This window comes from Plectropomus leopardus, chromosome 9, assembly GCF_008729295.1.
Source record: "Plectropomus leopardus isolate mb chromosome 9, YSFRI_Pleo_2.0, whole genome shotgun sequence".
Classification (NCBI taxonomy): domain Eukaryota; kingdom Metazoa; phylum Chordata; class Actinopteri; order Perciformes; family Serranidae; genus Plectropomus; species Plectropomus leopardus.
This window is the reverse complement of record NC_056471.1, coordinates 12299803-12441521: the sequence shown is the minus strand read 5'-3', so window position 1 is coordinate 12441521 and position 141719 is coordinate 12299803. Positions and strand designations below refer to the sequence as shown.

At 40.4% G+C, this 141719-nt stretch overlaps 9 protein-coding genes across 16 annotated transcripts; 4 read left to right on the top strand and 5 right to left on the bottom strand.

The window, feature by feature from the left end:
* Window positions 1-1757: 1757 nt before the first annotated feature.
* On the bottom strand, window positions 1758-11352 carry si:ch73-43g23.1 (mucin-5AC). The gene is made up of 2 exons (XM_042493851.1): window positions 10988-11352; window positions 1758-10415 (listed from the first exon to the last, which is right to left on the bottom strand). The coding sequence occupies exon 2, from the start codon at window positions 10334-10336 to the stop codon at window positions 2309-2311; it is 8028 nt and encodes a 2675-aa protein (XP_042349785.1). The 5' UTR covers window positions 10337-10415; window positions 10988-11352; the 3' UTR covers window positions 1758-2308.
* A 5417-nt stretch (window positions 11353-16769) lies between these two features.
* Window positions 16770-23248, top strand: rmnd5b (required for meiotic nuclear division 5 homolog B). The gene is made up of 10 exons (XM_042493790.1): window positions 16770-16850; window positions 18820-18996; window positions 19206-19348; window positions 19427-19564; window positions 19770-19870; window positions 20278-20444; window positions 20722-20887; window positions 21068-21170; window positions 21255-21409; window positions 22316-23248. Exons 2-10 carry the CDS (start codon window positions 18858-18860, stop codon window positions 22377-22379), a joined length of 1176 nt encoding a protein of 391 aa, XP_042349724.1. The 5' UTR covers window positions 16770-16850; window positions 18820-18857; the 3' UTR covers window positions 22380-23248.
* A 3216-nt stretch (window positions 23249-26464) lies between these two features.
* n4bp3 (NEDD4 binding protein 3) lies at window positions 26465-57514 on the bottom strand. 2 transcript variants are annotated; one of them, XM_042493981.1, is made up of 10 exons: window positions 57315-57514; window positions 33173-33444; window positions 32865-33036; window positions 31451-31660; window positions 31038-31159; window positions 30686-30881; window positions 30201-30293; window positions 29859-30110; window positions 29417-29675; window positions 26465-28926 (listed from the first exon to the last, which is right to left on the bottom strand). In XM_042493981.1, exons 2-10 carry the CDS (start codon window positions 33409-33411, stop codon window positions 28532-28534), a joined length of 1938 nt encoding a protein of 645 aa, XP_042349915.1. In that variant the 5' UTR covers window positions 33412-33444; window positions 57315-57514; the 3' UTR covers window positions 26465-28531. The 2 variants fall into 2 exon arrangements, with proteins under 2 accessions (XP_042349915.1, XP_042349916.1); XM_042493982.1 differs by lacking the exon at window positions 57315-57514 and adding an exon at window positions 48466-48550.
* Window positions 57515-59183: 1669 nt separating this feature from the next.
* On the bottom strand, window positions 59184-63313 carry LOC121948517 (platelet-derived growth factor receptor-like protein). Its single transcript, XM_042493933.1, has 7 exons — window positions 63164-63313; window positions 61739-61905; window positions 61507-61649; window positions 61237-61388; window positions 60813-61106; window positions 59860-59999; window positions 59184-59508 (listed from the first exon to the last, which is right to left on the bottom strand). Exons 1-7 carry the CDS (start codon window positions 63243-63245, stop codon window positions 59302-59304), a joined length of 1185 nt encoding a protein of 394 aa, XP_042349867.1. The 5' UTR covers window positions 63246-63313; the 3' UTR covers window positions 59184-59301.
* Window positions 63314-65625: 2312 nt separating this feature from the next.
* Window positions 65626-73665, bottom strand: LOC121947753 (cationic amino acid transporter 2-like). The gene is made up of 12 exons (XM_042492862.1): window positions 73596-73665; window positions 71329-71702; window positions 70609-70764; window positions 70359-70524; window positions 70096-70232; window positions 69062-69284; window positions 67387-67523; window positions 67189-67291; window positions 66346-66479; window positions 66035-66201; window positions 65848-65956; window positions 65626-65759 (listed from the first exon to the last, which is right to left on the bottom strand). Exons 2-12 carry the CDS (start codon window positions 71696-71698, stop codon window positions 65626-65628), a joined length of 1836 nt encoding a protein of 611 aa, XP_042348796.1. The 5' UTR covers window positions 71699-71702; window positions 73596-73665.
* Window positions 73666-75054: 1389 nt separating this feature from the next.
* anxa6 (annexin A6) lies at window positions 75055-89189 on the top strand. Of its 2 annotated transcripts, none has more exons than XM_042492860.1 (25): window positions 75055-75370; window positions 76378-76433; window positions 78418-78502; window positions 78666-78760; window positions 78882-78995; window positions 79088-79178; window positions 79275-79354; window positions 79445-79501; window positions 80258-80351; window positions 81136-81231; window positions 81331-81389; window positions 81559-81681; window positions 81771-81829; window positions 82111-82189; window positions 82780-82861; window positions 82952-83046; window positions 83186-83299; window positions 84289-84379; window positions 84471-84550; window positions 84770-84823; window positions 84916-85009; window positions 85097-85192; window positions 85308-85366; window positions 86477-86614; window positions 88732-89189. In XM_042492860.1, exons 2-25 carry the CDS (start codon window positions 76431-76433, stop codon window positions 88789-88791), a joined length of 1998 nt encoding a protein of 665 aa, XP_042348794.1. In that variant the 5' UTR covers window positions 75055-75370; window positions 76378-76430; the 3' UTR covers window positions 88792-89189. The 2 variants fall into 2 exon arrangements, with proteins under 2 accessions (XP_042348794.1, XP_042348795.1); XM_042492861.1 differs by having other exon boundaries at window positions 75056-75370; window positions 86477-86599.
* Window positions 89190-90815: 1626 nt separating this feature from the next.
* tnip1 (TNFAIP3 interacting protein 1) lies at window positions 90816-109676 on the top strand. 5 transcript variants are annotated; one of them, XM_042493857.1, is made up of 18 exons: window positions 90816-90855; window positions 96473-96655; window positions 97254-97397; window positions 97556-97641; window positions 97800-97859; window positions 98571-98780; window positions 99893-99987; window positions 101319-101481; window positions 101687-101779; window positions 101891-101956; window positions 103759-103890; window positions 104011-104139; window positions 104225-104359; window positions 104857-104982; window positions 105095-105178; window positions 105651-105866; window positions 106136-106220; window positions 108001-109676. In XM_042493857.1, the coding sequence occupies exons 2-18, from the start codon at window positions 96508-96510 to the stop codon at window positions 108093-108095; spliced, it is 2067 nt and encodes a 688-aa protein (XP_042349791.1). In that variant the 5' UTR covers window positions 90816-90855; window positions 96473-96507; the 3' UTR covers window positions 108096-109676. The 5 variants fall into 5 exon arrangements, with proteins under 5 accessions (XP_042349791.1, XP_042349790.1, XP_042349793.1 ...); XM_042493856.1 differs by lacking the exon at window positions 90816-90855 and adding an exon at window positions 95306-95369; XM_042493858.1 differs by lacking the exon at window positions 90816-90855 and adding an exon at window positions 95498-95598 and having other exon boundaries at window positions 105741-105866.
* Window positions 109677-109808: 132 nt separating this feature from the next.
* gpx3 (glutathione peroxidase 3) lies at window positions 109809-114371 on the bottom strand. The gene is made up of 5 exons (XM_042493860.1): window positions 114244-114371; window positions 112208-112355; window positions 112011-112128; window positions 110648-110747; window positions 109809-110355 (listed from the first exon to the last, which is right to left on the bottom strand). Exons 1-5 carry the CDS (start codon window positions 114316-114318, stop codon window positions 110137-110139), a joined length of 660 nt encoding a protein of 219 aa, XP_042349794.1. The 5' UTR covers window positions 114319-114371; the 3' UTR covers window positions 109809-110136.
* A 3237-nt stretch (window positions 114372-117608) lies between these two features.
* On the top strand, window positions 117609-131097 carry dctn4 (dynactin 4). 2 transcript variants are annotated; one of them, XM_042493425.1, is made up of 14 exons: window positions 117609-117792; window positions 118808-118878; window positions 119005-119183; window positions 119406-119449; window positions 120129-120236; window positions 121576-121596; window positions 122146-122219; window positions 123770-123882; window positions 123964-124073; window positions 124158-124231; window positions 124642-124696; window positions 125964-126071; window positions 128960-129057; window positions 129177-131097. In XM_042493425.1, the coding sequence occupies exons 1-14, from the start codon at window positions 117658-117660 to the stop codon at window positions 129394-129396; spliced, it is 1410 nt and encodes a 469-aa protein (XP_042349359.1). In that variant the 5' UTR covers window positions 117609-117657; the 3' UTR covers window positions 129397-131097. The 2 variants fall into 2 exon arrangements, with proteins under 2 accessions (XP_042349359.1, XP_042349360.1); XM_042493426.1 differs by lacking the exon at window positions 121576-121596.
* The last annotated feature ends 10622 nt before the right edge of the window (window positions 131098-141719 follow it).

Here is a 141719-nt window from a genome sequence, read left to right as displayed (position 1 = left end):
TTATTTAAAAAAAAAAAAAAAAAACATTGCAAAATTAGTCTTTTTATGTCAGATTTGAGCAGGTTCTGAGGTTCATTTTTTTAAAAAGTAGGATAACACTGTAAAGCTGCTTCTTGGAACAGGTCCAGTGTGTGCGGAAGTGTGTGTATTTGTCTGGAAGTGATTTTGTATTAGGTGTGTCAGTGGGTTTATACAGATTAGTGTGTGTTCCCAAGGTGTGTCTCTAATCGTTATCCAGGTTGTGACAATGCAGGATGAAGGCAATAAACTTGACAAAACATTGCATTCCATTGACCAGGATGAAGTTGTAAAGAGATGGATTGAGTCCAAGTTTATTTTCTGTGAACTATTATTCAACATAAAGTCATTTTAAATTTGATTTTAATTTTTGAACCTGTGTGCTATCACTAGTGTTTTGTTGTTACATGCTGTTGCTGTGCAGTGATTACTTTTTAACTGATAAACTTGGCGGCCACATCTCTTCTCACTTATATGACATGCCATATCTACGTAGGTTTAGTGTCCTCCTTAGCAACAAAGTGGCTGTTGTGGGGATTATTTAGTAGGACATGGCAGTATCTGTCCTCTGATTCAGTTAGCATTCCTCATGATAAGGAGTTGTGGATTCCTCACGTTTTGCCAGGTGCTGTCTGGCAAAACCGCACCTTAAGGGCTTTTCCTCTTTCATATGAAACAATGTTTTGTTCATTCGGGCCACATGCGCAGCCACAACCAACACACACATTGAAGCCCCCTCAGCTACTGGTCAGACCTAGTGTTAATCTTACTACCATCCATATCAAAGAAAGGGGAGACCATTTCTGTCCCTCTGAACAAACAAATTGGGCTCTGGTTCTAGTTATGGTGTCAGGTTTTGATTAGGAAATCATTAAAGTGTGTTTTACAGTGACTGGGTCTTCTCAGGAGAGGTTAGACATAACTTCAGGTTGGACTTCCTGTGCTCCTCTGGTGGTCTGTGGCACCCTCCAGTGGTCACAGTAGTATAATGTATTATGCATATTGGGGACACCTCTTTATACTGAATATTATTGCTTTGTATGTCTTACAGAAGTCAAGGGATGTTTTTTTCAATTACACTTATGTTATGTGATATAGTTTCTCCAAATCAAAACCACTGGTTGATAAGTCAGTATTATAAATAAAGTTTTTTGTTTTGTTTTTCTGTTGCACCCTGTTAATAGTGACAGTGCCCTCCAAAAGCAAAGACAGAAATAACTGAAGGTGCAATGCTGGTTTCAAAGCAGAAGCTGGCCAAAATGATTGATGCATTTGTAGTGAAATATCTTGCAATAACTTCCTCTTATACACTTTATCTTTTTTTAGTCAGAATACTCTCTTTGGGTCAGAATCTTTTATGGATCTCTAAAACTAATATATGGTTTCATATATACGAGATTGTAGAGTTCTTTATATTGTAAATGAGTAAATTTGGTACACTTATGTGGTAATAAGATGAGGAGCAGGGACAATGTCTGTGCACATGCCCCCTGAGAAACTCCCTAATTGTATTGTTTTTTTACCCACACCTCTCACTGCAAACCATGAAAACAAATGCAATTTCTAAAGGCATTACAAAGTGAAATAACATTTCATAGAAAGACTTTGCAAGACTGCATTATTTCGTAAAGCTACATGACTATAGTTTTTGTATATAACACCATGCTTACATGATTTTTCTAATAAATAGATGTAGAGATGGAGAACTCTAAACAAAAACAGATATGAGTACAGAGCAATTTATATATGACATATTTTATTGGCATTGCTGTTGCAGACATCATGTGCACAAACTCACTCATCCAATATAAGAGAAACAAAATAATATAAATATGAGGTTCTTTTAAAACAGTATTTTCAAGTTTTTTGGGAATATCGGTTGTCAAAGTACACACATCTCTAAATCAGTAAACCTATTGATTTGTACTGCCTGTGCATAACTGGTGAACGTACAGTATGATGTTTGTGTCCTGTATCAAAAGTGACAAAAATTGTAATAAATCATTTTAGATTTATGTTATAATTTTAAGAACACCTCATAAAAAAGGCTTACTCTCTATCATGTTTTAGAAAGTATTAACTCAAGAATATATCTTGGGCTATAAAGGCAATGTAGCACAGAACAAGCAGCAGCAGCAGCAGCGGCAAATGAACAACAACCAAAGAATTGCTGTCTTCAGTTGCAATGTGAAAACTCAAGTAACATTACAGGCTAACATTAGACACCTCCTTTATACACGGTGTATTTAAAACCCAACAGGCTCCAGGAAGGCGGCCTCTGTCCTCTATTTCAGGACCTTTTCCCCCCTGTTGGGGGAAGGTTGGGGGGATGTTTGTGGTAATAGTCTGGTGGGGTGGGATTGGGGCTTGCGTTCATCCCTGTAGGGACATAATACATACTCTCCAGGTAGCTCTGGTCCAGTGGTGGATGGTTGGGGGTCTCTGGCTTGGACCCCTGACCCGAGGGATTTCTGTAGCTGACCCCAGGCCCACCTGGGTGCATTGTTGCTGTAGCAGAAGCCTCGGGATATCGGGGTGGCTGAGGCTGAGCCTGGGGGTGGGCTTGGGGAGGGGGAGCTGCATATGGCATGTACTGCGGAGCAGGAGCGTACATGTTGGGGTTGTGGAGAGATGGGTAGGGGGCTGCTGAGGGAGGATACAGGCCTGAATGTGACATTGCTTGCTGCGGGATGAGCACTTCCACATATTGGCCAGTCTCTGGGTCAAACAACATTTTTCTCAGTGGCTGTACAGGCACCTCAATGTAAAAATACTTCCCAGTCTCAGGATCCAGGAGCACTCTGCGAGGTGGCTGTGCATAGCTGCTCTCTGAGTACAAACTGGAGCTGTCTCCCCCATATTCAGAGCCATAGGATGGCCCCAGGCTTTGAGGGCCACATAGGTACTGGGGATCCATAGGAGGAAGGCCAGGAGAGTGGTTGTGACCATGATCGCTGTAAGGAGCCCCAGCCATGCTTGGAGGCTGTTGTTGGGGGGATCTGTGGACAGGAGGTCGTCGAGAATCGATATGCTGGGGTGGCTGTACCTGGCGGTCAGCAGGGCAAGCCTGTATGAGTGAGGGGTGGGGAGGGCAAGGAGGAGGCTGGTGGAGAGGCTGGTACATGCCTGGTGGCTGGCTTGGACCAAGAGGACTTGATTTGGGAGAGCCAGGCTGGTAGCTCATCGGCTGAGGGTCAGGTCTGCACTGATGGGGGCGGAGAGGGGGCTGAGCCACTGGGTAAGGTAGTGTCTGGCCTGGAGAGTGTGAAGGGGCAGGAGGGGTGAGGTTATGGGGGCTGCGGTGATGGTGAGGAGGGGTGAGACCAGGGTGGGAAGGGCAGCCAGCTGTGCAGGAGCAGGGAGGAGGGCGGGAGGAGGGCTGATAGCGATTTGACCTCCTGGGAGTCAGATCTGGGAGCATGAGTGGACTGAAGCTCTCCCTTTCATCGTAGCTTGGAGGGTCATCTGAGGCGTAAAAACGCATGTCATCTGTTCGTTGGGAGCGCTCGCTGGAGAGCGATCTGCGGTATTGCTGGTGTGTGTATCCTGGCGCCTGTGTTGTGGAAACAGGTGCGGGTTGTTTTGTATTGTTTGAAGCTACCGGCATAGCTTGTTCTTGAGGGTATGCCAACCTGGGATTCTGTGATTGGTTGTCTGTATCCATAACAGCTGGCTGGTGTGGCTGGTTGGTTCCAGCTGAGTCAGGTCCAGGTACAAGGTTTGCTTTCAGGTCAGACACTTGACCTGGGGCTGAGGTCAATCCCGGCCCAGTGGCTGATACTGGAGCTGCAGCCAAAGTTGTGGGTCTTTGTGTATATCTAGAGCTCTGAGGTAAGGCCACTGGCTTTTGTTGCTGACCTCTGTCATTAGATGCCTCTGTCTCTGATGGTGTTGTTGACTGGTATGAGAGATTGGAGCTGGTGGTTGCTGCTGCTTTGCAAGGAGGAGGTTTGAGGCTGGATACCGCAGACACAGCTAGTTTTCTTGTATAGTTTGATGTTGATGTGGACTCACTGGAGATCTTTCTATAGATTGTTGGCGAGGACACTACAATAGTTTGAGGCCTCTCTTCACCTTGTGGTTTTACAGTCGATATTGTTGCCGATGGTTTCTGTGCATCATTTGGAGTTGCTCCTAAATCCGCAGGTTTAAATTTGCAGCTTGGCTTTGGAGGCACCACCGGCTTTTGAGAATTTTTAGCTATAGATTTTACTTCAATGGTTTGAGGCCCGCTGCTTCCTGTAAGGTTTGTGGGTACCTCTTGTTTCTGTGTTTCTTTAGAGAGTGACTTAACCTCAATTGGCTGTGGTTTGAATCTCCGTATTGCAGGTGACCTTGGGGGGAAAGTCGGATCTAGTCTTTTAACGGCTTCAAAATCTCCAAGTTCCTTCGCTTTGGCAGGAAGTGGTGTTTGATCCTGGGAATTCCTCAGCAGAGAAGCACTTTTTTGCTTTGCTGTGTCTTTTAGTGTAGGCTTACTGCCCTCGTCTTCTCTCGTCTTTGTTAGTGTGTCTGTATTATCAGGTGCTGCTGAAGGGCCAGATGTGGTGGATGAGGAGGAAAATGTCCTCTCTCTGTGAGACTCACTGCGCCCTCCATCTGCAGGAAATGTGGTCTGAAGGGGGATCTCTAGGCAGTTCACATGCTTATGTGGAGCCCCTTTACCTCCATTTTGGCTGTCACCCACTACTGCTCCAATGTCAGCTTGGTAGCCTTTTTCCTTTAATAACATGGAAACTGAGTGGCCACTGCTAGCAGGTGTAGTAGGTCCAGGTGAACGTGAAGCAGCTGTGGTTTGGATTGGAATCTCTTCCTGGGCTGGCGATGCAGATGTCTTGGTCCTGTTGGATGCATCCCTGATTAACACTACAGCAGTGGACACCTCTCTTTCCTTACTGGGCTGTTTGGGGAGGCTGCCGAGCATGGGGGGTTTTCTAACCACCAATGGTTTGTCCTCGTTGTCTGGCACTCTATGCATTTCTGTCTCTGATGTTTCTGCTGCCATGTTTAGATCACGTTGACAAGGCTTTGCAATTGCTGTGTCTCCAGTTGTGTAATTAATTGTATTTGCATTTGAGGGCGATTCTCTGCTTACCTCTGTGACAAGCTTTGGAGAAGAATGGGGTTCTTCACCTGGGTACTCAGAATCTTTCTTGCTGCATGGCGTTTTATTTTTGTCTTCTTTCCAGCAAACAGCCTTGTACTCAATTTGCATTGGCTGTGGTCGAGGACTTCCTTTGCTCTGATGAGGTGGAGATAAGGTTAGCAGCTTTACCTCTTCATTCTGTCCCTCTTCCCTCTCCATCCTGAACTCATCTTCCCTCTCCACCCTCCTTATCTCTTGGCTTACCTCCCTCTCCTCTTCTGCTATGACCTCTTCCCTCCTTTCCTCATTAAAAGTTTCCAACCTTTCTTCATTCACATTTGTTGGCATTACAGCACTTGTCGCCTTGAAGGACAGATTATATGTATTTTTCACAAGCCGCCTCACATCTCTGACTTTGTGAATGGGGACCTTTACTTTATTATTTCCTTCTTCCTCCTCTGTTTTGTCATCCACACTGCTCTTTAGCCTTTCCTCCTTTAGATCTGGTGAAGAAGCTTCAGATTTGTTTTCTGCCTCAGGTGTGAGACGGACATTTAGGGAGGCCTTCTTTTTCTCCACTGCTTTGAGCGTGATATCCTGTGTTTGTGACATGTGGGTGTCCTTGGCACCCTGTTGCAGTTGTTTATGGTCCTCTGTGTTTTCAAATTCCTGGTCTCTGTTTGTCACTCTGGCCTGTTTGCTGCCGGCTCCAGTGGCAGAAGGAGCGTCCATATTCCTGGCAATGGCATTTGCTGAGTCACCACTCTCTCTTCCGTCCCATGTTTTACTGTCATCTGCTCTTTGTACTCCACTTCTTGACTGTTTACTATCAAATGGTGCTTTAAATTCAGAACTGTCAGACCTTAAAGATGTGGCACTCCTGCTTTGAGAATCAGTCTCTTCGCTCTCAGTCTGTGAAAAGCTAACACTTCTGCTGCTGCTGGATGAACCTGGCCTATTACTGGATCTCCCTCCAAAGCTTCTTGGTGGTTTGGCTCCATCCTTTGTGCTTGTTTCTCCTCTCCCAGGGACACCCTCAGATGAGACACTATAATCTGACTGAAGGCTGGAACTTAAATTATGTGCATCAGGTTTTGGGGACTCTTTGAGTGGTGCAGCTGCACTTTCTGTTGGTGGGCTGTTTTTCTCAAAAGCAGGGCTCCCTTCTTCTTCTGCCTGGTCATCAGGCTGTTTATCAACACTCTGCATCTTCTTAGACAACACACTCTTGATAAGACAAGTGGCCATCTTGGTTTTGGTGCAGGTTTCATCCAGAGAAGCAGATTTCTGGAGTTTTGATTTTCTTTCATTTTGTTGATTGGGCTCAGGACTGCACTCAGAAGGGTAGCATTCCTGCATTGCTGCTGGTGTGCTGTGTTGTCTAATAAATGTCTCTCTGGAGTGACCCTCTAGAGAGGGGCTTTCCAACATCCCTGGTAACCCTGGACTACTATTTTCACTGCTCTCATCCTGCTTCCCTTCAGCATTACTCTTCCTCTTCAGCTGGATTTGTCTCTTTGGCACTCCTCTTCTAACCCTCCTGGAGTCCTCTCTTTCCACAGCCACATCTACACACTCAAAGCTGCCCATCTCATAACGCCTTGCTGGATCGAGGCCATCTGAGTAGTATGAAGATGGTTGCTGGAAGGAAAGTTCATCATTGTCCAGCTTTTGAGCAGAACCCCTGAAGTCAGCATAGGCCGGCCAGGAGGCACTGACCCCAGCTGGGCTGTCCTGGGTAGATGGTTGAGAAATGTTGGTAGATGAACGGTGGCTGGAGTTGTACATGTCAAGGTAATCTACTTCAGGGCTTGACAGGCTGCGGAAAGCCAAGTCTGTGAACCACTTCACCTCATCATCTGCGTCATCAAGCTCACTCCCCATGCTGGAGCTGGAACTCTGGCAGGGCCTGTTTGCAGCCACGCGTCCAGGAGCACTGCTCTTGTTGTGGGGTGCAGGAGGTTGAAGGCGTCTGCTAGGAACACCACCCCTGGGGTCTTGTTGGGAAGCAAGTCTAAGCTGTTGTTGCTGTAGCTGTCTGGTGGCAAGCAAGCCCTCTGAATAGGAATGCACTGTTGGCAATCCCTGACGGGTCTCTCTGCTTGTGGGAGCTGCACCGCGACTCACAGGCCCTTTTCTATTCCTGGCATTGAATGACAGCTCAACCTGTTCCCCTCTGTAACTGGCGTCCCCCTGCCAACCCTTCCCCTTTTCAGGAACCGGCTCCTCCCTCTTTCTCTCCTTCTCCATCTCCCTTTCCCTTCGATGCTCCCTACCTACTTTTCTATTCTCTTCCAGATGCATTTCCCTCTCCATCTCCAATTGCCTTCCCTGCCTGACCCAGTGGGCCTGGCTATTATTATCAACATAAGCAACATTGGGGATTTCCCTATTTGTCACCACTTCCTTAAAATTTCCACTCAGTGAGGATGCTACAACCTGAGAGGGGCTGCGGCTTCTGTTCTGCCACTGTCTGTATGGTTTCTCAGGGGCTATGATGTGGACAGGTGTAAACCTGGTGAGTGGCGGAGAAGGAGTGCGCCTTCTGTTTACATGGTGGGCCATGTCCTCTGTTATCCGTTCTCTGTTTTCACGTCTAACTTTGGTTGACAGCTGTCTTCTCGCAGGCTCAGGTGTCCAAGATGATTTTAATGAGCTGCTACTTTCAGAAGTTAGGGAATAAGTGTTGAATTGCTGCAGTGGGTTTTCCAGTCTCTGCACAGGTGAGGTGTGGACAAGTGAAATATTTGGACTCTTGTCCTTAGAGACTTTAAGATTAGGAGAGGGAGACTTGTTTGCAAATGATGGATTATTGTAAGTGTCCTCTTTGTGCACAAAGATAGGGCTAATTGTTTGTTTTTCCTCGGGGAAGGAAGCTACACTTGCTTCTGTCTCTGTGCTTTGTTGTTTTAGTGAACTCTCTACCTTGTTCTCAGCTAAGAGAGGTAAATGTGATGCAGGTGACTGATCTGGCACCAATGGTGAACTGCTTTTAATGTCAACTATACCTGGTTTGTCTCCTCTGTCTAATTCAAATAAGGGTGACGCACTCTCTTTTGTTTCTGTATTATCAACAGAGTAGGAATCCGTCTCAACCTCAGTTGTGTTTCTTAGAGGAGGAATAGGCTGTGTATTCTGAGGGTTATACTCTCTCACTGTGGACTGGATTGCCAATGGACACTGTTGATAACAATTCTCAGGAGATGGGGCAACAGGTGATGGATCTCTACTTCTGTGCTGAGGTGAGGGACTTAGATACTTTTCTGATGAAGGGGTTTGATATCTTGGCTCAGGTGAAGGAGTGTGATTCTTCTGCTGAGGTGAAGGTGTTTGGTACCTGGGCTGTGGCGACAGAGGGATTTCAGGCTGCAGGGCAGAGCTTGCAAAGTCCGATATATGAGGTGAGCCTCTTGGTGTGCCAGTGGACTCTGCTATACTGCTCTGTATACTGTCTCTGCTTGGTGTAGGGCTCCTTGCTTCAGGGGACGCAAGTGTCCTATGAAGCTCTGGGGTAGAGAGACGAGAGAGCTCAGGAAATGGGGGAGTTTCCCTGTCCTCTGGCTGAACAACAGAGTAAGAAATCCCTGTAATATGAGGGGACGCAGTGAGGCTTCTTGATGAAGCAAAGTGAGGCTCTAGGAGTGTAGACGCTGATGTTGTCTCCGCTTCAGAAGACCACTCTCTCCTACCGACCTTGGGTGATGAAGCTGTAATCCTGATTTCAGGTGAGGGAGCTGTATGTCTGTGCTCTATGGGAGAGCAGTTCCTTGGTGATGGTGATAAGTTATGACTTACAGCAGGTGAAGACACCTGGGTTCTGCTTTCAGAAGGTGTTGAAATATGTCTGGGAGAGGGAGTTCTTGCCCCGGTTGTAACTGGAGAAGCAGCAGTGAGCAGGCCAGGTGAGGAAGCTGTGTGTCTTAATTCAGGTAAGACACCACTCTCAACAAGCTCAGGAGATGTTGCTATTGAAATGACAGGTGAGGGAGGTGTGTATCGAGGGGCAGGTGTAGACACAGCACTGACAGGTTCAGATGATAACCTTGTGTCTTTAAACTCAGGAGTAGTCGTGGTGTCCCTTTCTGCACTGGAGGGATCAGAGATCAGCTCAGGGGTGGGGGTATGATCTTCAATATCAGGTGTGGAGCCTCTGCTGAGGAGATCAGGGAGTGAGATCCTCCCTCGTAGTTCAGAAAAAGGAGATGATGCTTGAGTATCAGGGGAGTAGGGTCTATTATTCAACTCAGGAGAAGCCAGTGTTTCTTTCAACTGGGGTGATAGCTCTGTGTCAATGAATGAAGGTAAAGGAGATGAAAGGATGGCTCTGGTTTCAAACGCTGATTTTGTACAATCTAGAGAACAATCTCTGGATGTGGGTTCAGGTGAGGAATTGCTGTGCTGAGGGACGTAGAGGCTCCTTAGCTCAGGTAACGATTGAGTGTTCACAGATTCAGAGGAGGATGAGCTGACACAGTTCCGAGGCTCAGGGGAGGGACTTGGAGATAAAGACTGATGCGAGAGGCTATTATGTCTATCTTTGAAAGAGGGAGTGGTTCTCCTTGTTTCAGTGTCTGGCTCAACCTCTCTAGGGCTAGGGGATGATGGTGAGCATCGTTTTTCAGCTGAGGAAGAAGACAAGGATGTTGTTCTACTCTCTGTGCTGAGGGTACAGGGGCGGTTATGACCAGTGTTGAGGATGTCAGATGATGGGCTAGCTGTACTAAGCTGAGGTGCTGGTGATTTGCTTTTTGGATCTAAATTTGGGCTATTGTCCTCAGAGACTTCAGGATGCCCAGAGCTCAGTTCCTCCCCCTCTGACTGCCTCCTCACTGCAGACTCTCTCTGAAACAGGGGGCTGTAAAGTCTTTCTCTTGAATCCTCAAAGCCCTCCTCTCCTTCACTGGAACCCGGCGCTGTGTGATAAGAACCCGAGGAGTCGTTCTGATCATCCACCAGAGGTGATGCAGCAGCTATCCCGTCCACCTCCCTCTGGGAAGGGACAACAGCCCCTACAGCGGGGCTGCTTGAGAGGGACGGTGACTCACAGTCGTCTCCAAAAATGTCACAAAGGCAGGTGGTCTCTGAAATGGCACTGCGCTGACTAGGGACGTTGATGATGTCAAAGATTTCAATGTGGTTGGGGGTGCCGTCACGATGGCAAAGGGAAAAGTTGCGGTGGGGTGCACTACGCAGGAAGGAGTAGCTGTCCCCCTGGAGAGTCCAGCTGTCCATCGCTCGTCCACAAGCTCCAAATTCTCACTGTGGCCTGTCCAGTCTGCTCCCCTCGTCTGCTCTGGGCTCTGCTCCTGGACTGGAAATAAGATATGGTCACCTGGAAAGTGTGTAGCTCATTCATTTATATCACCAGTAACACTAATGAATATCACAGAGAGACAAAGAAAATATTAATATAAAGGCTAAATCGTGCAATGTTTCTATTTTGTTTTCCTTGTCAACTGAAAATGTAGCTTCAAAACTCAAATTTTCTGAGAATACGTGCAGTACACAGATATATTTTAAACCCCAAAGAAGGGTCCAGAACAAAAATATAATGGTCACTCTGCCTTCAAGAGCAGTAGCAAGAAATTTCAAATTTACACAAAAGAATACACAAGATTCACTTTACACCGACTAAAAATACTCCTGCTTAAATGCTCATAAGATTTAATCTAGACATTATATATTACTTGCGACTTGTTTGAATACACAAAACCTGAGAATTAATCAATTTACATGAACATGGAAAGTGACAATGGTCAGATTAGCTTTTCTAAAAACACACCCTATCTCTAAACCATCCACATCGCCTTCTGTGGGACTGATTAAAGAAAGAGAGCCTGCTCATCATGCTACTAGGAAAAGACAGAATGATTGGTACTGTACCTTTGGCCAATGATGAGGCTTTCCCAAGGGCATGGAGTTCCTCTGTGTTGCAATATTTCCCCCTCATCCACCGAACTGTCTCTCGAAATTCACAGCACACTCCACGTTTACAAGCCCTCTTTGCTGAATTGAGGAGTGAGCAGCTCCGTACGGCCCAGTCTGGCAGAGCCACACTGTCTAGACAACTTCAGAATGTAAAAGGCACTGTATCAGACTTGAATAGAAAAAGCACAGAGGGACATCTCGCTCGGGCCCATTACATCCTCTAATGCTTCCATCTCCATTTCTGCCCCTCCCCTCTGAGCTGGCCTCGGGGAAATTGCTTACAGAGTCTAACCTGAATCTTTTTTCTTCTCCTGGCTAGGATTTGGTTGGACATTGGTTTTCCTGTGTGAGCTGGGCTAAAGGGGGGGCGGCACCAGGGGTGGGTAGGTTTATAGTTAGCAGCAGGTGCTGATCCGGCCAGGACAAGTGAGTGCGCCTGGAATCTGACACTTGGAGCCAAATCAGTCACAGGGCTCCTCTATATATAGACCCATACTATCAGGGCCAGATAGCCATAGCTTTAGCTGTTTCCCTGGGAATGCTGGAAGGGGGAAGAAAGGGAAAATACAGAGATCGAAGTACAGCCCACACATTGTCCATTTGACCTCTACACATGATGTTATACTTAACATTAAGGGTGTGGTTAATGTATGCTTGTATGTGTGTGTTTGTGAGTGTGTGCCGGTGTGTGCCGGTGTGAATGATACTGTAAGGTGTAGCTCGGGTACAACAGGTCAAAGGTTAACTGTCAACTTTGACAGGTCACATGCAGAACTCTTGTGCACTGCATGGTTATGAACACTCGGTAAGGTGCTCACACATGTTTTAAAGTCATGCTTTTTTCTTTTCATGTCTGGATATTTCACATTTGAGGATCAAATGTTTTTGTCTCTAATTCACATTTAAGCTTTCCTGTCATAAACACATGCCAAATGTTTGATCAAAGGGGGTTATGTTTTTTTACTGTGCTTATTATTATTGGTACAATAGCAGTACCCTCCAGACCATATTGTGGTTGTCTGGGCATGTTTGATGGTAGGGAGTTTGCATAAGCCCCCTGTCCCTAACGTAATACCTTATGAGATTACCAGCCATTCTCAGTCATTAAGTCACTCAGGGCAAGCCAATGGAAAATCTTCGATTGCAGCCTGACTGAATGTTGCAAAAGGCAGTGACTGAGGGTATATTATATGTGCTGGCACCACACTGAAAAGTCAACCATCTAGTAAATGTTATTTGGCTCTCTTATCTGTCTGAGGTGTCATACATTGCCGCAAGTGCACACATTATTGGTGTGACTGTGGCGTAGTCTGTGACCTTGGCGGATTTGGTTCTAACAAAAGAGTTATATATCATGTTATTACATCATTAACCCTTTGACACCTGGATCTAGATTATTTTTCTTGTGCTGTGTTCAGACTCATTTCACAAACATTTAAACCTCTGAAACATGGGAAAATTTGTTTGAATTCTTTTGAAAACATGGGTGAAAATCGTAACTTGGCAAGAAATGTCCCGCAAAATGCTAAAAATTAGTAATAGGTGACCAAAAGAAATAGTTAGCTAGATTTTAGCAAAAAACAAAAAATCACCAGAAAATAACATCATAGTTTTACTTATATATTAGATTTTTTTTTAGCATTCCCTTAAGGTTAATGTCTTGTTTGTTTATTACTTTTTTTTTTTAAACTTTCCAGTAAAATTCATATAACTTTTTAGTAATGGCTTTTTGTTTTCTGCTTATTTTTAGGTAATTTACTTATAACTTTTTACAAATTTCTTGCTAATGTATGGGCCATTTCTTGTTAAGTTGCATGTCACCTTCTTCCCATGTTATTTAAAGATATCAAGCCAATTTGCTGTGGTTTTAAATGGTTAATTGTGTATAACTGAATTACTGTTAGTAAAGCCCAAAGACTCCTTTTCAAGGATATCCTGTAAATAATTTCATATTTCACTGGAGGCTCTAATGGCATGACAAACATGAATCATCACCTTGCTGAACTCTAAACAGGCACTATAAGCTGAAGATGGCTATGATTATAGCTCATAAATGGGCCTGCACAATCTTTTATGTGTTATAAATAAAAACAGATGTTACATCAAAAACAAAGTGAAAGTGTAAAACATGATTGTTCATAACTAAACAGTTTTAATAGGTTGGAAAGGTCAACATGCATGCATGTGTGAAAGCATTTGTGTGTACTGAGTGTGAGATTGTGTGAATTGAAGTGCACAGAAGCGCTGATATATTTTAACCTCTGCGGTTATGGCAGCACAGTAGACTGGAGGAGGACTCAGAGGGAAAGAATGATGAGCACCTTAGCAATGGGGAGCTTTAGTCTACATCACTGGTAGATTAGTCACACCAGCCTGCTCGAGTCCAACGACCTCACCCAGCCTCAGCAATGCAACACACCATTAAGTCATGCATAAACAATGTGCTGCGTGGACATCCATAAGCAGACAAATGTATATTACTCTTCTAAATCAACGGGCTTGGTAGAGAGACTGATGTGCAGCGTCCACATGTTGAGCAAATGTCAAATGTGGTCTGGCACTGCACTTCCTTATGTGTGAAGATAAATAAACATGACTTACTTTCTAAAATTCATCACAGCTTGTGTTCTCTCTGTGGGATTAGATGCTAAACAAGGGTCCAGTCTCATGATGAGTTATTTAAGTGCCAGTATTTATGACAAACAGTAAGATCATATCAAACGTAAGATCACATTTCCAATCTATCTTTTTTGGACTGACCTAGTTACTCTTCTAGGCCGAGCTCAACACAAGCCACGTTTCTACTACTCAGTGGGGGAATGTATCTAAGTACATTTAGTCAAGCACTGTACTCAAGTACAATTTTGAGCTATCTGTACTTTACTTGAATATTTTAAGTTCATGACACAATTATCAAATTCTTCTCAAATGTCAATATTTGCTGTTTTTACTTGCTTTTAATAATAGCACAAAGCATAATTTTGAGAATTTGACACAACATATTCACTAATTGTGAATGGCATTACTGACCATTTACCTAATTTTACCAAAAAAAGTGACATATGACTTAATCAAGAACATAACAAGCAGATTAATCCTGAATGAAAAGTTGCAGCCCTATTTAAATAAAAAAAAACCCTACAATTTAAGCAATAACATGCTGCGTAAACATTAATGCATGAATAATAATTATAATGTAATGCTATAATATACACCATTTTGCACACACACACACACACACACACACACACACTATGTATATGTATGTGTAAATATATATATATTTATATATAATTAAACAGTATATACACTCACAGTTTATACATTTACTTTTGATAGTGGCGTACATTCTGCTGAAAGCTCGTAAGTAGCATTTTCAATGCAAGCCTTTTACTTACATTGAAATATTGTTACAATTTGATATTAGTACTTTTACTCAAATGAGCTAAATACTTCCTCCATCAATGCTAACAGACTGATGCAGGGCTGACATTTTTCCATTGGGATACTCAGAAGTTGGCATTGCCCTGGTTCCCTTGTGAAAAAGCCTGTGGGATTTTCCATTGGCTTTTGGATCATTGCAGAAAATTAGTTTTGTGGCAAACAAACATTTATGACACTTACATGTTTTATTCATCAAGATAATCTTCACAAATAAACACCACTTTTTTGATTATTTAAGCGTAAATGCAATTGCCAGAAGTAAAGAGCTCACATTAGGCTATAAACAAATTATTCTACAGTTGCGCGACTTCATTTTCGCCACTCTAACGAGGCTGTAAAGCTGTGTTTGTAGTGATTATATTCGGTAGTCCCATTAAGTCACTTGTTAGCAACTGCCTTTTTAAAGACACGTAAAAGCTGTAAATTTCATGAGTGGTGTATTTACAGACGCATTTTATGTCGTAGATCAAAACGTGAAAGTTTCTTTAGCTTGCATTAACCATAGACCCTATTTCGGGCATCTAACCCAAAACCAGTTTAAAAGATTCAGTGACTTTGAGACAAGGGAAACAGGAGTGTTAAAATGCTAACTCATTTCCGCATTTTAGGACTCATTCCTGCAGCACTCTATTGGCAGTAATGTTATATATCATAAATATGTTTTCTTTAGTTTACAGTCACCTGAAAATGAGAATTTCCGTGTTACCTTAGGACAGTGTTCCCTGAACCACTTCTTGAGCAGCACTAGACCTGCATGTGTTAGATCTCCAACACAGCTGATTCAGATGAGCAGCTCGTTATGAACTCTTGCAACTGTCAAGCTGAGGGCCTTTGAAATTGTTTTGAGGGCCACAATTGACCTATCGATAACCCCCGCCCCCTTAGCTCACTCTGACAAACAATTGGTTTGCTGCCTAAACTACAAATGACAGCTGTCAGTGTCACAAACAAAGATGCTATACAGAACTTTAGGGGACAGAAGTCCCTTATTAAACCCAGAAGCCATCAAAAGGGACTTTGCAATGCTGTGGTGTTAGTGTTAGCCAGCCTTTGCTTTCTTTGTAATGTTACAGCTAAGTTAACATTGATAGTTTTCAGTTGGGTGGGCTTTAACTACAACCTTTTGCCACAGTTAACACTGATGTCCAATTGTCAAAGAACAAAAATACTAAGACTAAGTTGAATAGACAACATAATGAGCTACCAGCACGAAGCTGAAGTTGGCCATAACATTAACTTAGCTAACTTAGCTAACTTAAGATAACGCTACCTAGCAAGTTTATGAGGTAGTGTATGAGGTTATGCTTGTCACTTTGCAGCAGATTTTGCTAACACTAAGTTGTCTTACCTTAGAACAAACATAGACATCCTTGTTTATCTTCTTCACGTTGAGCTGACTGTGTGGTCTGCCACACAAACCTAATCCAAAGGAGACACTTTGCGTTGTTTATGTGAAGTTTAGGGAAGGGGATAAAAAACACTCCATAGCCTCTCAGGATACGTCGTATCAGTGTTACATTTACCCCATGCACATCATTTGACCATTTTTAAAAAGTTTTAACTGGATACATTTAAATGAAACCACAGGAAAATCAAAGCTTCTAATGCTTTTCTGTGGAGGTGTACCAGCAGGATGTCCGCGCGCATTGTATGGATGCACGAAATGTGATTGGCTCGTGGCGTATGAGGGCGGGGTTTAGCGAAAGGTCAAGACCCTGGGCCAGACTTTGGATATGTCTGTCCTACAGGTTTGGTACAAGGGAGGCCTTATAATACATCCATGAGGGAGGCGCTTCAGTTCTGTAATCTTACCACTAGATGCTAGTTTATCCTACACACTAGGCCTTTCAATTTCTGGTTATCAGTGAAGGACAATTTTGAGTTACTTGTACTGTACCTGAATATTCAGCCTTTATTTCATGCCCATTTATATTTTTTACTACACTACATATTGCTATACGTACTGGTTATGTTGCAGATTAAGACTTTACATTCATATCATATGACTGACTTAAAAATATGATGCAGATGAAACTACCCAATAATGGTTTTTAAAATGATCTCAAACATTTAATTGAACAGCTATAACATTTAAATGTTGTTTACATGGTGATGCATTAGTATCCTTACTGTGCCGACTTTTTCAGGGTAAATTGTGAAGGCTTCAAAACGCCCTTGCAAAAGAGATAAATCTGATTGAATCATATTGTGTGCGCTAAGCTGTTTGATGTCGCAGAGAAAGTGACTTTTATTGTGAAATGTCCCGTTGAGGCAGAATGCGACACAGGAAGATCCGCATTACGACTGCTGGTCAAGTGTTGCCATAACAGGCAAGTGGCTAACGCTAATGTCTGCTAACTAATTAGCAGGATAGGTGAGTGGCGTTTATTTAAACATATTTTATAATTTAGTCAAAAGGCGATAGATGCTGTACGCGTCGGGGCAGCGCTAAATAATGAAGACGAGCCGGTTGTCATTCTCTCCTGATATTATTTGGGCCTTGTCAGTCAGCAGCTGGCTAACACCAACTAGCTAAGTATCTGCTAGCAATGGCGAGCTTTTGTAGATAGCCAGCCACAGTGATACCGTTTGTTTATGTTAGCTGTGCGGCAGCTTAATTTCTTAAACTACCGCATCGAAACAAAATACACGACTAGTGGTTGGTGGTACTTCGCATTTTTCATCGGTAGTGAGTAACTGAAATACGCAACGCGGCGTTTTAGTGTTTAAATAGAAATATAGCTTACGTTATGATGGTTAGCTGTATTACGGTAACTGCTAGGTGGACATTTTCTGTATTCAGCTTATAAGCGGTGAGTTACAGCAAAGCCAAACAAATCAGTAATTAGATGTTTTTCTAATAAAAACGTAATACTATCTGCGTGCAGACCAGCTGGTTGGACAAAGTCACTGATCAGCATTTGCTTTGGTAACCTGATGATGAGATTATATGTTATATGTATGGTTTAGACGCTAGTGTTGACTAGCGTTAGTAAACACCAGGCCGCAGAGTACACACTGTGCCTGCGTTTAACATTGTTGAGGCCCTGCTAGTAGTTAGCAAACTTTTTATTAGAGCAGTACTGGTTCGGTTTACCCTTTTCTTCTCTTTATGAAAAATGAGAGTCTACTAGATGTCTTTTTTAAACTGTGTAACTTGGGCTGTCTTGGGATTGCCAGTATGATACCAAATATGCCAAATATAGCCAGCAACTGGTTTGTGACATTGAAATAATGTAATGGCCTTATACACTGTTCAAAATAACCACAATCCATACTTACTGGATTTCTTTTGTGTTTAACCCACTGCAACAAACTACAGAGAGCTGTAAACTACAGAAAAAACCAAAGCTTTAATCATCTGGGCATGCACAATTCATCAGCTGGGCCAATAATTTATTATTGGCATGTCTTTTTTGCAAATATATGTTTTAGGTAGTTTTGAAACAGCTTCACCCTTAGACTACACTGACACATATATTTTCCAACATTTAACTGTGATGCCTAATACAAGTTTTTAAAGACAAATTTTAAGCCATTGAAATAATTTATTATGCTTTTGTTATCAGGTTAAAAAATCAGCTGAAAAGATTAGTTGATTGCATGGCCATTGATCTCCTGCTGTTTAAAAAATAGATTTTTTGGTCATTTTTCAAGCCAAATAACCTCATACAACCTTGTTCTATCTGCTCAGATGTGATGTTTTGCTGATTTTTGGTGCCAAGCGTAAACTGAATATCTTTTTGGGTTTTTAGCTGCTCACCAAACAAGAGAAGAGATTTGATAGCCATCACCTTGAGCTTTAGGGAATTCATCATTTTTCACTGTTTTCTGACCTTTTTTTCATTTTCTAACCTTTTGATGAAACAATTTATTGAAAAAGAATTTGCATGTTAATCTTGATAAGAAAAACTAGCGTGAGCACATCTGGTAAAAAAAAAAAAAAAACTCACAAGGGCAGGACAAAAAAATTTACTAATGTGGATAAAATTAGTAAAAGATCCCCACACTGTTAAGTTCCCAGTGGGCAAATTTTATAGTTATCACAAGGCAACTTTTTGATCTACAAGATCTTTGCCTTCTGGAAAAAATAAAAAATGCCCATCAGGAGCTTAACAGTGTGTGGACCTTTTTCTATTTTGATGCATGGTAATCTTGATGAAAAAAATCATAATTGCAGCCCAAACCATTCATAATAATACTGTTACATTGTTATCATATTCTCTAACAACTGTATGGGTACTGGCCAAAAATAAATCCACTATTAATGGGGCTATATTACGTGTTCCCTTTCTTTGACCTGTATTTTTTTTCCTATCCTTTTTTCTCTCTCTTAAATGTAGGTGTTGTTGTTGTGTGTGTGAGTGTTCCAGCCTAAATCATGGAACAGTGTGCGTGTGTTGAGCGGGAGCTGGAGAAAGTGCTTCATCGCTTTGTAATGTATGGCCACCAGTCTGAGGAGAGGCTAGACGAGCTCCTGCGCAGTGTCTGCGAAATCCGAGGACAGCTGGTTGCTTTTGGTAAGAAGAACTGGTGCATACAAGATGACTGAACACTAAAGATATATTTTTGTAAGAAAGAAAGAAAAATCTTATTTTCTGAGCAGTTGTAATGTCTTTGTCCCATCAGAAATTAAAATGGTGCTTTGTTGTGTGCTGTATCCCAATTAATCAGGCACATATTATTGTAGACACTCACATTGAAGCCTTTTGCGTTTTCTCTTTTGCAGGAGTACAAGATGCAGACTTATCAGTCCTATCTCAGACTATGGCGCAGTGTTGTAAGAATATCAAAGAAACGGTGCAGATGCTAGCCTCCCGACATAAGGACATCCATGGCAGTGTGTCAAAAGTGGGCAAAGCAATTGACAGGGTAAGAGGAGGCAGCAACTGTCTTTAACATTCAACATTTAGCATACATATAATTAACCTCTGTTATCCTATTCTACAGAATTTTGATGCAGAGATCAGCGCTGTGGTGGCAGAGACAGTGTGGGACACCCCAGAGAGACAGAAATACCTGAGTGAGACGATTGTGGAGCACTTGTACAGACAAGGGATGCTCAGTGTAGCAGAGGATCTTTGTCAGGTAAGTAACTGAAGCCTTAAAACTAACGTTTGCGGTCTAAATGTATCTCGATTGGCTTTAAGATGATTCTTTTCTAAAATGTGTAAATGTAAATTAAGTCAATCAATATTGTGAGGCTTCAAATGTAGTGTAATCTTTGTTTTTTTGTCAGGATAATTAATGCAAGAATTCTTTATAATTCAAAATAAGCTTGTCTGTTTTCCAGGAGTCTGGTGTAGTTATAGATATGAGTATGAAGCAGCCTTTCCTGGAGCTGAACAGAATCCTTGAAGCTCTGAGGATGCAGGACCTCAGGCCGGCACTAGAGTATGTTTTCTTTTTCTTTTTTCTGCTATTTGTGTCTAGACTGCCATCAGCTCTGTAAGGAGCACAAAATGACCTGCACTATTTTTTCTCACAGGACATTTTAGCTGCTTTATGTCAAAATGAACTACAAGACATAAACCTTCATTCATTCAGTGTAGCACGAGGGATTACATAGAAAAGTTGTTAGAAATTTGCAAAAATACTTAAAACCTCAAGCTTTGGTAAACTCTCAGGCCATTTAGTAGATGTTTAGTAGTTTCTATTTAGATAAGGGTTACTTTGGTAATGCCAAAGATATCTCTTTTGAACACATAATGATAATTAGAAAAATCACTCTTGGGTGTTGCTTGCTATATTATAAGTGTCAACATAGTTAACTGTCCTTATTCATGTCTGTGCCTTATTAGGTGGGCTGTGACGAATCGGCAGCGCCTTTTGGACCTGAACAGCAGTTTAGAGTTCAAGTTGCACCGCTTGTACTTCATCAGTCTGCTTAGTGGGGGAATTGGCAACCAAATGGAGGCCCTGCAGTATGCCAGACACTTCCAGCCCTTCGCCTCTCAGCACCAGAGAGGTATACAGTATACAGTGGCATCATTGTGACATTGCTGACATGAACGCGCAAAGACAGTTAATCTTTGTTGTGTTTCACCATTTTCTCTAAATTTGGAAAAAAAAGTGTAGGGTCTTAGTCTTTTAAGAAAAATTCCCCACAATTTGGGAATTGTATAACAGCAGCCAGGAAGAAATGAAAGTTTTCTTAATGTAAATTCATCATTATTCTGAGGTCTTCCTCACAACACTCATGTTTGTTAGTGTTTTCCAATTCTTTATTTTTTTTGTCCCTGCAGATATTCAGATCCTGATGGGCAGTCTGGTGTACCTGCGTCATGGCATCGAGAACTCTCCGTACCGCAGTCTGCTGGAGACAAATCAATGGGCTGAGATCTGTAACATCTTCACCAGGGATGCCTGCGCTTTACTCGGCCTCTCTGTAGAGTCTCCACTCAGTGTTAGGTCAGGCAAACACACTAGATCTCTCCTCTGTTTTGTTTTTAAAATTGTTACATTGATACTGAAGTTAAGACTTCAGTTGAAACAGTTAATTAGTAGATTTTTCTTTTCTTTTCAATCACCATGTTGTCTGAATGTCTGCACATGTAATGGGTCAATGGTGTGATGTCTGTTTCTCTGCAGTTTTGCATCAGGCTGTATGGCCTTGCCAGTACTGATGAACATCAAGCAGGTGATAGAGCAGAGACAGTGCAGCGGTGTCTGGACACACAAAGATGAGCTTCCTGTAAGTCCCTTTAAATTTCCAAATGGCATCTGATAATGCTCTTTGTCATCATTCCGGTAATTCCCATCATGTCTGTTCCTGTAGATTGAAATCGACCTTGGGAAGAAATGCTGGTACCACTCTGTGTTTGCCTGCCCGATCCTCAGGCAGCAAACATCAGAGAGCAATCCTCCCATGAAGCTCATCTGCGGCCACGTCATCTCCAGAGACGCCCTCAACAAACTGACTAATGCTGGGAAGTAAGTCGGATATACAGCCCAGTTTATTTATATGTGCATGATGGGATAAGGTTGTGTGAGTAGCAATGGTTAAAAAAGTTCTGTTGTATAATCTTGGATCACATTTTCCCTTGCTTCCCTTATGATGTGTGTTACAAAAGTTTTGCTGCAGTGGATACGGTGAAAATGGCAGCAGTCAATAGCAAACATTACAGTTAAGATTGAAAAATAACAAAATATTGGTCTATAAACATGGACTCCTCTCGGCTCTAATCATAGGCCCGAGACTTGTGTTGGCGCTCTGGTGAAAAGTGTTTTTGCAGCACCACTACATTACTGCCAACAGCCAAACCCGATTCCACTGAGATAATTCAGAGTCCGGTAAAGTCTTAACATATTGTGAGGGCGTGCAAAATATTGTGAAGTAACACAAAACTTTCTGTCTTTGGTGGGCTCCTTAACATTCAAATCTTACATACTCATTCCTGGTGAATTATTTCCAGGTGGTTAACCAGAGGAAATTACACAAGCACTGTCTCTGCCAAAATTGCATTCTAATTAAGAGCTATATTCATTAATATGTTTGAAAAACACAACCAGAAGACGAATAGTAAACATGGACTTGAAACCATTAGTGATGATTTCTTTCATGCATTAAAAACTTGTTCAAGCTGCGCAACGTCTCCAAAAAAAAAGAAGCCTTGTTTTAAGCCTGCAGTATTGTGGTGAAACTTACTAAAACCAATGACTTTCTATCAATAAAGAAATCTATTCAAAAACTAATTGCTCATTTTAGAATACGGCTAGCTCTATAATGTGTACAAGATTTATGGTTAATCAGCCGAAACTACCAATAGGATCAGTTAAACAAACAAACCACACACTGTAACATCCTGTTCCTGCTCTCCTCCTCTGTCCTGTCCTCAGGTTGAAATGTCCGTACTGCCCCATGGAGCAGAATCCGTCACATGCCAAGCAGATCTACTTTTGATACCGCACATTTTTCCTCATGAGTAAGGATGAAGTTCCCTGGAGCTCTTTGCATTTCCAGGACCATTTGCTCTGGCCCTTTTTCCTCTGTCCCTGGCCTCTTGGCCTATTATTGTAAGCATTAAGGTTTTATCCCAGTGCTCCTCTGGACAGCCTTGGCCATCCCGTAACCCACCTCGGACCCTCCAACTTTGCGTAGTATACAGAGTCCAGCGGGGATGGTCCGACTACGACCTGTAGTAGAGTGAGGACTCTGTCAGATATGAGAGAATCCTCACGAAGAAGCAAAAAGGTTCATTCATTGAAACTCATTTGCAAATGCCTGCAGTTATAGGCTTATGTTTTTAAAGTATGTAATACTTTATAGTGTTTGTTTTCTCGGCTTTATCAACTGTTTGAGTTGGATGACTGCTTCTTTTTTTTTTTTTTTCCTTTTTTGTGACAGAAGCAGTTGAATGATTATGGATGGGTGAGTGTGGGTAAATGGTATAGATAGGCAGTTTCTGGTTTCAGAATAGTAATAAACTTCTATTATACACGAGAAAACCCACAGAAAAACAAACTGTTGAAGGTTTATTATTTGCTGGTGAAGGGAACTGTGGAGGTCTCGCTCTCAAATTTTGATTGTGACCCATTACTCCTCCATGATGTAATAAAGGCCTCACGTAGCTTGAAAGTCACTGTTGGCTGATGTATCTGTTTGATCAGTAAAACAATTAACTCATCAATGGTGGAACAGCTTTTTTTTGTGACTGACTGCACCAGCAAGATGTTTCCTCATTGTAGAGAAGCCATTTGTCTTGTTCTATGTATGTATTTAACAAACAGTGACAAAAAGGAAACAAAAAATATATACTACTGTGAAATGTGCTTTGTTTCTATTTCTCATTGCAACGACGGCTCATGTAAAATAGTAAATTAAACCGAACAGCGACGTAATCAACTACTGCGTAACTCTCAGAGCTATCAACAGTTCACATCACGATTTTGTCATCGCCTCACTCTGCCCCGCATTGTGTATCCTAAGCTTGCAAGCCATGTGATTTGGAGATGTTAAAGTGGTGTGATGGTAGCCGTATGGTCTGACTTGCAGTGACTGTAGGCTTGTGATTCAGCTTTATTCGTCGTGGGTGGGGAAAGTCCTCTGATCATTGTGGCTGTTGTTTAATATATACTTAGAAAATGCCTCTGCTGCATAGCTTTTATTTCAGGTGGAGTCACAGAAACATTAAAAATCCATACATTTCCTCAGGGCTCATTGTAACACTTCATGCCACACTCTGCAGTTAAAAGTTGTACATTTATATAAGAAGTCTTCAACAAAGATGGACACATATTTCACTGGGTGAGGCTGATAGTTTGGGTGTTATTGGAGTTTGTATATATTATTCAGAGGGTGATGTGTGAGCATACACTGGGGGAAAAGCATTTCATGAGGTCCAAGGCATTTGGGTGTATAATACAAATGATGACCAAAAGTGCAAGTTCCCCGGTGTCCTTTTGAAAATGGTGATGTCACCTCACACTCTCGTGAGGCTAATTTGTTCAGCAAGCACCGCACCAGCATAGCTCACACTGACAATGCAACATCACACTCAATTTTAAGATTTTTACCTTGGTTTCATTTGGAAATGGGTTAAAGCACATGTTTTACGTGGACTTTCACTGAATTTCCTGTGTTTTTTCTTTCTTTGGTTGACAATCATTCATTGCTTCTTTGGGTGTTCCTTCTGATAGACTGCTAAAGCGCTCCGTACTTCTGTCGTATTAATTTTGTTGAATGTTTGCATTTCCTGCTTTTGTGTGTTATGCAACTTTTATTGTAAATATTTATCCTCTAACATGTTTCATATACTTGCATCTGAAAATTAAAATAAAAATTTATACTCCAAGGCAGTTTTTGGAGATGTGCAATGGCATTTGGTGGCAGCCTGCACCTAACAGGTTTATCAGGGTTCTCACACACTCTCATGGGCAAAATTTCAAAACTTTTCCATGACTTTTCAGGAACCCATGATTACATTTTCTTGACCATTTACAACATATTACAAGAACAGACCTGTATAGTATACTGTAAATGTTGATTTTGTTATTATAGGCGGCCTGCAGAGATGGAGCTCCATAGTTCTGTCGGCCCGTTGGTTAATTTGCTTGAAGTTAAAAAAAAACAATGATTTGTACCTTTAAACTACCACGTTCTGCTTTCATACCACTTACACCAAAAAGAAAATACACATTGGTGCTTTGAGTGGCATCTGAATACCTTAGACTTCCTATGTCAATTGTCCATATCAAAAACGTGGTACAATTTTAAAATTAAAAAGTAAGAATAATCAGTTCCATGTACTTAAAGTATTAAAAGTAAAATAACTCAATGTTGAAAAAAAATCTAAAAAAAAATTAAATTATATATACATATATATATATATATAAAGGACACCCAAAAAAAATCAAATTATTAAAAATATCAAAAATACATCAAAAATATATGTCAACCAGTAGTTTCAGATGCACTTGTATCTGAATTTGAATCTGCTGGATAGTTTAATTTATAAAACATATTTATAAACTCATCAAATGATGATTATACAAAAATGTTAACTTGTGAAGTAACTAGTGACTAAAGCTACCAGATAAATACTTAGTTACCCTCCACCACTGGGAATAGGTACTGAAACTGGGATTTTTATTTGCCTCACATGCTTGGCATTATTCAAGACTTCTGGCAGGCTGGTGAACATAAAGGGAGAGACAGAAGGCGGACAGAGGAAATGCACATGATGGTAAACAAAAGGTCACAAGTATTAGAGCTACATTACATCAACAGCTCCAGAGAATAAATTAGCTGTTATGCAACATAATGTGGGAGGCTATCCACTGACAGATTACTGCAACAACTTTATTAAAAGCAATAAAATCCAATGACTTTTCAAAAACTTCAAGAATTTTACTAATTGCATGACTTATCCAGGCATGGAAAACAAAATTGTGGAATACCAGACTTTTCCTGGTTTTCACTGACTGTGGGAGCCCTAATTAACTTCCTGATCATTGTACTGTCATGGTTTTATAGCTGCTCGGCCCTCCTTAGAGCACCACTTGGTGGTGCTGTTGCTGTATTTTGCACACTGACGAAATAGCCTTGAAATGCATGAGATCCCATGCTAGAGGTTTTTATTTGAATGAGTTTCACTACAAGGAACCATTTTTTCGACCTAAATTACGATTTTTTAAATAATCAAGTGAATTTCTCAGATAAAGAAGGGCACTGATGGCATTCAGTGCTGCAACCCTCCCACAGAGTGATAACGTGAGGTAAGAATCCTGTCTCATCCCACTTCAGCAAACCACTCCTGAGCTGTGCAGTTATATTAAGCCCCAGTTTATATAATGTTTTAAATGCCAAGGTAAGGGCCTTGTGAGTCAGCCACAGCTCATAGCTATTCAGATTATGACCCTGTAAAAAAATAAATCTGTTATGGACCTGTATGTGCTACCTCTCACTTTTCACACTATCTCATAGATATGCTCTCCTGCAAAACCATAGACATTGGATTTAAGTGCTAAGTTTTTTATCGATGCCAAGATATGCTTGGCACTTCTTTCAAGTTTGCACATTTGATGGTTTCCATAGAAGTGCTCACTTTCTTATGCAAACAGGGATCCTCCCGTGTTTCCAGCTCAGCTGACCTTCCACCTCCCCGCTGTCTGTGCTGCAGGAGATGGTATGTGAGGACTGGCTGGGGTAGAGCAGGGAGGGCCTTAGGGAGAGGCTGAGATAAGGATTCAAGGCTCAACCTCTAAAAGCCACATTAGTCCCAAAAGCCTCCACCGCTCTGTTGTTCATTCTGTCATAAAGCTCCTGTCCTTGGGTTTTATTGGCAGAGTCTGTGGAGATTTTAAGCCCCTTCTGAGCAGGCCGTCTGAGCCCTCGGGTGAATGCCATTGGTTATGCCGCTAACATTTTGACAAGTGATCTCTGGTGCGTTTAAAACAGACAATGGTTGCCTGAAAAGCCTATTATAAAGCAGTTAGCAGCCTTAATTTACACAAAAAACACCAACTACACTGCTTTTTCACCACTTCATAAATGTTTATTATGAATCCAAACATATTTATACTGTACAGGTTTAATTCCAGTAAATAGACAAGGGTCACAGTATGTTGAAAGGTTGGTTGAGAGCTGGCTTTTGAATGTTCATATATTTATAATAATAAACAATACAAGAGAACAACTTCATCTATGTCATGCATGTTGTAATGTTATTGGCCGGGCATGTGCAACAAATTGCACCATTAAGCAGGGCAGTCGTGTTCATTGAAATCAAAAGATGTGCCCATTTAAGACAACAGTGTGCTTGAAACACAATGACAAAAGGAATATCAAAATTACATTATGTACAAAATATATAGATCTCACCTGACTGGAGCTAGAAACTGAATGAGATAAAGTCCAACTTTTTCTTAAGTATGGTACACAGTTTTCTTGATGGCATAGTATGAGTGCCTTGGCACCAGATCGCTTTAATCCCCGACACTTAACCCAGAGATGCAGCTTCCCTCACAGAACCCAGGTGAACCCTGAATCCACAGAACCCTTTTGGACAGACTGATCAGGTGCTGAGATGTTACTGGGCCACACTAAATCCCTTTGAATCCTTTGGATATTGTCAAGACTATACAGCAGTCCAAACTAGAAAGTAACTGTCTAATGAACACAAAAATAGAAGCAGTCGGGATATGAATTTGCTCATTTACAGGTTTATAAATGGACAGAAGCCTTACGCAGGAAAGTCTAGGTGTTTGGCTGCATTTTTACAGAGTGTGATGTCTTGAGAGGTCAGGAGTTTTCTCCTGGAGTTTTGGGGGTGTGGGTGCAGGAAATGCAAGACTAATGTTGCTTTCCAACTTAAACTCAGTCTTCTTTAAAAGTCAACTTATTGCTTTGAGGCAGGAGTTAAACTAAACAAAACAGGTGTGTGAATCAAAACTCCAGTTCACAATCTTCTGGGTAACATAATTAAAAACTCTGTTACTGACTCCCCCTCCTTTATGCTCTCTCACCAGGACAATCAGCTGATTTGTTTCAGCTGGGTAGCAATCAGTGCCCTGGCTAACTGCCTTCTGGCTCATTGTGGGTCTTGTAGTCTTATAGTGGATGCCATAATAGTTTGTAGTCCTTGCTGCACCCAACAGGAGGGAGTGCATCTCCCCTCAATGACTCTACCTGACAACACAAGAGTTAACACAACTCTTTTGCCAGAGTACAGATGAGGCATAGACAGTGTTTCTGTGCAGCAACCCTCAGTATTAGTGTGTTCTGTAAGAGATTATGGGTCCAGTCTTTGCAGGATCAGGGCATCAAACAATTAACAAGGGTTTATGGGCAGAGAATGGCAAATGGACAGGGAGCTATGGAAGCCCATGAGAAGTCAGGAAATAGAAATTGATTAAAAGTTTTGCATGACAAAAAGTAAAAATACTCATCAAAGTCAAAGTTATAAGTTAATGAAAATTTAAAATGGTACAATCTCAGTTTTGACTTAATGTCTCATAATTCTGACACGAGCTATGCTTGCTGTCGTTTCCGTGGAACAATTCACGCGCAAAAAATGATGTCACGTCTTTTGCGTCCACTTTGAAGGCTCTGAAAGTTGTTGCGGTGCTCAGTCAACACTTAGACTCTTCATTGAGTGACCACAGGGAAAGTCAAATACCCTTAAATAACTGGAAAGGAGTAGCCACTACACTGGGAAAGAACAAGCTTTGTGCTGTAGGGCGTCCAATACCTTGAAACAAACCTTTAGAAAGTCCACATTTTGACTTACTATCTGATCATTTTTACATTTTAGATGAATATTTTTATGATCACATAATTTTGTTTCAGAAATTTGTTAAATGAAGCATTTTGATTAAGTAAATTAAATTATTTATTCATGATTAATAATTTGGTAATAACTCCTCATGTTGACAGGTCAAAACTTGGCTCATAAAATGATGTCTCAGGATTTTTTTTTTTTTTACTTATCCCAGAATTTGGACTTATTTTGTCTATTTTTGTTTTCTATTTTCCTGCCGGCCGTGGGCCTCCATAGAAGCAATACTTCAGGGAGAAAACAGTTTGCATTGCAAATAGCAGTACGTCCATCACATTTAAATTTCAGATGATTCAATCCTCTCTATCCACGGCAAACCAGAGGAAGGTCTCTCCTCTTGTTTTTCAGCCGTTCTCTCACTCCTCAGCTCTGGCACTTCTCTTTCCAATGTCCCATTTCTGCTCCCTCCTCCTCCTCCTCCTCCCCCTCCTTCCCCTCCTCCTCGCTCTCTGCCTAGCCTCAGCTGGTACAGTTCCCTCTCCAGCGCTTCATTGCGGTGGTACATCTCTAAGTAGCTGGCCTGCAGCTCCTTCTGGTAGCGGATGACCTTGTCCTTTTCTGTCTGCCACGTCTGCCTCTCCTCCTCAAAAGCCATGGCCTGGGCCTCGCACTGGCGTCGCTCCAGCAGGAGCTCTGCTCGTAGACGCTCCTCTGTAGGGCCCCCGCACCCTCCTGCAAGCAAAAGGTTCACATGGCTTCAACTACAGTCCAGCAGAGCCGTAGGGGAAATATAATGAAAGACATTGGCTGCTTTTAAATGTGCAGAAAACTTTGCTCTTGACCTGGTTAGTCAAATAACCTGATTTTGGGTCCGGGGATGTAAACATCATCACTCAAAATAACCCAGACAAGCAGACCCAGCTGCATTGATAAGAAAACCCAGTTTGGATGCCTTACTTGCTGTGATATTAAACACACATCTGTGACATATAATTATCTTGCTTTTACTTTTCCCCCAAACTTTCCATGCATGTCAGCTTGGCATGTGCAGGTTTATGGAAAGTCTTTGAGACTTGGTAAAATGTTGTACCAACAAATGAACTTTTATCTGTGCTTGTGGCGCCTCGGCATGAATATATTCCTTTTAACCATCAAAGCAAGGAGTTAAACGATGCCAGTGATGACATGTACACACATGTAACAGAAGTACACATGAAGCTACCTGTTGCCCCAGCTGAAGCACTCTCTTCACCTCCTTTTCCGTCTTCGTTAGCAGTCTGAGAGGGACATCTGCGACGCTGTGTCCCCTGCAGGACGAGCTTCAGTGCGTCTATCTGGCTCTCCCTGTTGCGCAGATCTGTGCGTGTCTCCCTGAGCTGTGTCTTCAGCTGGAAGATCTCACTCAGCTTCTGGGTCACCTCCGCCTGGGAGTCCCTCAGCTGCTGCTTCAACAAGGAGATCTCTCCTGACTTCTGGCAAACCTGAGAGACACAGTAAATGGAAAATTGGGGCAGGAGAGATATGAAGTTTACTGACTCTGCGTACCGCTTTGTGATCATTTTAATAGGACAAACAAGGAAGGAATTCAGTTATCTCTACTGTTCCCTGTAATTACTGCTTTTTAAGTGCTTCTCCGGCCGTCAAGTGTTATTCCAAGGTCATACCTCCCACTGCGTCTCCTCCAGGGTCGGACTAGTCCGCTTTGTCATGACTTCGCCCTCCTGGCTCCTTTCCTTATTCAGGTTATCAAGCTCCTCTTGCAGTTTGTTCTTCTCCTGCTGCACCTTGAACAGCTGCAACTGCAGGCTGCGCTGGGACCGCTGGGCATGCTGGGAAACCTGACGCAGCTTAGTGGCATACAGGCGTTTCAGCTCTTCAACCTCCTTCTCCCACAGACGCTGTTTTCCTTCAAACACCTGCATACAGGAAAGCAGATGGACGTCAAACTTCAAAAGAGAGGCAGACGGATGTATAGATTTATGGGAAGAAAAGACAATGGGATTCACCTGAGCGATGGCGCCCTCGCTTTCATCCAGGTTTCTCTTCATCTGTTTCAGCTCGTGTTCTTTCTCCACCAGACGCTCCTCCAGATCCCGGACCTGGAAAAGAGTCCCAAGGTGTAAAACCAAGTGCTATAAAAACAGTTCAAGCTGACATCACACTGGTGAACAAGCTGCACATGATCATATAGGAACCTGTATTTATGATTTATTTATTGATCGTTTTGAGATTATTATTTCAGGGTTTGGTTTTGTAGTTAAGTGTTTCATTGGTATTTATTACATATTTAACATTTTGATTAGCACTAGGGCACTTTAATTGTTTTAGCTTTTGTCTTATATCTTTTTGTCATGTTTCATCCTGTATGTTGCTGAAAACCAAATCTATCTATGGGTACAAATAAAGTAATCTGAACCTCATCCTGTGTTAGTGAGTCTGTTAATCACTCTGACCCGTTCATCCTCCATCCATATATCTGCACGTTACTCACCACTTCCTCAACAGACAGGGACAGTGTCCATTCATAAGGAGGTGGAGCCTCCCCTCCATATGGAGTCAGACGGCTCAGGGTTGCCATGCTCCGACAAGCCATCTCCCCCATGGCCACGCCCCCTGACCCTATAGCCTTTGGGCTCAGAGGGGTGCGGTCCAGGGAGCCAATGGTGTTGATGTGGCCCATTGATGCACTAAAAGAAAAAAAAAAAAAAGAGAGAGATAAACCCCAAAGGCCATTAAAATCTCTTCCATTATCACCACCCACACAGTCATTAAGTATGAAAAAATCAATTATAGCAACACTTCTTTTGAATATAAAGTAGAGCTAAGACAATAATGCAGCAGACCTGATGTGAGACAGGTGTGGGCGGAACGGAGGCCGGTATGGCGGCAGGCTGCTCATGGAGTTATGGCCCGAGTCTGACAGGTTATCATCCTCCTGGCTCATCCCACGCACCGAGGAAAGCGCCTACACAGTTATAATTATGCAGTTATTCATCAGTGTAACAGTAATAGGCTGAATTTTTTTTAATTTTAATTCCAAATAATGGCTCAATAAAATGACAAATCAAGAGAAGTTGGTAGTTTTGCTTCTGTAATTAAGACCTAATTCACTTGTTCGCTGGCCCAGAGCTCAACTTTCAATTGCACTAAAGTCCATTAAAAAGTTTGAGACAATCAAATAAATGGACTAGAGGCAGTAACTGGACATCGGTTCATGAGACCTGGATCAAGACTTAAAGTTACGATCATGTGTTACCTTGTTTCCACTTGATGTGGGTCTGTCATGACGGGAGGGTGACGAAGATGAGGACGAGGTGGAGACAGCCTTAGGGACATGGGCATAGGCTCTGTGCAGCCCATTGGAAAGGCCGTGGTCCACATCCTCCGATTTGGATGACGGATAGAGGTTTTGCATTGAGCTGAAATTTTTGGGGGTGACAGGCTTAAAGGCAGACCTTAAACGAGCCTGGAGAAAAAGAACAAAGTTCGGGGGCACTTTCAGAGGATGCAACATTTATAGTAGAAACTTTAACTACAGGGGAGAGACAGCAAATGTTTGTTCACAGCAAATATGGCTGTGGCTGTTAAATCAAAGCTGTCCCACCCTCTGTGTTGTTAGAGTTGATCAATTCAAGCAGAAAAAAGGTGAGATTTGATTGCTGCAATAAATTCAGCAGCACAGCAAGTGGCAGATTCTCAATCCATGCTGGCGAACCAGAGGCTGATTTATGCTGGTAACAGGCTATGGGGGTGTTGCACCACGCTACCAGAGATGTATAAATGTGATACTGATCAATTTAGCACAGCCCTAGCAGCCAGTTACTGGCTGTATATCATTTAAAAAAAGAACACAATGGGAAGTCATTCAGCTGCATCTGTGCCTGAATACGTTTAACTTAAAGTTTACTCCTACAGTACTAGAGTTTAAAAATGTAATTCACATGATGCTTCCAAAATTCTGTTTTTTTCAGGGCCTGAATTTCAGTGCAGGATTGAGAGTATTGTGCATAATTTTGTTGACTCTCGCAAATATAGCAATTACAATTCAGGCAATTTCTGCGCACATTTGTAGAGAGGTCAAATAAATTTCAGCTAATGTCATTTGCACTAGTGCAGAATGCGGATGGACTAGACAACACACATGTTGCGCTCTCTCTTCATCTCTCCACAAAGGTGCAAGCCCCCTGTACTGTTTCAGAATATCTAGTGACAGACAGGATTAAATTATCTGAAGTTAAGGGCACGCAAGCATAAAGGTACCTGGCGGAACCCAAAAGGACTAATGCAAATGGCAGTGATGTCAATGTTAACAGCGTTAACACTCAGGTTCCTCAAAAACGTAACGGTCGCATTACTAAGGCGAAGCAGCAGTCCAGGGAGAGGTTTCACGCTAGCAGGCTCGGAATATATCTGTGGCTCTGACTAAAGAACACTGAAATGAGCGGTTACATTTGTGAAATGTATGGTGCCGAGCCTTTTACCTGCCGATTTTACAAAACTTTAAGTCGCCACTAAGATGGCATTTCTCATACAGCAAGGAAAAGAAAAGAGTACAGCATGGATACCAGAGAATACAAAAAAAGACACGGGAAAAAGAAGTAAGTGCAGTTCCAAAAATAAAAAAGGCCTTATAAAATGAAACTTTTTTCGGGGTTTTAAACAATATTTACCTTTTCATACTTGCCCCCACTTGGAAGTGAGTTCTTTGTCAAATCTACTTCGGTGCCGTCTTTATGGTAGACTTTGGCGTATAAGTTGTCCTCCTCACGACCACTGGTAGGGCTGAGGCAAGGGATAACGTCCTTCTTACCGTCACTGCTCGCGCTTGCTTTAGGCTCTTTTCTGTTTGGAGGCACAGTGGGTCAACTAGGATCGAGTCCTGTCAGGTTTAATAGTACCTTGCAAACTACTTTGCCTTCAAATTTGCAGCATGTGAAATGTTTACTGAAAGCATGTGTGTCTTTATGGCTGCACTCACCTGGTTATGTTGAGGTAGTTGAGTAATTCTCTTTGGGTAAAGCCTTTCTTCAGGAGGCCATTGGTCTGTTTGGGTCTCACCTGGGGCACTGCGCGGCTGCCTTTAGTCGGGGACACATCTGGCCTCTCCACCAGACTGCCTACACTTCCCATGCCGCAACGGGCCGAGAGGGGCAACGGGTTACGGAAGTTTTTGTTGGGGCCACGGGTCAGAGGAAGAGTCTGAACTGAGGTTGCCATTGGTTACAGGGCTCTGTGGGGAGGTGAGGTGCTCTGTAAAAAAAGAGAAAAAGGAAGGTGAAGAAGTTAGACCTGTTTATAGTAAATAATGAGCTGACCATGATTGTGATAGCAACAAACCATCACAGGATTTCTGTTCAGATTTTCACTGCATCTTGGTAAGCTGTGTTTTAAGCACATTACCATTTTTAAGGGAAGGTACCTGTTGGTTCTGTGCTTATTAGGGCTGAAACTGATATTTATGGTCATTATCAGTTGTTTTCTCAATTAATTGATTAGTCATTGTCTCTAAAATGTCAGATAAAAAAAATCTCAGCACTTAAGGTGACATCTGCAAATGTTTTGTTTTGTCCGACAAGCAGTTAAAACCCAAAGACCTTCAGTTACTTTCACAGAAGACTACAGAAACTAGAAAATATACACATCAGAGAGGCTGGAACCAGAGACTTTTGGCAGTCTTTCTTTAAAAAATGACTTGAAATGATGAATTATCAAAATCGTAGGTGAGTAAGTTTCAGTGGATCAGCTGATTGACTAATTGCCTATTTGCTGCAGTTCAAAGGCTTTAAACCAAATAAACTACAACAACGACTGAGAGTCAACAGCCGTGACAGTGGCTCTTCAATGGCTTCTCTTTTCAGACCAGGAGGCCACATTCACTTTTTTTTATTAAGTCCATGCATTTAGCAGATATAATGTTTACCATGGCTACAGTGTTGATTTTAGCACACATTTACATGGCAGCATTTGCTAATAGGGACTAAACACAGAATGTAAGCCAAAATCACTCTGGATTCATCATCTGGGCACCATGAATATCTGAACCAATCCATTCAATGGTTGTCAAGATATGTCACCAATAGCATAAAATGTCAAACTCATGGTGGTGCTACATGAAAATTCAGAGGAGGTCTTGTACACTTGTACACAACCTCTGCGGACCATGAATGTGTGCGCAAAATGTCATGGCAGTCCATCCAAAAATTGCTTAGATATCAGTCTGACCAAAGTGGTGGACCGACCAAAATTGGCATCAATAAAGCCGTGCTGCTTAAGTAAAATGAAGTGTGTGTGTCTTTACTCTGTAACTGAAATAAACTCCACCTCCTGCCCCTTTACTACCCTGAGTGGAGGCTCATCTCTGGAGGACGAGCATGAGTTGACAGACGTTTCATCAGCTGTGTTTCTCTGTACAGACAGCTGTCTCAGAGCACAGCTACAACAACGCAGCCTTCCCACACACAAACTGACCTGCACGAAAACCCTATTATAGGAGAACAATGAATGTAAAACTTACAAAGAGGACAAATCCCAAACCAATTTGAAAATGTCTATTTCATAATGTAGCTGTTACAGCATCAGCCCTGCCTCTTAGAAGCTCATGTTATCCTCTCCTCAACAGGCAAGTCAAAAACAACAGTATCACATGAGTGAGGGTTTTGCTATTTTTTATGGTGGCATATGTCACATCACAAACCTGCTACATAACTCTGATCCAACGATGGATCAGATAGAAAATCAGACAGAAATGCTTTGGTAACAATACACATTATGGTCAAATTAATCGAGTGCCAGCTTATTTTGTTTGCAAATTTCTGTCATCAAAAGCATGTGTATCCAAATGCACCAATCACACAGCGAGCCTTCAGAAGTCTGGCATGGCCTGAACACATTTCCCACAGATATGATGGCTGTCTGCATGAGATTAAGTTTCCTGTCAGTCACTGCAGGCAGAAAAGAAACAGCACAATGAAAAACATTTTCTCTTGACTCTGACTAAACTAAACCAGTTGCCAAGTTACCCCAACACCTACCTAAGAGGCACTATTGTTTTGTCGATTTGAGTTTGAGCCTCTTCAGCTCTGCGCAGCAAATCTTCTCTCAATATCGTCTGTCAAATCACCCACATATCCCCTCCCTTCCTTCTTTTCAGACAACCTCATTAAGGCTCACTATTGATTTCACCCTTTTGACCCTCTTTCCCTGTGCATAAACACCTCCCAGTAACCATAAAACATTCTTGAGACCATAAAACACACAAACACGCCGCAGTCTCTCTGGCTATAAACAGGACCAGAGGGAGGCAAAGTCTCCTTTTGTGCTCAGCCACAAGGGTACACAGGTAGAGTTTAAAGGGCCATACCACACATTTTGCTAGTTTTACCCCATAAACATCCAATCTCAATATAACATAACTGCCAACCCTGTTTTAAACCACTCCACAATTTTTAAGATTTATTTCATAACTTGTAGCTCTTGGTTTTGATTATTTTTTATTTTATTAAAATAACCCAGAGAGAGGCTTATAAATTGCTTCAGATTGGTAATCCATCACAAAGAACATGTCCTTGTCAAGGATATGCCACTGCTCTGTGATAAATCGTTTTCCTCTGTTATTTGAGACATGGCTGCCAAAAAGCACTCTAGTGTAAAGGTATGCTGTCACAAGATCCAACCTGGAGGCTCACCATTATAAAATGCTGGGTTTTTCCTTCATTAGAAAAGGTCCTGTTTGACAGCTGACTCTTAGGCCTCAGGTTTAAATGTCCTTAAACGTCCTTAAAGGTGAGCTTCAAGTCTGTTCCTGCTGGCTCCCCCATAATTATAAAGCAAGAGCAAAAAATGGCCACTGGGATAGATTGATTTTCTGAAATTTCTGAAACAAGATTCAGGTTGCTGCAAGTGCCTGGAAGTTAGGAAATCAAGCTTTTAAAACTTGTTTTAAATTAAATGTGTGACATGTACACTACCGTTCAAAAGTTTGGGGTCACTTAGAAATTTCCTTATTTTTGAAAGAAAAGCACTGTTTTTTTCAATGAAGATAACTTTAAGCTAATCAGAAATACACTCTATACATTGCTAATGTGGTAAATGACTATTCTAGCTGCAAATGTCTGGTTTTTGGTGCAATATCTACATGGGTGTATCGAGGCCCATTTCCAGCAACTATCATTCCAGTGTTCTAATGGTACAATGTGTTTGCTCATTGCGTCAGAAGGCTAATGGATGATTAGAAAACCCTTCTGCAATCATCTTAGCACAGCTGGAAACAGTTTAGCTGGTTAGAGAAGCTATAAAACTGACCTTCCTTTGAGCAGGTTGAGTATCTGGAGCATCACATTTGTGGGGTCGATTAAACGCTCAAAATGGCCAGAAAAAGAGAACTTTCATGTGAAACTCGACAGTCTATTCTTGTTCTTAGAAATGAAGGCTATTCCATGCGAGAAATTGCCAAGAAACTGAAGATTTCCTACAACGGTGTGTACTACTCCCTTCAGAGAACATCACAAACAGGCTCTAACCAGAGTAGAAAGAGAAGTGGGAGGCCCCGCTGCACAACTGAGCAAGAAGATAAGTACATTAGAGTCTCTAGTTTGAGAAATAGACGCCTCACAGGTCCTCAACTGGCAGCTTCATTAAATAGTACCCGCAAAACGCCAGTGTCAACATCTACAGTGAAGAGGCGACTCCGGGATGCTGGCCTTCAGGGCAGAATGGCAAAGAAAAAGCCATATCTGAGACTGGCCAATAAAAGAAAAAGATTAATATGGGCAAAAGAACACAGACATTGGACAAAGGAAGATTGGAAAAAAATGTTGTGGACGGACGAATCGAAGTTTGAGGTGTTTGGATCACACAGAAGAACATTTGTGAGACGCAGAACAACTGAAAAGATGCTGGAAGAGTGCCTGCCGCCATCTGTCAAGCATGGTGGGGGTAACGTGATGGTCTGGGGTTACTTTGGTGCTGGTAAGGTGGGAGATTTGTTCAGGGTAAAAGGGATTTTGAATAAGGAAGGCTATCACTCCATTTTGCAACGCCATGCCATACCCTATGGACAGTGCTTGATTGGAGCCAATTTCATCCTACAACAGGACAATGACCCAAAGCACACCTCCAAATTGTGCAAGAACTATTTAGAGAAGAAACAGGCAGCTGCTATTCTATCTGTAATGGAGAGGCCAGCGCAGTCACCTGATCTAAACCCCATTGAGCTGTTGTGGGAGCAGCTTGACTGTATGGTACGCAAGAAGTGCCCATCCAGCCAATCCAACTTGTGGGAGGCGCTTCTAGAAGCGTGGGGTGAAATTTCTCCAGATTACCTCAACAAATTAACAGCTAGAATGCCAAAGGTCTGCAATGCTGTAATTGCTGCAAATGGAGGATTATTTGACGAAAGCAAAGTTTAAAGGAAAAAATTATTATTTCAAATACAAATCATTATTTCTAACCTTGTCAATGTCTTGACTATATTTTCTATTCATTTTACAACTCATGGTGGTAAATAAAAGTGACTTTTCATGGAAAACACAAAATTGTCCGGGTGACCAAAAACTTTTGAATGGTAGTGTACATGATGTACATTGGCAGAAATTCAGTCTCAGAACCCATCAGCTGTTGTCTGACACTAATGTAGTTTGGATTATTTTCTAACTTATCTGCATTCATATGCAGGTATCTGTTTATTTAGATTAGCAAAAATATTGTCTGGGCCGGTATCAAGTTGCAAATTAAACTGTCACCAATGAGCAGCACAAGGAAGCAGAAGTCTTGTCCAGGATATCTGCTGGTTACACCAAATTTCCTGAATTACTGGCCATTACCTCAGAGGCTACATCATCTTCAGACCAATAGCCGAAGGGTTCCAAAATTGCTTCCAGTATGGTAGTTACTCTACAATGTTTTTGCAAGGGCATGGTTGCTTCAGGAATCAAACCTTGGCTCGTCCAAATTAATGACTAGGACATCCTGCCGCCTGACCATCCGTTCTCAGTCAGCACACACTAACGACACACACACACTACCTTAAAGCAATCTCTCTCTCTTGCTGTCACACAGAAATATACCATGCCTGAGCACCGAAACCCGCAGTTACACTCTGGGATCTCCTCTTGCTTCTAATACAATCCACATTTATCAAGTACTTTGCACTGCTGGCCTCGACAGTTATAACAATTATGCAAATGGTTAAAATAGGCAGAGAGAGCTGTGCAACGGCAGCTCCAGCCCACTCCACTCAGGGCTCTCAGCCAGTCCGAGATCAAAGCAGCCAAAGCAGCTCATGTTTATATTCATGAGGTACAATTTCTCTTGATGTAAAACTTTCCACTAAAGCATCCGGCTCCTAATCAGCCAATATAATACCGGCTGAGAAAAGAGACCTGATTATCAATGATGATGGATATAATCAAATACAATGTGACAACCCGGTATTCCTCTGGTGCCGTCAAAGCAGGAAGTCTGTGTCATGGGTCAAAGTGAGACATGATGGATATGAGTCAGTGCCGGTCATGCTGAGTGTGTATGTGCCTGACACCATATGAATTAATCATGAGTGTGCCAAACCTAATGGCCACTGGCCAAGGGCTGACACAGTATTTTTAGGCCTGGTATTTTACTCTGTTTGTGTCTTGTATCTGCCAAAGACATGAGAGGCCAATCGATGCTTGACGGGAAGCAGGGGCTGAGGTGAGGGAAGGCGACCCAATTCCTCTTGGGTAGATTGGAGGCTAAAAATCCTTTTAGGCAGTAACCACAAATCTTGCAGGACTGAGGAAATCTTGCATCCAGTTGTTTTCCATAATTGCCTTGTAGTTTATGGGCCTCGAGTAAACCAGGAGACACAGCAAGATTTACAGCCCAGCCCTGATGAACCATGGGGCCCTGAAATGCAACACACATCCTTAAATCACATACACAAACACACACACACACACACACGGATCAAAGCAGTGCTTTCCACCAGCCTTGAACAGCTACGGTCTAATTGAAAAGTGCTCTGTTCTTGATTTATGCTTCTTTCAAAGCAGTGACAAGCTCTTTCAAAAGCTGCTAACTTTGATCAAAAATGTTGAACATCAGTGTATCAAAGTGCTGCGCAGGTAATTGATGAGCCTTTCCCTGCATCTGCTGCTGTGCATGTTGCTGGTTGCCTCGTTCAAAAAGGTTAATTGCTGCAAACTGAAACTCTAAAGTAAAATTAGTACATGAATGAAACAGATTACTGACTAGATCTGGCTAGCAAACCTTATCAGCCTGCTAAACATAGCTGAGAGTCAGTATAATTACCTTGTGGGAGTGCACAGTGTTCCTGAAACAGTGGAAGCAGGCTTTCTGACACATTAATTTATTTATGGCAGAATGTCACAATCAGAACGTGCAGTGAGTGGAGTGTTGTTGAAATATATATGCAGTTTGGTTATTCATTGCACCACACTCTTGGAGTGCAGAGCGTACTCAGGGCACGGATGGAGTAGCAGAACATCAAGTGCATCTGCTACAACCATTCAATCTGCTGGGTCTAGCAGCTGCTCATCTCATCCATCAATCTGATCTGATCAGCTATCAACGGAACGACGAATCAATTTTCTGCTGAGGAAAAAAAAGAACTCAAGAAGAGCTCTGCCTGTACTGTGTCCACAGACATGCAAAAACCCCTACATTTAGAGAGGGGACACAGAATGATAAAAAAAGGGACACACTATTGCAACACATAGACTCTTTCTGTGGGAAACACTGGGAAGTAAGTAAATACTGCAGTTCTCAAACAGAAAGGACTATAAAATTTAATTAAAATTAAATTAATTTTGTTTTGTCAACACTGTCACTTATAGAGATATAGAGCATTGCACACTAAAGAGGAGATGCGTGAACATGTTCCTGAGAGGGTGTGAGTCTCTAAAGGCTCTCAGTGAGGCTTTACAGTGAAAGGTTTTGGCTCTAGTTTTCTCAGGCTCATATCCTAACTCATCTAGAAAACCATACAACTGCCACCTAACTACAATCACAAAGAAAACAAAACACACAGCCTTCAAGTGGGAGGTTTCAAGGACGCTCTCTCCTCAATTATTGTAATCAGGTGTCCTGCAGGGAAGACAAAGCTTTCAATGAAATGCTTGAGCGTGAAGAGGGGATATTTCAAACCCTCAGAGACACAAAGGTCAGCACTGGGACTGAGACACAGGAGAGAAGGACAGGGAAACCAAATTCCAAAGATGCTTCACAGAACACAAGCTCGGGCTCGTCAGCTTTTGATGCACAAAATGCTCCCTCCCACGGACGCTCACTCACACTTGTGTGCGCGCAGGTCACTCAACACAGCCCCGGAAAAAAAGCACACGCAAGGCTCGCAGCTCCAGATCCTGTGCCCTCTTCCCTCGGCGCTCTCTCTCCCCTGCTCCACGAACAAAGTTTGTTTACGTTTGTGGGGTAACTTTGCAGGTTACATCTAAAACTCCCACACAGCTCACACTGTTACATTATATAAGCTCTATCAATGCTGTGCTCGCTAGTTGCCACAGCTGTTAGTTGTGTAAAACACTATAGAGCGATTACCAAATCAGCCACTGGCCTTATTTAATCTATTCCACAGAGAACTGCTGTGTTATATTTAACTCCTACTCTGCCATTACAGCATGCCGTGGTGGTTTGATGCAGTGTCATAACTTTGACGCATCATGCTAAGAAGGATGTTTACCGGCCAAAACAGGCTAATTATAGACATTATTTCCGGCCAGCTCATTTAAAATTGTATCTGTAGGCTTGACTGGTATTGATTTTGTTTTTACTAGTGGAAATGACATTTCAACATGTCAAAAATGTCACTTTTTGACACAAAAGGAGGCTGAATAGGAAGGAAGGAACCATCCCACATGAGAAGCAAAGTAACGCTCTGCTCTCTGATTGACTATTACATGGTAGCATGTAATGTGTGAGTGTGAGAGTGCCTCTGGCTGTGGGGCACAACAGCAGAAGAGAGCTCGGCAGCAGCCTCTAATTGTTAGCAGGTTATTCATTATGGATGGGAGACAATCAGGCAGACAGACCTTGTTCCTCTCCACAGATCCTGAGGCCTTTCAGGGGAGCCAAGATGCTAAAAAGAGGAGTCGTGAAATGTTCCTTCTGTGCAACTGAGGGCCGTTTGTGTGTCATGCAGTGTCACACGCTTATGAAATATGACAAGCTACACACAGAATCTAGTCAAACGCCTCAAGCTTAACGGCCTTGAGGCAATTCTTGTCTTCTGTTTTCTGAATGAGAGAGCAGACAGAACTTTGCGTATAAAAAGGTCAACTTTCATATTTCATGACACTCAAGATGACGAGCAACCTCTCTGTGAAACACGGGCCATAACTCACTGGCGGTCAGACGTGATGGTGCTAAAGCTGAAGGCCCAGTGTTCAGTCTCACACTGTCTCCATTGATGAGCAACACTTGAGTCTTGATGGAGGTCAACAGGTCATATTTGGTCATGACCGCGGATACAGAGTGCTATTGAGCACACACAGTTAAGAGCAGACGTTTTATTCCTTGAGTACTGACAAGGGAGAGCTGACACATTTTAGGGAACACTGGAGCAGCTTGTATACCAGTGATACTCAACGTACAATACATGGGCCAAATCTGGCCCTCGACAGGGTGTCGGGTGGCCTCCCAACCATTTTCTAATTCATAATAAAAAATAAAGTGAGACTTGCCCCTGACCTTCAGTCATTTTGCAAAAGGCCCTCAAACAAAGCAAGTTGAGTATCCCTGTTATATACCATACTATACCATCGTATAAGCTTAGAACTCATGATTATGAATAAAAGCCCAACTGTTCTGCTATGGAAATGTAGAGCCAGCTCGGTGTTGTAGTCCCGCTGTGCTGCCCACAGCAAAGGAGTGCTCTGCCCGCTGAGCAAGGCTCTGCTGCCCGGAGTTAAATCAGCTACTGACGCCAAAAGAGGCGCTTCTCCTCCTCCTCCTTCTCCTCCAGCAAAATATAAAAATAAAAAATAAAAGCAACAGTTCTGGCTCCATCTTTCTCTCTCTTTCTTTTGTATGTTTTAGTACTTTGTCCCCCTTTCTCTCTGTCTTTCTCTCTGTCTTCCTCTCTGTCTGGCAAGCCTTGACAGCAGAAATCAACTGTGATGTGGGGGTAAGGGCGGGAACTCTGGTGATGCAACCAGGAAATCCTCCGAAGGCTAGACCGTCCCATTTTATAACTGTTGATGCGGCCTCTGGAGGTGCCTCCGAAGGAGTCACCTCCGTAGACCACGTAGGATACGTCCTCCGGAGGATGCAGACCGTGAATTGGGACACACCTTGTGTGTTACACTAATGTGGTTATTTTAAGTACCATTTAACTGATATTCACATGATCTTTTTATTATTGTTTGTTATTTTTTAAGTTCTGTTTGCATTAGCCTCTAGCTTCTTGACCTCTCCTGACACATTTCTTATTTTATTCATTTGAATTTGATGCAGTTTTTAATTGTGTGCAAATAAAGTGGTGAAGTACTGAGTCCTAAAACGCGGAAGTCTGTTAGCCTTTTAGCACTTCTGGTTCCCTCGTCTTATAGTCTATGGGTTTTTTAAATGGGTTTTCGGTAAAATGCCTTAAATAAGGTCTGTGGTTAACACAGGCTAAAGATATAAAGATGTTTTGCTCTGCACCATAAAATACGTCTTCTTAAACCTGATTTTTGAACTTTTAAGGTTTTACTCGTCTTTTACTCTAACAAGTGGCTAAATGGGACTACATTGTTTGTCAGAGACGTTACACATTATCATAATGGGACACAGAAACTCATTAAACCCACTTGTCTGCCTTTACAGCTTTACAGAGTCACACTCAAACTTGTAGATTTATCAGTGTTTGTATTTGTAACGTTTAGGTTGTGCGACCAAAATATAATTTGTTTATAGCCTAACAATAGCTTTTTGCCTCTGGCGATTTCATTTAAGTTTCAAAACACACAAAAGCGGTGTTCATCTGTGAAGATTACCATGCTAAAAAAACCATGTAAGTATCATAAACTCTTGTTCGTCACAGAGTTTATTTTTGGCAATAATCAAAAATCCCATTCAAAAATCCCATAAGATTTTTGACAAGGGAACCATTGTGATGTCATCTTCCTGGTTGGCCTACAAAAATACGTCATACGTTCACCACTCTATAAACTACATATAAATCATATTAGGTCCCCTGGTATACTGGTCCGATACGAACAGAGCTTTAGAAGATTTGCAGTTAAACAATTTTTTCAGCTCTATACTGTAACTCTGCACAGTCCTGATCACGACTGGCGGTATTGACCTGGACTCACTCTGAGTCTGAGACGTAGCAGCTGAGGTGGGTTTCCTTACTTTGCATCTGTTAGTCTATTGATGGCGGCCTGCACAGTGCGCCTCAGTCTTTACTGCCTCTGCTGACATTACAGTATTGTATTTCTGCACAGAACTTGATTTCTGGCTCTGACAACAGTAGCAATGTCGGGGTTATCTCGGGTGACTGGTTGGACTGATGTTTCATGGAACCTTATTGATCTCAATCTGACCGTCGTTACATAAGGCTGCTTCAGTGTGAGAAAACGGCCCCCGAGGGAGTGTGTTCACAGGGCCACCTCTTACCTATAAATGTATTATTAGTGTTATTTAGAGGGGCATTCATTCAACAACAACAACAACAACAACAACAACCATGTTCTGCTTCTCTTCCAGGAGTACAAAAAGTCAGGTTTGTTAGAATATCAGAGTCTTTAATTTGTGCTGTGAAAAAGGACTGATTGCATAATCCCTGGCTTTGTTTAGATGAATGCTTGGGTTGGCCACTTAGCCACTATTTTAGTGCATGTGTATGAATTTGGGTCTCCTGCTGACGCACAAACTGTGAAATAAGATGCCCCAGTCATTCCACTGTGGACTGGCCTGCTCTGTAGTGCTATGTAGTGCTGTGATAAAACAAGCCTTTTAGAAATTGCTGTGATGTGATGTCACAGTTTCCAGAGAGCTATTCCAATGGCAGCCATTTTTTCCCTCGCATCGCAGCTGACTAGGTAGAGGCAATGTCGAAAGTACAAGGTAGGCACGCTAATTGCTCTGTTCTTAACTGTAAAGATGAGCACAAGTCTCTACATGGACTACCAGCTCATGAGGACAAGAGCGGAGTGACTGCATTTTATTTTTGATGGCATTTTTCACCCAACTGTTACACCAACCTGGGACAGTACAACTGGATTTGCTTAGCAGCTGTTTTCGAAAGCTGGATCAACGCCAACTGTCTGAGGAGAGACTGTCGATGTGGGAGCTGTAAGTATATTTTAAAACGTAATTAAGCATGTACTGTGTTTTTCTTTTGGCATTAATTGGCTAATGCTAGCTGCTAATTTGCCAGTAGCTAACATTAACTGCTAATTTACCAGCTAACGCTAGCTGCTAATTTACCAGTAGCTAACACTAGCTGCTAAATCCAACTAAGCTGCACTGTTTAGGCATCTTGTGGGTCTGAGACACTGTGTGGCCAAGCTGGTGTAACATTTGTTTTCAGATAACGCAGGTGCAGCTGTTGGGCACGACAAAACACGAAAGCAGGCAGGGAGAGCTAACGCTATGGCTATGTGTGTGTGATAAAGAGAGATTAGTACTCGAAGCATAAGGACAAGTACTTGACCTCAGTGTTGTTTTAAGTTACATCCACTTGCCCTTCACTCATCCTACACACACACGTTTACCCTGAGCGGTAACACTGATAACAAAATACATCTGACATTGGAGGTAATCTCATAAAGGCAAATATCATTCAAATATTGTGTCATTTTTTCCATCTTTAAAATAGAATTTCTAATATTATATGTATCCAGCATCAACTGCAGGAAACACACTATTCATCTGTTCCACCGTCACAAGTGACTGCATTAGTAATCTGGGGGTTGAACTGGAGAAAACAATATCCAAATGAGTCAAACAATTGCCTGGTTGCTAAACTCTTTCCCCCTTAGTTATTGTCACTGCACCTGTCAACGTTTCTATTCTCGCACAGCAAATAATGTAGTTAATTAACTATTATAGTGTTGGCAGGTTTACTACTCAAAATTCTCGTGTGAAACAAGAGGTTCTTGATGTCAGACAGACAAAAGTGGCATCTCGATTCTAGAAAAATGTCATTTTTTTCTGTTTAAGCCTAACAGAAGTGTGTCTGTGTTCTCTAACTTTTTCCTTTAGGCCCTACGTTCCCTCACATAAGTACCTCTGCCAATAAGGTATTGTTTTGTACCTGTCTGTCTGTTTGTCTGTTTTAGACAAACAGTTACAGATATTAACATTAACAACCCTAACCCATAACCCAGTAACTGAAGGGCGGACTATGATGCTGAGTGAACAAGAGAGCAGTAACATAGGGCAGACGCTGGCCTAACTGTTGCTTGGGGGATCTTATCAGCTCAAACTAACTAAGTAACTGATCTAGTGCTAGCTCCATGACTTGTTTCAAAACAGTGTCTACCTACTTTTCTTATTTTCTTGAATAAAATGTCAATCTTCTCACCTGCCGTCCTACTCTATCATCCTTGCACAGTTCAGTGGATGAGATTGAGGCAAGCATACGCAGATTTTGAGGGAAACCTGTAGCACCTAGAAATGCTTTTTACAACAATACTCGCCAATTGCTACTTGCATTAAATGACAGCTGACTTCCATGTTTTGGTGCTGTTGTTTTTTTCACTCCCGATGCCAACCCATACCCGAGACCACCTTTTCAAATGAGTATATACAAATAAGATGCTGAAAAGCAGTTGCATTCGAAACATAAATAAGTGTACATTAGAGTCATGCAGTGTGCAAGTGATTCATTGTAACCCAGAACATCTTTTACAAACCATGCCTCAGTACGGTAAAACAAAGTGGACTTTAAGGTCAAGTTTATTCTGACCAAATCCTTCACTACATGAGAGTTACAGTATGTCCTTAAGCTCAGAGACAAGCAATATAAAGAGAAATACGAATTAATGTGCTGTGCTTGAGACATGCGGTAAACTTAAGGTGATGGACTACAGAGGCTAAACAGACAATTTCACGTCTCATCAAAATCTGCTGACTTGTGGCTGAACAAGTCGGGATGATGCATCTTTCCACTGCTCGTGTAATGTTGACCAATCTTGGAAGCATGACAAATTCTGACACCATGTTATACATCTCTTATGATTCTGGCTCTGTTTTCAGGTGTTAATAAAGCACAGTGACTGGCATGATGGAAGTGTTATAATTAAAAACAAACACTTCTTTTGAGAATATTACAGTGTTGAGATAATTATCCCTCTAGATCGTTTCCATACCATATATTTGCTCGTTTTCCCGTGATGTCATCAAGGACATCAACAACATAAATAAATATCTCCTCACTTAACTTCATTGGAATTTATGAGAAAGCAAACAACAAAGTGGCATGCAATTTATTTCACCTTATCCTGAATACAGTACAAATTCTGTGTTTGGTTTTTGTTCACCTTGTCAGTGAGCAATTTCTGCACAGTGTTTGCCAAATGCTGCTATCAGCAGAGTGTGCTCACCACAGACCACAAGTTCAGAGTGAAGAATGTAAAGGGAGAGAGCGATGTGAGGAAACAAACTCACATTCCCTACATTTCTCACTAGGTAATTATTAATGTGCCTTCACATAACCCGTACAGCACTGATATGGCTGATGTGGACAGAAGCCTTTTTCTCTTCTACAGGCTCTGAAGTGTTGTGGGTTATTTACAACAAAAAAAACTCAACAACAGTGTCTATTATCAAAGCACCTTAGTTCCCACGAGAGCTTAGTTGGTAATATCAGAAACTTAATGACTGATAATTCTACCTCATAATCAGAGCGCGGGAGCCATACAGTGTTAAATTGAGCTGATAAAGACAAAAGCATGAGAGCTAGCTTCTTATTTAAATCATTAGAGCGAGGACAGAGGGGGGACATGACGTTCTCTTCTCTTTCTGTGGCTCCTTTGTTTTCTAGAGCGGTTCATGTAGGAGTCACCGTTCTGTGATTACAGAGATAGAAATTGAGTGGTTCTCACATCGACCCACACCTGAACCAATTCCACTTAACAGCTGCAGTGAACGTGCTTGTGTGCATCCGTCCACACACCCTCAATGTTAGACCACACACAAACAGGGATGTGTTTAGGCTGCAGCTGAAAATTGATTGGGAATCAGAGGAATACACGGATATGGGTTGAACCACAATATTAGTGCTTTAAATGTTGATGCTGTCCCGCATATATAAAAAGCTTTCCTGATCACGTCCCAGCAAACTTTTTCTTTGATCTCATCTGCACTTTAACAACAGGAGAAGAGCGGAGCAGGCTGTGTGTCAGGTTGTAAACACCGATGCTGACGCACGCTGATGCAGAGTCAGAGGATCAGCACTTTTTCCTCCTGGAGTTTCTCTGTAAATAAAGTGTGTTTGTTGGTGCTTTGGGGCAGCGCAGCAAGAACTACTAAAAATCAGCTTGTTCAGCCGACTCAGGTCACAACTTTACTGTTAATGACAGCAAAGCAACAAGAAACAACATTAACATGAGGAGAATTTCACCTTGTGCCAACCTACAGTTCGTCTTAAGCTATGCAATTTAATAATAACACAACAAGTCAATCCAATAAATTCTTGTTCCACAGCTTTGGTGCAATCGGGAGCCATGAAAAGTCCTCAGGGGGAATTCCAGGGACACAAATAGACCATCAGACAGACAATCATAAACAAGAACGTAACGGAAAGGCTTATTATTGAGGACACACAGCTCAGCGGAGCATCTAATCCTATATATTGTTTTTAAAGCACCATGTGGCTCCATTTTGGGATGTTCAATAATTAACACTTAATTAGCATATTAGCTCTGTAAGTGAATAGGGAGGCTGCTGATCAGCATGACGTCATTCACCCGGGAGGTGGATTTAGTTAAAAAGTTAGCTAATTTCAGCTCCACTGCAAAAAAGCATGCCTTGTAGGATGAGTAATTAACAATCAGGGTGCTTTCCTCTCATCTCTGCAGATTAAGCTTCTCCTCTGACCATGCAGCCTTAAATCACAGAGAAATAGAAACAGAAATAACTCAAACTTTCCAAGCAGCAGGCTCAGGAATGTATAAAATATACACATGCAGGTTAGGCGAGTTCTTGCTTTGATCTGAAGCCCAGTTTCACACACTAGACTGTGGACTTGCGGCACTTTCAGTATCATAAGACTTTTTAAAGCAAATAACACCTAAATAATGGAGATAAAAAATATAGTCACTTATTTACCTGTGATTGTCCACCTGATACTTCACTCCTCTGCCCCTGATCCCATGCTCACTCTATTTCTCTTTCCGTCTCATGCGCGCGCTACTGATTATCACATCACATGACTTCCTGTTTCTCAGTCTGTGATGGCAGTTGGGAGGTGTGGATGGGAGGGAGCAGCCTGGTCCTTACTGCTGACCTGCAGGCCACCACAGGATGACTTTGCACTGAAGACTAAGCTTTTTTTAATCTGTGCGTGAGGATTGTTTCAATACAAACAGCATGCAGTTACCTGGAGATTTACCCTTTTTTATAATATAGGACACTGGGAGAAATCACTGGGTTGACCTCTGGAGCAGCTATAAGTCCATTTTGGTACTTTCCCGCTCACACTACACCTTCTCCTTTCCCTCCTCTTCCCCTTCTCACCTGCTCATCTCTTTGTGCTCTGTGAGCCCTCTCAGGGGCCGCTGTGGTTCAACTTGTTCTCCCAGTTTCAAAAACAAAAGCCCCGCATGTGAACCAGCTTTGAGGCAGTCAATCCAGACCATGCATTGACATATGAGAGCTCCACTGGACAAATACCAACAACATAATGTTTGCTCATGGACAATAAGACAATAATGAGGGCTCAGACTTGGGTTAAAAGATGGACAGCAGGAATACAGAAAAAGAGGGATGAGGGTAGGAAAAAATAAGAGTGCAAATGAGGAAGGAGTGGAAAATGAGAGCATGTGGGGGTTGTCTCAGCGTGGACCGTCTGGACAATAGTCTGAGTGTAAGTCCCCCTTCCTGAGGCTGGGTTACTGGACGGGTTCTGCATCGTATCAAGTTACATAACTCAAACTGGAGACGCTTGCATCGGAGGGGGGAGAAAAGAGAAGACATTGTTCTCCGCTCCTTCACCAGGAGAGAGCCACTCCTTCTTTCTTCTTCTTTACCATGTGAAGCAGGCCATAGAGCTGAGGGGAGTGAAGGAGGTATCTGGACTTCTTAAAGCTGGCACCAATAGGTGGGCACGCAGGAATCCTAGCTAATAAAGCACCTTGCCAACCAGAGATGCACAGTGTAGCGACTGGCAAGCTATTAAAGACATTCCAGTGCAAGAATGTGATGTATGCGGCCCGCCGGGTGCAATTTGAAGAAAATCAGGTGAAAAATGAAAGGAGGGGATAACCCCATCAAAGCTAAGCAGCCCAGTCTAACAGCTGAGCAGGTGCCGTTGTACCCCTGTCATTACCTCTGGGCCCCACAGGCATATCCCGTCTCAGATTCCTCAGATTCTCAGTTCTAAGTCTCTCAGCTGGCCGACAGAGCAGCACCAAGCTCTGGGAACCTGGAGGAGTGGTGAAGGTGGTGCATGTTTGTGTGTGTGTGTGTGTGTGTGTGTGCGCACGTGTGTGTGTGTGAGTGGATGGGAACATGGCGGCAGCAGGAGGAAGGAAAGGGCAAAGAGAGAATGTGGAGATCCACTGATGCAAATGCAAGGAGGAGGCTAGGGATGTCCTGATCCGAAACTTATTTACCTAGAAAATACAGCTACACAATGCACACTCAAGTACTTCCAAGGTATTAAAATCAATCCAGTGTATATGGTTGACAATTTAATATCTCTGCAATGCAATACAAGAAAAAATGTCTGCAGCCAAACAGCTACTTATGGGTTTTTTATTTTATTTTTACCACAAAGTAAACAACCTAAAAATAGGTTAGATGGCTCTTATTATAATTTCACTTACTGCAACATTTGTCGTTGTAAAATAACCAAGTAAAGAAACTAAAATGTCTTCAGAAATAGCTCTCAATGCCACTTAGTGCAGCATTTGTTTTTTCCCAATTCCACTTCAAAGTAGTGTTATAGCAGAACTCAGTCACGAAAAATATAAATCGGTCACAATTCCACTTATTGCAGCATTATAGTAAAACTAGTTGATGGAGAATGGACAACAAAAATTTCAACCAGTCAAAAACAATTAAAAAATGTGTTGATTGGGCCCCGATACCGTTCCTTCAGATCCAATTGGGACATCTCTAGCGGAAACCACAGAGAAGGCCAAGTAGGGGCCTGCGTACAGATACTGTACCTGTCTGATCAGTCAACTATACGAGACAACAACCCAAGCTAGACTCATTTCCTCTGCCTAAGCTCTTCTGGACAATAACATTACAGGAAGCAGCTATGGGAGGCATGGATGTCTGGCTCCTTAGAAATAACATTATCTCGGGTCAGACACCCAACTGAGCTCATCTGTCAGTTATTTTAGAAAAACATGACATGACATTTTCAAATTCTGACAGTAAGGATTTAAAAGAAGCAGCTAGCGGGACTGTCTGGGTTCACAGAGACAGATTTCACATAAGATAAACAAAAATGAACAACTTCAGAGTTGCATTCTTTAACGAATAGTCTGACATTTTCTGAAATTAGCTTTTTCATTGTCTTTCAAAGAGTTAGGCGAGAATATTGATGCCACCCTTGTGCCTGTATGGAAAATCTAAAGCTAGAATAAGCACGTTTTAGTTAAGCTTAACACAAAGACTGGGAAAGACAGGGGGAAACAGTTAAACAACAGTGTGAAGACAGGGGTGGGGGAAAGCTCAGCTCCTTTAGGTAGTCATGTTGCTAAATGCAGAGCGCCAGCAGAGAGTCATGACAGCAGAAAGGAACTTCCAGTGGAGAGTAGCAAAGTAGCAAATGTGTCTCTCTTTAATCTCATATTGCAAATTTTTGCAATGAATACAACAATGCAAGTTTCTGTGTAACGATTTTGATCAGATGACGGATTTTTAAAAAACATGAAAAATATATATTTATATCCTTTATTTAACCAGGTAAAAGACTCATCTCCTCATTTTCCAAGAGTGACCTGGCCAAAATACAGATTTGATTTGCAAAAGCCTTAAGTCTGCAGACAGGCAACCCAGGCATGGCATTATCTAAGCAGGGACGCCATTGAGAAGATACATGCATATATTAAACATCACCATAGTCAATCACAGGCTTTTTTTTCTTTCTGATTTCATGTAAAGGAACAGGATTCGACAGCAAACCAAAATAAGAGAGCGAACAGAGCTGCGGCTGCGTGGTCGACTGCTACTCGCACACGCAGATATAAATAAACAACATTGCCCACTCGCAGAGGAGGGCTTCGACTTGTGGCCTTTTGTTCTGCAACGCTACAACTCTTCAGACTAAATAACAGAGACAAGGGCCAAGTACTCTGCGTGCACACAATTCATCCCAACACACACACACACACACACACACACACCAATGCTGCTGATATCTATGGAAGGCAGATGAGTGCGGGTGCTCCTTCTTGGGAGATAAGCCCGATCAATAAAAACACAAGGAAACGATAAGGCTGGGCTGACTCACGGGTGGAAAGGCTACATTCGTTAACAAGACAATAGTCCCAGGATGAGATGCTGCCAGAGTTAGCGAGTGTTTCCGTGTGCCCTCTGAGATGGTGACATTTAGAGACAAAGGTCACAGCATGGGGTCTGTCCACCCGCCCACACTCTCAGACCTCTCCCCTCTGAAGGTCACAGGGTCCCTCTTGTCCCATGATGAAAAAACTATTGTTGAGCAGTCCGGTGGCGGGTCAACCAACCACGCAGCAATAACCCAGGAAATACTGGACTTTGCTATTGTTAGCTATGAAATATATGCCAGGTTCCTCTGGCAGCAGAAGAGATTTTGACTGATAGAAATGAGAATGTGGGCTGCTTAAGCTGTTTATTATGCCAAATCCACCCATGTATACTCACACATACATATATGATCAACTTGTTACCTTGCGCAAAGTTGTTTCTGAGTTCTGGCAGGTAACTAAGCTACATCTAAAATGAACATAGAAATCCAAGGTACACAATCATTATTATCATCTAATTTATGCAGTATACAGCAGGTATGATGGTTGCAGGAGGCGGACAGAGGCTTTACAATAAAGTGTATGGAGAGAGAGCTCTGACCAATTTGGATAAGACAAGGGAAGCAGAGAAAATGTACTACCATCTACATCAGACATCCCAGTTTGTTGCCAAAGGAAACTCCCACCTCTGTTTGCAAGCTGTCATATATCTGTGATGGTTGCATTCCAGCTGTTATTTTGTTATTTTAGTGCTTATGTAGACTTGGCTTTCCTGTTTTAACAAGCCTTATCTGCTGCTTCTTAAGACAGTGAAACACACACTTTGCCAATATCTACATTTGACCTGCAGGTATAAAAATACACCACCAAATTTATGTTGAAGTGTTTATAAATCTAATATTTTTATCAGTTAGGGGCAATGGAACAACCTGTAACTACAGACTGTGACATATTATCACCTTCTGAAGTTGTTACGGTTCACATGCAGGACTGGACTGTAAAACCAAAACAGTGAGATGACAAGTGCTAAATCGCTCCATAGAGCTGATCAGGACAGCAGACGTGGGTGATAACAACTCCATTCACATAGTCAACTGAGCAATTCTTGAGATAAAATGTATCATATTAATAATATATTCATACATGCTTTTATTATTATTATTATTATTTTATTATTAGTGCAGCTTCAAGGTGTCTTTAGGATGAGCATTTTCCTTTTTATTTACTAAGTTGTAGTTTTTTATCTTAGTTTGACCTTTGTCAATAGGAAATATCAGGAAGGGCAACATATAAACAAAGATATATCTTCAGCTATAAGGAAACACCTGTCACTTGGGGATAATGATTAACTTGGGTGTGTTGTCTGTTTTGGCACTTGGACTTAACTCTGCTCACCCTTGTGACCCTGCAACCTGACCAACAACTTATTTAAAATAAATCAGTGTTTTACTGAGGCTCACACAAGACTGAGGATCACTGCGTGTTTGTGTAGACTAGTTACAGTTAATGTGGTTAAACAGCTGATAAGGATTGCAGCGATATTTCAAGGTATAGTGTGATAAATGCAACTGGATAGAACATCTCACCTTTAGTTTAATTATTTGCAAAACGGAGACTCTTTGGTCATACTTCCATTAAAAATTGTTTCAAATCTTAATTATAGTGATAAAACATTTGTCAAAACAAAACTACTTCTCCTCTTCTCCTGTTTTTACTCTGTTAAGGGTCACTCTGACTGACAGTAACAATTCTGTAATACTGTGATACTGTGAAACCGCAATATTTTCTGTGACCGTTATCGTACAGTGAAAAATCTCAAACTGTTGCAACCCTACAACTGATCATGTAGTGCAGATATTTTCTGGCATTTACTTACACAGACACTTTCCTCTGATTCTACTTACAATAATGTCAGGCCAACCCACACCATCTACTGTGATCGCTATGAGCTAAACAGCCTTATATCTGACAGTGGCAGAATCTAGGCAAGCGGCCCTGCACGCCTGGCCAAGCCCCACAGTGATTTTCTTAACCTGGCCAGGCTTTAATCGCAGCGACAGACGGCCCTGAGAGTGGATCAGGCCAGCCACGGGCAGGGGGATGACCAAGGAGTGAAAGCTCTGAGTATAAGAGCACGACACTTTCTCCTTAGAGCGATCATGCATGGCCTGATCTATACAGAGTCTATGAGATGAGTGCGGACAGGAGGGAGAGAAAGAGGTAATAGGATAAGCCCAAGATTAGGAGCGAACAGTGAAAAAATGCAGAGAAAAGAGGAGGAGAATGAGAGGAAACAGAGTTCAGGGGAGACAGAGTGAGCACAGTGAGGGTAAGAAGGGCTGATTAGTGTTTGATTAGCTGACTGGCCTGAAGGGAAATGTCGACCAACACAGTGCCATTATGACCGAGCTCTCCCCGCTGCACCATCTGCTTGACTGTAGTATGCATGACTGACCTGCTGTGCACTTACACGCTACACCTAATAGAAAAAGAGAGAAAAGGTCTAATTGTGCTGCAGCTCACGGTGGTGATTTTGGATTTATGGTACTCTGAGAGGAAAAAAGTATTTAGTTGCACCTTTATTGAAGCTTTACGTCAGGACTGACAACATTACTGACATCATATTGTGGAAATATGGAGGTGTGGAGTTTCCTCAAAATCAATGTGCTTGATGAAGAAGAGTTTGTATCTTCCTCTCTTTAGGTTAGGCCACAACAAGCAAATGGTCAGTGTACATCTGAGCAATCAGCAGAATTAGTGTTTCATCAGCTGCTAGTGCTTTAAAGAGACACATGTATTCACACACACACACACACACACACGCAAACACACAGGGGAGTGTCAGCCTCCTGGGAGCACAAACAGCTGAACGAAGACATCACATCAGCTGTCTGGCTGATTCTGCTGAGAGAAGAGCAGCAAAGAGACAGACTGTGCTAATAGGCTGTCGTCAGAAAGCTCCCAATAAGCTTTTAGCCAACAGATGGGCTTTGCAGTATTGATAAAATCAAGCATCAGAATACTTAATGATCAAATATTTAAATATGGATAATGTAGCAATGATCAGTACACCTCTTACAAGACTTTTCTCCTTAAAGGTCCACTGTGTAGGATTTAGGGCAGAAATGGAATATAATATCATAAGTATGTTTTCATAAGTGTATAATCACCTGAAAATAAGAGTCACTGCATTTTTGTTGTTCTAGAGCAACTTTTTATATCTACATACAAAGCAGGTCCTCTTCCAGTTCGCCATGTTGTTTCTACAGTGGCCCAGAACAGACAAACCAACGGCTGGATCTGAGCTCTGAGTAAGGAAATATGCATTTCTGCTTGGCACGCAGGGGAAATTTGAGTTGGTTGCAATCTGCTAACTCACCACTAGATGCAACTAAATCCTAGACAAGACACCTTTGATGTCTCATAACTGTTCAAAATGATGACATCAGGACTTAATACGCTTTCTTCAAATTGCTGATTTAAAGTGACAGACGACCAAAAACTCCAAAAGTATTCATTCTTAAGTGACATTTGCTGTATTTGCTTGATAAATTTCCTAAAAAAATAATCATCAAAATGCAACACATTAGTTTTCTGAGTTGTAATTGGCTAAGCAGATAGATGCCAAAACTGTCGCAACAGGTGATTCACTATATTTTTATCCAACCTTAAATGGTCAGTTCACCCAAATCACAAAAACGACCACATTTTGTCAAATAACATGCAATGTGATCTCATCCCTACTCGTCGTATTTTGACATGCATCAGTTACCCCCACGATAAGGACACAAGGCGCAGCCTTTAGCATTTTATCTTACTGCAGAAGCGTTCTGCGGTCATGGGTTAGCAACAGTGCTACTTGATCAGGGTTGGGAAAAGATTGTGGTTGACTCACATAACAAATGACTTGTATGACAAAAAACCCTCAAAAGTTGACTTTTAGTTTCACACAGGACACAAACATCAGTCTCCTGGGTCAAAGTCCTGTGCTTATTGGACCCACTGTCCTCCCCTCCCACTCACCCGAAGCTGACAATCTCACTCTTTGTACTACTCCAGTTGCTCTTAGATCTATTAATAACACAGATAGATACACAGTTTGTTGAAAGCCTGGTGCATTTCGTTCAGACACTAAAGGGTGCCTTGTGCGTCTGATTCCGATGCGAAGGCCAAGCAGTGGTTTTGATGCCCTGCGAGTGAGACCAGGCTGCAACACTAGTGCATTAGTCATGCAGATAGTCCGTGTTGTTGAATCAGACTTTAGCAGCTTACATGGAATTTAACTTTTTTCCATTTTATTGTGTTGGTGCAGGAGTTCCTAACACAAGTTCATTAAGAAACAAGCAAATACAAAGAAATGAGCAAATGTAACTTTTGGGTGTGATGTGAACTGACTCTTAACTGTAATCTCACAGTCAATCCTGGCCACACACAACTCTAGCAACGTTGCACTATTTTTTTGCAGTTGATGATAAGGGAGAGCTGATTGCTAAATCCCATCTCTCAGTCACCTCTGTGTCATAAAGAAGTGGGAAGGATGAGATGGACAAGTGCATTTTTGTGAGGTGACTTTTACCCTAAACAATACTTAAGCTGTCTCAGTGATTGCCATGCAGAGATCAGTCATGCACATTCACACCAACAGAGACAGCAGTATATCACCCCACTATCACCTCTCTGAATTCTCCTATAATCCATTCCTAAATTACAGGAATGGTTACCACGCAATCTCCAACAACAGCTCACACATCTATTGTCTCTCTATTGTCAGACTGACTCCTTCACTTACGTCAGCACGCACCCACAACTACCAAACTCAAAGGACTCTTCTTGCAATGCTCCATGAGTCCTCAGGTCAGAGGTCACCTGTGGCCTCTGGTCTCCACGACAACAGTCTGGAAGTCCCCACGACTGGGCTGGTGTCTCCACCTCCACCCACACACACTCAGGCTCTCTCACACACAGAAACAGCTTTTGTCCCCAAACTCCTGTGCATTAAAGGAGACCCTGGAGTGTGAGCTTCAACCCAAACATTTACAGCCGTGCAGGCCAAACACTATTCAACACACTGCAGTGCAGACCACCATAGCTGCAAAGTGGCAGGAAATGAATGGCAAAAAAATCATCTATCAGTTTCCTTTCTCTCTCTCTCTCTCTCTCTCTCTCTCTCTCTCACACACACACACACACACACAGTGTCAGTTGCCAGGTCAACAGTGAAAACAAATTGTAAGGATTAACCCTGATTTAGGGACTAAAACTCCCTGATCCAGTGGAGAGCTGCACTGTGTCAGTGCTTCACGGGCTTTAATCTACACATTCAAGCATATTCTCAAGTCTATTTGTTTAAATCTAGTCTGCAGAAAGTTTTGAACATGCAATCATCATGCAAACCAATAAACCACACACAAACACCGACACAGATTCGGGCTGCAGCGCCGCATGTGCAGGAGGGACAGGATCACGAAAAGATTAAAAAAAAAATCTGGCGCTCACCATATTCTGCACGCAGGACATCTCTCGGACCAGCACTGGATACTCTGCTGCAGTTTGGTCTCTCGCTGGTTATATAATGAAGCAAACGGCGTTTACGTGGCTCCGCAGGATATTTTCCAGGAGTTTAGTGCGGAGCAGCAGACAGTGATCAGCCCGCTGGCGGAGTGCAGAGACAGAATGCTGGGACTGTCTCTTTTCCCTCTCGGAGGTTTGAACGGAGTGAGAGGAAACACGAGAGGCAGGGAAACATGTGCCTGTCCCCCCGGTGCCTGGACCGACACACTTCGGGTTGGGAAGGGGGACAACGCCATCTAGCGATCAGGCATGTAGGTGCGCCATATAAACAAACAAACAAATAAAAAAAAAAAAATCAAGAGAAACAATTTAACCAATTTAAAGGGTCCAGTTTAACCCTTTGAAACCAGGATCGACATCAGTTTTCTTGTGCTGCATTCAGATGCCTTTCTCAAGCTATTTAACCCTTTGAAACTTGCAATTTATTTGATCTCTGCAAATAAAAACTTGGGTAAAGAAAAGGCAATGACCAACTTGGCAAGAAATGTCCCCCAAATTGCAAAAAAATAGAAAAAGAAAATGACGGAAACTAGGGCGGGGGGTGAGTGGGAGGATTAATATCAAAAAAGAAAATGGGAAATGTCCAGAACAGTTTATATAGTATGATATAATAATGCTTATGTTAGATGTCATTTTCTTTTTTCTTTTTTTTTTTGTTTATTCATTTATTTTCAGGTAATTTTCTTGTAACTTTTCACTTTATTTGGGCCATGTTTTGTTAAGTTTCTATTTGCCTTTCACACATTTTTGAAAGTAATCAAACCAGTTGGCTCAGATTTCAGAGAGTTAACAGTTAAAAAATGAATAAAAATCTTTAACAACAAATAAACATGCATAAAATAACATTGTTACACAAAGAAATGATCATGCCTGGGGTACAGGTACACAGGGACAGGCGCATCTGTGTAGTAATCATGCTGTTTAATCAGCATCTTGATGTGCCACACCTGTCAGGTGGAGCGATTATCTTTGAGAAGCAGAAGTGCTCACTGACATGGATTTGAACAAATTTGTAACTATAATTTGAGAGAAATGTATCTATTGTGTGCTTAGTTTGTAACTTAAGACTTGTGAAAAATGGAAGCAAGAACAAAAGTGTTGCGTTTAAATTTTTGTTCAGTATATTTATTTTTCCTGTTACCTGTAATGTTATTTATCGTTTTTGCTTGGTGTGACCTGCTGGGTGTTTGCAATATCTGACATCATCATTGCAGATTATTTCTTGACAATGTAAGCAATGAACTGACTAACTGTTGCAAAAGTTTGACTTTTTTGTACAACTATAGCTCTCTATTAATGTAATAGTCAAAATTATGAGATGATTGTATTGTGAACATCACAACTTATTCATAATAATTAGCAACATCATTAATATATTTACAAACTTTAATATACTTTATCTATATATTAATGAAGTTAACCTCATAATAAATGTCTGAGAAAAATATTCTGCCTCATAATGATAATAATAATAATAACTATTATTATTATAATTATAAAATAATAATGATTCTGCTACTACTACTACTACTAATGACAATAATAATAATAATAATATCACGGCTGTTTTTCAATTTTTCAGTTTATGTTCTGTCTTTCGCAAAGTCATGCACAATAAGAAATATGTAGAAAAATACAAGGAACACAATGTGCTTATATGAAACTTTGAATACACAAGCTTAATGCACAACAATTTACATACATTCATCTAAACAATAAAATCTCTGCTACAATTGTAATGCTGCAATATGTTTCCACTACCCAGAGCAATAAAAGAAGAAGATGATGCTACGTTGTAATTATGTATTCATATGTGACAGACAGAATACTGTTGTGACAGAGCAAAATATTGCGCCTGTTCCCCACCCTCTCTCTTTCTCTCAACATATTGATATCATCCAGTTTTGATGGTTCATGGTTTCTTGGGTTTGGTTTTGGGTACTACTTTAACCGTAGTGGATGCTGATTTGGCTCCTTGCAGGTTCTGGGCGGTGCAGGTGTATGTTCCTTGGTCCACGTCCCTGACCTCGTCCACCAGGAGAACAGACTGAGAATGCTGTTGAGCTGCTCCTCCACCGTCTGGACTGGTGCTGTCCTGTGTGTACAGAGGCCTTCCAATCTGCAAGCAGAGCAGGTGATCCACTCAGTTTGGATACAAACACATACCATAAAGCATGGGAGAAATGTAACCTCTTTACAATAAGTCAACAAACCAGCAGCTAAAAAGTTAATAAATCACTAACAGATAGTTATAGGCATGGATGCTCTGCAGGCCATAGGTTGGATGCCTCTTAATTAATAATGAGCTACATACAAATTAAGCTATATGACACAGGATGTATACCAGTGACACAGATCTTTCACTTACTTTGTCAAACAACCAACCTTAAAACCTACAGTACAGGAAGTCTGCTATATTATACAGTATTTTTTAAAAAGTGATAATTCGTCCTCTCCTTGAGTATCTGACCTCTTGTCCTGGGTATTCCCAGGTGAACTCCACCACCACGTCACGTTCCCCCACTACAGAGCAGCTGATACGCAGATTATCCCCCATAGCCACAGAGCTTGATGAGGCCTGGATCACTGGAGCAGGAGGGGCCATAGGGTCTGATGGCAATATGGAATATAAGTGAATGATGTAAGTGACAAATAACAAATCGCATATTTAACAGTAACTTGCATTAGTCAAGATAATGAAACTGGGTTTTTATCAGGCCTTTTTCCGTTTGGAGTTTGCATGTTCTGCCTGTCATGTCTGATTTCCCCCTGCAATCTCAAGCATGCACAGTGCAAAGTGCAAAAAAAGCAGTGACAATAATAATGCTGCAATTACAAGAATTCTACACACAGTTTTTCTTATTGGTAAATCATTTGTCAGGCCTTTTTTGATTCATCATTTAGTGATGTACCATATAAAAATAATGACTGGTTGTAAAACAAAAGTACAACTAGAAAAGGCAATATGTTCTGAAAACACTGCTGATATTTTGCAATTAAATGTGTAAAGGTATACTGTGAAGGATTTTCAAAAAATGTATCAATCATCACCAGTTGAAGCAAAAGTCTTGAGAGACATTAGAGCCTATTCTATTGTATGAACTGAAAAATTATTTAAGTTGAAGTGCAAGAACCAAATACAGTTGAGTGTTGTTCAAAACGTAAAGACCTGAGACCTGAAAGGATGTGAAATAATGTGAAATCCTTGAAAGGAGTTTAAATTTCAGTTTTTTGTTTGGACATGAAGTGAAATACATGAAGTATACAAAACAAAAAAGCAAAAAAAAGGACAATGGTTCATTTACTTGAACACAGTATTTTTTTTGCCTTCCTATCTGTTGCATGCTTGGAGAGTCTTAGTCCCTGATCACCAGGCAACAAATAAATTCACAATTGAATGGACAACTTGGTGGCAGCACTCACAGTTGACATAGATGAGCATGTACTTAGTGGAGCTCTGCCTCAGGTTGCCCAGACTGGCGACACAGTACAAGGCTCCAGCATGATAAGGCCGCGGTCGATGAATGGTGAAGCCTTTCCTGACGTCAAAGGAGATGTCCATCCCATCCACTGCCACCTCCACTGGTGGATACTCACGGTGCAGAGTCACTTTAACCTCAGGTGACGTCACCTGGCAGGGGAGGAGTGTCGGCCAGTTGGTTCTCAGCTGAATGACCTCGTAGTAGTCAGATGTTGGAACAAATAGCTCTTGTGGGTCTGGTTAACACAATAAAAAGATATGGCAGATCAATGATAAGATAACGTTTTAAAAGGCTTCATATCATACTGGTGGTGAAATAATTCAAAGGCCAGCAGAGAAGTGCACTCTTAAGTTTATTGATTGTACCGGGAAAGAAGACGAAGACTTTGACAGCTTTGTCGTACTCCTTCCTGCAGTCTGCGTCTTCACAATACATAGGGTAACAGGTGTACTCCCCTGTGTCTGCACCAGTGGTGTTGACTAATGTCAGGACGCCATATCGATCTTGTTGGATGATTCTGCAGAGCCAGAAAAGGATTAAGACAGAGACCATCCAGACTCTAAAGCAGATTTTATCAGTTTGCTATTAGAAGAATAAACCATGCATAATAAAGACTCATTGACCACGTAACTTACCTGAGCCTCCCATCATCGTCCTCCTCCAAGTATGTGGGGACACTCCACTGCACAGGTTTGCCCCTGCACCTCAGCTCCAGAGTGTCTCCTGTCTGCACACTTATGGTCTCACCCACCCTCTTAAACTTCCCTCGGTTTAGCACCTTTGTGGGTCACATATATAATCACACAGTTGTGCACAGATTCCTTGAGATTGAATACATTAATATTTTCTGTGTAATAGATGGAATACCTGTGTGAGGAGGCTCTGTGATGCAGCTGCAGGTGTAGCTTTGATCTTAGGTTTGGCTGTTACAGCTCTGGGCTCTTTATTTGTTGATTTCCCAAGTTTTGGTTTGCTTGTCTTGGGCTTCCTCGAAGGAGTGGTCCTCTTTTCTTGGGCGTCTTTTTGACAATAAGCTACATAGTATACAGAGCACATAATGCACCCAATAGTTCACAAATATACACGGAGCAATAATTTAAATGCCACACTTTTGTATTTGCTCCCATTTTCGCAGGTTTAAGTTAAAGATCAAAGACTTTTTTCATGCACTTGATAAACTTCTTTCAAATTTTGGGTGCAAATTAATTCAAATCTGTGTCAGTGAGCATTTCCATCCACCTGACAGGTGTGGCATATCAAGATGTTGATTAAACAGCATCGTTACAACACAAGTGCGCCTTGGGTTGGTCACAATAAAAGGCCAATCTAAAATGTGCAGTTTGATCATACAACACACATATGCCACATACATCCCAAGTTATGTCCATCAGAGCTGTTACCCAAGAACTGAATGGTCATTTCACAACCTTAAACAGTCTCCAGTGTTGTTTGCCTGAATTTGGCATGCAATGGGCCTCAGAACCATACAATTTAGTTATGATGTCGAACTCTCAGGTCAAGACCCTGGTGAGGATGATGACCATGCTTATGAGCTTCCCTGAGACTGTTTTTGGCAGTTTGTGCAGAAAGTCTTCTGTTGTGCACACTAGTTGTTGCATCAGCTGTTTGGGTGGCCTGTCTCAGACAGTTTTGCAGGTGAAGATGCTAGATGTGGCCACCCTGAACTGGTGTGGCTACACATCTGTGATTGTGAGGATGTACTGCCAAATTCAAGAAAACAACATTGGAGATATCTTATGGTAGAACATTCAGTTTTTGGGCAACAGCTCTTGTGGACACTCCTGCAGTCAGCATGCCAATGGCACACTCCCTCAAAACTTGGGACGTATGTGGCATTTTTCTGTGATCAAACTGCACATTTAAGACGGGCCTTTTATTGTGATCATCCCGAGGCACACATGCATAGTAATGATGCTGATCAATTAGCATCTAAATATGCCACATCTGTAAGGTGGGTGGGTTACCTTGAAATAGGAGAAGTGTTCACTAACATGGATTTTTAACAATTTAGAGAACAAATTTGAGAGAAATATTTCTACGGACTATATGAAAAACATCTTACATCTTTAACTTAAAAACATGGGGGGAAAAACAAAATTGCTGCAAATGTTTGTTCAGTATACATACAGGTTAGTGTTTAATGTGAAGTGAGTGACAAGTTGTTAATATCTTGGAAGAAATGCTGTGTCATGCAACAGAAATCTCCCCTCTTTAGTGTTTCCAGGAACACATGTTCACAAAACTCCTCAGCGAATGAATAAAGTCACTCACCTAACTCGAAGATTAAAGCACAAAAAAGGAGAGCGCTCAGCACCAGCCTCCACTTTGATCCAAACAAGTTCACCAAAGGCATGATTGATCAGTGGAGTTAAATCAAAGTGTTCTGTGGATTGTTAGTTCATGCGGTTCAACGCAGAGAATGCACTGCAGAAACCAGAGAGAAGAGGAGGAGGGCAGTGCTTGCAAAGTGAGTGGTCAGCTGTTTACCAGAATCACACAAATTCCTCCTCCTGAGAGTGGCATTAGTACCCCAAATTCCTCCTCACAAGCTCAATGGAGGCTTTCAAGCCTGTCCGGACCAATGAGAGTACAGAGGCAGAGGCCCCTGCGTGTGGAATCGCACAGCCTGTTTGCTTAGCTGCTGGACTGGAAGTGTGCAAGCAGCATGAGTCTGGCCCTTCGGGACACACCACACAGCCTGAGACTGTGGCAAGGATATTAAAAGCATTTGGTGCCCAGTAAACCTTTTGTCCTACTTTTACTAATTGTTTTTCCACTGCTGAAACTAATCACAGGCTTGATCACCTTAGAACACTATCCTCACAAAAATCATGAATGAAAAATAATGATCAATTTAGCTTCAGTGGTAGATATTTATCATTCATTCATTATCAGATATTTACCTGTTTGTCTATTGGGAAAAGCATACAGCTTTTAAATGTGTTGGTGTTTTATGTAATGCATCAAAGAGACTGGGAGCTTTGAAACACTAACATGATTTTAAAAAATCTGATAAAGCATGATTTTAAAGTGGAAATCCATAAAAAAAAAACAAAAAAACCTGCTGTGCAGATTTTGAAGTACGGAAGAGGATTAGCACCACAGGTCACCAGTTCATGTGAAGAGGCATAACCTGGTCTCCAGGAACACTATTCAAATAGATCCTGGGTGGCTCCATAAGCATTTTCCTCATAGACCACCACTGTAAAAGACATGTCTGTGAAACTGGTTACAGGACAACTCGAACTACAAAGTAAATCATGACTATTTATATTATTATTATCTTTATGCTTTAGTTTTGCAAAATTTAAAATATCTGTGAGATCATCACAATGTAAAGTCTATGAGCCGAGTGGGAACTCCTGGGTGGATCCTGGCGGAGCACTCCTGCACACTCCTTGCTGCATACTCCAAATGTAAATCCAGAAGTTAGAACCTTTTTTGTTATGTGTGATGAGTGTTTGTACTATATCTCCCGAATTACTGGCTATTGTTAGCCCCAGAGGCTTTATTGTCAGACAGATGGCTGATGGGTTTTGAGATTTGGGCTATACTGTATGTGAAATATTTATTGAGTTGAATCTGTTTACTGGGTTTCAGGTCTGAACACTGAAATTAAAACTTTGATTTTTGACTTCATTCACAGAATTCTGACTTTACTCAAAACTTGAGGAAATTTCACATGTGGCCCTAATCTTCTTCCACAGTAAAGCCCTCTTAGAAAAGATTTTAGGCTACAGTTTAAACATAAACTTAACTTGAGAACATCTCTTTACTACTAATTCTCCTTGGTGGAATTACATATTTCCAAAGAGGAAAAAAAATCAAGGTTTTACATAATTGATTAAATCCAAAGCATGCTGAACCCAGTGAGAACAATGTAAACCTCTCCTCCTGAATGACTAGCTTAGCCACAATGTTGAACATGACACAGGTAAGCTGTTGTGAAAGGTCCTTTTGTTCTCAGTGAAATATGGGTAGTAAGCCGTCTCTGGCTTTATATCCAAGATTGCGAGTGGAACTGAACTTTCTCAGCATGCCCTGCAGAAAATGAACTCCAGATTGTAGCCATCTTGAAAACTGAATTCTTTAAAAAATTAAGGCAAACATTTACAATATTTAATTAGAAATCATGTACAGTTTCTGTATTTACACTTTAACACAATAAATGATTGAAGCTGAATCTTTAAACAGAAAAAATATGACATTTTGTAAGATTTTCCATATCTACATAGTACATACTTTTGTACAGTCCAACTCCATATTTTGATATGTAAAAAAAAACCCACAACTGTCTTGTTATTCAAAATCATAATTAGAATTGCATACAATTACATTTCTATATTTTACAGATGATATGAAAAGTGTAAACTTTTTATTAAAGTGTAATAAAATAGCAATTATCGACAGAAAATGTTTGAGCCCTTTTTTCTTTTTAAACACGGGTGTATACTACTTTGACAGTAGATTTAGAGGCTCCAGAACTCACAATGCTATGGGCAACATTTACAGGTCCAAAAATATGTCAGTTCAATTTTGGCAATGAGAATATTTAGATAAATTACAAACTCCATTATAATGTGGAGTAGACATCAGTCCATCTGTCCACTTGTCTACAGATATTCAACACTGCAGGAACAGAACAGCATTGCTCCAAGTAAAACAGTAGTTACACACTTAAAGCAGTCACTCACTGTATCATTTCAATCGTTTTCTCTCTGCCACAGCTGAGCTCAGAACTTTTCTTCTTTAATGGTGTCCTTGTTGACTGTTTTGCCACTGACAGTTTCGATTTTCATCTCTTTAGCCTTGAGACGCTGCCTCTGAACACTGTTACGCACACCGTAACCAAAGTAGATGATTAAACCTGGAGAGCGAGGAAAGAGAATCACCGAAGTTCAGCATGTAATTTGACAAAAGCACCCTAAACTTTCCAAGCAGAAAAATGCTCTTACCCACTGACATCCAAACAGCATATCGTATCCATGTATCTTTACTTAACTGGACCATCAGGTAGACGTTGATGAATGTGCTCACTAATGGCAGAGCAGGGAGAAAAGGCACCTGTGAACAGAAAATAGAAGATGTAAAAGGATTTTCTTGATGTTTTTGGAATTTAGTCAGATTAGTCAGATTTCTCACCATGAAAGATGCCTTGGATGCATTTTGTGGGTGCCTCCAGATTAAGAAAGTGTTAAACAGCACTATGGCGGCAAGGATGCAGACAACCACCAGGCTCCATACTTCCAAATTTGCCAGAGCATCTATGGCCTCGGTCAGGATAGTACACAGTGCAACCAAACATGCAACTACAGAAAAACAAAAGACGAATCAGTTGAAGGAACCGAGAGACAAAGACATTTTCAAAAGCAAAGAAACTGGTGGTAAAAAAAAAGGTGCTAGAGTGCTTAAGAAATACACAAGCCACCAGTGATTTACTTTGTTGTACTTACCAGAGAATATAGTCAAAGTTGTGACTCTTCTCGAGGTGGTTGAATTGGGAGTTGATGGAGGTGTCAGGAAGCTGAACCTGGTGTTTGATTCTATGATCTGTAGGTCTGAGTCTTCATCTGGACCCACCTGGTACCTTGATTGCGAAAAAAAACAGAAATATTTCACATAAATTAAGTTTCCTAAGCATATACAGATGTCACAAGAACAAATGTTTTGTATGAAGTCGATGGTAAAATTCGGACAATATGATGCCGCAGGTTTTTCTCAAGTACCGTACGTAGGTACCTAGGATACAATTAAACTAGTGAAAATGTGGTGGTATCTTGTGAAACTAGATATCAAAGGCATCCATTGGTACCAATCATGATGGCATTGCTTGTTGGGAGGGGGGCTAAATAATAGCCCAAAGTTAGGCTGAAATTTGGGAAAGTTAAAAATGGCATGCCGATTTTCAGAGGGGTTCCTTAAACTCGCAGCTCAAGATAACAGGGTGAAAATAGGGTCTATGGATAACTTGAATAGGCTTGTTCCCAGTAAATGTTATATAGATTCTCATAGAAAGACAAATATACAGCAAGTAGTTTGTATTTGAGGCCGATTAATAGGAATTTATAATGAATTTGTGAAAAAAAGTCTGCAAATGGTATTGTCAAACATTTCAGACGAAAGGAGAAAACACTTTCAACTGGTTTCCTTTTGTTATTTAAATGGTAACATTTAATTGGGAATTATGAGTCTTCGAATTACTGTTTAGTACTGGTATCAACAACAAAGTTTCTGATATTGTGACATGCCTACTTTGTAAAGCACAGTGGGAGAAGGAGCAGAAAAAATAAGTATACCTTAGTATTAAGATGCATATGGCCACAAGTGTGTAAGCAAACAGAGTGCCGATGGACATCATTTCCACCAAGGCTTCTAGGTCAAACAGCAGAGCCATGATGGCTAAAGATGACAAACAGGGGAAATGGAGTTACCTCAGTGCCATACACTTCACTACATGAATATTATAAGCTGACGAACAGCTAGAACATCTGTACCTGCCACCATTCCAGACGATATGGTAGCTATAGCAGGACTGCCCTTGGAAGTGACTTTGGTCAGGGGTTGGAAAAGCAGGCCGTCTCTTGCCATGGCAAACAGCACTCGGGGCATTGGGAACATCGAGCCCAGCAGGCTAGAGAGACAAACAGGATCAGTCAAAAACCATCAAAATGCTTTTAGAACCAGGTCAGCTCCACTTATCTTTAATTTAGGGGCAAAAAAAAAAAAAATTCCTCACAACATCTCGGGCAAATTTGTCAGTCTTTCCCCTAAATTTCTTTTCTGGCAAACTGCCTTAAACTATGCAGTGGAAAATAGTCGGTGATGATGCTAATGATATATAAGACCCTACCCTTTCCTAATTTAATAAAGTCGAATTGCATTTAAAGAAATGCCATCTTGTTAGATTTAAGGTGGTGACCTTGATGCAAAACAATGTATTGTATTATTTTGTTGTTGTCATTCAGGGTCATTTCTCTCTCCTAGACGGATGTCCTGGATAAAATAATGTTGTATTTTTTAATGATGTATGTCTCATTGTATTTCATCTTGCCAGACAAACATAAAAAACAACACTTTTGGCAGCCACACTGGTAGTATAAGCTCTTCTGCTACAGTAGTTTCCAAAAGAAGCACTATTAGTTTCTGTCTAATCTAAGATGCAACAGTATAACCTCTGATCATGACAGATTTAGGTCTGAATATGCCGTGTGTTTATCAGTTTTATAGTTGACAGTTAATATTTTTCTTTAAACTCACAAAAACTTACTTTACATTCTGACACTTAACATATGAAACATAACAGGCTGTAATTATCTCAAGCTACGCCAAGTGAGCAACCTGTTGGCTTTGCACACCATGCAGCAGCTTTGGATGCTTTCCAGGTTTTGTGTGAAGGTGATTTTCTGCGTAAAAATTGCTGCAGAGCACATTTTGAGAAGAGTACATAATGGTAGAGATTAAAAAACTGAGCCATCTGATTTCTCATTTGTACATACTGAGTTGGTAAGCATCAAATATTTAATGCAGGCTAAATACAGACTAAAGATGTTAACATTTGAATAAAATGAATCTGTGGGTAATCAAACTTTGATAAAAAGATCAAGTCTACAACCAGAGTAGCAGCTCTTTGAGGCTGTGATTACACACGGCGATGCTTTGAACTAATGACAGCATGCTAATATGCTCACAATGACAATTATTACATGCCTATGTTAAGCAGGTGTAATGTTTACTATGCTCACCATCTTAGTTAAGTGTTAGTATTCAGACTTTTGCCCACTTTAAGTGCAGCTGAGGCTCATGGAAATGTCATTAGATCATAAACCAGAGTATTGGACAAGGTGTTATTTCAGTTCATCCTCTGGAGCATACGAACATTTGTATGACATTTCATAATGATATTTTCAATAGTTGTGGAAATATTTCACTCAAACCATTAATGTGGACCTCAAGATGGCACAACAGGACAGAATCATTACAATACATCCTCTGGGAACCACGAATGTCTGTACCACATTTTATGGCAATCAATCCAATAGTTATTGAAATGTTGTAGTCTGTGACAAAGTGGTGGAATGACTAAAGGACACTGTTGCTAGCATGGTTAAATAAAGGTAAAAAATGTTATAACATCACATGACCTTGCATGTACTGCCAATATTTTCTTACCTAGTGGACAAGGCACAGAGCGAACCCACAGCCACAACGTATTTGGCGGGAGCCCAGCCAATGTAGTCAAAGGCCACTGGCAGGGGACTTTTTTCATTGAGCTCGTAGTAGGGCATCATGAGGGTGAGCGCAGCAGACACAGCAAAGTAGGCCAGGAAACAGATAAGTAGTGAGGCCACAATACCCAGAGGGACAGACTTCTGGGGGTTCTTCACCTCCTCACCTACAAGGAAACACACAAAGAAGTCAGTGATACTTTTCATTATGTTTCTCCTTCAGTTGTTTGGAGTTTTGTAAAATTTAAAAAGTAATATCCTATCAATTTAACAAAACCTGTGAGCATTTGATACCCATCTTGGAGAAAGCTTTATGCCACATCTCATAACCTTCATCAGATGTAGTTTTATGAGGCCACTAGTTTAGCAGAGCTAGTTGTGTGTGTAGAGTTATATAACTGTATCTCAATCCAGATTTGTAAATGTGTAAAAGAGATTTGTTAATGTGAATGGAAATCTAAGGTATTTTCAGAATGAGTTAATGCATAATAAGATGTATAAATGTGCAATTTCATTTTTTTTCTTTTTGCATGGTTTCCATTTTTGTGCAACTTTCTTTTTCTTTTTGATTTTCTTGTTCATATTATTTTCTTTTTTGCTTGATTTACTTTGTGTGATTTTTTGCTTGCTTTCCTTTTTTGTTTTTTTGCATGATTTTGGGTATTTTTTTGCACAATTTTCTTTTTTGCCAGATTTTATTTGCATGATTATTCATTGTTGTGTGATTTTGAATTTTGTGAATTTCTTTTTTGTGTAGTTTTCTGTTTTTTAAGAATTTCTATTTTACTGGATTTTTTGTGCATGATTTTCTTTTTTGTGTTACTTTTTTATGCATATTTAATTAGCATTGTTGGAGAGTTCCTGGGGCCTATAATTTTCATTTTCAAAGATTGCGTCTTTGTAGTTGTTGCGCACATGATAGGAATAAAGAGCTTGAACTTGATGAAATACTGATAAAGAGAGATGTTGTTCTCTTGCCTGTTGTAGCGATGCAGTCAAATCCAACAAAAGCGTAGAAACATGTTGCAGCTCCGGCCACCGTTCCACCAAGGCCATAGGGGAAAAATCCTCCCACTCCATACAAACTTGTCACGTTGACAGTAGAGCTCAAGTTGCTGCAGTGGGTGAAAGAGCATTATTTTATGTTTTTTTTACACTGAGATAACCAGGAGAGCCATTCTACTTGTATTTATGTTATACAGAATCTTGAACAGACAGTATATATTGCTCTTTGATATTACTTGAATTCTGCTGTGGCGTTTATCAGAGCCTCTTCACTGATTTGCCAGTTGGAGAGATCGCCTTTGATGAATCCAGAGATGGCCACAAACAGCAGCACTAGGATGTTGATCGCTGTGAAGATCTTGTTGATTGTCGTTGACTCTTTCACTCCAAATGCCAGGACACCTTAATGGAAAACATGACAAATGTAAATTTTTTCATGTGCATCGCAGCCACCACCATAACAACACCAGTTTCCTTATTGTGTACCTGACAGTATCAAGATGAGAACAGTAGCAAAGACATCTGGGTAAGGTGCCAGACCAGCGAGGCCCATGGCTGCATGTTTTTCAAAGTACTTTGATATGACGCCGCCTATGAGGTCATCAAATGTCCCGCTCCATGCCAAAGCAACACTGGATGTCCCTGAGCAGATAATAAGAGAAACATGCAATAAACCAATCAGCCTGAGTCACCCTGATAATTGTAGTCATAAACATGAAATACTGATTGTGACAGTTTTGCGTTTTTTACACTTCATGACTCAGTTATTTTAAAAGACACTCCTAGTTTGTGGGGTTAATGATACATAAGCAATTAATTTAACAGGTGGTGTGAAAAGCAATTTTAGTGGGAAAGAAACCCCCCAAAACCTTCACTGTTGAATGAGCTATTAAGAATCTGCTTGCAGAGCAGATGAGAGGTCACAGAGCATTTGAAAGTCTCATGTTGATGGTTGATCATTTATGGGTTTTACTATGAGACAAACATGTTACATAAGAGGTAAATCTGTTATTCAGAGGATGTAAATCACAAGTTTGAAAAGGAGATTATTAGCACAACAGAGATTAAAAAGAAAATATTTTTTTAGCTGTACGTTTTTGCTGTATGCAAGCAACTATTTTATTCACAATATAAGAGGACAATAATCTACATGATAATCTATCGTTATTGATAATGTATGAAACAAGTCTGATGTATCACACTTGCCTATGATGTAGGAGAGTAACAGATTCCATCCAGTGATAAAAGCCAGCAGCTCTCCAACAGTCACATAGCTGTAAAGGTATGCTGAGCCCGTTTTAGGAACCCGGGACCCAAACTCTGCATAGCACAGCCCAGCGAATATAGATGCCAGGGCGGCGATGAAGAAGGAGAGGATGATGCTGGGTCCAGCTGTGTCTCTGGCCACCTCCCCAGACAGGACGTAGACCCCGGCCCCCAGGGTGCTGCCCACACCGAGGGCCACCAGATCCAGAGTGGTTAGGCATCGGTTAAACGTAGACTTCTCCCCCTCTGGCTCCAGGGGCTTCCTCCGAGACAGGCTCACCAGAAAGGACTTCACTCCACCGCACGGCATGCTTCTTTGGGTTTGGATCAGGACGCAAAATGTGGGAGTTACAGAGGAAGAGACAGGTGGGAATGCAGGTGATATTATGGAGAAAGAGTGAAAGAAGGAGTGAGGGGATAGGAGAGGAGTGGGAAGGAAAGGGCGGATCAGTGGACCTTTCAGTGAATAATTGTCAGGTCAACACCACAGCAGAACAGTTCCTCTTCAAAGAAACACAACTGTTAATGGAACAGTTGTCTAAGAAACTATTATTTTCTTAAAAAACACTCAGATTAAGGCATCAAAGAAATCCTGTAAACCCTAGAGACTTGGGAACATTACATTTAGTTAAAGATGAATTGTGATTATATTTTTAAAAAGTAGCTCAAATGCTCTGCTAACATCTCCCCTAATTTACATTAAGGACAGAAGAATCCACTCACCTCTCTTGTGTAATCCCTTGCCCTACAGGTGTGCTTTAAAGAGACAATTAATAGGATCCGTCATTCACCTAAATCACATTTATTCTTTTATACATGCCCCTCTTTATCACCCCACTGATATGGTATTGCTGATGCCTGGACTTTTCACTGCTGCCCACAGCACACAAGCAACGCCCTGCTCGAGAAGTGCACTTTACTCAACCTTCAATTACTTACACAATTACTTCCTTGAATATATATCAGGAAAGTAGATTAATTTAGAATTAGTTCTCCCCCTGGCAATGATAAAAAAAAAGATTTTCTAAATTGTGAAGTGTGAGCAGTATCATGTTAGAGATATAATGTCTCTTCTCACATTGATTCAGTTTAAAACACCTGTGTTGTTTTGCTTTTTTTGCATAAAAATGCATTTTTAATTTTCTTTACTTTTTTTATGATGACTGTTTTTTTTTGTAACTTCTGAAACAAAAGTGATTTAGTTATTTGATCCATATTTATAATATATGACACAACAGGGATGAAAGAAATTAAAAGAAGTATATTAAAAAACCTCTAAGGAAATTAAACAGATTTTTTTTTTTTTTAATTTATGTGACTCTCCTTTATGTAACTCTTGCTTGTAATGTAAGTGAAAGCTATGGCTTTTTTTAATCTTGCTTCAAGATAATCCAAGACTTTAAAGGTACACATTTGTCTACGACTTTGGATTTTGTCCTTCACGAAAAGGAACCAATAAAAAAATGCCACGTCTGTTTGTAGCAACATTACAACCTGAGAAAAACTCCTTGCGACTCTCTGATTTAATCATACATGGTTATTTTTTCAGACAATACGTGACACTCCTCCCCTAACTGCACTTTATGTTCTCAAAGTGTGTTTACATGCATATGTTGCTTCAAGGTTTTATGGCCTGTGACCTTATCATTGCAGCTATGTTACAGTTTTCCTGTTGGCTTTATAGGAGCTATGTCCCCGTCTCCACCTGGAGGTGTGAGCCTGCCAGACTAACAGCCCAGAGAGTTAATGAAACAGAGGAGGACAAAGAAGCTTTCATGGCTTATGCATGCAGCAGGCTGCACACTTTGAAAGGTAGCTTTTGCCTTCTCATCTCCCATCAGGGGATTTCGGCTCGCCTAATCCCTCCTGGCATCTAACTCAGCAGGCAGGAGGCGAGTGAGAAGGAAGCCAGTGTGGACGCTCTGACTACCTTTGACCAGACTTTAAGCTTCCTATCTGCATATCTCACAGGTTGAGATACCATTTCCAGAGGAACAATTGGGGTAATGCTTAACTAAATAACAGCTACTATGCATTGCATATGATGTGCAGCTTTATGATCAGTCCACTGTGCAATTAAAGAAACATCTCAGATGTTACGGAGAAATATTGCAGTGCAGCATTCACAGAAGTTAAAAGCAGAGGTCAGTGATCTGAATCTGACTTGCTGATAGGAATTTCATTCAGTAGATACACAAGTTCTTTACCTTGTCTTCAGTCCCACGAGGCGTGACTGTTGACTGTGTGGTGAAAACAGCAAGCAAAAATATCCGTGCTGTTGACTTGGATGAAGGAAACATGATTTTTACTGCGATATATACAAGACTGGCCTGTGTGACCCTCCCACTCAATGGAATTACTTACAAAGTAGCCTTTCTCACTCCCGACCAGTTTGGATCATAATGTGCTCATTATTGCATGGAAGGCACAGGGTGAGAATTGTGAACAGAAAATCCCATTCAGAATGTCAAAAATGCTTTTGTGTTCACTTCATTTGTTGTTTTGTTGTGTTTTCATTCCCTTTTTTTTTTTAAATTTGTGAATTTGTGCAGAAGATAAATAGATTTTTAGCGACATAACCTGTTTTGGGGGAAAAAAGTGGGAAATAAAGGAAAATAAATATGTAGATACAATCAAAACGTTTATTAATAATAGTATTTAGTTTTAAATACATAATAAACCTTAAAATCTGCAAATAATGCTAATTTTTATTAACATTACTATGCCCTTGGGGATAGTTCTGAGTTGTTTGTAACAGATTACATTTAGGCTGGCATTTTGCAGTTTTTCCCTGTTCTGCCTAATGTAGCTACAGGTAGGTTGTCGTGATCAGTGTGCAATGCATTTTCAGAGCTGAAGAGGTCAGCATACAACATTTCATCAGTGGTGCCTCCCACCTCTATCTACTTTTACCTCATATGGTCCCCTTTTACTCTCCACACTGGTCGTGGGAACATTTAAGAAGCCAAGGACATAAGAATAAAGAAACAAGTCAGAAACAACCACATTCCTCCTGATTTACTGATCTGTTCAAACATGATTAAAAAGTGTCCTTCCTGTTTATGCAGTAAGCTGAGGTCATGTGATGTCAGGGAACCACTGATAGAAACCATTAAAGCTAGACACTGAGATCAGCTTCCAGTCAGGATGAAACTCACTGAGTCATGCTCCTGAGTCATGTGTGGCACTCTCTCATGGTCTCATCTGCCACCAAGAATTAATGCAACAAAACTGCATGAAACATCACAGGGGGTATTCACGCAAGGCGTAAATCTCTGGGCGTTTAAAGTTCAAAAGAAGTTTGTATCAATGTCCTTCCATCATCCCCATTCCTCCCATCAGAGCACCACTAAGAGTTTCTGAGAAACTGTTTCATGTTATATGTTTCCCTCTGTGGTCTACAATGCTGACACGGCCTCACTCTGTCTCCCCCCCTTCCACCCTAAATATGCTGCTGACTCTTCTCCACTCTTACTGGAAGAAACGCCTGACAGCACAGAAATAGAGCAGACACGCTCTCACATCAGAGCCAACAAACTCCCCTCTGCTCAAATCACATTTGAACTCTTTGTCATGTGACAAAGTTGAGAAATTCCGACAAACGCGGACCGGTTGAAGTGAAAAGTTACAATCACAGCATGTTTTGCGTGAATCTTTGCGTATTTGAAAGCGCCAAAGGCTACATGTGTAAAAACATGCACATGTTCTTGCGTAAAATTGCGCAGCCTCAGTGCGTTTCGCTTCTTTTAGGACTGGATGTACAGTCCTGTACGTTTTAAATAGTATACCGTTTACTGTAATACATTGCCCTGAAACACTCAGCCTCAGGAGCTGCGCGAGAGAGCGCCGCAGCAGTTGCGTCACAGAGGACACGTAACGGGACTGCCTGAATCTGACCGGAGGAGACAGACAGACAGGGTTAGCGGGGGACAGAGCTCAGACAGCGGGACCGCTCTCACCGGATACTTCCTGCACACAGAAGGTAAGCAGTAATTATTATCATTATTTGGAGACCTTGTCAGTCGGAAGCGACGCTGCCACTGGAGAAGTTTGCTGATGCGTCATTATTACACGTGCCAATGAACTGCAGTAGACACCAAGATACCCCTTACAGAATTTAACTTAATGGATGTAAAAGTGGTATAAATAAAAAAAAAAAAGAACAGCATTATTTTGTCACGGAGTTAAATCTAAAGTTGGGGGGGAATCAATAGTTAATATAATACATTAAAGTATTTAGAATATTCTATAGTGTGGGGTACAGAGAAGGGTGCGGCTCTGTATATATAGAGGCCCACTCCCCCAGACCTTCATTCTGACATCAGGTTAAAATGTGCAGGCTATTTTTGGAGAGCCTCACTTCTGTCTTAAACCAACAGTGCAGCATTAACAGCCTCTGTAAAAAAATATATTTTAAAAAGCTACATTAATGTAAGTTTACATTTGTCAAACAATTGTCCTGACATCAACTCCTCTTTTGTTGTAAAATGTAATTTTGCATTATGATTCTAAATTTAGAAATACAGTCAGTCAGGAAAGGCTAGCAGAAGTAGTCTCTCTATAGCAGCTGGTACTCCCTATGCTTTACTGAATGGCTGCATTATATGTTAGAGTATGGCCAGCGGAAAATGTGACTAAATAGTTTTCCTGCCCATTGGCTTAATGCAAATTATATCCACCAATGAGCCATTTTCAGTGAATGTGAGGTCAAATCTGATGGAAACTTGTCTCCTTTTTTTTTCTTATGCTTTTCTACTGTGCTCTGCTAAGAATTGCTGCATGTTGTGATCAGTTTTAATCAGACAGCGCAGTGAACATACCCCTTCATTTGATTTACTCAGGAAGAAAACATAGATTGTCATGCCTATTATGTCTTAATGCAACACGATTTCCCGCACACTGGAGGGGAATGACACCTACACCAGGACAGGATGTTTTGCAATCCTGCTATCCAGCCCTACATCAGCATTTCTCTCTCTGTTTTCCCAGGCCTGTAACTATTGATTCCTGCTCCGTGTTGACACAGAAGACCAAATACAGAAATGGTAAGTGTGCAGGACCTTTCTCATCTTGCATTATGTAAATCTTGTGTCTATGAAACACGGATGGTTTTGTGTACCACTGAATGAGGTGTGGACAGAGTGAGGTCATTTTTCTGCCACCTGCCACCATGTGATTCCTCCCCATCATAAAGGCAGCAGTGTAGGGTGTCATTGCTACCGGTGGCACCTGCACATCTGATCTAACTTTATTGTTTAAGCTGCAAGTTAGTGTCCTGCCATGCTGACCTTACCTGAGGTGAAGTGCTCACTCTTAATTATACTCTGCACATCTGTAGCCTTGGCAACTGAGGAAACAAGCAAGGAGGAAGGAAGAGGTAGAAATTTAGCTCCTACCATAAAATCCACATTAGGGCTTTTCCACATATCACAATAATGTGATTAGTTTTGTTAAATGCCTGTTGCTGGGGGCTTGTATTTGTGGCCCTGTTGCTATGTGGGTGAAGCTCTCCAGCTGTCGTGAAGAGTGATGGTCGCAGTAGTGAAGCAGAGGATCGGAGCATATGCAGGCCCCTCACCAGGGTGGAGAGCATACTTTGGCTAAATGCCTCGATGCAGCAGTAATCTCCACAGCAGCAGCTGCAGTTTGAGCTTTTATATGGAGGCCAAACTTTCTTATTTCCCACAGTGACTGAGCTAACCTCACAATTTCACAGGGTCAAAATGATACAGCAATGATCATTTTCAAGGGTGAGCTTTCATTTTGAAAGCAGTGTTCTTATTTATAGCTTTATATTTTCTTTACATGCAAGTTTGTTTGTATATTCTGACATTTGGAGCTGCTGTATTACAGACCCCTGCAAAGGGAGCGACTTTATGTGCAACCTGACTCCCTGCTGCTGCTACACACCCACTGTCCCACCCCTACACACATGCTGCAACCACACACACACACACACACACACACACACACACACACACACACACAGACAGCAGGTTTTCTTCTGCTCAGCTGGGGGTGAGACAGGTGCAAGCAGTCAGCTGTTGTAATGGCAGACTGGGCTCCACCTCCTGTCCCAGTGTCCCGTCACTGACACTTCTACACTACTCACACCCTGCAAGGAAGTGAGGGTCAAGCTAGTGCACTGTGAAAAAAGGGGTGTGCACTGCGAAGTCTTGACCTTGGTAATCCATTAAACAGTAACTGAGATTTTGCGACAAAACAAAAATGTCATCCTCACACTGGTAAGAGAGGAAAAGTCAGGGGATTGCCAAATTCAGTAGGCTTTATCCTCTGTGGACCATGAAACTGTTATGAATATATATGTAGTATATTAAAGTATTTACAGTGCACAGAGAGACAAAGTGATCATGTATATGACAGCTTCTTTATTCATAAATTAAGTGCAAAAAGTTGCATTTTTTTGTCATGTAATACATCTTAGACATCACTTTGTTCTTTAATGATGACTAGGAGCATTGTAGTGGGGGGAGGAGTGGGACTGATTTCCCTGGGCCCTAATTTAAGGGGGGCTCAAAAAGTCTAGAATCAAATGTTTGGTTTTGTCTTCCTTTTTTATCATTATTTCGAAGTAATTAGTGCCACAACTAAATAAAATCAAATTTGTTTAATGACTGAACTCAGTATAAAAGAGTATTGGAGGCTCTCTAAGACCCCTCTCACCCCTTCAAGGCCCAAAATGTTTTAGTCTGCCTCTGCACTAGGATTCGTTTCTAAACGCAGTGAGAGCCCAGTGACTGATTGTTTAAGACACCTGAGCACAGTACGTACACTGTCATGTCTTTCTCCCATAAAAGAGAAACCTGGTTCAAAAAAAAGAAAGAAGCAGAACTGAAACAAACTGACTTTGTAAAAAAAAATGTTAAAAGTGTGTGACAGAGACGTGGATCAAGAGAGGAAGAGCAGGGGGCCCACAGAGACTGCTAATGCATAGGGCCCAGACTTTGGCACCATGCCCCTGATCATGACAATTAAAACTGAAAGTCATTCAAGCTTTTTTTCTTACAGGTGTTCAGAGGCACAATAACAGATGCTCCTGACTTTGATCCCAGCGCTGACGCTGAGACCCTTTACAATGCTATGAAAGGCATTGGTGAGTGACTCACAACTCCTCCATGATTTTTTGTAGCGGAGGGGAAAAGGTCATCTTTCATCCTCTCTGCTAGAAGGCTGAATAATCTCACAAAGAATTTAACATTGTGACAGGGATATGACTGAGATAAAGACTGTTGAAAATGTTTTTTTGTGGTCCTCAGGCAGTGATAAAGAGGCCATACTGGACCTGGTCACCTCAAGAAGCAATGCACAGAGGCAGGAAATCATTGCAGCATACAAATGCAATTTTGGAAAGGTACAAGAATGTATTTTTTTGTTTGCTGTATTGTAAAAAATAAATCAGAGATAGTATAAATATCATGCCGCCATACAGTAACTTACAACACAAGTAGTTAGAGTAAATTATATTTTAACAGGACCTGATTGAGGATCTGAAGTATGAGCTGACGGGCAAATTTGAGCGCCTCATCGTCAGTCTGATGAGAACTCCAGCCTACCATGATGCCAAAGAAATCCACGATGCAATCAAAGTAAGACATTAACTTCATAGTAAGATTCTTCATCAGTCACGTCTAATGAAGCAGGAGGCACTTCATATTTAACTCTATGCTCTTTTTTAAAGGGAGTTGGAACAAACGAGAGATGTCTTATTGAAGTTTTGGCCTCAAGAAACAACAAACAGACACAAGACATGGTTGCAGCATACAAGGATGGTAAGGCATGTTAAAAAATGTGTCCTTTTAAATCAGTGCAGGCCTACTATTTGCTTAGTGCCTCTCAACATTCGACGGTGACCTGTGTATCTCCAGCCTATGGCAGTGACATGGAGGAGGATGTCATCGCAGACACGTCAGGTCACTTTAAGAAGATGCTGGTTGTTTTACTTCAGGTCAGTTCACTGAGGAGTGGATGCAGTCAACCATACAGTGACTGCTGTAGCTTTAACTGCTGACTGATTGTTTTTGTTTGATGGTTTCAGGGGACCAGAGATGAGTCAGGAGTGGTAAACGCAGACCTGGTGGAGCAGGATGCACAAGTGAGAATCAAAATATTTTATGAGCAGTTGAAAAGTGCAGCATGATTGGACTTACTTAGTAATGCCTTCATTTAAAAAAGTTATTGAATCTTTGTGTAACTTTTACTTTGTGTGCAGAGTTTTCTCAACATAGTCAATGCTTTCAAAGATTTTCCTTTCATTTAACATAGAACTTTCATTTCAATATATAGTCACTTTGCTCCTATTAAAGAAGCATGCATTATTCAAACTTTGGAAAACAATTTAAGCAAGATTTTGAGTCTATAACTATGCTAAGTGCTAAGTGACAACACTAACATGCTGTTTAGAGCCTATTATGTTTATCATCTTAGTTTAGCATGTTACCATGCAGCATTATATAAGTACTAAAACCAAAGTACAGCAAAACCAGTGATGGTAATGGCCTTAGTTTTACAGGACAAATGCAAGTTTTTGATCTGTTGGCAATGCTAAATGAAAAGTGAGGGGATTGCCAAAGTCAACAGCCATTTCTGGCCTCCTTTGGAGGCCAGAAATATCTGCATGGACTTCTGTTTTTTAAATAAAAGTCCATAACAGCTAACGCAACTAAAAAGCAGTCACACCAAATTAATGAAATGAGTGTTTTTTTTTAAATTTCTTTAACATGAATACCCTTCATATAACATTCATTTTTAATATACAATGAGGTTACTAATTATGAAAGATAAGCTCTACATGCAATGACAAACTCTCTTTTTTCCTACATTATCTCATACTGTGCTTACCTTTGCGTAGGATCTGTACGCAGCTGGAGAAGAGCAGTGGGGGACTGATGAGGCCAAATTCATCATGATCTTGGGAAACCGCAGTGTGACCCACCTCCGCATGGGTAAGCACAGCTCTCGGGATAATTAACACGACAGTGAGGCATCTAGGCATTCCTCCTGTGACCTCAAGCCTGTCAGGAGTTAACAGCACTTTAAACGTTGTCTTGACACTACTCTGCCACCGTTCCTTCTCTGTCCAATGCCATGAAAACTTACAGAGGCCTACTGTTGAAAACTGACATTGATATATGTGCATTAGAGAGAAATGGTCATTAAAGATGAGGAAGAACATTCTCTTCTCTACTGTTTACTTTTCCTCAGATTTGGTGAAACTTAGGCTCAAAGATGAACTTATGAGATATTGGTCTCTTGAAGATATGTCTCAGCATACTGCTCCATAGAAGCTGGCTGATGCCACCACAGTTCACATGCTAATTATGACAAAATTTCACACATGAAGTTATGACACTATATCCAAAAGGTCAAAAGTCAACTTTGGCCATTATTCAACACCGTAACTCAAACAGGAGGTATTTGGTCAGATAGTGAATTAGTGACACTAATCTTGCCTGTCAACCCTGAAACTGTGCTGATTGTATAGATCTGCTAATCGGTTGAAGATGTGTGTGAAGAATCCATGTTTTAGAATTTGTAGCTTCTTTGCAGAAACATCCATACTTGAAGCATTGTCTGTTGTCATGGCAACATATGAGTCTAGACGGACATGGATGTGAAATGCAACTTGACTAGCTTGGTATCATCATTATCGGAACATTAAGATATCTATTAACATACATCACTTAGCATGAGACAAAGAATATTACACAATGTTGTCTTCTGTTTTAGTTTTCGATGCATTTGAGAAGATTGCAGAGATGTCCATAGAGGACAGCATAAAGAATGAGCTGTCTGGGGACTTTGAGAGGCTGATGCTGGCTGTTGGTAAGAAACTGACACTGACTCTTCTGCTTTATGGAAACATATGGGGGGTGTCAAGCTGTCAAGTTGACACAGGGCTCTCTTACTGTTTTTTTCTCACAGTCCAGAACATAAGGAGTGTTCCCATGTTCTTCGCCAAGCGCCTTTACAAGTCAATGAAGGTAAAAATAGACATTCAATCTGGTTTCAGGCTGTTTGTAGACCTTAGCAACACGTGTATTATGACATGCTGTTCTTCTCAGTGGCCAATTGTTTTGATATGATATTTAAAACAGGACCACTCATAGCTGCCTTAGTATTCTGACCCTGAACACTCTCCTTCATTTCCAGGGTCTTGGTACAGCTGACAACACCCTGATCAGGATCATGATTTCTCGCTCTGAAATAGACATGTTGGACATTCGGGAGTGTTTCCGTTTAAGATATGAGAAGTCCCTTTACAACATGATTAAGGTTAGTTAAACAGTAATAACATTTTTATTTCGAATTAAATGACATCAGTTCACCAATAACTTGATTCTGTGTTTGTTCAAACCTGTCAGGATGACACATCCGGGGATTACAAGAGGACTCTGCTTAATCTGTGTGGAGGAGATGATGAGTAAGTTACAGTGGGGCTGCACGCAACAGCAGCACCCAGAGGGGGGTGATAGAGCACAACTTTTCAGGAATTGTGACGTATGAGTATAACTTCAGAGTGTGTGTATTCACTTATGGAAAAAGCATGTTGTAATTGCAACAGTAAAGAGAACTTTGGTGAATTTGCAAAGATTGTCTAAAAGTGAATCATCAGTGTTTATTTTATAATAGATCCCATCTTCAAAATGTACCCACTGTTGGCTCTGCTGACCATGCTGTCTTGTGTCAAACCAATCATTACAGCTTAGCTGGAGAGTTCTTCCCTGAAGCTGCTCAGATAGCCTACAAGATGTGGGAATTAAGTGCCATGACCAAAGTCCAGGTTTGGGCCCCATCTGCTCCCACTGTAGTTGTGTCATTGCATGTTTGGCTTGGCAGTGGCATGCATCCTAATTACCTGCTGACCCCTGCAATGACCTGCTTCTCTCAGTGCAACATACTTGTGCTGATAAAGCTGCCGTGTCTGCACAGCGAAGGCATTGTGTAACTGCAGAGAGGATCAGAATGTTCACTCATATACAAATCGTTTTTGTTATATTGCACTCTCTGAACCACGGTTTGCCTTTCTTTGTCCCTGGAGTGAATATCAAAAAGATCTCAGCATTTTTGTCAACAAAAGCTCGCCTCACTAACACTCTATGAAACCGAGATGTTTTTCAGCCTACCCACCTTTTCATTGTTGGTGGTGTCATGGCCTCTAACCTCAAGAGGGCACACTCCCATCAAAAAACCTCTTTCTCTTTTGCATATCTTGTTGAGTTCTGCATGCACTTTAATATAACACATCTGGTTCATTTAATGGTAGTGAATTTAATATATATTTATGAAACTTTCTCAGTTTTTAACTATCTCTTATGTGTGTGTGCAATTACTGAATCTCACACTTCTAATTTTGTCATCCCACTACTTCAGCTAAGGCCAACAATCCGCCCTGCGCCCAGTTTTGACCCTGCTGCTGATGCACAAGCGCTTAGGAAAGCTATGAAGGGATTCGGTAAGCAACCCTGAAAAGCACATTTACACTGACACAGTCTTACTTTACAATTTTAGTTTTAAAAAAGTCGCTGCCTCCTGCTTCCTATAGGAACAGACGAAGATGCAATCATTGACATTGTTGCACAGAGAAGCAATGCTCAGAGGCAAGAGATCAGACAGACCTTTAAGTCCCTACTGGGAAGGGTGAGAGAAATGAATTACTCAAAATCATAGCCTTAATAAAAATAAAGTCTCAAGCTGGAAATCATGTCTTACCTCTTCATTTATGATGCACATGTGCACACGTGTTTTCTTTAAATCAGTATGTTGGACCTGTCCTCAGGATCTGATGAAGGACCTGAAGTCTGAGCTGTCCAGAAACCTGGAGAGGCTGATCATTGGACTCATGCTGACGCCTGCAGAGTTTGATGCCAAAATGATGCAGAAGGCGATGGAGGTACAGCTGATCCAAATCATTCAATGATTTTTATGCCTCTGTGCTGACGATAGCTGTGACCGGAGGCATTATGTTTTTAAGCTGTCCATGCGTCTGTCCATCCGTCACACACCTTGACGAAATTTCTTCAAATTTGGCATGATTGTCTACTTGGGCTCAATGATGAACTGTTTCGATTTTGGCAGTTATAGGTCAAACATCAAGGTCAGTGTGACCTTGTCTGTCTCATTTTGTGAATATTTCAACAACACCTTGTGGGAATTTCTTCAAATATGGCACGACATACGAGGCAGTAATTCTAGTTTTTGTTGACACAGCTGATATACAGTACATTAGAAAAGACACCAGCATATGGGGATGGAATTTACCCTTTTATAAATACACTTAATTTTTAAGTCTGCAATGGTGGATGTCATGCCCGGACAGGTGTTATTCAGAATGTATTTTGGAATTCAGATAACTTGACATTTGAAGTATTGTTAACTTATCAGACACTGACTAAAGTTGCCTTGTGCAGAGAACTGACTCATCCTTTACTCTGGAAGACAAGCTGAGTGCAGAATAGTTTACACTGGTATATCCCTATTATTTTGCTTATACAACTCAACACAAGGACTTAATAAACACCTGGTTGCAACATGTCTTGATTTGTCACAAACACTGAATCATCTAATGCACTCTTTAGGCTTAAAAAATAGTCAACAGTGAATCAGCCGATTTCAGCTCTGATAGTTCACACGTCATCAATTACTCACATGCATGAGGCGATCAATACAGTGTCATGAAGGTCTGTCATTAAAATACAAATAGAGATGATAAAAATTCAGACAAATAGCAAAACATGGATTTTGTCAGTAGACATGAGGAGACACACGTACTCTCTTCCTAGCTGTGTGGTGTGGTTTTATTTATGTGGTTTGTTTTTCTGTTGTTGTTGCATCTGTGAAAGTCCCTGCCTTATTGTGCTTAAAGCTCTTAATTTTTCACAGGGGGCTGGGACAGATGAGCATGCTCTGATTGAGATTCTTGTCACCAGGAGCAATGAGGAAATACAAGCCATGAATGCTGCTTATCAGAATGGTGAGTTTGAAAACAAAGAGGGAAAAAAAGAGGCGTTAAATCCACTCTCTTATTATGAAAACTTTTCACATGCAAACCTTTCACATCACAGCCTATAAGAAGACTTTGGAGGAAGCCATTCAGTCAGACACATCAGGCCACTTCTGCCGCATCCTTGTTTCTCTCGTGCAGGTAATGTTCATCACCATGAGAACGTAGACTGTGTTTTGTTTCCACGCCCACTCACTGTTTGCAGTCTGCCTGCTTCTTTAACAAGAGCATGAAAAAAAGACAATGTAATCACATGTGCAGTTTAATTTTACATATCAAACACAAAACTAAGTGTTCTTGGTGAACCGCTGTTATTCAGTAGATCAAAGTTGAGCGTATAACCGTCTTTACTCTGTTCAGGGTGCAAGAGAGGAGGGCCCTGCAGATGTGGAGAGAGCCTCTGCAGATGCTCAGGTAATTTAGTGTATGACTTCATGTATCCTTTAACATTTTTACTGTGTTTAAAAATGAAACTGACAAATTGGTTTAAATGTTTGTTCCATCAGGAACTTGCCAATTCGTGCAATGCTGACTCTGATGAGATGGAGATGAAGTTCATGAGTATTCTGTGCACCAGAAGCTTCCCCCATCTTAGGAGAGGTCAAGATCCAGACACTTAATTACAAATCTGAATGTGTGTTTCTCTAAATTTCACAGCTCATGATAACTGATCACTGCTATTCACAGTGTTCCAGGACTTTGTCAAATGCACCAACAAGGACATTGAACAGATTATCAAGAAAGAGATGTCAGGAGACGTCAAAAATGCCTTTTATGCAATAGGTAATAGCCGTCTTTGACCTCATTTTACTTTTGAGTGCGTCACGGTGTGTACTGCTGACAGCATTTATTCTGTGATTCCTCCTCAGCCCTTTCTTGCTCTGTCTTTGCCTTGCAGTTCGCAGTGTAAAGAACCAGCCCGCTTATTTTGCAGACCGCCTCTACAAAGCCATGAAGGTATTTATTCACAATGCTTTCAATATAGCAAGTTTACGCAGTTATATAAATCTAGCTGCAGTTCTGCAGCATGTCATCAGGGCCTCAGATGCCAAATAGATCTTTACTGATTAATCTTATTTTCTTTATTAATTGTGTGGTCTACAAACCCATAGAAAACAGTGAGAAATGCCTAAAATATCATAGAGCGTGGATACTCAACTTTCTTTTCCTGTGGGCTGCTTTTGCAAAATTGCCAGGGACCAGTTAACCCTTTGAGACCTGAGCAAATTAGCTTGATGTCCTTCAAAAATATAGGTAAAGGCAATAAGCAACTGAAGAAGAAATTACCCAAAAATTTGCAAAAAAAAAGGAAGGAAACAACCTGAGTCAAAAAGTGCATAATAATAATAATAATAATAATAATAATAATAAATAATAAGAAGAAGAAGAAGAAGAAGAAGAAGAATTTTGCAAAATAGTTTTTTAATTATGATTATAGCCCTGCAATGGACCTGTTTACCCAGTGACAGATGGGATAGGCTCCAGCTCCCGCGCAACCCCTACGAGGACAAGCGGTTACAGACAATGAATGAATGAATGAATGAATTATGATATTACAAATATATTTTTTTAGTTTTTTTGGACATTTTTCTTTGTACATTTAAAGATCTAAATACTTGTGAAAGTGTCTGAAAGCTTTTTTAGGCATTTTGGTACCATATTTACATGGAAAGTAAAAATCTAATTTGAATGAATCAGTTTATTTCAATTTTGAAGAAAAAAAAAAAAACCCAAAATGTTAAAATTACTATAATTTGAGATGAAGTAAAGCAGCAAATTCTCACATTGGGGAACCAGGAATTATCACATTTTGGGCATTTTTGCTTAAAAAAATGACTTAATTGATTATCAAAATAGCTGCTGAATGATTTTCTATCAATAAAATAACATCATTGTTCATCATCAACTCTGGTGATGAGGTGACATTTGTTGATGTATGTAATATATTTAGGTTTTGTGTCTGTTTCTGTATATTTCCGGGTATTAATGCTGCTGAGTGCTCTCAGGCAGTAGCAGTTACTGTGATAAAATAAGAATAAACCAAATATGTATCGATGTCCACTGCAGGGCCTTGGCACAGATGACAGAGCACTGATCCGCATCATGGTGTCCCGTAGCGAGGTCGACCTTTTCAACATTCGTAAAGAGTTCAAGGAGACACATGATGCATCGCTCCATGAATTCATCCAGGTAGAAACTATGATTGTAAGTCACAGTCTTTGTCAACTAACACTCTTGGTTGGTTTGTTGTGTACTCATCTCATTTGTGTGTCTCTGTGGAGCTCTTGTCTCATGGCTTTTGTGTTAGTGTGTGTTGCACATCCTTCTTCTGCTGCTGCGGTGGGGTTGGGGGGGTACGGCAATCTATAGCTTCCTGCGGTGGACTATGGGTCTGTGGCTGTTTAGGAATTTCCCTTGCATGTAACTTCCTCTCCATATCCGCTGTGTGATTGGCTGACAGCCGCAGGGACAGGAAGCACCCAGAAGCAGTTCTATAATAACTTAGAGATGAAATCACCGTGACACCAATACAAACAAGCAAGTAGGGTGCCCTGGATTGGCTTTGCCAGAAATATTATCAGGTTATGCAACAGCAAGGATTGCTAGATATTGTTTATTTTTAATGTGTGTTGCAAAGGGAAAAATTACAATCTTTTGCACAAAGATTTTTTAGAGTTGTGCAGTTCTGTTTATATTTTTAGGAAGTCAGTATTAGTTGCAACAGATGCTTTCATTTAAACAATTTGTTAATACAAAGTCTGTGAATTTCAACCAATTTACAAAAAGGTTTTTATTTCTGACATCTCGTAGTTAGCAGGTTAGCAGAAATTGCATAAAAGTAAGTTTTAGGCTAAGTAATTTTCGTCATTTAATCTTGTGTAATATGCACACGGAGCAGTAGAGAAACAAAAAAAAGGTTGGTGACAAAAAAAGGCGCCTATCAGGTGTATGGCTAGTTTTATGAAATACTTTGTTAAAAGATCCACTATGCATACACCTTTATATATTACACAGCTAACATGTCTTACCAATGTTTGCTACCTAACCATACCGTCAAACTTTCCACTTAGAAAAAAAAAAAATAATAATAAAACTGTGCTACATTCATCAGTCTTAGCATTTTTGTTTTCTGCAAACTTCCTGTGGCACAGTAAATACGATCTGTCCGAAAGTGAATAACTGCAGCCACAGTCCATTTGGAGACTACACTACACACCACTTGCAAACCACACCTACCAACAATACAACGCAAACCCACTAACGCAATGGTTATTTGAACTTTGTAACATTCCTTGCAATGATTATATCTGAGGCCAAATGTAGCAATTATCCACTTAATCTATTTACAACTTTCATAAGACATTAAGATGTGATTTACTAAGTAACGAGATGTAGCCCTTAACCGAATCCTAACCTCTCTTTTAACTTGGCTTCCGATTTTGGATCAAGGGGCTGATTGTGGACTGATGGTGGGCGATACCTACTGGCCGAAATCTGTAGCAAAAGTCACTTGAGGCAAATTGTGAACAGAAAAAAAAGGAAGAAGTTTTGCAAGCACATCATAAATGAGTTTTTCAGCGGAATGGACTATTTGTTGACTGGCATATGTACGCAGAGCTAGGTGGAAACAAAGCGTTAAAAAAATATTCAAAAGAACAGGTGAGATTTTGGAATATTATATGCTTTTTCGCTCTCTTGCTGAGACTTTGATGAGGAGATCCATACAAATCTCATGTCTGTACACCTGCCAGCACCTCTAAAGCTACCAGCTCCAGCTTGAGTCTCTGGTGTATTTTGTTACTTTCATACAGAGCTAGGCTAGCTGTTTCCTGTTTTTTTCCATTCTTTGTGCTAAGCTAAGCTAACTAGCTGCAGATTGTAGCTTCATATTTACCGTATAGACCTGGAAGTGGCAGCTATCAGGCTTCTCATCTATTACTTAGCAAGTAATCAAATGACTGTAGTACCCAAAATGAGGAACTGGGCCTTCAAAAACATTTTGTCTCAATATTTGTGATGATGATTGTAAAGATAGAAGTATGTAGGCTATCTATGACTGTCAGCTGATATAAAGGGTAATTCCACTTTTAACTCCCTTGTTGATTTTGGCTGATTTCGTGGCTTGTCAGTTCTGCTTCTCCCTTATGACTCACATTTATTTACCATCAGTGAAAGATGAACAATGTTTTGCTATTGTGCGAGCGAGAAGAAGAAACTCTGCTTTCAAGTTTTAGCTGTGTTGAACAAATGTCAGCGGACAAAAAGCAGTATTTCCTTTTAATTTAAGTTTCTTCTTTGTGCTATTCTCCATCATTTTTCAGGGTGATACTTCGGGAGACTACAGTAAAACACTACTGGTGCTCTGTGGAGGGGAAGATTAAACCCATCAAGTTTCTGCAGCTCCGTTCACAGACTTCAGTGAAAAAAAAAAAACACGAGACGAGCCTGATCACAGAGTGAAACTGCAGCGGTTAACACCAGTATCTGTTGTCACTGTCCCTAAACTGCTGCCACCCCTCAGCCAAACCAAATGACCTATGACCTCCCAGCGTTCCAAGCCAGTTTTTGCTCTCATGTCCGATCATTCTGTCCATCAGGATGGTGTTTTTTTTTACAGAGTAATATGTAACACAAAGATATTCACATTGGTGTAGAAAGGTGCTTCACATGTGCATCATACTGAAAAGGTTAAATAGTGCCTTCAGATTGCAGGCCGTCCAATGATTACTGTGATTTTAAGGTATCATATAGACCTGAATAAAATGATAAAAAATACAAACAAAAAAGTCTTTTCTCTTTCTTCTTCTTCTTTGAAAACACTCAAAAACATTTTACGTACAAATTAAGTTCATGTTAACTGTAAATTTAGCTTTTCCCTCACTGTCCTTCTCTTTGCACAGTATGTGTTCTGGGTGGGGCGGCCTGGTTTGTGTTTGGCGTGGCAGTTCAATGATTAACTGTGTTGATACTGGCAATAGAAATGGGCCGAGCAGAGTGAGAACTAGAATATTTGACATCAGGAAACTCCCAGTCCAATTCAATGCCACTTCTGCTTAACATACTAAAAGATACTCAGACGTTATTACTGTTAATAAAAGTTAACCACATGTAAATAAGTGGTGATGAAAAGTGAAGTGGTGACAGAATAATAGCAATCCATTTAAACATACTTTTGACTCCAGGAAGCACTCCTTATTATATATATATATATATATATATATATATATATATATATATATATATATATATATAATTTTTTTATAAGTTTCATTTAATTTTGATTAATATTTTGGATAGCAGCCTGCAGCTAATGTTGTAGGCTTAAATCTAAGCAAATCAGGCTCTTGTAAGCCCTTTCACCCACTCTGGATCTTTACATTCAAACACACTGTAAAGGTAAAGTGTGACTACCCACCATGACTAAACACTCATCTACACATTTAGATGAGCACAAAGAAAATGTGTTGTTTACACCATATTAATGTGTCACTTAACGCCTTATTTCATGCATCTCAGTTGGACTTGCGTACTTGTTAATGCAGGAGAAAAGTGCGACACAGCTGTCTCTGTTCTTGTCAGTGTCTCACTTCATTGCATATTTGTGAGTGCAGCTGTTGTCAGGCCATCTTTGAGTTAAAAGAGGAAAGAAGAAAAAAAAAAAGACGTATGTGGCGAGGAAATCCCCTGCAGTACGCCAAAATCCAACAAATAGAGTCTGCAGCAGTCAGTCACACTCTGGTTTTAATGGCACACCCAACATAAAATTGCTCCATTTGATGATAATTAGGAGAGATTAAGAGATATAGCACATTGTTACAATGCAGCCAATGTCAAAATATACACTTTTGAATTTCCCTTTTGACAGCTGGGGGGTGTTTGTACTTAGGTGCTCTGTGCAGCTTGCACAGCATGAAATAAAAAGATGGAAGTTTTTATATTTCAGAACTGTTATGTCCTCAGAGAGAGTTGTGGGTGTTGCATTAGTGTTTTTTTTTTTAATCTACAGTCTTTACAGTTATAGCTGCATCATGTTGTGATCATGCAAACACACCATACTGTATGTACTGTGTGCATAAGTTAGTATTTATTAAAAGTCATTTTTATATTTTTCTTAAGTGCTGCTCTCTTCATGTCCTGCATCATATTTTTGTGGCCTCCTCTGTTCATTCAGCTTTGTTGATATGCATTAATGTGTGCAACCTGGCGCTGCACTGTACAAAGATTAATTAAATGCATTCAGGTTTTTTTTTTTTTCATATTTTGTGTTACCCAGTAAAGAATAGGCTGCACAGTTGGACAAACACCAGGTTGTGTTAAGGCTTAGCTTACAGTATAAGGCCATTTTACTGGGTTATGGCCGGGAATTCCCCAAGTCTGACAGTGAAATTGCTTCCCCCCTATTCACCAGTTTCCTTGCCTCTCTCCGACACAAGCTGAATGTGTGGGTGAGTTGTTGTTTATTTGTTTTAACATTTGAGGTGTAGTAGTCACAGAACGTGTTAAATTTATTATAATTTCTTGTGGCATTGGTTTATTTTTGTTTGTTTTGAGTTTTTTTCTTTTAATTAAAGCAAGGCCAATAGATTTATACTGTTACTTTAACAAATGTTGTGTGTTTGAAACATTATATGGGAAACAATGTAACATATTGAAAATATTGATTTTTACCCTATAAAAATGCCATGAGCTCTGATTTTATTATATTGTTTGTCTGAGGATGTACTTGCTTTATAATCTTTAGAAAATTATCTACTGGTAAATATGATTTTTTTTTTAAAAAATTCATTACAGCTTGAATATGGACATGTTGCTTAGAAGAAAATAACAGAATTTTATTTTGCATAAAAGTATTCATTATCATTACTATTTATAGATAAACCTGAGGGAAATGTACTTGGCAATCTGTTACACTGGGTTCTTGGTCATAGTTAAAGTCTAAAGTTCAGATTTGCAGTGAAAAATGTTATAAAAAGCCTGTACATGGAAGCATATCTGCTGCTTGTGCACGTAGTCCTCATTTTTTGCATAGTTGATAGAGACTCCTCAGTAAGGATGGCCCTGGTTTAAGGCCTCGAGAGACAGCTGGAGCCTCTAGTTGGCTAACAAAAGGACATTTTGTTTTAAGCGACACAGAGCAAATGACTATCAGCTGCTGATTTCTGCTGCTAGGAGATGGGAGACTGGACTGTCCTTGTGTCTCAGCAGGGCGAAGTGCATACTCTGTACTTGTGACACTGTGGGCTTCAAGCTGATGATTTCCCACATATCACCCGCTCACTGTCCTGTCTTTGTGCAATGAGAAAAATTCTTAAAAATATTTATAAAAAGTAAGTGGGAGGAGAAAACAAAGTGTACAGTTTGTTACCCAGGAGGACTAAATGATAGGTGACATTTCTGGCTTCTGTTTTTATGTGGGCAGAGTCACCAGCCTGTTTATTTTTTCAGCAACCCAAGATAAACATTGCACACCTATAAACAAGAACATCGTGTTTGGTGGCACTCTGTGTGAACTGTATGTGGCTGATAATTGTCTTGGAAACACTTTCACACACTTTACCAGTGTTTTCAGGTCATTAGGCCACAGCTGGTCTACATGCTATATGGTCTTAAATGTTATTGCCAGTCGTTTTTTTCCACTAATTCACTTATTCTTTATTCAAACTATGATTTTCATTCATTCATCAGATGATAAGTCAAGGAGAGAAATAATAACAATAATAATAAAAAATAATAATGGTTAATTTTTATGTCCCTTTTTAAAACATACACTTACGAAGCATTTCAGATTTACATAAAAAAACAGAAATTCTTTTATACACATACATGTACACACACACACACACACACACACACACACACACACACCTATATGAGCAGTATAGTGAAATTCTGTTTTTAGTTCTTAACTGTGGAAGGTACTATTTAAGGTATGTTGTTATATAAGCTATTACTAAACCAGTTTCTCTATTGCAATAAGTTGTACCCTGCTATCAAACCCTTGTGTCTAACAGGAAGTAATAATGACGGTCACAGAGATAGAAAAACAAGTGTGTGATTCTGATTAATTTAAACTGATCATAAATCATGTCATAAATAGCATAAGATAATTTGCAAACTGGGTCTTTCCTGTGTTACGATAGCATGCGTCCCCATGAGACCTCCAAAGCTGATGATCTGAAATGTGAAAGACATTGGCAGTTAAAGGGACAGTTCACCCCAAAATAGAAAATAAATACTTTTGTGCTTTACATATAGTGCCGTTTATTCGTCTGGATTGTTTTGGTGTGAGTTGCCGAGTGTTGGAGAAGATGTCTGCCTTCTTTCTAATATGATGGAACTAAATGGCACTAAGCTTGTGGTGCTCAAAGTGCCAAAAAGTACTTTTGATAAACTCAACAGCAATGTGTCTTTCTTGAAATCATGAATTGGTTATTCTGGATAATCCACAGACCTTGTTGTGAGCAGTTTTGTGTAGAAACTATTTTTTTCTGCCAAACTACACATGACAACTGTATAGTATACTGTATACCTCTGTACTGTATACTGTATACTGGATGAGTGAAGCGTATATCTACTGCTTGCTTTCCTAGCAACACTGAGGTAACGTTACAGCTCAGCCCAGGAGGACACCATTAATGTTTAATCTCATACTGTCAAGCACAAACCTCTCTTGCCCGAATAGATGTACGCTTCCTTCAGTGATTTGGTCAGCAGGCCTAGCTTGGTAGAAATAAAATAGTTCCTACATAAAACTGCTCAAAACAAAGTTTGTGAATTATCCTGAGTAAACAGGTTATGAGTTTTGGAGAGAGCCACTGAATTTTTCAAATTCAAAAATTTTCTTTTTTTCTTGTCGCTTTGAGCACCACAAGCGCAATTAATCTAGTTCCATTATGTTGAAGAGAAGGCAGACGTCTGAAAAGCTGATTACTCCAACATCTCCCGTTAAAACAATCTAGACTGCTAAGTAGCACTACAGGTAGGAAGGAAAACATATTTTTGATTTTGAAATGAATGGAAAGATACAGTATCTTTTAAATGCATAATTTTGATCCATTATAGAGCCTAACAAACATGCAATAGCCTACTCAGTTGGTATTACAAAGTAGCCTTATATGGTTCAGTCGTGTTCGGTCACAAGCTGAATTGCATCAGAAGTATTTTGTGTTTCCATTGAGCCAAAGAAGGATCTGTGCAACTCCCTGAGGAAAAAATGTGACCGCAGATTACCTGTTTGTTTATTTCCACAAGATGTCACTATTGCTTTAAATCATTCACGTTGTGTCAGTCATAGGCCTGAAATAGAGTTGTGACAAAGTGCACGTCCATACCATACATTTAACCTGTGACCAACATAACATTTAAAAAACATACATTTGACTTAGAGAATCACATGAACAAAATATTAAAACTTCATTATGGCATTATTTTTTTAAATAACAAAAATTGTGGGTGATATTAATGTATAATAGTCAGAGCTTAAACAAATAATCGATTAATAAATTTGAGGACTGACTGAAAACTATTATAATGATAACTCTGAATTCATTCTTTAAGTAATTTTTAATCCCTAAATGTGAATTTTTGGTGCATTGCTGTGAATAATTCAGTTCAGTTCAGTAAAGTGAGTGCCTTGGACTCATGGTTGGACAAAGCAATCACTTTGAGTAGCAACTTGAGCTTCTTTGTTTTTTTTTTTTTTAATTTATATATGTTTCTGAATGATGAATTAATCATTTAAAAAAATCAATGATGATAATGATCATTTGTTGTGGTAATCACAATATGAACATTACATATCTCCAAGCAGCTTTCAAACCAAATGTTTTACTTTAACCTAGTGTGGATTTAGAAAGCTCAGTGTAACCTGAACTTGGCCTCATTAGCTTGCCGTGCTGGTTCAGAGGAAATATGTGATGCAATCACAGAAACCCCCACCAGCCCCTTCTCTAAATGTATCAATGAAGACAAAAGTCATTCTATGAAAATGGTTGGGTTTGTCCCTGGGCTATGGAGGGATGAGTTTCAAGAAATACAAAAAAGAATAAGAGGTTATTTAATTAAAATCATTATGAGTCAAGCGCAAAATTATGCTGTTTTTTTTCCCATTCTTTATTTATGCAGCAGAGTGTAACAAAAATCCAGCATACAGTTTAACATATAAAAACAAAACAGTAACAAAAAGCCATAGGGATATAACATCAAATAAAAATTTTATAAGACATACAAATATCAAGCGTCTTGGTATCCTTTTTGTTAGTCAGATTAGTGAGTAGTTTCACATAATGTTCAATGTCCTTTGGAAAACAGACAATATTAGTTTATGTATGAAGTACTTTGCTTAAACTAATTACCAAATTATTATTATTATTATTATTACTTTAAGTTTTGTCTTCTTTTCTAATTAGCTAGAGCCAAACACCACATTTCCCCAAAATAATGTAAAGTCTTTAAAATATATTCCATGATGAAACTTCAAATGTCCTGTCCAGAATGTATTTGTGCGAGAATAATGCCAAAAAGACATAAAACAATTCCAGTGTTTCTCACAAGACGCGCACTTCGTGTTTATGTCTTTTTTTATATTTCTGTAGTGACTGGCAGGGTCTAATTTAGATTTTCAGTTTTAGTCATCCTAGTGTCATTGCGTCTTATGGGCCATTCTTGCTATATATGAATGTTCATGTACATATATAAATCCGTCGTGTGTCATCTTGGTAAAATCGCTACCGTCAGATATGAATATGTGAAGCATTTTGCTCCAGTGTTTACATTACGGTCAGTGCTCCTGTTGGTGCCCCGCTGACAGAGAGCTGCGCTCTGATTGGTCCGCCGCGCTGTCAATCAACCGCTGTTTACATCAAACGAGGTGGAAATTCCCGGGTTACAGCATAGACCAGCAGACCACTTCCGCAATAGATGTCTGGCAGAGAGACGAGAGGCCACTGCGAGCTGAAAGGTATCCAGACAAAAGACACGTCTTTGTTCTTTTGTTTGTCGTTTAACTCCGCTTTCCGACTGACTTACTGCATCGATAAAAGTGTCCGTAGTGGGTAAAAAAGAAGATCTGGCGGCTTCCTATCTCGCACTGTCATCTAGTGTTAGCTAGCCGACAGCTAACGAGGATGTTGCTAGCAATTTGCATGACAACAGCGAAAACTAATATTAGCCTTCTTCAGCCAATCAAGGTAGCTATCATTTGCTAGATTGTGCTGTATTTGACTCTCCTCTATTGGGTAGGTGTTTGTCGGCAGGATTCACGCAACATTTGGTATTTTTTTCTTCAGCTTTTGTCCTTTTTTCTCTCGGATATGAACGTTGAAGTTGTCATATTTAGCCATCACAAACGTTAGCACATTCTTGCCATATGTTTCACTATGGCAGGATAACATTATAATGATATTGTTGCTGCTTTTGTCCTCTCAAAGATGTCAGTTGGTCTTAATTCTCTTCGCCGATAGTTTACACTCGTCCTGCTATAATTTGTGAACTGAGAGAAGGGTCGGAAAAGGGTTTTCTAGCAGGGTAACTCAGCACATAGAGTGCCATGTCTGAGTGGGTGGTATTCATTTTATCTTCCATCGAGAAGTAACTGAAACACCATTTGATGTGTTTCTGATTGGTTGTAATATTACTACAGTATAAGCTGCGCTTCAAGTGGATCTCTAGAGTTGGACTATGAGAACAAGAGTTGATCTTTAATCTTTAAGTTGCTTTTCCTCACACTGTAACTTCTAATGCTGCTGGTTAACTGCTTCCTTTCCTCTGTATGAACAGTTGGGTGTCGACATTTGATGTTGATTGCTCCATCTTGTACCTGCTATACTTTCAAATCGGGCAGTACAGCCTTAACTTTAGTTTTCAATGTGACTGTTTCTAATGACAAAGTACTCTTGTTGTTAAGGGTCGAGGACCATCAGTTCTCAGTTCTCTATGTTTAAAGGCTTCACTATCAGAACTATGTCCACTTTAAATCTAGGTTCTTTTATTTTCCACTGAGCAGTTCCTGGTACTTTTCATGTTTTTAATGAAGCTGAAAAAACAGTTTGTCTCCTTCCACAGTTCAGAGGACCATGTCTAGGAAGTAAGCAACGGCGATGGAAGGGAAAGGCCCGTACCGCATCTATGATCCAGGTGGGAGTGAGGTCAAGGCCAGGGATGAGGCCGGAGGGGGAAGCAGCTATCGACAGCTACTGGAGGAGAACAGCATACTGAGGGAGCGGATGAAGGGACTTAAGAGCTTAGGTACGTTCCTAAAAACAGCAAGGTTACCTCAAAGCTGTGGACGGGGGGTGAATGCCAGCTGCTCTTTGGCATTACACATCTGTCGTGGTTTTTTTTTTTTTTTTTAACACCTTAGGATGTTATTTTTCCAGATTGTTATGTATGTACAAAGACATTTATTACTTAATTGTAATTTGTAAAATAAGAGAAACATCGTTTAGCTTGCATTGTTTTCACAGCACTAAATTAATGTTTTGATTTAATGTACCCACAAAGCATCATAATGATGTCTTCCATAACAGATTACATGACTGACTTTCCAGTCAAACTGTCGTGCAGCAAATGACGTGGAATGTAGTAAGACCTGATGATCTTCATCGGTAGTTGTTGAAAAGCTTGCATGTGATGTGTATGGCCTGATTGCTCTGTTTGTAACTCACTGAAGGAGTGCTAACTTGTACAGAATTTCTCAGTGGACAACTGTCCTGTCAGATTTGATGACTGCTTATGCTAATAGATATAGTCTTTGCAGCGTTTGTTTAAAAAAGGTGAAGTAAGACCAAGTGAAATTCAAGTGAAGTGCTACTGGACAGAGACAAGATCTCTCTGAAACTTGCAGGTGATTTGCTGGAGGAGTCTCAATCAGAGGCATCAAGGCTTCGGCAGCGAGTGGAGGAACTTGTGCGAGACAACGAGGCCCTCAAGTCCTCCAGCTTTGCTGCCAGTCTGTGTATGGGAGGCCCCATTCAGACGGAGACACCAAGTAGGTGTCACATAACTGATGGTTGCTATGAATGTAATTGTGTTAGCATGTGTTCATATTTGTGGACTATTATTCTGGACAGTGTTGTAACCATACAGTCTGCTGTTCGACTTTACTGAAACTTGCATCAACTTTGGTTTTGGTTTGTGTTATTTCAGGTAAACCTTGCTTACACCCAACTGCAGAGCAGAGGGAGGAGCAAACAAGCTGTTTAGGGAAGACCCTTCATTCTGAGAAGCCGAATGTAAGTAACTCATACTACGAGTGAGAGCTTTTGGTGCAGGCGGAAACATCCTCGTGATGATTATAACTGGAGGATGTTTTCTTTATTCTTACAGGTTTAATGAATTAATCACAGTTTTTGCATGTACTATGGTGCTACTTACTCTTTTATCTTTTCAGGAGGCCTCAGCAGAGTTTGAAGTCGTGAATGTAGATGGGAAGACTCCAGACGCCTTGACTGTGAGTAATTTAATTGATTAATTTTCCAACTACCACTGGAACTTAATTTTTTGTTCTTCCAAAGAAATAAAATGTTTACTAAGTTATTTAATTTGTTCAGAATATCACAATGCTCCTAGTGGTAACTCCCAAAAGTAGTTATTTTGTGTAATTTGTTTAGGTTAGATTCAACCTTTCCTCTTTATGGCCATTTCCTCAATATTAGGAACATATCCTTGGTGCGGTGACTCACAAACAAACTCAATACTGGTAGCTCCAGCCTGAGTCAGCCAGGGGAAAGTCCAGGATTATTACTGACTAGAATTACACCGCTGATTCATTCACACACTACATCCTAGTGGATGTGTAAATAGCCAGAATATTTCAGGCACACATGTTGTCAAAATTAATATTATTTACTTGCCTATCACATACTGTAACAGTCTTTAGCTTACTTTGGTCCAGTTTGACACCCAAACTGAATATTTTTATTAAAAATGTTACCACAGGCAACTATTTTCTATGAGGACTAAATTTAGATCCAACAGGACAAACAGGTTTGACTTTTCAAATAAATCAGCTGCTGCTTTTCATAGACTGATGACTCTTACAGTATGCAAGTTTCAGTCTTGTGCTGGTTAAAATATGTATGCAATTGTTAGCTTGCATACTTGCTTGAGTCTACTTGAGAGGGCGGACTGGCTGACTGTTTACCTGTGTGGGTTTCCCCAGGCCGGGTCAGTGGTAGGAGTTATCCCCGTCCTGCCTCAGGAGAACATTGAGCTGGCCAGCCAGCTGAAGAGACTGGAGAGCTCCTTCAGTATATTCGCAGAGGAGTCCAACCCGAACCAGCTGTTGGCTCACCTCGGCCGCATGGCGGTGGAGTTTCACCATCTTTCCTCTAAGGTCCAGAAGAATGAACAGAGGACTTCGCTCCTACAGGTATGGGACACAATGACGATATGAAAGAAGAAGGGGGGACCAAAACAACCATTATGCTCCTTATTACATTTAAGCTGAATATTCTCAAAGACTGCTTGATAGGCAATTAAAATTTTGCTTTAATTGGCACCATACAGTGGGAGCAAATGTGTACATAAAATGAGTTATCCTGATACATTTAGTTTTTAAATGTAATGTATTAACTGTACTAATTCACAGGCTGATTTACACGTTGACTTAAATGGCATGATCCAAGATGCAATTATGTGACAATTAATGGGCCTCATTTTGTAGTAAAATATACTTTATCTCTGCAGATTGTAAAAGACATGAGCTTTGATTTGGGAAAGGAGTCTTGATAGGATAGTGTGGAGAAAGGACAAAGGTCTTTGTTTTAATGTAATGACATATGCACAAAGCTATAGTCTTTTCTGACAAACGTTTTTAATCATTGCAACAGTAGTTTGGTGTCTGATACTGTCGTCTGTGTGGGCTTGGCATTTGCTCTGCATGACATTAACATCAACAACTACTGCTAAGACACAACACAAGCTTTCCTGTTTAAATATTGTGTCATTTTAATTGTAATAACTTTATTGCTATAGCACATTTACAGACAATGTTATGTATTGCTTTGGAATAAAACAGCATAACATAAAAAAGCCTTTTATATGAATCTTAAAGCCTTTATTCCATCGATGTTCACATGAAGAGGAGGTTGGACATTTATAGCAAGCACCAGTGGAAGTGCATCACCACCACTTTGACCACTTTACAGCCTAATTTTGATGCATAAAATAAAACAGCATTTGCAGTAGCTCTCATATCTTCAGTCATGTTTGTTGTTTTAATATTAAATATGTTCTCTTTAAAACTTAATGCATAAACCTTAAAAAACATATTTTTGTCAATTTGTGAACTGAAAATGTGAAATATAGGCCCATGTGTCAAAAAACTAAAAAAGGGAGCAGTATTGCATCTTAGAGGTGGAAAGTGTTGGATTATTGTACACATGTACAGGAATCCAAAAATAATTTTCACTCAGAGTACTTTTTTGACAGAATGATGCTTGATATTGTAGTTTTTGGTTTTTTTTCTTGGTTTTTTTTTAGACTCTCTGTGAGCAGCTCAGACAGGAGAACAATGAGCTTCGAAAGAAAATGGAAGAGGATCATCATATCAGGAATCGAGACTTGGAACAGCTGAGGTAATGTGTTTCCTTCTCCTTTACATTTGACTGGGCTTTACGTTGCTTCTGCTGGGGCAGAAACTTTACCGTCAGTGAGGCCAAAGAGAACAAATGTGATGTTTACGGTATATTCTCCTCTAATTGTGTTAATTTTGTCAACTTTTTTTTTAACTTTAGCCTTACGTCTATGTGAAATATCCTTGTTACATGTTGTTACATTACATAGCTATTTTAGTAAAGTTTTAATCAGAGAAACTGTGGGAATTTTGCTCTTTTGTAGCCATCAGATTATATTTAATATTTTAGTCAGTCCAGATGAGCCAAAACCAATAATTTTGTCATTTTACTCATCTTACTTATTTACCATAAAATAACGTATTGTTATCTGATAAAGAAAAAAAATGGTGCTTGAATGATTAAGATTAAGCTTTGCAGAAAATGTCTGGTCCAGTGGTTTAATTGGTATCAGTTTAAGGAATACATCCAGACATGTCATTGTTAATTAAGTGTGTTACGAGAGTGGTGCGAAGTGTGGTAGTATGGCGTGTTCTCAGGCGCTAGCATGCGCTTTACCCCAGCACTGTTGGGAGTTTACATAGAAAATAATAGGGGCGCCTGTTTTGATGCGTGCCTTTCAGTGGCGGTGTAGTTTGGCCTTTATTCCGAGTCCTCCTGGCTGTGCTCATTGTGTGCCGCCAGTGTAGTCATGATATAGTGCGTGCAACACAGGTCACGAAACTGCTACATTAAAAATAAATAAATAAATATATATATATATACGCATATGTATGTATGCAATATCTTGTCTCCTCTCTCATTGTCAACAAAAGTAATGATTTTTAAATGGTCCCGTCTTTTCTTGTCAACAACATTGCATGTTGATATAGTCACTGTTAGTGTAAAATGACATTGTTGCTTAATCGTCTTAGTCATGGCGGGAAAAAGGATGCTGACAAACATTAAGTCATAGTTGTCATTAATGATATCTATACTGTCTACAAATAAAACGCTCTTGTCTCCTCGTCATTCCTCTGGTTTTTCTTTTTTGTTTTAACTGTGGGACTGTTTTGTTTCTCATGACCTTTTTGAATGAAGTATGAATCATTCTTTCATTATTATTTTGACAACCAATCCTACAAAATTTTGACTTTGTCCTGGATGTTGGCAATTGACCACACTTTCACTTTTAAAGGGGGAATATTACGCTGCTTTCTGTCAGCGTCATTGCACCCAGCAGGTATTGTAGGGTCTTCCCAAAGGGCATCCTTAAGCTGTGTAACAACTACAACAAACTCTGGGAAAGGAGCTCGCTCTCAAACGCTATCATTTTCATTTTCTTGCCTTTTCAGGCAGGAGAATCAGAAACTTAAGGAGCTTGTCACAGGAGGAGCAGCAGCAGCGGCATCATCTGCAGCGGCATCTGACACCGAAGCTCCGGAGGCCAAAGAGGAGCCTGTGAAGGAGGAATCAGCCGCTGTTAGACCCAAGATGGAGGCCACCACACCGCAGAAGGTAGTTGAAATTAAATTACAGACACATTTTACAGCTTTTTCTCATATTATGAATTTGTCACATATATGCACCAAATTTTCATTTTTAACGTATCCCTCATCAAATACAGCAAAGGATTTCTCAATGAATTTGTGACCTAAAACTTCCCAGCTTATGAACTGAACAGAGGACTGTTGTGGATTAAGAAATGTTTGTGTGCCCCCAGAGTGGAAAAGCTGCAGAGAAAACTCCAACCAAGCCTTGTGATGTTGAGGTGTATGAGAAGAAGATCAAGCTTTTGGAGAAGCAGAGAAAGGATGTGAGTCTTTTTTTTTGCCCTTACTGCTCATCCTCTTTTGCCATAGGGGAAAGTCTGTGTATTTTTGTTTCCTATATGTTGATTTGTTTCACTTTCTGGTGCTGCTTACAGGTACTGGAGGTGAACAAACAGTGGGACATTCAGTGGAACTCCATGAAGTCACAGTTTGAACAGAAGGTACAGTAATGACTTTACAGCTGTTGTGGAGGACGTGGGAAGACATTGCTGTGTCCTCCACTGATAAATATAGAGAGCTGCTGAAGGAGAATTAATAGCTAATTCTCTCCAGATTCCTCTGAAAAACATTGTCATTTCATATCTCACTTCAAAAAAGTTGAACACCCCTGTTCACTTTTCAGGGTTCTCATGGGTCCTTGAAATCCTTTAAAGTTTGTGACTCTTAGGGGGAGAAACCAAGGTAGCATAAATAGACATGGGTTGTTGAAAGTGCTTAATTTTTTTTGCAAGAATACAGCTCAGTTTATTTTTCTTTTATACAAACATGCAGCCCAACGTGCTTCACATTGTAAAACTGAAATAACACAGAGAATTTAAAACATAACAAAAACATAACATTTTTCAAGACTAGAAAATTACAACAATGAGAGAATAAAATATTCAAAAAAAGCAAACAAACAGAAAATGACAAGAGTAAAAAGAAAAAAACAGCAAGAATAATATAAGGTAAAAACCAGGATTAAAACTTAAAATTAAGTGTAATGTTACTCCAAATTTAAAAGCCACATTCAAAAGACCAGTCTTTAATTTACTTTTAAAAATACAGAGAGTTTGCCATTCCAATATCCAGAGGCAGTAAGTTCAACTGTCAAAGTAACATAGCACAGCTGAGAAGTATTTACACATTTAACCCTCTCTTTTCTGTGTCTGAGCTTCTGTAAAGCCTACCTTTCATGATAGAAGCTCTGTGTTATAATGGTATGGTTAATTGCGTCTGAACTGCAGTATTAGGTCCTCAAATTTGAGGAAATTGGGTATGAAAAATCCATATGAAGTCCTTGTATGTGAGGCCTGGTTTATTAAGGAATCAAGTCATTTCCGTGTAGTCCACCAACTATCTTTGGTCTCATTTTTATGCGTTTAGTTTTTGGTCAGTCTTAAAGACCCCTTCCACATGAAATCGTTCTTTTTAGATGCAAAGCAAACCGTTTAAAAATTGTACAAGGATGCATCTACATGTACAGTACAGAGAGTATTTAGCCTTCGATTTCCTTAAAACAGTCTAACTAGTAAATGTGCTCAAAATGAGCAGTCCTTTTTTTGTAGCTCATGTTTTTTAAACAAGTGAAATGACACATGGCAGGGACTCTTTAACACAGACAGATCTTTAAGGAACAGAGGGCTGATGTTTGTGTGCATCACTTTGCAGCCAAGCAGCTGTGTGTGTTTGTGTGTGCTATATATGCTTGTCCAGTGGAAAGGTGCAATCTTGCAATAGCTCTCTATCTTACCACAAGGCCTGTCACACCTCAATAAGAATTCCCCTCACCTCGCTGGTACCCGCTGACTTCCTCCTGTGGTGCAGTCAGAGGGCAGCAGAGACACACACTCTCACACTCATGCTCACACACCTACGCGTGTGCACAGCCCACAATCATGAACAAACTTACATTCACACTTTGTTGAGACGGAGACACCATGCAGCCTTTGGTTTGAACCACAGAACCCTACATATATCCATTTGCGTCACTGTGTTCGTTCATGTTTTACACAAAAACAGAACTGCGTGCATTTGCAAATGTGTCCTTGTCACTGTGGTTTAGTGTTTCTAAGGCCGTATCCTAACACATACAACAGCTGATGTTTATCTTTACCAGAGTTGTTATCCCTGAATCAGTTTTTAGCGTGCGTGTGTGTGTGTGTGTGTGTGTGTGTGTGTTTATGAGAATTTTATCTTAGAACTTTGATTAGTGGACTCGCTGAATGCTGTCCTCAACCTAATGGTTTGCGTTGTCCCTCAGATCACAGACCTCCGACAACGGCTGGCTGAGTCCCAGAAAACTGTGCTGGAGCTGGAGGCAGAGCGAGAGCACAGGCAGCGAGATTACGACAAGAAGCTGCTGCTGGCCAAGTCCAAGATTGAAAATGTACAGGTGAGAATACACACAACTGAAGTGAAATTAGGTCTAAGATTTCAAAATCAGGACACACCAACACAGAAAAAAATATTTCATGATACTCAAAGAAAGGTGTTTTGGGTGTGTACATTTCAGGGCGAGAAGGAATGTCTCAACTCTGAAACCACTGAGCTGAAGCAGAAGATTCGCTACCTGCAAGATCAGCTGCTGCCCCTCAGCAAACAGAGGGAGTACCAGGAGAAGGAGATCCAACGCCTCAACAGGGTGAGTGTCTCTCACCTTTCTCTCTTATTTCATCTCTCCCTCAGAGACTTTTTCTTCTGTGTAATAATACTTATTTTGTCTTCAGGCTTTAGAGGAAGCCTTAAACCTGCACACCCCTTCATCCTCCCAACAACCACCTGGTCAGAGTAACTTTGCTGATGCAGCCAATAACCTGAAGAAACAGGAACTGCTCACTCAAATAGCTGTACTAAAGGAACAGGTCAGATATGCAACATACACAAATAGTGTTGAAATTACACAATTTCAAATTTACATTTTCCAGGTCTGCAAAATTCACTGAATTAGCAAACCACCTTTTTTTTGTTTTGTTTTTCAAAAAGTTGTGGAATTTGTTGTGTTCAGTGACATTGTTGCAGTAGTCTTCCATGGATAACCTTCTGCGTAAAGTAACATAACAACAGCAGATTTATTTTTTGTAGCTGTCGACGTTAACGCAGCTCTTGCATGCATGGATGTGTTCCATTTTGTTTATCATCACAAATGTTCCTTCATTCTCTTCCTGCATCCTGTCTCTCCCTTCATGTATTCCAGCTAGCTGAAGTTATATTTGAATAGTTTGAATGTGATGTGTTTGAAACACACAGAGCAAGTGGGGCAAGAAAACAACATATAATGGGTCCTTGAAAAGTCATGAAAAGTTTTGAAATGTTGTCCGTGTAAATGTGTGGGAGTCTTCATAGTTGTTTTGTACTTCAGGTGAAGATCTTTGAAGAAGACTTCAGGAAAGAGAGGAGTGACAGGGAGCGAATGAATGAAGAAAAGGAGGACTTGAGGCGACAAGTTGAAAGACTCCAGGGTCAGATTACTAATTTGACCAATCAGGTGAGCTTTGTGTTGTTAAAAGTATATTCTTCTGTATCTTTGACGCCAATTTGAATGCTTTAGCTTTTTTTCCTGCTCTCTAATGTGGCACTTTTTTCATGTTGTGTTTTAGCTTCATCAGGCACAGAACGAGTGTCAGAGAGAACGTACAGAGAGATGTAAGCTGGAGAGACTGCAGATGCAGCATCACAAACAGGTACTGAGCCTTGCAGTGCACATGATGGAAATTTTACATGAAATAGTGCCATCAGCCTGGATAGGTTTTGTGTTTGGTCATTTTTGGCCATGCATTTAAAAAAAAAAAAAAAGCCCAAAAAACAGGGTCAAGGCATTCACTACAAGCCTTTGGGGATGCAGTAGGATATGAGTTGTGTTAAACCTTGCAAACGAGCGCCCCCTTGTGACAGAATGCAGTCACATAGAGTTGACTGTAATAAGGTCATACTGGACAAATTGATACTCTAGGACAAGAGCCTCACTCCAGTTAGGTTGTTTGTCAGTGCATTTGGGAGGTCAGCAGGTGGGACATTCACACTCCTCAGTGGGAGGCAGCTGCAGGGGGGTTATAGGTCAGCTGCGGCCCATGCCATGACAGGGCCACTACGCTCGCTGAGAGTAGCAGCCGTGCACTGATTGGGGATCACGTGTGTACTTGTGATCCCTCGTAGGGGCAGCAGCAGGAAAGACGTACCTCAGACCCCACGTCAGGCTCAGTGAACGGCCCGCTGAGCCCTCCCTACTGTGGTCCCTTTGTGCAGGTGGGACCGCAGGGCCTTGAGGGCTGGCCCATACACTTCCCTCCCCGGATGCCCAATGCAGCAGGCGCCACAGCCGCAGCCGCCGCAGCACCGCCCCCTGTACGAGACTTCCAGCCTGTTACCCCGGTAAGGGTCCTCTAAGGCCCCTCTGTCTCTGTCTCTGGAGTGACTCTTGTTCACTGAGGAAACAAGGCTCTTCTCTCTCTAACCTCTACTCCCCTTGTCTTTTTGGGAGGAACAAGCAGATGTAATTAGGTCTAACTGTAGCGCAACCTTGCCACGCTTACATTCACTAACCATTGCTAGGCTACGGCAAAACTTGAGGGCTGCTAAGTGTGATGAATAATGGGTATATTTGGTGATTTCAACTAAGGTGGTGCTTTCTCTTTGGTCAGGGTTTTCCTTGGCAGTCGTCATTCCCGCAGCCCAGAGGGGCCAGAGCAGTAGGAGAGAGTTCAAGACCACCACCAGAGAATGCAGGTACGCCACAGCCAGCCAAGTACGGTGTTTTAATAATAATCCTTGTTTTATTTCTAATCCAGGGTGTCTGCAGGCCTTCAAAAAGTCTTATATTCTATTTCATAAATATTGGGTGGTAAAAGTTATTTAAAGTCTTTTATTTAAAAAATTAAATTAAAAAAACTATTTAATTTATTTTCATTTATCTGTATTTTAATTTCTTTTTTGTTAAAATCACTCAAGCTGTTCTGCATTAAAGTCCACATTTTATGTTAAAAATAATCTACTAAATGTATGTTTTACTTTATACTTGCATTTACCTGTTGGCAAATGTAAATTAACCTAACACACTATTGAACCAGATTCTGTCATATAAACTCTGCAGGGATCCCATATACTACTCACCTGCAATGCCATAAAAAGATGATTTGTTCAAAAATTGGTCTTAAATTTGGTTAAAAATGAAAAGTGTCTGATACCTGTAGACACCCTGAAATCACATTTTTAAAAAAAAACTTTTATTGCCCAAAGGCAAAGGCTGTAGTTTGTATTATGGTCAACAAAATGCCAGCAAAAGACTAAAACCAACAATGTATTTGTAGCTGCAGTCGCTCTCTGATTTGATCAGTGGCTGCACAGACAACGCAATCAATTCATTTTGGTTCTGATCTTACAAGAAATTTTTGTCAAAAAAGAAACAAGAATGTGACTATCATTGTCTTTTTAAGCACTTTATGGACTGATGAGAATACACCACATCTTTTTAAAGGAATACTTCACCTGCAAAATTTGTATCAATTAGTCATGCCATGTTACCTGAATTTGTGAAGAAGATGATTTTTTGGGGGGATGCCTCCGCAGAAAAACGCCAGTATTTTGATCTATTTATTAATTGGTGACCACATTTAATAGCAAAACTATATTGAAGCACCTGTTAACAAGTTCTCCCAGAACTCATGCAGCTGGCGCTCAGTACTACTCAAACAAATTCATTTTTGCTAAAACTTTACGATTAAAAACTTACTTGAACGTGAAACTTTTCTGTGCTCCCTACGTCCAACACTAATGTTGTAAATGTCCCCAGTCAATCAATACATCAATATGTTCACCATTTTCCATAGAGGTATGCAAGAAAAATGCTTTTCTGAATGAGTTCAAGGTAAGATGACATGACTAATTGATTTACAGATGAGTATTCCTTTAATATTTGTTGTATTAGTGATTAGATTTAAATAAGGCTGTTACAGTCAGAACTGGAACCAGAAAACACTGCACGTTACACCGCAGCACATGCATTTGTGTGTTTACTCGTGTGTGCACAGACATCTGTTTTAGTGACAATGACGAAGAAAATTAAGTTATTTGACTGCAGGGTGAAAACTATGACTAACCTGTCATTGTCACAAACAACAGTGCAAACTGAGTCAGCAGACAAAGAACCAGATGAACCTGTACCAAAAGGGACTTTTTGGAGTCTTTTGAGGGAAAGTATTCCAGCATTTTTTGAGCTGGATGGTCAATTACTCTGCGATGCATGAACAGCAAACACCTCGATAAGTGACACATCAGTAATGTAATGAAGCGTTTAAACATTCTTTTCCGTCACTTTTTCATGATTAATCAGTCAATATAAAACGTGACTAAAAGGGGCAGCCATACTTTCAGTTTCTGTAACCACTTTTAAAAGTTAGTTTTAAGCCCTGGCTAAAAGTTTACTGTATTCATTCTGGATGAAAATTGTGAAGTATCAAAGTTTGAGGCTGTGGAAAACAATGCAGTCTCGTTGTTTTTGTGTCTGCAGATCAGTCCGCAGCAGCAGCAGCAGCTGCAGCCGCAGCCGCAGCAGCAGGATTTGGGAAACGGGAGCGACAGAACATTGACCCTGGAAAGCACTAAAGCATCACCGTACCCACCAAATGGAGTCTGGGTAGTAGCATGAAATCAGTTTGTTTTTGAGTTGACAAGGTGTGATTTGATCTATAATTTTCCTACTGAACTGTAGATATCCTATTGTAATGTTGTTTATACTTGCGTTTTATAAGGCTATTTGTGAAACACTTCGCTATTCTGAATATATACATGAAATATTATTTAGATTTTTTTATCAGGAACTGAAGTCATTTGTTAAATAGGTTGGAATAATTAACATGGTTCTTTTTTTCCAGAAAATATACCTATGTGCTTGTATCTCTGCAAATATGTAACAACTTGACACTTAGTCTGTTACTTGTAGGGTTACAGGAAGCCATTCCCCAATATGACTAAGACAACATATACTCATTCCAACAATGAATGATTATATAGGTACATTGAATCATAGGATTAACAATGTGAATGTTGATTGATTTATGAAGATTTCCTCAGTACCATCGATGTTATAGAACTGTCCCATACGTGTAACTGTTCAAAAGTGGTTGTTGAAATACAAAAATTTTGGGAAATGAATTTTGATGGTATCATACCAAAAACATGATTGTGATTATTGATAATTTATTTATAACCTGCTGTTTTGATAGTTGCATTGACTAAGTGTAAATCATTGTCTTTAGTAATGCTGTTCTTTCTATGTTGTTAGTGTAATCCCAATATATTGTAGCTATTGACATCGTATGTTTGTATCAGACACAATACACAATGCACAGTACATACACAACCTTTATTTTTCCCCATGATGATGGACCTAATCTCATTAAACACAACACTTCTACTTGACCACAGTTGATTTAATGATTTGACCATTCATACTCATCTTACTGCATCCTGTACTATTGCCCACAGTTTAGCCCCGACGTACAGTATCTACAAGTTAGAGCACCAAAACCCTCTATAGGCAGCAGTGATGACAGTCTTCCTCTTCATACTGTTATTCCACTTTTTGAGTTATAATCAGTGCAACTATTACACCTGTTACTCAAGCAACAGACAGAGGAAGATTTTCATAAGTATTTTGAGGCACTAGATCCAGTGTTACAGCAGTACAGCCGCTCCTCAGAGGGAAAAAAAAAACTCTGCCAGGATGTCTGGCTTTGCTCTCTGTCCACTTCAACAACCAGCAATCCATGCCGTGCCGACTGTCCTGTGAGCTGCTGTAACACGAAGTCAAGAGCCCTGATAACAGGCTAAATAATGTGTGTTAGATTTTAACAGCTCCAATCTCAAATCAAGCCACTGTTTTAACTGAATCCCCGTTGAGATTCCCTTAGTGTGTGTCAGGTAGTCAGATGAAGGGCTTCAAAATGTGTGCAGATGAATTAGAAAAGGCTCCGTTTTTTTTTTTTTTCAAATAAGTTAAAGGGAACAAAATCCTGATGGGTGAGAGCTGAAATGAGAAATTGCACTTTGAAAGGTATGCTGTAATTACTGGCAGTTGTATTTTCTTGGTTTGTAGCCCTTTTTTCTCTCTTTTTTTTGCTGTAGGCAAAAGCACATGTGAGACTTTTTGTATTTGACTGGCTTAATAAATCTATTCTAAATGTCTCTTAGCATCTTAGGCTGCTTATTCATGTTTGTATTTTTAATGTTGGGGCCACAAATTTGCTACACGGTGTTCACCTTTCCATGACATGACACCCGCTGTATGTTTCTTAGAAAGAAAGGTCGGCACATTGGTGTGTTTCTCTCTTTGATTTATTAGAAGTAATTAACATTTAGGCTGTAATGACTTAACAGGTCCTGGAGGGAGAAGATGACATGATGCTGTGGGATTGCAGGGCAGCTCGAATGCACTGAAGAGCCGACATGAAGCCCAGACTCAGAAGAGGCACCACAGAGTTCCTGTTTTCATGCCTCCTCTTCATTCAACATGCCATCTTCGTGTGTAAGAATCTGTTAACATTACTCTAACGCTCTTTCACAGTCTACATTAGCTCTACTTATCCTGAGCATCTCACTACAGGAACTTCACTAGATGCAAAACACAGTATGATGACTCAGAGATCTAATTAAAAATCTCCTGTGTGTAAAGTTGGAGCAGGTATTGGCGAATGTCGGCTTTGACCGTGGAAACGTTGACACTTGGGTGCCACCTCTTCACCGGTTTTCCGTCCGGTCCCACCAGGAACTTTTCAAAGTTCCACTTGATGTCGCTGAGCTTCACAGGCTCCCAGAACATTCTGGCAGGGTCACCCAGGAGGTCTCCGACCGCAGGGCAGGATTTCTGCGTGGCAGGAAGCAGAGGATTATAATGAGGGAGCAACAAAGTCAAGTGACCAGCCATAACCTTACAGAGCTTTATGGGCACAAGGACTTTGGTTTACAACAAATAAATCTATGATGTTATATAAATGATTCTATAATAATCAAACCCAGTTATCTATGAATAGCTGTTTATAGCAATGTGACTGATATGATATGTTAGAACAGTTTGTGCACAAATGGCAAAAGTCATACATGTTGGAATATAAACTGTGAACAGGCTTCTTAAGTTTTTAATAGAGGCCATAACGTACCTTAAGGAAAGTGAAAACCTCTTGCTCGTTTCTTCCATTCACATCACCTTTCTCAAACAGCAGGAAGTTTGGAACAAATCCATTGCCTGGTCTAACATGCCTGGAATCCAGAAAGAGGGCAGCTTATCAGTGGCCGTGCCTCTGAGCACTTTGTGGCCTGGCAGCTGTCCTAGATTCACAACAAGCTGAGAAAAACACAAGTCTATGGCTTGGCTTTACTGTGGATATAAGATGAGTGATGGAACCTGAGACATAAAATCTATGCATCTTAGAAAGGCCACGAACAGAAGCTGATCCTACTGCTAAAGGATGTTTCCCCTGATTAAATGAGGCTTTGTTGATTGACAGAGGATTTACCAATATTACAAATTCCTCTCTACATCCAGCTTTTGAGGTTCTTATGTTACAATATATAGGGTCTTGTGAGAAGCTTGTGACTCAAATTTAGCAGATTCTCATTTTTTTAGCATCTATGCGGAAAAAAAAATCCAATATAAAGGACTACTACGTTTCTAAAAAGCTTACATTTTTGAGGCAGAAGGTTTTTACCTGACTAAAATAATGTATACCTTTACCTTTAATTGTTTGCGTTTATAGCAGTGGTCATTATATAAGTGTCTCAAGTGTTCAAACTGAAGTCCCAGGTCAAATCCCAAGTACTAAACTTTTGAGTTGTGAGTCCCAAACAAGTGATAATGTGCTCCTCATAAATATGATCAAGGGAGTAATCATATATTAAATTTACATAAATCATGAATGCTTTTTAACTATTTATTTACTACTTATTTGTTAAATTGTACAAAAAAAAAAAAAAAAAAAAAGTGTGACTGAAATTAATCATTTTAAAAAGTAGCATTGACACTGCATTTTTAAATAGCATTTAGCCACTGGCGAATCTTCAAAATCGGCATAAAAATCCCCCATCACCTCCATTTTGTTTTTTTCATTTATTTTTTGAAACAAAAAAAATGTAAGGGGGAAGTTATACAAAGATCTAATGTTTATCATCACAGCTGGTGGAGTGTTTATGGAAAGCATTCAGATAAAAAAAAATTAAAAGAAAAAAGAAAGAAAAAAGGGGACTTTTTTGTCTTGCTGAGAATTGATGGCATTAAGTTGATTTAGGAAATGAATTGATTGGTGGCACACTTTCTTTTAAAAACATACTTTTTGATGTTTGGGCTTGGGGGAGAGGTATCAAGTATTTTAAAGTCTCAAGTCCGAGTGAAGTCACGAGTCACTGATGTTAAAGTTCGAGTCAGGTTGCAAGTCTTCTTGATTTTGTAGAGACTAAAGTCATTCGATTCACAGCTGTGTTTTTATCCAGTGAACTGATATTAATTTGCACTGAAACACCTCTCACTTTAAAGCTGGTGGAATTTCATGGTTTTGTCCTGGTTCCTGTTTCCCAAATTGGTTGCTGGGGAAGCCGAGCATGGTGAAGCCAAGAGGTTTCATCTCCTCGTGTAGTGCATTCAGTTCTGATAACAGAGAGGTAAAATGCATTCAGTATTTATACTGCAACACAAAACAAAGATGGCGTGTCGAGCTGATTCTTACCCACATACTGGTGGGTGTATCCTCAGTAGGTGGCGACGTTGATGAAGAGGACACTCTTACCCTTGTAGTCACTGAGGCTTACAGTGCGACTGTCGTTTAAAGCCTTTGCATGGTAGTTGTAAATGGTGCCATCTGTGTGTTCACACAGCTGAGGGTAGATATGTAGGTTACAGCAGGTTATGTTTGCTCTAACTGGCCAGCAGCACACACTCATCAATATTTTTTTGGTGTAGTATTTCTGCTGACAAAATAGGCCTTCTGGATATATATGTATACAGAAATCCCTTCCATATGATATAGATTTATCCTGCAGGAGATTATATGTCCATGATTTGCTTTAGATTGCTATTGTGCACGATGGCTATTTCCCAGCCCACAATATGGACTGACCTCTGTCGCTCTGTTTGTTTTTGGGTGGTGTGCTTTGTAACGCACACAGTCACCCACTCCTTTTAATGATTTGTACTGTCTGAGTCACTTTCTCCAAACTTTTTAAAAAACATTAATCAGGCATTCGAAATGGTTGCAGCCCTGCAAAATTCACAAATACATTTTGTATGTCTATCGAAACTGAAAACAAATCATATGTTTAAAGCACTAAAAAATGTTGAGAAGGCCCGAAGATTATCCTAACAATGATACTGTTCAAAGTCTCTGTTGTATGACCAGTTTCCAATGCAAATATCAGGAACTTGTTTTGCAAATGGATCCCAAGGTTCTAACTTCACAAAATAAGACACATAAACAGCTCAGCACGTTCACCTTCCTCCCTCGTCATACCTCGGTTGTCATGTGGGCTAAACTACTGACATCTGCCCAACTGCAAAACACAAGCCCAGTGTCAACAGAGCGGCAAAACATTCCTCCAGAGAAACAACACTCACATATCTCACTTTATAGCTTGCAACTCATCATAAAAATTTAAATTTTATATGTCTCAAAGTGCATCTGTAACAGAGGTGACCCTGGGAGTGTGTGAGAGGTGAAAAACAGAAGCTACAGTCTGTATTATGGGTGTCCTGCTGATTGTCATGTCTGCTTTAAACCACTGGGAATTAAAGGGAAGCATTTTGCCATTCTACAAAACATTTGTTGTAACTGATTTACTTAAAACCAAGCTACAGAAAATGTTTTACCCAACCCCAAATGTGGATTAACTATTTACTAGAGGTGGGAATCACCAGAGGCCCTGCAATATGATATTATCCTGATATTTTAGTCACGATACAAACGTTTTGAAATTTGTTGAGTATTGTGATAGTATACATTGCAATATACTATTGCAATGTATTACCTTTCTTCAACCTTAAATTATGTCTCCAGAGGAAAACTTGTAACATGTCAACATGACCAAGTTTAAAAAAGACAAAGTTTTTCACCTCAGTCTTTTGATTGCAGCAGAATGTATGTAGTGGACTGAAAAAAATATTTGATTATACTTGTAGACTTCCAAAAGTTTAATTTGGATTTGCAATATTAAGCTAATAATTTATTTTAAAAAAATACACTTGGCATCTCTGTAGGCCCAATGATAAAATATTGCCACACAAGATACGGGAATACGACCACTCTGGATCGATATTTGGCCCCGTCAGTACTGTTTAAAGCCTTTTTGTTGTGATTGATTGTGTCATATGTGATGCAATAGCCTGACAAGCCATGAGAGTACTCACACATTTATGCTGAAACTAATGGAATATAAGAAATAACAGTTGTGCTGAATACCATGCAAAACACTTTGGATAAGCCATCTGTTTTCACATATAAGTCAAATTATGACTATATTATAAAATTTGCACACAGGTTATAACTACTTAATATCTAGATTACACCACACACACACACACACACACACACACACACACATATATATATATATATATAAATATATACGTTGCCAGCTTATGTCAGGTGGAAACGGTGCATGTTTAGAAAACACAGTGATGTCATCTGGTATCACGTTGTCAGGTTTGTCTTTAGAAATCTAGTCATATTATGAATAATGTGTTGTGTGTGGATGTCAACAGGTAGCCTACCTGTGTCAGTGGGGTTCCGGCGGTGCAGGGTCGCAGCAGACCGAGCAGCAGCAGCTGCGGTAAGTAGAGCCGCATCGTGGCGTCCTCCCCGACACGGTGACTGCTCACTGTCTCTCCGCTGCTCCCTCGGGATGACTTAACTCCTCTGGCAGGGGGCGGAGGGCGCGCGCAGCTGGCTGAGATGATGCCCTCTGCTGACGTAACGGACACAGTGATGGGTTTATGAATGAATGAATGAATGAATGAATGAATGAATGAATGAATGGTAAATCACTTACCTTAATTAACAATCTAACAAAAAAAAGTGTCAACCTCTGACTAAATCTACATTTTTATTTGTATGTCGGTATCATCTTTACCATTTGTATGCCGTTATTTATACTTGTATTTTTAAGATTATTTTTATTTAATTTTAATGTGTTGTGCATTTCAGCCTACCCAATGTTTTGTATATGTTTGATTTGTCAAGAGTGAAAAAAGAAGAAAATCTCAAAATTCAACCTAAAATATACCCTGCTATTTTTTTTGCAGAGACTGATACTTCCTGCTTCTTCTGTAAACATAATATTGAACCTATTTCTAATCTTTTTTTTTAATTGAATGTAAAATGTCCAAAAGATTTTGGACAGATCTGGAATCGCACTTCTTTGAAAGCTCAAGTCCTTTGACTTTAGGAATATTATTTGTCCCTTTGCTAATCCAGACAATAGACAGTATTTGTTTCAATGTTATTTGTACGAACAGACAATCTATGCATGTTTATGTGTTGCCTAATCTGTTAATTTACACCTCCCTTCACAAATATATATATTTTTTTCTTGAAAACTCACAAAAGTATTTTGCAAATGTAAAACATATCTGCAAATACACAAACAAATTCATCAAATAAAAATATATGTCTGGGAATACATTACATTAATTTACAAAGAAATTACTTTATAAATGCATCTTTATTGTTTTTGTTTTATATTATTATATATGATTATATTGATATTATTTTTGTGCAATCTCCTTTTGGTACTATACTCTCCGTATATGCTTGTGTCATCCTTTTTTCTTTTTCTTTCTTTTTTACATGTGGTGGTATTTTTTAACCTACCTGAAGTTTTGTACATGTTCGTTTTGTCTATAGCAAATGAATGAATCAATGAATGGAAAGTTAGAATATAATAACTTTTCTTGTGGTATCACATCATTCACATGATTAGGAGTCACTGTTTGGGAACTCTGATTATTTAATTAGACCAAATGATGTTCTCAGTCAACATTCGCTTTCCCTAATTAAGACGGTCTGTCAGAAATAAAGCAGTTGATTTGGTCTCTGTGTGTGTTTAAGCATGCCTGGTGTTTAACCTACTGTGAACATTCATAAACTGCGTTCCCTGAGAAATTGTATGAGATATGAATGATTAAAAGAGTCTATTGGAGAGTCATGTTGAACTTTACAGTATTTTAATGAGTATAAGGTGACATATACCTCAGCATCATCTTTCCCGAAAAGAGGAGAAAGAGGTTACTGTTGGTTTAATTTTTATTCATGGATCATTTCTCCTCTCTGGGATCAGCTGTTGCCATGGTGAGCTGGTACTTGGCCATATGCCCTGTGAGCAGCTGACAGGCCTATTTCCAGTCTGTTTAGAGCATCACATCCACTGTATTTTACTTAGTGTTCATTTACGATCTGTAGTATCCCACAAGCAAGGCAACATAAAGCAATAATCAACATTTGAATTAGTTCAGTGTCTTTGGAGGATTATTTGATTTTATTTTGAAATTCAATTCACACATGTTATGATCCCAGGTTAAGTGACAGACCCTGGTGCTGCTACATTAGGGTAACAAACACCTAGGACACTATTACAACAGTGATTATGTTTCTCAATAAAAGCAGGCACACCTTACAACTCATCCGAATAGCTTCACAGTATCAATTATATTTTATTTGCATGAATTGTCGAAAATAATGATCATATATGTGAGCATGGATAGATCATGAGACACTGGACCCCCTGACACATGAAAGACCTCATCACCTGCACCACTTCATTTCATTTGCTTCTTCCTCTTGGCCATTCAGAGACATTTTTTAAGCTAATCATAACTGTAAAGTGTTTTTCTTAGTTGAACTTAGGGTTATGCTGGATATAAAGAGAGGCTCTTAACCCATTTTCCACAGCTTCTTGAGAAAACAGAACTATATTGATACTCATCTCCACAAATATACAAAATGCTGTCGTCCCCCTGACCCCTTGTTCTCTTAGGCGTGGGTTCAGTAAGCCCATTAGACTCACTGCAACTGTTGATCTGCTAGCATCCTGGCAGAGGGGGCGGTGGACAAAAATAAGTATCCTGGAACTGTAACTAAACAACAGACTGGAATGGAAATGCAACACGCAGGGTGTTTACAGGAAAAGGCCTGGGGAAACACTGGTCCTTTATTGTAAGCAACAGGATTTTGCAAATCTTTTTTTCAGTTGATGTTGTTGTAAAAACATTTTCTTTGCTGCAATGGGCTGGGGCAGTAGCATCAGAGCTGGTGACCACATTAAATGGTATGAATTCAACTAAAAGGCTTGAGGTCTGGGAAGCAGCCCAGTTGTGCATGATGGAAAAAAAAATCATGGAAAACCCACATTATGACCTACTGGTAATAATAATAATAATAATAATAATAATAATAATAATAATAATAATAATAATAATAATAATAATAATAACTTGTATATAGCACCTTTAAAAACAGAGTTTACAAAGTGCTTTGACAAACAAAGCAAGCAGAAATGGGATACATAGATGGCGATACAACAATGGAAAGCCAAACCGCCCTACTGAACACAAGTGAGAAGAAACTAGGGTAGAGTGGGGACAAAATTAAACCAGAGGACAAATAATGCAAGATGCAGGATACATAATGTCAATATAAAATTATACAAAGACATAGACAAAAAACAACAACAGAAACAATAAAAGCAATCAAACCACAAATAAAAGTAAGTAAAATAGATAAAGCATAAGTTAAAAAGATAAAAGAAATAGAAAGGAATGATAAGACTACATCACATAAAAGCAAGTCTCTATAATGGATTTTGACATGTGATTTAAAAGAAAAAGAACCACCCAGTTTACAAAACAAAAAAATGTCCCCCCCCCCCCCCCCCCCCCCCCCCCCCCAAAAGAAAAAAAACTTTTTTCAATCTTTTTTTTTTTTTTAATTTTTTTGTCTGTTTATTTTATCTATCTATCTATCTATCTATCTATCTATCTATCTATCTATCTATCTATCTATCGGTAGGGGCTTGCAGTTTCAGTATTGACCACAGGAGGTCGACATTGAGCACACTGTGTTTCTGGCGGTGACTCGAGTTACTAGCAGTGCAGTCAGTGAGCCTCCGGACTCGCCTACGCCGCTCAGAGATGGCGTCCCTTCTGCAGCCAGATAGAGTTGTCTATCTGGTCCGTGGAGAAAAAAAGATCAGAGCCCCTTTATCTCAACTTTATTTCTGTCGCTACTGCAGCGAGCTGCGGTCTCTAGAATGTGTGTCTCACGAGGTATGTGGACGTTTTCTCAGACTGTGCTCATGCTAGCTGTTAGCTTCATTTAGTCAGCAGCTACTTTGTTGTTAGCCGGTTTGCTAGTAGCTTTGACATGTGGGTGGGATTAGTCCAACCAGCTCGCGCGTTGTATGGCTGAGCGGCTTGTCAATCAAGTTATTTTCTTTCAGTCTGCTCGTCTCATTGGCTGCGACGATTGTACTTCCGCTGGTGTTAGCGTTAATGTCGAGCAAAGCATAAATGAGCGAACAAGCTAGCTAGCTTTTATTTTCATTTGAGCTTAACGTTGAAAGTATTCGCCTTAATCACATATAAATAATATATTAGACAAGTTAAAACTGTTTTTTACAACGTTAGTCACCCCTAACGCCCTCACTGTCAAAACCCATCTTGTTAACGTGGCTCATAGTTATGGACACCACACCCAGAGTGCTTCATATTTAACACAAATTGCAACCTCAGATTCCTTGTCGGTGCCTTTTCTGTGTAAAAACGTTACTTCCAGCAAATATTAAAAACCACCAATCTCGCGGCCTGATTACAGGGTTTCTGCGGACCCTCAAAAAGTCTGAAAAGGCATCGAATCCATTAAACTAAAAATAAGGCCTTGATTTGTATGAAAATGTCTAAAATAGACCGTTCAAAAGTCCTGTAAAAACGATAAGACATAGAAAGTATTTTCTGAAAAGATTTTCTGATGTTGCACTGTTAAATCTCAGAATAATTAACATCACTAAAAAATATATATAATTCCTGGTGGATGAAAGAAAAAAGTCACAAAGTCTTAAATCACACTTTCTTGAAGATGTGGGAATCCTGTGAATAAAATCCCTCTCCGTCATTGCACAACGCTGCCCAAATAAATGCTAATGATATGTAATTAAAATCACATTTATTAATGAGGCAGTTATCAAAGTCATTTGATGATTAAATTAGAAAATCAGTGTCACATAAACTTAAACATGTGGATGCATAGTTTGACGACTCCTCTCTTGAACTTTTTGGTTATCAGGTGGACTCCCACTATTGTCCAAGCTGTCTGGAGAACATGCCGTCTGCAGAGGCTAAGCTTAAAAAGAACAGGTGAGAATGACATGAACACGCATGAAGAAAATTACAAACGCGGTACAGCACTCACTCATGCACGCCATTATATTAATGTAATTAATGCCCTTTCATTTAATCCTGATTATCTGTGCGTTACTTCAGATGTGCAAATTGTTTTGACTGCCCGTGTTGCATGCACACACTGTCCACTCGAGCCACCAACATCCCGGCTCCTCTGCCTGATGATCCCACCAAGACAGCCATGAAGAAGGCCTACTACCTGGCTTGCGGCTTCTGTCGCTGGACCTCCAGGGACGTGGGAATGGCTGACAAATCAGTTGGTGGGTGGTGATATAATGTAAACCCATGAATGTCATCATATTTACAATATTTTTTACAACAAAGAGCAGTAAGACACATTAACCGTACCAAAACAACATAATGCCTTGAAGTCCTGCTGTAGTTGCTCATTGATTAAGCCCCTGAAGAAAGATGTCATCTGTAATATTTGTCGCTTATGGCTGCCTTAAGTTTCATGCTTTGGTGATTTTTGTTCACTGCAGCCAGCGGTGGATGGCAGGAGCCAGAGAACCCTCATACTCAGCGGGTAAGTTTTCCCTTATGGTCATTTAAAGTCTCACAAGTTGCTCACATGTTTCCTGATCACGTATTACTTCTTCTGGAATAGATTTGTCTCTGAATAAATGACACACACACACACACACACACACACACACACACACAGATGGCCCAAGGGAAAAGTTGTTACTTCGTTGCTGTGGCCACAAATGAGCCACAAACAACAAATCACAAATGCTCCCTTATAGTTCTTAACATAGGACAAGTGCTTGTTAAGGCAAAAAATATCTTTTCTTTGTGTGATTTTTATTTTTTAACTCTCAATTATTGCACCAAATTATTAAATTATGTGTTTCTCTCAGTGAAAGTCATTGAATCAATCAATCATTGATTTGCACTTTTCCTCATCTCACAAGGTAATTCAAATATTTTCAGCCTGTTATTTTGAAGGGTACCTGCATTGTTGTCCTGGATTATTGTGTTATTATAAAGTACATCAAATTTATAGATGTGAAATTGCTTTGTGCTGTATTTTGCAGTTCCCTTTAAAATAGTATTTTCTTACCTCAAACCCCTTAAACTGTTGTGTAACTGAACAGTATTTAGTGTTGGGAAACTGTCGTTGGGGGCTTTGGTAACTTTCACCCATTTCTTATCACTCTTGTTTTATAAAATAAGTCTCTGGATTAACTTTTTGTTCGCTACAGATCAACAAGCTGATCGAGTATTACCAGCAGCTGGCCCACAGAGAGAAGCAGGAGAGAGACAGGAAGAAGCTGGCCAGGAGACGACAGTGCATGCCTCTGGCGTTCTCGGTACTCTGTTCCTGCTGAGCCCACTTCAGCCTTTTTAAAAATTTCATACCTTCTTCTTTGACCTTTTCAGATGTCAAACAGCTGTTGTCTCACTGTGATCTGTTACAAAATGTGCAGGTACTGCTGGAGCAGAATTTAGATCAACAGTTACATGCATTTGAGTGATTTATCTGATAGACGTTAACCTTATATCTTAATAACATAACTATGGATATACTCAGAGTATGTGCCATGATATGATTAGCACAGCTTCAGACAAAGCAGGAGGAAATATCAGCTGATGTAGTGTTTGGCTGGATTGTAAAATTTACACGTCAATGCCCAGATGGTTAAGTGGAAATGCTTTGCTTTCAAAATGTTCTTCCACAAAATCAAGACCTAGTCAGTCTGACAGGCCAAAATGAAGGAGTTTTTTTTTATTGAATATCTAAAAAAATATTATATATTTTTAAAATTACTAATTCACTCAATTTTCAAATGCAGTCCCCCCTGGTGTAGACATGGTCTTCATGCTTCATCAGCCTGTTGGCACTTGTTTAACACCTCCTGCATTCTGCTTTCACAGTAATTGACATCTAATAATGCAAACTGGTCTTTCCGATTGTGTATTTGAACCATTTTAAACACTTGTAGGGATGGGCATGAGAACTTGAATACTTACTTAAGACACCAGTACTTGTTCAACATATTTTTTTTCTTCGTCAAAAAAACAACACAAAACATATTGATAATAAATATAATCTTTAATTGACCCTGTTCTGTCTTAAAAGTTTACATTTTTTGGACAGGATATGGGGATTTAAGTGCTGTCTATGATAATCTGCACAGTTCCATATAGCAGAAATGATAGATATGCACAGTTGTAGATAATGTTCAACGTTTTCAGTCAGACATCATTTGATCTATAACGTTAGAGGCAGAAACGTGACCAGGCGTGAGAGTAATGTTTACAAGTATGTCAACAAAATAAAAGAAATAAATGTGTTATGTAAGCTTATCTCTACAGTCTGTGCGGGACAGAAAGGAAGACTCGTCCTTACACCTACTGCTTAGCTTGGGTGTTCATGTTGGACCAACTCTTACAATTTTTTCTGCAAGTACTTGAGTACGCTGTATTAATATAACGTAAGCACTCAAATATGGAAATGACTCAACATGCCCATCCTTAGTAAGCTGTGATGTCCTGCAGTTGTTTTTCGTCACTGATGCATTTCTGTTGCTGTTGCATGTCACCAAATGCCACTAATGTTTGCTGAATTGCTTTCGTTTCACCTGGTTCTTTATTCTCTCCTTTTTTTCTTTGCTTATGCACTCTGATATTTTGGTTTTTGCCCCCCAGCAACACACTATTCATGTGGTGGTGAGTTGTATTTTTCACAACTTGGTTAGTCTCGTCTTTGCAGTAGCACTGTCCTCTCTTTATCTCCTCTCCTGTCTAGTCTGTTACTGAGTGACCTCACAGATCACATGAATGTCTCCTTGGGTAAATGAGACTGCGATCCACACAATAGGAGTCTTTCTGTTGGTTAGAGGGAGAGAAGGAATACAAGACTTTGTTTAAGTCTGTGTTGCTAGATCAAAGTATTTTATACTAATTCAATCCTGTACCCCCAGTCTGTCACACTTGATGCTCTCCCACTATCCCATGCAGAAAGGCTCCTGTTATTGTCTCATACCGCAAGACCAATGGAATCGCTTATTTATTGTTAATTTAAATGACATAGACCATATCTTTAAAATTTTGTTGTGAAAGATAAAAAATTCCCCTTTGGTGTCCAGACCTTGTGTAAAAAGTAGTAACGTAGAAAAATGATTGTAGATTATGTAATTCATTAACTGTCTTGAGCTCTCTTCATTTTCAGTGGGCAAAATGCCTGATCTTGTTTTTTTCCCCTCTAAATTCATTTAGGAAAAATATGGCCTTGGAACCAGACTGCAGAGGCAGAGGTCTGGAGCTCCCATATCAAGCCTGTCTGGCCTTTCGTGAGTGCTCTTTTGTCATATACAGGAAATTACTGCTGCTTTTGACTCCACACGTGGAACATTTTTCCCCTTAATAAAACTACATGCATATTATTAGTGACTTAGAGAAATGGATTTCTTACCATCCAGCAGCCTTTGTTTCATTAATTTTAGTGTGCCATGGAAATCAATTTGCAGAGCCTTGAGACTTGGCTTGAGATACATAGGTGATCCATCACGGTTAACAGTTCATCACCCTTATTTTGTCTCAAACTTACATCATCACCTTGTAGTAATACAGTTGTGAGCGATCACCATTTTTATATTCCACCACTGGTATGCATTCAAGGACCCTACTTAACGTCATAAAATTAATAACCAGCTGACAGAAAGCGCGGTATTGACAAAGTGTGCTGTCAGATCCAGTGGATGCTTAAAACACAGGGTGTCTGCAGGTCCTTAAAAAATTGAATTTTATTAATGTTAGGCCTTAAAAGTCATTAAAAAGATGCAAATTTGAATTTAGGAGATCTTAATTGCCACAAACATTTGATGTAATTTCATCCATCTTTTAATTTCTTTATGTCAAAGTGGGTGAAACTCTTTTGTGTAATAGTCCATATTTCTGATGTTACAAACCGTTCAACCTGCCACTGAACCTAATAAGGGTTTTTTTTTTTTTTTTATACTTGCACTTACATGTTGGCAAAATGTTAATTAAGCTAACTCGCAGTAATCACGTTCCTGCATAAAACCGTTCTCCATGAGACTGCACATATACTACTTGCCTTTATACTTAAAGACAGAATAAGAAAAATATGATCTGTCCAAAACTGGCCAAGGAAAGGATAGACTCAAGCTAGGATACCAGGATGATAATTAAGTGAATTTGGTATCTTGTTTAAACAGTTTCTGTAAAGTATCTCTGAAGGCATCAAGTATAGATCTGCAGTGACTTATCGATTAGTTTACAACTATCAATTAAACACCGATTAATTTGATAATTAGTTTGAGTATTTTTTTTTTTTTTAAAGAAAAATTAAGTAAAAATGGTCCAACATCAAGACATTTGAGGTTTTCACTTTGGGTCCTGGGAAACACTGATCAACAATTGTTTCTGACATTTGATAGACCAAAAAATGAATTGATTAATCGAGAAAATAATCAACAGATACAGAATACACAATGACAATAATAATTTGCTGTAGCCCTAACCAACACTTGAATGGTAGCTTGACTATTAACTGGATTACCTACCTCAGGTATTGTGCCAAGTCTTTACAAGCTGTGGAAAGCAGTGGCTCCCAAGAAAGTACAAATATGTCTAATTCCTTACTGTATCCGGGGAAAATGCTCGGTGGAGGATGTATGAGGTCATTGGCTGTTACTGTGCTCAAATCTTCAAAACCACCCGTGTTATAAGTAAATTAGTTGCGTTGTGTATGTTGTCTTAGTGGTGTAAACATTAAAATATCTCGCTATGCTTTACAGTTTTCAGTTAACATTAAATGGCATCATTTCAAAAATGATACAACAGAGTGTTGATGGCAATATTTGTGTAACTTCAACAGTCTTAAAGAGGGTGAGGACCAGAAGGAGATCACCATCGAACCTGCTCAGGCTCTTGATGAAGTGGAACCCCTGCCTGAAGATTGTTATACCAGGCCAATCAGCTTACCGGAGGGTAAGAGTTTGAGCTCACTGAACATTACTGATGATTTGTGTCTCTAATTAAAGTTGAATCTAAGTTCTGGTGTCCTTTCAGTGACCACACTGCGTCAGAGACTTCTGCAGCCCGACTTCCAGCCTGCAGGGGCGTCTCAGCTTCACCCCAGACACAAACACCTTCTGATGAAGCGCTCACTGCGCTGCAGGGTCGGTACCACCTCACTGCATCAGTCAAAGGCTGCTTTATAAGATGCAGATCAAATCATTTGTGTTCTTAATTTTCTCCTGCAGAAATGTGAGCACAACTTGAGCAAACCAGAGTTTAATCCGACTTCAATCAAGTTTAAAATTCAGCTGGTGGCTGTGTGAGTATTGGTCATCAGAGTCTGTCTTCATGATGATGCTTATCTTTTTATAATTAATGAAAAAATAAGAATCAGCCCAAAGCCTGATGTACTTTAATTAGATCAAGGTGCTAAAGTTGCATTGTAGCCATGTGCAACTACAAACACATGTCCAGGAAATTATCCCTGAAAAAGTAGCTTAATTTGTATACACATTTTGGCATTTTAAAACCAAAAAATTATACATTCTGTATAATTCATACTGTACAAATGGCATGCTGATGTTCTCAGGAGTTCATGGTTTGCAAAATATTGCGTTTTAACTGATACCACCAGCATTTAGTAGATTTGGTTTAGTGTTGTGTTGAACACTGTCTGTGTTTTTGAGTGCAACTGTGTATTGATTAGCCCTCTGCCTGTTCCTCCTGCAGGAGTTACATCCCTGAAGTGAGAATTATGTCCATTCCAAATCTCCGGACTATGAAGGTCAGTGTGCGCGCTGATTCTGATATCTGCAGTATATCTTTTACATGTTTTATTCATTCTGTTCATAATGTTGACCTACAGAAGCTGAGTCGGCTGAACATGCTGTCAAAACTTAAGTATTGCTTAAGCTCCGCTTTTTGAACTTGAGTCAAGTCAGTCTCTGTGTATTGAGTTGTTCGAGGCATACATGGATCAATAGTTTAGTGTCTAATTTTCGGTTCCCTTTTCTGGACAAGTAATAGTACACAGGTAAATACCTCTATACATGACGAGATGGAGAGATAGTGATTAAAAATAATCATTTAAAACAGTAAAAAGGAGGTCATCAACACAATAACAACTACTATATAAATAAATAAATTTAAATAAAATAGTGATGCAAAAATCAAAGTAAAATAAGTAAAGACCAAAAAAATATATACTTTTTTTTTTAAATAACATTTGCGCTTGTGTATCTATGGCAGCAATACTTCCACATATGGGAGGTAGCCAATGTAACGCAGTATGAACAGAGGGTTGACCATGCTGCTGAGAGCAGCAGCGTGCATGATGATAAAAGCATAACCCTCACCAGCAGCACTCGGTTTCCAGACAATCTTTCACCACAAATGGGCTTTTCTGTTATTGTTGTGATAGTTTCTGACTCTTATATCATGCAGCGGCAGTGACGACACCAGTGCTTTTCAAAAAAGTTCAGATATATATATCAGAAAAACACAGAAATAAAGGATATGAGAAAACTTACCATACTTTTTTTTTAAAAGGAAAGGTAAAGTCTGACCTAAAATTAGTCTCTCTTTTTATTGTTGTTCTTTGTATTGTACTATAGAAAGATGCAGTCCAAGTATAAAAAAGATTTAACAAAATTAAATAAAAAACGAAAGATAATAAAGGACATTTAAACCCAGAACAGAGGCTGATAGCAGAGTGTACGATGGTAAGATTGGTGGTATTTCATTTAAAGACAGGGTTGTAAACTAAAGAGACGTCTTTCAGGACTTATCAGCCTAATGCCGAGAGATCAAAGTATTGATACAATGGTTGGTCAGAAAAAGGCAGAAATGCACCTGACTTCACTGGGAACCTGTTTGCTACAAGCCTCCCTGATCAGAACAAAACCTCATCCTCAGCAAGAATCCCTTTTTCTAAACGTGTACAGAATTAAATGGTCTATTTAAGTGCTCTACAGAAGAGCAGACCTGTGAGGTGAACTCCATTAGCTTGAAAGACAATTTTTTTCTCTTTTTCCCCCATCCTGTCTCTTTAGGAGAGCCAAGTGCTGCTGACCCTGACCAACCCAGTGGAGAACATCACCCACGTCACATTGGCTGCTTATGAGGAGGAAGATCCTGATGACGTCAACAGCACTGCTAAGGTATTTAACTATAACTGTACTATACTTTCTCCTTGTATTTGTTGAAATACACTGAAGTCACAGAAAGTATCAGTTTTTCCAAATAGTAGGAATAACACAAGTATTCATTACTGCCAGCTACAACCAGTATTGACACTGTGATTGAAACACTGATGTTGTACATCCTGCTCAGCTCCTTGACTTCTAGGCAGGATAACAAGAGGCTGTGTGCCTGTTTGTCTTTGCTTTAATGAGACTTCAAGGTAAAATAATAATATTTAACAATATATTGTATGTTGATGCCTAATCTAAGGTCCAATGTGTAGGATTTAGGGGGATCCACTGGCAGAAATGGAACTGATATTCATAACTATGAGCGTATAATCACCTTAAACTTAAGAATTGTTTTGTTTTTGCTTATGAGCCCTACACATCTGCATAGTGAGCAGGTCCTTTTCCTTGAGTCTGCAACGTTGCCCAGTTATGTTTCTACAGTAGCCCAGAGAGGACAAACCAAACACTGGCTCTTGAGAGGGCATTTTGTGTTTTCACATTACTTGAAGGTCATTGTAGGTTCTCCTAAATGCCTGGAAAAGGAGGGGTGAGCAGAGGGGTATCTGTTTGGCTGCAGTCTGCAGCTTCACCACCAGAGGCCACTAAATTCTTCCCGCTGGGGTCTGAAGTAGATCATCACCTAACTCTGCAAACCAGCAGCTACAAATCTAGTTATTTTAAAACTGAGCTTAAAGGCCATTGAACATATGACCTAAATTTGCCAGGTGGTCAGCAACATTGTAATAGGATGATAATTGTGTTCCATGTTGTCTCCTGGGTTGTTTACTAAAACCACTTTATGAGGCCCTATTATGTCAGGGCTTTGTGTTTATCAGCTTGTGTGGGAGTACTTCGGTCCCACATGGAGCTTTAACTGCTAGACAGAGCATCGAGGCTCAAACACACAAGTGTGCACAGTCACAGATTGCGGCAGTTGTTTACCACCTGCCTGCTCTTAAATATTGCATATTGTATCAAGCAGTATTCCTACAATCTCACCAGCCAGCTTCAGGGAGCGCAGGGTGATCTGCTCCTTCACGCTGCCTGTTCCTTATGGAGTAGGTAGCCTTGTCATCATCTCATATGCAGAGCAGTTGGGTCCCATTTTTACCTCCATCTGTCAGCTGTCACACGCACAGCTAAGAGTGCCGTGTTCCTGTGGTAAATGGTCTGCCGGGCTGCCAGTTGCCAGCAGCCGCTGCGAGGCTCTCAGTGACTACGGGCTGTTTGTCTTTAGCGATGAAGTCATGGGCCAGACCGGGTAAGAAAGAGCTCCTGGCCAAAACAGAGCGTCTTCATGACCCATTTCCATTCACATTGTGGCCAAACAGAGGGTGCAGTCCTGTCATTCTGCTTGATCTGATGTTCAAACACCTGGAGGGCAGCATGAACCACAGCAAGCTATGCTTGGTTGAATTCATCAACCAGCTCTTTCCAAGCCTGGCTGTGCTCACCTCTTACATATATATTATGTGTTATAGTATGTTCGCTGATGACGATTAGGGTACAGTATATGCATTTTACAGGTAATTTTGATCCAGAGTCCTTTTTTCCCTCATACATAACACAAATATGATTGACATATCAACAAATCTATTGTATTCAAATTGGTTTTTGGGACGACTTCACATAAAGTCCATAAGAAGCAGCAACACTTTTAGTTCATGTGTTTATATAATGTTTTTTAGGGGTGGGAATCACTAGGGGCCCCAAGAATCACCAGGGACCCCAACGTACAAGAGCAGCAGCGTGCATGATGATAAAAGCGAACCCTCACCAGCAACATTCGGTGTCCAGACAGTCTTCCAGCACAAATGGGCCTTTCTGTCATTGTTGTGATAGTTTCTGACTCTCATATCATGCAGCGGCAATGACGATAACAGAGCCATTCTACAAAGTTCAGAGATTTTCAACTAGAAGTGCTCAGATGGGCTGCGCAAGAAAACGTTGTAGCACTCAAAAAAAAGAAAAAAGAACACGGGGTGCAGGGCCTTATACTCTCATACAGCTCAAAAAAAGATGCAAGCCCTCAGAAGAAAGAAAACGCTAGTAGGACACTGAGGAACTTAAAATGTTAAACTGAGGTGGTCATCCATATAGTCCTGAAGAGCGGACCGGAGCCAGAAATTGTGAAGCGATTATTTGTGTCTGTGTTATTACCATTACCCTAATATTTTATTTAGTATCATGACTCTGCTCAGTCTTTAATCATTTCTAAAATTATCAGAGTGCATTTTACAAACTGACAAATGTGTTGTGTTGGATAAAACTAAAGTCACAGTAATAGTATTTTATACTTTTTTGCAAACCATTGCCATCCAGACATGTGAACAGAATAGTCTTCCTGGATTAATAGTTTGTGGTTTTTCTGCAAGAAGTTTAATGACCCATTTAAACATTTTTCAGTGACATTCACGTCTTCTCCTTTATTGAAAATGTGCAGAATCTATGAATATGCAAATATTGTTCACTTGAAACATTTAACTACTGGATTTTCTTGGCCTCTCAAAGTGATGTCACAAAATGACGCTCATACATACACGTTCTAAACTCACATTTAAGGTTAGTACAGAAAAACTTTTCCCCTTCAGCAGATGCATTATAAAACAGCCTTCTAGTGACAAACTCTGCACATACATCACTCTACAAAGTGAAGGTCAAACTTCCAAGTGAAGCAACGACAAGCAAAACACATTTTGGAGTCAATGGGGATTTTTTCAGATTTATTTTTTCCAAAATGCATAAATTGTCATTGATGTGCTTAAAAAAAGAGAAGCTATATGATGTTTAAAATCTGCTTTGACTCATATAAATGTCTGAAAGTCACTGAATGTTGGAACTGTTTTTGTTTTTAGGTTATAGTCCCTAGCAAAGAACTGGTCTTGGCAGGAAAGGACGCTGCTGCTGAGTACGATGAACTGGCTGAACCTCAGGACTTCCAGGATGACCCAGAGTAAGCAAACACACACACACACACACACACACACACACACACACACAAACACAAACACACTTGCAAAGACTTCATGATGTGAGGTCACTCTTAACAGGATCCCGCTGTTCTTTCCACAGTGTCGTTGCCTTCAGGAAATCCAACAAGATTGGTTTCTTCATCAAAGTGATCCCTCAGAAAGAAGAGGATGTGGACGTCACTGTTTCATTTAAGATCCGACATGACTTCCGCAACCTCGCAGCTCCCGTCAGGCAGAGCGAGGAGGGAGCCGACACCACCGCTGAGCCCATTTGGCTCACACATCATGTAGAGCTGAGGCTGGGCCCACTGGCTCCCTGAACACAAATACTATGTTTACTATCAAACAGTCCTAGTGTTAGGTTCTTTGAACTAACAACTGTAAACTTACACATTCAATTTAAAAATGATTTCTGATTCTGCTTATTGATGCGTAAGAACTGCGATCTGCTTGGCACACAGTTATTTCAGAGTTTTAGTTTAAGTTGCATCATCCGATACATTGTAAAACATACAGTGATTGCATGATAGCCCCGATTATAAAACTACAGGAAACCATGACTGACTGCAGACTGATGAGCAAATCAAGTTTAAATTCACTTACTGATTTTTGTTTTTGTTTTGTCTTTGCCACAAACATGCTGAAAATATATTGTATTTTGCCACATTATTGTTATCCTCAATTTAAAAACTATACCATCTCTCAGTAAAAAAGCACTTTTAGTGTGAGGTTACTCAGAGCAAACAGAACCTTATATGAACATAAAATTGCAAATTGAACATGTTAAGCTTTGTTTGAAAATCAAACTTATTCAGGGTTCCCACTGAAATTCCTGGAAAAGTTTATAAATGAGAAAAACTTTGTCCAGGCCTGGAAATGGTTTGGAAATAACAGCAAATAAGTATTTGAAATAAACTCATAAAAATCCAAAAACACATACAAACTTGCAAGATTATAATCCAAACACGTTTAATGCATTGAAATATACCAGTTCTTTGGTTTTTTATCGCCCAAGAAATGGACGCCACCTTGACATTTTGTGCCCTACCCGCATGTGCACCTCTGGTGTACATGCAGACAGTTGGTGGCAGGAATGTCAGATGAGCAAGAAAAGTGCTTATCCACAAATGCCCGGGAAGTTGGTTTTCAATAATATATGGCTGTATCACTATAACACCCTCATTTTAAACTACTTTACCAAAGTCATAGGAAGAGGGGGACATATTATGGAAGAATTATGGAAAATTCATCTTTAAAAATGTGTGGGAACCCTGTTATTTGCTGGAATATGAAAATGGATTTGTCATTCTGGTACGTACAGTATTTTCCTAAATGGCAAAGCAACTACAAAGTATGTTTTGTCTTGCTCAGTGTATTAGCTGTGGGGTTTTTTGTGTGGAATATTTGTCATTAGTGTATGTAGAAAATAATTTATTTTCAAAAATGAGCGAGTGGTTATACATTAATATAACAACGAGATTATATATGGAGAATAAGTGAGCAGAATCAGAAATCATAATTGAGAACGATCCGAACAATCCCTAACCGTGCAGCACACGCCTCTGCGCTTCTAGCTTATGTATCCTCATCATCGTCCTTTTCTGCAGACTGTAATATTGTATTAACTCGCATGCTTCAGCTGTAGTAAATATTGCACACATTAGACAATGTCATCACAGTTACTGATCCTGTACCTTATCAGAAAGGTTCTTCTTGGGTTAGAGATGATACCAGCCCATAATTCTATCATCTGAAGTCGAACAGTAACCTTCACTGGCACTATGGAGAGGACGTATCAGAAGCTCTGTAAATTTACATTAAGTGTTCATTATTTAAGTGTACTAAGACACTATAATTTTTTTCTGATTCAAAAAAAAGTATCTTCCTGGTTTGTAGAATCACTGAACTCTGTCAGTGTATATCGTAAGCTGCTGTGATTTTTGGTCTCAAGTGTGTTAGAGAAACAGCCTTACAACACAGTTAATCTTCTGTACCGGCTAATAAAATAATGTGACACTGTAGCAGACGTTTGAGTCTTTTATTGTTCAGGGTTGAGATGACTTTTAAAGCAGGTGAAAGTTTCTGTCATGAAATCTGCCTCCCTGAATCCCAAACCTTGTGGTGTTTTCACCACAGGATGGCACTACAGGCAAACAGTTTTTATGTAGCAGCTGTATGGGAGAGAGCTGTAAGAGCATACAGGGACATGCGTTCTTTAGGATGATATTGAATTACCCTACGAGCTGAAACAGTACATCTGATTTTAGTAATGGCAGGGTGCAAGACAGTCTTTAGATGTGAACATTTTAATAACAATCCAAGCAATCCTGGATGTTTTTTTTTTCAGGATGTGACTCATGATAAAATGTCCTCTTGTCAGCATTAGAAGTAGATAATAATGGAACGTGTATTTCAACAGATACCGTTTTGTATTCAGCACATATCAGTCCGGTGCAGTGATGCTTTGCACACATGGCACAGTTTATTGCCTCTAAAAAGGCCCATCAGATATGTGTGATGCAGGCCTGTTGCAGCTCTCCAATGAGCCCCGTCTGCTGTGTAAACAGACCCACTCCGTCTGGGTAATAAAGCCATGATTTTCTTTTATCTTCGGCAGATATAAACAGCCCAGAAGAGTGGCCTGTGTGAGAGCCATAAATCACCACTGAAGATGAGGTAATAAAGCACACATGGGGTGAGTCCGTACCACTGAAACAGCCCAGACTCCCACTTCAAGCACAGCTGATGATAGCAGTAGCTGACTTCCAGAGCACAGCAGTGGTGTGCTGTGGCTGCACTCACTGGGAGGTTTGCCTTCTTGCTGGGAATATTATATTGTATTAAAAATAGGACCACTTGCTATGCTAAAGTTGTAAATACATAGTCATGGTCATAATTTAATTTAGATAAACAGAGAAGAGAGTGATTGCAAATGACTGAATTGCATATGGTAGTGGAGACCACCCCCCTTGGTGCCCCATGATTGAAGAAAATGCAACAAATATGCCCTGTTGGATGCCTTTATGGTAATTAAAACATGATAAAGTGCCCTTTAGCATCTTTCCAGTGAGGAAAGTATGATAAAGATGCCCATGAGGGTGCCTCTCCAGTGTAGAAAATGTGTTTATGGTGCATTTGCAGTGTGAAAAAAAAAACAACATAAAATGCCCTTTATGGTGCCCTTCCAGTTAGGAAAATGTGATTTAAAAAATGTCCTCCAGGGTGCCCTTTCAGTGGAGAAAATTTGTTAAATCACACTTTATGGTGCTCTTCCAGTGAAGAAAATTTGATAAAGTGCTTTCTAGGGTGCTTTTTCAGTGGAAAAAACACAAAGTGCCCTTTAGGCTGCCCTTCCAGTGGAAATAACATGACTAAACTTCTCACAGGATGTCCTATCAGTGAGGAAAAAGTGCCCTTAAGGATCCCTTCCAGTGAAGAAAACATATAATGGCCTTAATGGTGTGCTTCCAGTGATGACAATGTGATACAGTACTTTTCAGGGTGCCCTTTGAGTGGAGAAAATGTGATGAAGTGCCCTTTAGGATGCACTTCTGGTGGAGAGAACATAATGAAATGTCTTTTAGGATGTCTTTTCAATGGAGAAAATGTGATAAAAATGCCCTTCAGGGTGCCCTCCCAGGGGAGAAAATGTGAAATTGTCCTTTAGGGTGGCCTTAAAATGGCGTGAACATGATGCATTGCCATATACGCTGCCAAAATCTTTCTGCACACTGCTGCTCCATCACATGCATCTGGGGGCCTTTTTTTCCTCCCCTACCCTTCAGACAGCCTGTGTTCGCCACTGATTGAATGGCCCCCAAAAACACCGTCTGGAAGACAAATTCTGGATTCCTCTGGTCGGGATAATATTTTCCTGGATCAAGACTTCAATTATTTCTTGCTCAGCATCAGCGTGTTCTTATTTGTAGAACCTCATACTGTAAACAGCACAGAAATCTGACCTGTGACCGTGTTATGGGGATTAGAAATTAATATCATGGTTCTGCAGCAGTGTTGAGTAAGTAAGAGGGTTAGCAAAGGGCTTTTGTGTCTCTCCTCTCCTCCTTCTCTGTTTTTCCTCTTTTGAAGACTAACATCTTTATTTATAAAGACAGACCCGGCCAGCCTTGACCAGATGAAAAATTCCTCACTGAATTACAAGTTTGACTGCACCCAGGACCTTTCCACAATTACGTCATCGCCCAAACCACCAGTAACTCAGCCACAGAAGAAGCATGACACAAGCGAGCAAAAGAGAAAAACTACACCTCAAAAGAGGCAGTAAATTTCCTCCACCTAATAAAAAGATGGCCAGCGCGACTATCATTCTTGGTACCTCTCTCACAGATGGACTGTGTACAGTACATGTGCAAGTATAAACTTTTTTCATTAGATCAGGTGCATAAATATTGTCAATACAATCCTCATAGCAGTCTATTTGATCCTGCTTGTGGACCAAAATAGTTTGGACCTGCTCTGTTTCTGGGCATGAGGAGGCGAAGCACAAAAAGACCCAAGAGCTTTTTTTGTTCACTTCCCCTTTTTTAGGTTGAGCAGTAGGCCTGGAGGTGCTGTGAGTGATTAATCGCCTCCTTCATTTTCTGCTCACCAGACCATCATCTGGTTAATTAGAGGTAATGGATGATGTCTACCCAGATGAATAACTTTAGGCATGTGGGCTTCCAAAGCTGGGGAAGCCAAACCTGTGAAACATTAGCTTTCAGGAAGAAAAAAAACTCCACGATACCCCTTTTGTCATTTTCTCTCCATTTCCCTCCATTTCCTCTCGCTTTCATTCAGTCTGCATTCTGACGGCCGTAGGTTAGTTGGAATGTTGACTTTGGACGCCTGGTTGAAAAAGATCGCTCTGAGAAAGCAGCTGACCCTCGACACCCCCTCCGAGCCCCCGTCAGACATGCAGACTGCAGGCCCGCTCTTTGCTTTCATTTGTTATTTGCTCAATTGCTCACCGGGTGCATTACGTCTGTAAGGGCACAAGGGTGTCAGCACCCGGGGCAAAGGCCAGTGCCACAGATTGGGGCCCCGAGGGAATCACAGAAACCACTGGAGGGCCAAACGTCCGCTATTTGCGCTCCATTCAGTGGAGATCCAAGACTAGAAATGAAATCAGACAATCGGGATTAGTTCAGTTTAGGGAGGGAAATTGGATAGCGCAATTTTCTGTGTGCACGTTTCACACAGTCTTTTCATTGCAAACCTTAGTAGCAAAGTCAAAATGCTATTTTTTTCACCTTCAAGGGTATTCTTGTGATCCCACAGATGTTTTCTGTCTTCCCAAAGAGATAAAAAGTTTGCCAAGTGCAAAGCCAACATTTAAAGCCATTAATTCTACAAGCTGCACCGGCCACTTCCCGGCCTGAGCAGTAGATTTAAGCAGCAAAACAAGATCAGCAAGCAAAATTTTGTTTTTCACAGGAAGGAGAGGGCATGACCTACCCTACTCTGCTTTACTCTGCCTCTGATCGGCTTACCCTAACCCTAACCAGTCTCACTCCTCTTGCCTAAAAGTATCCAACCCAACCAATGAAAACAATGAATACTAGCCAATCATAAGAAGAGTGCTCATTATATTTACTTTATGTGTGAAAATAGATCTGTTCATTTCAAACATAAATGTCACTGCCTACATACAGCAGATACCTGCAACAACAAACACCGCATTGATGTAATAATACCTTTTAACGAAGGCGGTGTTGTAGATGGCAGCATTCTCTGAGGGCATTAAATAGAATTCTTTTCACTATATTATTGATTCTTTAATTTTTAAAATGACTTTGTCATGTCCTATGGTCATGTCTCGCTTGAATTATGCTACACTGCCTTTACAATTTCCAGGAGCCCTGCCTCCTTTTGTCCGAGCTTTCAGAAAACGTGCACAAATACAAATGAAATGAACGCAGAGTATGAACAGAGGGCTCTGTCCGTATCTAATATTGAACCATTAGACATGCTGGAAGTTTGATTTTTTTTTTCACCTTTGGGAAGAGCCAGCTGCCTCCCCCTGTTTCCAGTATTTATGCTAAGCAAAGTGAAGCGTCTGCTCGCTGCGGGTTTATACTTTGCGTATAGATATGATAGTGGTATCTTCTCATGACACTCTCTGTACAAATTCAAATAAGTGTATTTCCCAAATGAACCCCCTGAGACCTGGATCGACATCAGTTTTCTTTTGCTGCATTCAGATGCTTTTCACACGGAAACCTGGGCAAATTGATTTGATTTCTGTCTAAAACATTTCTTACAAAAAATGCAATCAGCATCTTGGCATTAGATGTCCTGCAAATTGCAAAAAAAAAAAAAAAATAATGATAATAATGAAAAGTGACAAGAAAATTACCTTAAATTAGCTTTAAAAAAGGAGATCAAATCATTAGAAAATTATAGGAAAATTATCAAGAAAAAGGAAAAAATATCAAGAAAAAAAGTTTATTATTTATATTTTATTTTCCAACTTAACCGGTCATTTCCTGTTTTTGTTCTTTTACTTTTTTCTAATTTAATGTAATTCTTCTTGTAACTTTTAACTTATTTGTTGCCAGTTTTTGGGTCATTTCTTATTAAGTTGCCTCCTTTCAATGTTTTTGAAAGAAATTTGCCCAGCTCTTAAAGGATTTAATAAGAGGTGGTTTTCATTGGCACGTACACTAGTGTTTGCTAAGGGCTGTTGGCATATTGAAGATAAACTTGAGTTTGCTACCACGATTGCACCTAGGCCTGAATTTTCCAGAATGCTCAGGGTCTCTTTACACTAACATGTAATTCCACTCACAGGATATTTCACCCTTGAACACGAATGACACTCTTTTTTTTGCTTGTATCAGCAAACACTGCAGAGCCTGAGTCCCCCTGACATTAAAAAGGCTGATGAATCTCTGCACCCGCCACACTAAGATCTTAATTCACAAGATAATCCTCTGTGGTCTACAAGTATCCACCCCAACAAGGTTCATTAATTGCTGAAATGAATTACATGCCCCAAAGAAATTCAGCCACACACTAGCAATAATGCAAGTTCAATAAATAGAGGATTTCAATTAGGGCAACACTTGTAATAGAAGCTCTATTGTTGTCTCATAGTCGGTATTGCCGGAGGCTTCCTGGGCAGCTAAGCCCCATTAGGTCTTGCTGAAAGTGTGCTGGCAGCTGAGAACTTGTGGATGGATGCTGAGGACAGAGGCGGCTGGTTTCCGCTCTGCAGTTGACGTCCTAGAGGCATGCAGCCAAACCCTGAGTAGCCCAGCCCAACATGACCCACCACCACACCACAAATACTGTATATCCACATCCAGTATACACACACAAGTTCCCATCACTGAGCAGTGCCGTATTTCACTCGGGAGGGGCTAAGTTAAATCAATGTAGGGAATCAATGAGAGCTTCATTGGATTTACCGTGCAGGGATATGAAATGTCAAACTGTAGATGTGGATTTGTTGTAGACTCTATCAGTGGCACATTTCACAGGCTGAAGAGGCCCTTAAAGGGATAGTTCAGGTTTTTTTCAAGTGGGGTTGTATGAAGTACTCATCCATAGTCAGTGTATTGACTACATTAAAACGCATTCAGTTTCCCTCCGGAAAAGGGCTGTCTGACGGCAAGGTAAAGCACTGAACTCATTTAAAGTGCAGCATACACTCAATGTGAAGGATACTTTTTTAGGCGGCTAAAATACCTTCTGCTGCTGCCCTTGTCCGCTGCTCAGTCTCCATGGCGGTACTCCTGCCTGCTTCTTCAAACTGGGGGTGAGCTGACCGCCATAGATGATCCTCTGACTGTGGATAAGTGCCTCATACAGAGCCACTTCAAAAAATCTGAACGACAGCATATTTTTAAAGAAGGGGTGCTCAAAATTTGGATGACTGTGTGCCGGTGTAGGGAGCCAGCATATCACTGAGGGCTGCACAGTTTCAGGACAGACCATGTCAGCTACTTTCAGCAAGCAGTCCAGCACAAACTCTCCATCATTGAACTGCTTACCCCACTGGTTATTTCATGAATTATGTACTGTATATGTGACACACATTAGTGTAGTGGGTTGCACTGTTGCCTCACAGCCTGAGGGTTGTGGGTTCAAGTCTGGTGTGGGCGACTGTGCAGTGTACATGTTTTCCCTGCGTTAATGTAAATCAACACAGGGAAAACCTGGTATCTCCTCTACCAGAGGAGATACCAGGCATTTAACTTTTTGAGGATCAGGCAGATCACTTTATCTGGCCCTCCAGGTCCAATGAAGTAAGAGTTAGTCCTTTTTCTGCTTAACTTTGTTTTATCCTCAACTGTTCAACATTTTTGGCAGAGGTTTTTCCTTCTCACTTTCACTTAAACCTGCTGAGTTGTCTACTGAAATATTTGGATTTTTGTTCACAGCACTAGCATTGCCTGAATGTAATTCCTGTGACACTTGCAAGGTGCCACTAGTTGCAAAGTATCATGGCACACTGTCCTACTGGCTGTCCTGCATGGCTGTCATACTCGGTAGGTTGGGCTAACCTGGGCACAGAGCATGTGTTGGTTTAAAGGGGGTGTGCCAGAGTAATTAACAGAGATGATTTGGACCAGGTGTGGGACTGCAGTTGATGACAGATTTTTCTGAGTGCTACAAGGACTGCAAGAAGGAGGACAGACTCTGGAGTTTTTCTCCTTTTTTTCAAGTTATTTTCTGGGTGTTTAATGTCTACAAATGGGCTGTCAATGAAGGACACTAAGCAATATTGGACCATGGATAGCGAGCTCACTGAGTGATAGCCATTGGATCAGTGCTGGGACATCAAGGCTACAGGTAGGCCTGCTTCCCTTACCTTTAGTCTGGCAGTTGAACACTCACCCTCTAGTACTATATATACATGCAGCTAAACCCTGGAAACCCTAGACAAGTGTTTGCCTAAGACTTAGACCCAAAGTAGTCGTATTAAGTGCACAGGGTGGTGTCTGCCATGATGCAATCATTAGCTTTCTACTGATTGTCATAACTTTACAGATGTTTGTTGTGGTAGTGTAGTGTGATACAGTAGGCAAGTAGTGTATTAAATGTGAGATATTGGAAGTAAATGGACCGCTGATGAAAAATAATATGCATGCACTGAATATCACATTTGGGGGTGCCTCATCAAATGTTTCTGAGAGCCATCATTGGCCTGCTGGCTACACTTTGAACAATAATGCTTTCAAGGTACATTGTAGACCTACTTGGCACCCTCCTGAGCTGTAATGTTAGGTGTCTTGGTTGTGCCAGGTTAGCTAGCAGTAGATGCATGCTTTCTTCTGGTGGTGATACGGTTTAGTGGGTGTAGTTTGGTTGAAAAAAGTAGTTCCAACACAGAACTTCTGACAAGGGCTGTGGATTATCTTGAGTGAGTGAGTCATGGTTTTTTGGAAAGACTCATTGCTTTTGAGTTTTTGGGTGCTTTGAGCACCAAAAGCCAACTGCTATCTAGTTCCTTCATAGTTGAGAGAAGGGAAACATTTCAACAGCCAATATCTCCAACACTCTGCAACTGACACCGAAACAATCTAGATAATTAAATAGCATGAAAATTGATGTGTTTTTGATTTAGGTGTAAACTGCCCCTTTAAAAGGCCAGCTCACTGTCTTCAGTCCTTATTGGATGTGTGTTTAGATGACTACATGTGCAAAGCCTCACAAAGTGAGGACAGAATACATCTTCATTCATGCAACATTTCATATAAATAAGATATTGGGAAGTGACTAGCCATGCAAGACAAAACCTAAAATTACTGTATGTTCATATAAATCATATATAATTTCATATTTGCATACAGTTTATCAAACTCACCGAGTGTGAGGTTTCATTAAATCGCCTGCACAACAAAATATCCAGCAGCTGATGCAGCCACAGACATCGGGGGTTATATTTTGATTCAGTGTTCATTATCTTTAAGTCCAAAGTGATCTTGTTTTCCACCTGCACACCACTACCTCTAAACCTGCACCCACTGATTTAATGAGAGCATCATCTGTAAAAGAGTTTTATAGATACTTAAGCTCAGCTGTGGAAACAGAGTCAGAATAAAGATCCCACAGGGACTTTCGGCAGGGAACAGAGAGCTAAGTTACCATTTTCAGTCATGCCTAAGGAATTCAAGACCGATTACACTTTGCCATCCCTGCTCAAATAATAAAACAAGAAACTATAATGAGATCATCATGACACACAGTTTGTGTGATTAGGGAAAGCTAATTGTTGTCAGAGAGTATGTTTGTAAAGTAGGTAAAAAAAAAAAGAAATCTAAGAGGCTGTATTAACTGAGCTTATTCAAAAGCAGAAACAGCGATATTAGGAAAATGAGCCCAGATAAGCCTGACAAGAGGGTAGAGACTACATTCGCTAGTGTTGGAGGAGGAAATTTCCACATTTTTTATTTACATAAGGATATCTGCTGTCTGAGAACTGTGGCTGCTATTTATCTACATTCTGGACTGAGGAGTGTTTTACTGTCAGGACGTCCACAAGCACTGCCAGGCCTAGTCACTGGTTGAAGTTGCTGCTGGGAGGATCTGGGTAGACGGCGGTTTGTTGGCTCTTGTCTAAACCATGTTGTTCTCTTTAATTTCCTGTTGATAGGGCTCACAGATCTGATTTCCTGCCTACGCGGGAAAGATAATCTGGCTGCCAATCCGCTGACTTTAGTGGGAGAGAATTTCACTTCAGTGAGCCACAACGACTTTATCTTAGACCCCCTCCAAACTCCCCTCCACCACCTTCACTGTTGGAAGACAGTGAAGGTGGTTTCATAATTTAGTTTTGATAAAACTTGGCGTGCATTGGAGAAAGAAAATGAGAAAGAGAGTCGGTCAGGTAGTAGTACATAATATAGTTTACAATTGAGATAATCCAGTTTTTACAACTACCACCGGCAGCGACAACTTAATAAAAATCTGGTTTTATACAGTATGTCTGACACATAGTGTAGTGTAGTGATACTACAGTGCAGAAGAAGTGGCTCGGCCTGTTTGCAGGGTGGAGGAAGGTCAAAGAAACAGAAGAAGAATAATGAAGATGGAGGACGGGAAGGGAGAAAGGAGTCCTGAGGGAAGAAAATATGTCTTCAAAGGGGTGGAATATTTAGGTCTGGTACCAATCTAAATCATCTGTCACTGCTTTCCTGCCTAACATCCTCTGGTAATGGTTGCGACTTAGCAACAGGGACTCCTCAAGCGGCAACTCTGGGGCTGAAAAATGAAGCCAACGTTGAGGTGCCAAAAACTGCTGTTCCCTGAACAGCTAGTGATTCTGTCTCCAGAAGGCAGTCATTCCCCATAGATCACCAAGTTAAAATGCCACTTTCACAGCAGAAATAAACATGTTTACCTGCTACAAAGTTCCCTCATAACGTGTCCTTTGCATTTTTGCACATAACCAAATATCAGTGGCATTAGAGGCGTGAAGGACATGATGTCTAACATAACAGCGTCGGCCTCTAGTGTGACATATTACAATGCTTTCTAAACACTGACAATGGCAAAACATGGCAATAACAATCCTTTATCATCTCTGTTATATGGCGACTGATCTCTCCCTCTGTTTGGAGGGTAAGGGGGTCCCTGACCTCATTGTCTTTTCAATTTGGGGACATTTTTGGATGTTCTTTTTCTATGGGTTAGCTGTTAATTGCTGCTAGCTGCTATTTTAATCTCCCAGCAGTGGGTCAAACATCTTAAATGTCATCAAAACGCCACACCTGTCCCATCCATGGTCCTGTCCCCCCAGTTGTCCTTTTACACAGACACTGATTTGGAACTGTTACTACCTCTGCTGCCAGCTTCATGGTGAGAAAACTCTGTCTTACCTTGAACTCTGTGACTGTACCTTTTATACAGAACGTAATAGCTGTGTTAAGGTCCTGCCTTGATTAGTCAGTGTAAAAGGGGCCTATGAGTCCACTTCTCGCTCATCTACAGCTCTTCTTTCTTGTCCAAATCACTTCTAGCTCCAAAAAACACAATATAGCAACAGCTGAAATGCTGAACTGGAGGCTTCAAAAAGGCAACCACTATGTCCACTATTTCATACAGTCTATAGGACTCCATTCTTCAGCCATACATTTGTACTGGCCTTCCTTCCATCTGCATCTGTAAACCATTTGTGCCAAAACAAGATGCTAATGGTATTCAGCAGGCAGCATCAGATCTACAATAATATGAGCATTAGCAGGGCTACAAAATGGAAAGTGTGTGCACACAGCAGCTCACCCACAGCTGCAGGTATGGGATTGCACTCCCGGCCGTGCAGCAGTAATACATCCCTGACATCTTTCCATTTGCCAGAGGATGGATGAGCTTGACCCCTTAGTACTTGACCTTGCGAGAGCAACACATTCCCCACTGGATCAACATCACTGTTCAGCGTAAAAAAACTTTCTGTTCGCTGGATGTTGAAAGAGGGACCACCTCTGAGGCGTAGTTTCATACAGATTACAGTCACATGGAGAGGTTTGTGTTGCTGTAGAGATATTCCTTTAATTCAGTAAAACAGTGTGTGGGTGTAAGCCTTAGGACTGCAATGACTTCATGTTTCTGGTGTAACTTGCACAACATTGTTAGCAGGAACTTGTGTCCAACAGGATCTTTTATTAACGTCCTTTTTTTTTGCCTTTTCTTCACT

What these genes read in the sequence shown, in the direction of transcription:
- dctn4 (XM_042493425.1), top strand. Translation starts at nt 117,658, where the DNA reads ATGGCGTCCCTTCTGCAGCCAGATAGAGTTGTCTATCTGGTCCGTGGA. An exon ending in AAAATTCAGCTGGTGGCTGT is followed by an intron (nt 124,232 to 124,641) that starts GTGAGTATTGGT and finishes TTCCTCCTGCAG; the next exon opens with GAGTTACATCCCTGAAGTGA. An exon ending in CAAATCTCCGGACTATGAAG is followed by an intron (nt 124,697 to 125,963) that starts GTCAGTGTGCGC and finishes CTGTCTCTTTAG; the next exon opens with GAGAGCCAAGTGCTGCTGAC.
- anxa6 (XM_042492860.1), top strand. An exon ending in TGTGACCCACCTCCGCATGG is followed by an intron (nt 80,352 to 81,135) that starts GTAAGCACAGCT and finishes CTTCTGTTTTAG; the next exon opens with TTTTCGATGCATTTGAGAAG. An exon ending in TCCAGGTAGAAACTATGATT is followed by an intron (nt 86,615 to 88,731) that starts GTAAGTCACAGT and finishes ATCATTTTTCAG; the next exon opens with GGTGATACTTCGGGAGACTA.
- rmnd5b (XM_042493790.1), top strand. Translation starts at nt 18,858, where the DNA reads ATGGAACAGTGTGCGTGTGTTGAGCGGGAGCTGGAGAAAGTGCTTCAT. An exon ending in TGGGCAAAGCAATTGACAGG is followed by an intron (nt 19,349 to 19,426) that starts GTAAGAGGAGGC and finishes CCTATTCTACAG; the next exon opens with AATTTTGATGCAGAGATCAG. An exon ending in CGCCTCTCAGCACCAGAGAG is followed by an intron (nt 20,445 to 20,721) that starts GTATACAGTATA and finishes TTGTCCCTGCAG; the next exon opens with ATATTCAGATCCTGATGGGC.
- LOC121948517 (XM_042493933.1), bottom strand. Translation starts at nt 63,245, where the DNA reads ATGCCTTTGGTGAACTTGTTTGGATCAAAGTGGAGGCTGGTGCTGAGC. An exon ending in AGTCTTCGTCTTCTTTCCCG is followed by an intron (nt 61,107 to 61,236) that starts GTACAATCAATA and finishes TGTGTTAACCAG; the next exon opens with ACCCACAAGAGCTATTTGTT. An exon ending in CATGCTCATCTATGTCAACT is followed by an intron (nt 60,000 to 60,812) that starts GTGAGTGCTGCC and finishes TATTGCCATCAG; the next exon opens with ACCCTATGGCCCCTCCTGCT.
- tnip1 (XM_042493857.1), top strand. Translation starts at nt 96,508, where the DNA reads ATGGAAGGGAAAGGCCCGTACCGCATCTATGATCCAGGTGGGAGTGAG. An exon ending in TTCATTCTGAGAAGCCGAAT is followed by an intron (nt 97,642 to 97,799) that starts GTAAGTAACTCA and finishes TTATCTTTTCAG; the next exon opens with GAGGCCTCAGCAGAGTTTGA. An exon ending in AGTCACAGTTTGAACAGAAG is followed by an intron (nt 101,957 to 103,758) that starts GTACAGTAATGA and finishes GTTGTCCCTCAG; the next exon opens with ATCACAGACCTCCGACAACG.
- si:ch73-43g23.1 (XM_042493851.1), bottom strand. Translation starts at nt 10,336, where the DNA reads ATGGACAGCTGGACTCTCCAGGGGGACAGCTACTCCTTCCTGCGTAGT.
- n4bp3 (XM_042493981.1), bottom strand. Translation starts at nt 33,411, where the DNA reads ATGGCAACCTCAGTTCAGACTCTTCCTCTGACCCGTGGCCCCAACAAA. An exon ending in AACTACCTCAACATAACCAG is followed by an intron (nt 33,037 to 33,172) that starts GTGAGTGCAGCC and finishes GCCTCCAAACAG; the next exon opens with AAAAGAGCCTAAAGCAAGCG. An exon ending in TGGAGGAGACGCAGTGGGAG is followed by an intron (nt 29,676 to 29,858) that starts GTATGACCTTGG and finishes TGTGTCTCTCAG; the next exon opens with GTTTGCCAGAAGTCAGGAGA.
- LOC121947753 (XM_042492862.1), bottom strand. Translation starts at nt 71,698, where the DNA reads ATGCCGTGCGGTGGAGTGAAGTCCTTTCTGGTGAGCCTGTCTCGGAGG. An exon ending in GTTACTCTCCTACATCATAG is followed by an intron (nt 70,765 to 71,328) that starts GCAAGTGTGATA and finishes TTATCTGCTCAG; the next exon opens with GGACATCCAGTGTTGCTTTG. An exon ending in ATATGCATCTTAATACTAAG is followed by an intron (nt 66,480 to 67,188) that starts GTATACTTATTT and finishes TTCGCAATCAAG; the next exon opens with GTACCAGGTGGGTCCAGATG.